The sequence below is a fragment of the Lithobates pipiens genome, unplaced genomic scaffold (assembly GCF_037356315.1).
Source record: "Lithobates pipiens isolate NorthernLeopardFrog02 unplaced genomic scaffold, aLitPip1_a1.2 Scaffold_79, whole genome shotgun sequence".
NCBI lineage: Eukaryota > Metazoa > Chordata > Amphibia > Anura > Ranidae > Lithobates > Lithobates pipiens.
In genome coordinates, this window is record NW_027507902.1 from 442,117 (window position 1) to 586,295 (window position 144,179).

At 47.9% G+C, this 144,179-nt stretch overlaps 4 protein-coding genes and 1 pseudogene across 5 annotated transcripts in view; 3 read left to right on the forward strand and 2 right to left on the reverse strand.

Annotated features, from left to right (window-relative positions):
- The first annotated feature begins 12,691 nt into the window (after positions 1-12,691).
- Positions 12,692-49,243, forward strand: LOC143960001 (uncharacterized). The gene is made up of 5 exons (XM_077468251.1): positions 12,692-12,794; positions 24,673-24,801; positions 41,132-41,236; positions 41,314-41,437; positions 42,783-49,243. Exons 2-5 carry the CDS (start codon positions 24,730-24,732, stop codon positions 44,180-44,182), a joined length of 1,701 nt encoding a protein of 566 aa, XP_077324377.1. The 5' UTR covers positions 12,692-12,794; positions 24,673-24,729; the 3' UTR covers positions 44,183-49,243.
- A 5,047-nt stretch (positions 49,244-54,290) lies between these two features.
- LOC143959999 (uncharacterized) lies at positions 54,291-79,113 on the reverse strand. Its single transcript, XM_077468249.1, has 7 exons — positions 78,994-79,113; positions 73,683-73,732; positions 73,259-73,605; positions 64,712-64,861; positions 61,313-61,483; positions 56,389-56,497; positions 54,291-56,297 (listed from the first exon to the last, which is right to left on the reverse strand). Exons 3-7 carry the CDS (start codon positions 73,547-73,549, stop codon positions 55,201-55,203), a joined length of 1,818 nt encoding a protein of 605 aa, XP_077324375.1. The 5' UTR covers positions 73,550-73,605; positions 73,683-73,732; positions 78,994-79,113; the 3' UTR covers positions 54,291-55,200.
- Positions 79,114-92,478: 13,365 nt separating this feature from the next.
- Positions 92,479-92,584, forward strand: LOC143960023 (U2 spliceosomal RNA; annotated as a pseudogene).
- Positions 92,585-97,615: 5,031 nt separating this feature from the next.
- Positions 97,616-125,566, reverse strand: LOC143959988 (uncharacterized). Its single transcript, XM_077468229.1, has 6 exons — positions 125,432-125,566; positions 116,138-116,516; positions 115,042-115,158; positions 98,696-98,851; positions 98,548-98,623; positions 97,616-98,352 (listed from the first exon to the last, which is right to left on the reverse strand). Exons 2-6 carry the CDS (start codon positions 116,498-116,500, stop codon positions 97,616-97,618), a joined length of 1,449 nt encoding a protein of 482 aa, XP_077324355.1. The 5' UTR covers positions 116,501-116,516; positions 125,432-125,566.
- Positions 125,567-125,568: 2 nt separating this feature from the next.
- LOC143959998 (uncharacterized) overlaps positions 125,569-144,179 on the forward strand; it is a 43,420-nt gene continuing 24,809 nt past the window's right edge. The window contains exons 1-2 of one of the 2 annotated variants that reach the window (XM_077468248.1): positions 125,569-125,685; positions 135,883-136,011. In XM_077468248.1, the coding sequence (XP_077324374.1) occupies positions 135,937-136,011 (75 nt within the window). In that variant the 5' untranslated portion in view covers positions 125,569-125,685; positions 135,883-135,936. Of the gene's footprint in view, positions 125,686-125,846; positions 125,996-135,882; positions 136,012-144,179 lie in introns of those variants that run through there. The other variant, XM_077468247.1, reaches the window with a different exon arrangement.

Genomic DNA, 144,179 nt, shown 5'->3' on the forward strand with positions numbered 1-144,179 from the left:
AGATGAGGAGGACGGAGGGACGTTACTCCAAATCAGGGACAGATGAGGAGGACGGAGGGACGTTACTCCAAATCAGGGACAGATGAGGAGGGACAGAGGGACGTTGGTCCAAATCAGGGACAGATGAGGAGGACGGAGGGACGTTACTCCAAATCAGGGACAGATGAGGAGGATGGAGGGACGTTGCTCCAAATCAGGGACAGATGAGGAGGACGGAGGGACGTTACTCCAAATCAGGGACAGATGAGGAGGACAGAGGGACGTTGCTCCAAATCAGGGACAGATGAGGAGGACAGAGGGACGTTGCTCCAAATCAGGGACAGATGAGGAGGACGGAGGGACGTTACTCCAAATCAGGGACAGATGAGGAGGGACAGAGGGACGTTGCTCCAAATCAGGGACAGATGAGGAGGACGGAGGGACGTTACTCCAAATCAGGGACAGATGAGGAGGACGGAGGGACGTTACTCCAAATCAGGGACAGATGAGGAGGACGGAGGGACGTTACTCCAAATCAGGGACAGATGAGGAGGGACAGAGGGACGTTGCTCCAAATCAGGGACAGATGAGGAGGACGGAGGGACGTTACTCCAAATCAGGGACAGATGAGGAGGACAGAGGGACGTTGCTCCAAATCAGGGACAGATGAGGAGGACGGAGGGACGTTACTCCAAATCAGGGACAGATGAGGAGGGACAGAGGGACGTTGCTCCAAATCAGGGACAGATGAGGAGGACGGAGGGACGTTACTCCAAATCAGGGACAGATGAGGAGGACAGAGGGACGTTGCTCCAAATCAGGGACAGATGAGGAGGACAGAGGGACTTTCCTCCAAATCAGGGACAGATGAGGAGGATGGAGGGACGTTGCTCCAAATCAGGGACAGATGAGGAGGACAGAGGGACTTTCCTCCAAATCAGGGACAGATGAGGAGGACAGAGGGACGTTACTCCAAATCAGGGACAGATGAGGAGGACAGAGGGACGTTGCTCCAAATCAGGGACAGATGAGGAGGACGGAGGGACGTTGCTCCAAATCAGGGACAGATGAGGAGGACAGAGGGACGTTGCTCCAAATCAGGGACAGATGAGGAGGACAGAGGGACTTTCCTCCAAATCAGGGACAGATGAGGAGGACAGAGGGACATTGCTCCAAATCAGGGACAGATGAGGAGGACAGAGGGACTTTCCTCCAAATCAGGGACAGATGAGGAGGACAGAGGGACGTTGCTCCAAATCAGGGACAGATGAGGAGGACAGAGGGACATTGCTCCAAATCAGGGACAGATGAGGAGGACAGAGGGACTTTCCTCCAAATCAGGGACAGATGAGGAGGACAGAGGGACGTTGCTCCAAATCAGGGACAGATGAGGAGGACAGAGGGACTTTCCTCCAAATCAGGGACAGATGAGGAGGACAGAGGGACGTTGCTCCAAATCAGGGACAGATGAGGAGGACAGAGGGACATTGCTCCAAATCAGGGACAGATGAGGAGGACAGAGGGACGTTACTCCAAATCAGGGACAGATGAGGAGGATGGAGGGACGTTGCTCCAAATCAGGGACAGATGAGGAGGACAGAGGGACGTTGCTCCAAATCAGGGACAGATGAGGAGGACAGAGGGACTTTCCTCCAAATCAGGGACAGATGAGGAGGACAGAGGGACGTTGCTCCAAATCAGGGACAGATGAGGAGGACAGAGGGACTTTCCTCCAAATCAGGGACAGATGAGGAGGACAGAGGGATGTTGCTCCAAATCAGGGACAGATGAGGAGGGACAGAGGGACGTTGCTCCAAATCAGGGACAGATGAGGAGGACAGAGGGACATTGCTCCAAATCAGGGACAGATGAGGAGGACAGAGGGACATTGCTCCAAATCAGGGACAGATGAGGAGGACAGAGGGACGTTGCTCCAAATCAGGGACAGATGAGGAGGACAGAGGGACATTGCTCCAAATCAGGGACAGATGAGGAGGACAGAGGGACATTGCTCCAAATCAGGGACAGATGAGGAGGACAGAGGGACGTTGCTCCAAATCAGGGACAGATGAGGAGGACGGAGGGACGTTGCTCCAAATCAGGGACAGATGAGGAGGACAGAGGGACGTTGCTCCAAATCAGGGACAGATGAGGAGGACAGAGGGACTTTCCTCCAAATCAGGGACAGATGAGGAGGACAGAGGGACATTGCTCCAAATCAGGGACAGATGAGGAGGACAGAGGGACTTTCCTCCAAATCAGGGACAGATGAGGAGGACAGAGGGACGTTGCTCCAAATCAGGGACAGAGGAGGAGGACAGAGGGACTTTCCTCCAAATCAGGGACAGATGAGGAGGACAGAGGGACGTTGCTCCAAATCAGGGACAGATGAGGAGGACAGAGGGACGTTGCTCCAAATCAGGGACAGATGAGGAGGACAGAGGGACGTTGCTCCAAATCAGGGACAGATGAGGAGGACAGAGGGACTTTCCTCCAAATCAGGGACAGATGAGGAGGACAGAGGGACATTGCTCCAAATCAGGGACAGATGAGGAGGACGGAGGGACTTTCCTCCAAATCAGGGACAGATGAGGAGGACAGAGGGACGTTGCTCCAAATCAGGGACAGATGAGGAGGACAGAGGGACATTGCTCCAAATCAGGGACAGATGAGGAGGACGGAGGGACAGAGGGACGTTGCTCCAAATCAGGGACAGATGAGGAGGACAGAGGGACGTTGCTCCAAATCAGGGACAGATGAGGAGGATGGAGGGACGTTGCTCCAAATCAGGGACAGATGAGGAGGGACAGAGGGACGTTGCTCCAAATCAGGGACAGATGAGGAGGACAGAGGGACTTTCCTCCAAATCAGGGACAGATGAGGAGGACAGAGGGACGTTGCTCCAAATCAGGGACAGATGAGGAGGACAGAGGGACTTTCCTCCAAATCAGGGACAGATGAGGAGGACAGAGGGACGTTGCTCCAAATCAGGGACAGATGAGGAGGATGGAGGGACTTTCCTCCAAATCAGGGACAGATGAGGAGGACAGAGGGACGTTACTCCAAATCAGGGACAGATGAGGAGGACGGAGGGACGTTGCTCCAAATCAGGGACAGATGAGGAGGGACAGAGGGACGTTGCTCCAAATCAGGGACAGATGAGGAGGACAGAGGGACGTTGCTCCAAATCAGGGACAGATGAGGAGGACAGAGGGATGTTGCTCCAAATCAGGGACAGATGAGGAGGATGGAGGGACGTTGCTCCAAATCAGGGACAGATGAGGAGGACAGAGGGACGTTGCTCCAAATCAGGGACAGATGAGGAGGACAGAGGGACATTGCTCCAAATCAGGGACAGATGAGGAGGACAGAGGGACGTTACTCCAAATCAGGGACAGATGAGGAGGACGGAGGGACGTTGCTCCAAATCAGGGACAGATGAGGAGGACAGAGGGACGTTGCTCCAAATCAGGGACAGATGAGGAGGACAGAGGGACTTTCCTCCAAATCAGGGACAGATGAGGAGGACAGAGGGACATTGCTCCAAATCAGGGACAGATGAGGAGGACAGAGGGACGTTGCTCCAAATCAGGGACAGATGAGGAGGACAGAGGGACTTTCCTCCAAATCAGGGACAGATGAGGAGGACGGAGGGACATTGCTCCAAATCAGGGACAGATGAGGAGGACGGAGGGACGTTGCTCCAAATCAGGGACAGATGAGGAGGACGGAGGGACGTTGCTCCAAATCAGGGACAGATGAGGAGGACAGAGGGACGTTGCTCCAAATCAGGGACAGATGAGGAGGGACAGAGGGACGTTGCTCCAAATCAGGGACAGATGAGGAGGACGGAGGGACGTTGCTCCAAATCAGGGACAGATGAGGAGGACAGAGGGACGTTGCTCCAAATCAGGGACAGATGAGGAGGACAGAGGGACGTTGCTCCAAATCAGGGACAGATGAGGAGGACAGAGGGACTTTCCTCCAAATCAGGGACAGATGAGGAGGACAGAGGGACGTTGCTCCAAATCAGGGACAGATGAGGAGGGACAGAGGGATGTTGCTCCAAATCAGGGACAGATGAGGAGGGACAGAGGGACGTTGCTCCAAATCAGGGACAGATGAGGAGGACAGAGGGACGTTGCTCCAAATCAGGGACAGATGAGGAGGATGGAGGGACGTTGCTCCAAATCAGGGACAGATGAGGAGGGACAGAGGGACGTTGCTCCAAATCAGGGACAGATGAGGAGGGACAGAGGGACGTTGCTCCAAATCAGGGACAGATGAGGAGGACGGAGGGACGTTGCTCCAAATCAGGGACAGATGAGGAGGACGGAGGGACAGAGGGACGTTGCTCCAAATCAGGGACAGATGAGGAGGACGGAGGGACGTTGCTCCAAATCAGGGACAGATGAGGAGGGACAGAGGGACGTTGCTCCAAATCAGGGACAGATGAGGAGGACAGAGGGACATTGCTCCAAATCAGGGACAGATGAGGAGGACAGAGGGACATTGCTCCAAATCAGGGACAGATGAGGAGGACAGAGGGACGTTACTCCAAATCAGGGACAGATGAGGAGGACGGAGGGACGTTGCTCCAAATCAGGGACAGATGAGGAGGACAGAGGGACATTGCTCCAAATCAGGGACAGATGAGGAGGACAGAGGGACGTTGCTCCAAATCAGGGACAGATGAGGAGGACAGAGGGACTTTCCTCCAAATCAGGGACAGATGAGGAGGACAGAGGGACATTGCTCCAAATCAGGGACAGATGAGGAGGACAGAGGGACTTTCCTCCAAATCAGGGACAGATGAGGAGGACAGAGGGACGTTGCTCCAAATCAGGGACAGATGAGGAGGACAGAGGGACGTTGCTCCAAATCAGGGACAGATGAGGAGGACAGAGGGACGTTGCTCCAAATCAGGGACAGATGAGGAGGACAGAGGGACGTTGCTCCAAATCAGGGACAGATGAGGAGGACAGAGGGACTTTCCTCCAAATCAGGGACAGATGAGGAGGACAGAGGGACATTGCTCCAAATCAGGGACAGATGAGGAGGACGGAGGGACTTTCCTCCAAATCAGGGACAGATGAGGAGGACAGAGGGACGTTGCTCCAAATCAGGGACAGATGAGGAGGACAGAGGGACATTGCTCCAAATCAGGGACAGATGAGGAGGACAGAGGGACGTTACTCCAAATCAGGGACAGATGAGGAGGATGGAGGGACGTTGCTCCAAATCAGGGACAGAAGAGGAGGACAGAGGGACGTTGCTCCAAATCAGGGACAGATGAGGAGGACAGAGGGACTTTCCTCCAAATCAGGGACAGATGAGGAGGACAGAGGGACGTTGCTCCAAATCAGGGACAGATGAGGAGGGACAGAGGGATGTTGCTCCAAATCAGGGACAGATGAGGAGGGACAGAGGGACGTTGCTCCAAATCAGGGACAGATGAGGAGGACAGAGGGACGTTGCTCCAAATCAGGGACAGATGAGGAGGATGGAGGGACGTTGCTCCAAATCAGGGACAGATGAGGAGGGACAGAGGGACGTTGCTCCAAATCAGGGACAGATGAGGAGGACAGAGGGACGTTGCTCCAAATCAGGGACAGATGAGGAGGACAGAGGGACGTTGCTCCAAATCAGGGACAGATGAGGAGGACAGAGGGACGTTGCTCCAAATCAGGGACAGATGAGGAGGACAGAGGGACTTTCCTCCAAATCAGGGACAGATGAGGAGGACAGAGGGACTTTCCTCCAAATCAGGGACAGATGAGGAGGACAGAGGGACGTTGCTCCAAATCAGGGACAGATGAGGAGGACAGAGGGACTTTCCTCCAAATCAGGGACAGATGAGGAGGACAGAGGGACGTTGCTCCAAATCAGGGACAGATGAGGAGGACAGAGGGACGTTGCTCCAAATCAGGGACAGATGAGGAGGACAGAGGGATGTTGCTCCAAATCAGGGACAGATGAGGAGGGACAGAGGGACGTTGCTCCAAATCAGGGACAGATGAGGAGGACAGAGGGACATTGCTCCAAATCAGGGACAGATGAGGAGGACAGAGGGACGTTACTCCAAATCAGGGACAGATGAGGAGGACGGAGGGACGTTGCTCCAAATCAGGGACAGATGAGGAGGGACAGAGGGACGTTGCTCCAAATCAGGGACAGATGAGGAGGACAGAGGGATGTTGCTCCAAATCAGGGACAGATGAGGAGGGACAGAGGGACGTTGCTCCAAATCAGGGACAGATGAGGAGGACAGAGGGACATTGCTCCAAATCAGGGACAGATGAGGAGGACGGAGGGACTTTCCTCCAAATCAGGGACAGATGAGGAGGACAGAGGGACGTTGCTCCAAATCAGGGACAGATGAGGAGGACAGAGGGACATTGCTCCAAATCAGGGACAGATGAGGAGGACAGAGGGACGTTACTCCAAATCAGGGACAGATGAGGAGGATGGAGGGACGTTGCTCCAAATCAGGGACAGATGAGGAGGACAGAGGGACGTTGCTCCAAATCAGGGACAGATGAGGAGGACAGAGGGACGTTGCTCCAAATCAGGGACAGATGAGGAGGGACAGAGGGATGTTGCTCCAAATCAGGGACAGATGAGGAGGGACAGAGGGACGTTGCTCCAAATCAGGGACAGATGAGGAGGACAGAGGGACGTTGCTCCAAATCAGGGACAGATGAGGAGGATGGAGGGACGTTGCTCCAAATCAGGGACAGATGAGGAGGGACAGAGGGACGTTGCTCCAAATCAGGGACAGATGAGGAGGACGGAGGGACGTTGCTCCAAATCAGGGACAGATGAGGAGGACAGAGGGACGTTGCTCCAAATCAGGGACAGATGAGGAGGACAGAGGGACTTTCCTCCAAATCAGGGACAGATGAGGAGGACAGAGGGACGTTGCTCCAAATCAGGGACAGATGAGGAGGACAGAGGGACTTTCCTCCAAATCAGGGACAGATGAGGAGGACAGAGGGACGTTGCTCCAAATCAGGGACAGATGAGGAGGACAGAGGGACGTTGCTCCAAATCAGGGACAGATGAGGAGGACAGAGGGATGTTGCTCCAAATCAGGGACAGATGAGGAGGGACAGAGGGACGTTGCTCCAAATCAGGGACAGATGAGGAGGACAGAGGGACATTGCTCCAAATCAGGGACAGATGAGGAGGACAGAGGGACGTTACTCCAAATCAGGGACAGATGAGGAGGACGGAGGGACGTTGCTCCAAATCAGGGACAGATGAGGAGGGACAGAGGGACGTTGCTCCAAATCAGGGACAGATGAGGAGGACAGAGGGATGTTGCTCCAAATCAGGGACAGATGAGGAGGGACAGAGGGACGTTGCTCCAAATCAGGGACAGATGAGGAGGACAGAGGGACATTGCTCCAAATCAGGGACAGATGAGGAGGACAGAGGGACGTTGCTCCAAATCAGGGACAGATGAGGAGGACAGAGGGACGTTGCTCCAAATCAGGGGCAGATGAGGAGGACAGAGGGACGTTGCTCCAAATCAGGGACAGATGAGGAGGACAGAGGGACGTTGCTCCAAATCAGGGACAGATGAGGAGGACGGAGGGACGTTACTCCAAATCAGGGACAGATGAGGAGGACGGAGGGACGTTGCTCCAAATCAGGGACAGATGAGGAGGACAGAGGGACGTTGCTCCAAATCAGGGACAGATGAGGAGGACAGAGGGACGTTACTCCAAATCAGGGACAGATGAGGAGGACAGAGGGACGTTACTCCAAATCAGGGACAGATGAGGAGGACGGAGGGACGTTGCTCCAAATCAGGGACAGATGAGGAGGACAGAGGGACGTTACTCCAAATCAGGGACAGATGAGGAGGACAGAGGGACGTTACTCCAAATCAGGGACAGATGAGGAGGACAGAAGGACGTTGCTCCAAATCAGGGACAGATGAAGAGGACAGAGGGACTTTCCTCCAAATCAGGGACAGATGAGGAGGACAGAGGGACTTTCCTCCAAATCAGGGACAGATGAGGAGGACAGAGGGACGTTGCTCCAAATCAGGGACAGATGAGGAGGACAGAGGGACATTGCTCCAAATCAGGGACAGATGAGGAGGACAGAGGGACGTTACTCCAAATCAGGGACAGATGAGGAGGACGGAGGGACGTTGCTCCAAATCAGGGACAGATGAGGAGGAAAGAGGGACGTTGCTCCAAATCAGGGACAGATGAGGAGGACAGAGGGACGTTGCTCCAAATCAGGGACAGATGAGGAGGACAGAGGGACTTTCCTCCAAATCAGGGACAGATGAGGAGGACAGAGGGACATTGCTCCAAATCAGGGACAGATGAGGAGGACAGAGGGACTTTCCTCCAAATCAGGGACAGATGAGGAGGACAGAGGGACGTTGCTCCAAATCAGGGACAGATGAGGAGGACAGAGGGACGTTTCCTCCAAATCAGGGACAGATGAGGAGGACAGAGGGACGTTGCTCCAAATCAGGGACAGATGAGGAGGACAGAGGGACGTTGCTCCAAATCAGGGACAGATGAGGAGGACAGAGGGACTTTCCTCCAAATCAGGGACAGATGAGGAGGACAGAGGGACGTTGCTCCAAATCAGGGACAGATGAGGAGGACAGAGGGACGTTGCTCCAAATCAGGGACAGATGAGGAGGACAGAGGGACTTTCCTCCAAATCAGGGACAGATGAGGAGGACAGAGGGACGTTGCTCCAAATCAGGGACAGATGAGGAGGGACAGAGGGACGTTGCTCCAAATCAGGGACAGATGAGGAGGGACAGAGGGACGTTGCTCCAAATCAGGGACAGATGAGGAGGACAGAGGGACGTTGCTCCAAATCAGGGACAGATGAGGAGGACTGGAGGGACGTTGCTCCAAATCAGGGACAGATGAGGAGGGACAGAGGGACGTTGCTCCAAATCAGGGACAGATGAGGAGGACAGAGGGACTTTCCTCCAATTCAGGGACAGATGAGGAGGACAGAGGGACGTTGCTCCAAATCAGGGACAGATGAGGAGGACAGAGGGACGTTGCTCCAAATCAGGGACAGATGAGGAGGACAGAGGGATGTTGCTCCAAATCAGGGACAGATGAGGAGGGACAGAGGGACGTTGCTCCAAATCAGGGACAGATGAGGAGGACAGAGGGACTTTCCTCCAAATCAGGGACAGATGAGGAGGACAGAGGGACTTTCCTCCAAATCAGGGACAGATGAGGAGGACAGAGGGACGTTGCTCCAAATCAGGGACAGATGAGGAGGACAGAGGGACGTTGCTCCAAATCAGGGACAGATGAGGAGGACAGAGGGACGTTGCTCCAAATCAGGGACAGATGAGGAGGACAGAGGGACTTTCCTCCAAATCAGGGACAGATGAGGAGGACAGAGGGACGTTGCTCCAAATCAGGGACAGATGAGGAGGACAGAGGGACGTTACTCCAAATCAGGGACAGATGAGGAGGATGGAGGGACGTTGCTCCAAATCAGGGACAGATGAGGAGGACAGAGGGACTTTCCTCCAAATCAGGGACAGATGAGGAGGGACAGAGGGACGTTGCTCCAAATCAGGGACAGATGAGGAGGGACAGAGGGATGTTGCTCCAAATCAGGGACAGATGAGGAGGGACAGAGGGACGTTGCTCCAAATCAGGGACAGATGAGGAGGACAGAGGGACGTTGCTCCCAAATCAGGGACAGATGAGGAGGATGGAGGGACGTTGCTCCAAATCAGGGACAGATGAGGGAGGGACAGAGGGACGTTGCTCCAAATCAGGGGACAGATGAGGAGGACAGAGGGACTTTCCTCCAAATCAGGGACAGATGAGGAGGACAGAGGGACGTTGCTCCAAATCAGGGACAGATGAGGAGGACAGAGGACGTTGCTCCAAATCAGGGACAGATGAGGAGGACAGAGGGATGTTGCTCCAAATCAGGGACAGATGAGGAGGGACAGAGGGACGTTGCTCCAAATCAGGGACAGATGAGGAGGACAGAGGGCCGTTACTCCAAATCAGGGACAGATGAGGAGGGACAGAGGGACGTTGCTCCAAATCAGGGACAGATGAGGAGGACAGAGGGACGTTGCTCCAAATCAGGGACAGATGAGGAGGACAGAGGGACGTTACTCCAAATCAGGGGCAGATGAGGAGGACGGAGGGACGTTGCTCCAAATCAGGGACAGATGAGGAGGACAGAGGGACGTTGCTCCAAATCAGGGACAGATGAGGAGGACGGAGGGACAGAGGGACGTTGCTCCAAATCAGGGACAGATGAGGAGGACGGAGGGACGTTGCTCCAAATCAGGGACAGATGAGGGAGGACGGAGGGACAGAGGGACGTTGCTCCAAATCAGGGACAGATGAGGAGGACAGAGGGACGTTACTCCAAATCAGGGACAGATGAGGAAGACAGAGGGACAGAGGGACGTTGCTCCAAATCAGGGACAGATGAGGAGGGGACAGAGGGACGTTACTCCAAATCAGGGACAGATGAGGAGGACGGAGGGACGTTGCTCCAAATCAGGGACAGATGAGGAGGACAGAGGGACGTTACTCCAAATCAGGGACAGATTGAGGAGGACAGAGGGACGTTGCTCCAAATCAGGGACAGATGAGGAGGACAGAGGACGTTGCTCCAAATCAGGGACAGATGAGGAGGACAGAGGGACGTTGCTCCAAATCAGGGACAGATGAGGAGGACAGAGGGACAGAGGGACGTTGCTCCAAATCAGGGACAGATGAGGAGGACGGAGGGACAGAGGGACGTTGCTCCAAATCAGGGACAGATGAGGAGGACAGAGGGACGTTGCTCCAAATCAGGGACAGATGAGGAGGACAGAGGGACGTTGCTCCAAATCAGGGACAGATGAGGAGGACGGAGGGACAGAGGGACGTTGCTCCAAATCAGGGACAGATGAGGAGGACAGAGGGACGTTGCTCCAAATCAGGGGCAGATGAGGAGGACGGAGGGACGTTGCTCCCAATCAGGCGGGGGGGGGGACAATCTTCTCATCAGAGCTCCGTATGAAGTTGGGGGGTCACATTATCCGGTGGGGGGGTCTGGAGTCACACATGGACATCACTGATACACTACACTGTCATAAGTATTGGGACGCCTGCCTTTACACACACATGACCTGTAATGACCCCCCCAGTCTTAGTCCGGAGGGTTCAATATTGAGTTGGCCCTTTGCAGCTATAACAGCTTCACCTCTTCTGGGAAGGCCGTCCACAAGGTTTAGGAGGGTGTCTATGGGAATGTTTGACCATTCTTCCAGAAGCGCATTTGTGAGGTCAGGCACTGATGTTGGATGAGAAGGCCTGGCTTCAAGTCTCCACTCTTAATTCATCCCAAAGGCGTTCTTTGGGGTTGAGGTCAGGACTCTGTGCAAGCCCGCCAAGTTCCTCCACCCCAAACTCGCTCATCCATGTCTTTATGGGCCTTGCTTTATGCACTGATCCTAATCATTTGGTGGAGGGGGGATTATGATGTGGGGGTGGAGGGGGAGTATAGTGGGGGGGAGGGGATTATAGTGAGGGGGGATTGTGGTGTGAGGGGATTATGGTGAGGGGGGATTATGGTGTTGGGGGAGGGGGATTATGGTGTGAGGGGGATTATGGTATGGGGGTGGAGGGGGATTATAGTGAGGGGGGATTGTGGTGTGGTGGAGGGGGGATTATGGTGTGGGGGAGGGGGGATTATGATGTGGGGGTGGAGGGGGAGTATAGTGGGGGGAGGGGGATTATAGTGAGGGGGGATTATGGTGTGGGGGGGATTATAGTGAGGGGGGATTATGGGTGTGGGGGAGGGGGATTATAGTGAGGGGGGGTTGTGGTGTGGGGGAGGGGGGATTATGATGTGGGGGTGGAGGGGGAGTATAGTGGGGGGAGGGGGATTATAGTGAGGGGGATTATGGTGTGGGGGGGGATTATAGTGAGGGGGGATTATGGTGTGGGGAGGGAGGATTATAGTGAGGGGGGGTTGTGGTGTGGGGGAGGGGGGATTATGATGTGGGGGTGGAGGGGGAGTATAGTGGGGGGGAGGGGGATTATAGTGAGGGGGGATTATGGTGTGGGGGAGGGGGGATTATGATGTGGGGGTGGAGGGGAGTATAGTGTGGGGGGAGGGGGGATTATTGTAGGGGAATTATGGTGTGGGGGAGGGGGATTATAGTGAGGGGGGATTATGGTGTGGGGGAGGGGGATTATGGTGTGGGGGGGTTGTGGTGTGGGGGAGGGGGTATTATGGTGGGGGTTGTTTTTCAGGGGGTTGGGCTTGGCCCCTTAGTTCCAATGAAGGGAACTCTTAAAGCGGAGATTAAGAGCCAGGCCTTCTCATCCAACATCAGTGCCTGTCCTCACAAATGCTCTTCTGGAAGAATGGTCAGACATTCCCATAGACACCCTCCTAAACCTTGTGGACGGCCTTCCCCTCTCTCCCATTAGGATGGATGTGGAATCTCCTACAACCTGCGGCTGTCTCTTCTCTCCGATCCCCTACCAGCTGGAGCCGTAATAATGGATTTCTAGAACTCCATAGAGGAGACACTGCAGCCATCTGCTGCTTCTGCCTCTATCGTCCCAGCTGCCTTAAGCATTATGCTCTGATTGGTCTGCTCTGGTCATGTGACTTCTCAGCTCAGCACTAGAGGGGAAGAAGAGTGCCCACATTACATGTCACTGTGACTCCAAAGACTCCAACTCCATGGCTGAGACTGGAACTCCCACAATCCCCTGGGCTGTGACATCATCACTTCCTGTGTCACCATGAATGGGGGTCCCCTTCTGCTGTGCTGAGAGGTAATCAGACTGTGCTGTGTTATAATCACCTCCGGAGTGTAATCCCTCAGACTGATCGTGTATGTCTCTGTACTGACCGACCGTAATATAACTGACCCCATATAACCGTCCTCCGACCGTAATAATATAACTGACCTGCTATAACCGTCCTCCGACCGTAATAATATAACTGACCCCATATAACCGCCCTCCGACCGTAATAATATAACTGACCCGATATAACCGTCCTCCGACCGATCGTAATAATATAACTGACCTGCTATAACCGTCCTCCGACCGTAATAATATAACTGACCTGATATAACCGCCCTCCGACCGTAATAATATAACTGACCTGATATAACCGTCCTCCGACCGTAATAATATAACTGACCCGATATAACCGTCCTCCGACCGTAATAATATAACTGACCCGATATAACCGTCCTCCGACCGTAATAATATAACTGACCTGATATAACCGTCCTCCGACCATAATAATATAACTGACCCCATATAACCGCCCTCCGACCGTAATAATATAACTGACCTGATATAACCGTCCTCCGACCGTAATAATATAACTGACCTGATATAACCGTCCTCCGACCGTAATAATATAACTGACCTGATATAACCGCCCTCCGACCGTAATAATATAACTGACCCGATATAACCGTCCTCCGACCGTAATAATATAACTGACCTGATATAACCGCCCTCCGACCGTAATAATATAACTGACCCGATATAACCGTCCTCCGACCGTAATAATATAACTGACCCCATATAACCGCCCTCCGACCGTAATAATATAACTGACCTGCTATAACCGTCCTCCGACCGTAATAATATAACTGACCTGCTATAACCGTCCTCCGACCGTAATAATATAACTGACCTGATATAACCGTCCTCCGACCGTAATAATATAACTGACCTGATATAACCGTCCTCCGACCGTAATAATATAACTGACCTGCTATAACCGTCCTCCGACCGTAATAATATAACTGACCCCATATAACCGCCCTCCGACCGACCATAATAATATAACTGACCTGCTATAACCGTCCTCCGACCGTAATAATATAACTGACCTGCTATAACCGTCCTCCGACCGTAATAATATAACTGACCTGATATAACCGTCCTCCGACCGTAATAATATAACTGACCTGCTATAACCGTCCTCCGACCGTAATAATATAACTGACCTGATATAACCGTCCTCCGACCGTAATAATATAACTGACCTGCTATAACCGTCCTCCGACCGTAATAATATAACTGACCTGATATAACCGTCCTCCGACCGTAATAATATAACTGACCTGATATAACCACCCTCCGACCGATCGTAATAATATAACTGACCCGATATAACCGTCCTCCGACCGTAATAATATAACTGACCTGATATAACCGTCCTCCGACCGTAATAATATAACTGACCTGCTATAACCGTCCTCCGACCGATCGTAATAATATAACTGACCCGATATAACCGTCCTCCGACCGTAATAATATAACTGACCTGCTATAACCGTCCTCCGACCGATCGTAATAATATAACTGACCCGATATAACCGTCCTCCGACCGTAATAATATAACTGACCTGATATAACCGTCCTCCGACCGACCGTAATAATATAACTGACCTGATATAACCGTCCTCCGACCGTAATAATATAACTGACCTGATATAACCGTCCTCCGACCGTAATAATATAACTGACCTGATATAACCGTCCTCCGACCGTAATAATATAACTGACCTGCTATAACCGTCCTCCGACCGACCGTAATAATATAACTGACGCGATATAACCGTCCTCCGACCGTAATAATATAACTGACCTGATATAACCGTCCTCCGACCGTAATAATATAACTGACCCCATATAACCGTCCTCCGACCGTAATAATATAACTGACCTGATATAACCGCCCTCCGACCGTAATAATATAACTGACCCGATATAACCGCCCTCCGACCGTAATAATATAACTGACCCGATATAACCGTCCTCCGACCGACCGTAATAATATAACTGACCTGATATAACCGCCCTCCGACCGTAATAATATAACTGACCCGATATAACCGTCCTCCGACCGAACATAATAATATAACTGACCCGATATAACCGTCCTCCGACCGACCGTAATAATATAACTGACCTGCTATAACCGTCCTCCGACCGACCGTAATAATATAACTGACCTGCTATAACCGTCCTCCGACCGTAATAATATAACTGACCTGCTATAACCGTCCTCCGACCGTAATAATATAACTGACCCGATATAACCGTCCTCCGACCGTAATAATATAACTGACCTGATATAACCGTCCTCCGACCGTAATAATATAACTGACCCCATATAACCGTCCTCCGAACCGTAACAATATAACTGACCTGCTATAACCGTCCTCCGACCGTAATAATATAACTGACCTGCTATAACCGTCCTCCGACCGTAATAATATAACTGACCCGATATAACCGTCCTCCGAACCGTAACAATATAACTGACCTGATATAACCGTCCTCCGACCGTAATAATATAACTGACCTGCTATAACCGTCCTCCGACCGTAATAATATAACTGACCTGCTATAACCGTCCTCCGACCGTAATAATATAACTGACCTGATATAACCGTCCTCCGACCGTAATAATATAACTGACCTGATATAACCGTCCTCCGACCGTAATAATATAACTGACCCGATATAACCGTCCTCTGACCGTAATAATATAACTGACCTGATATAACCGTTCTCCGACCGACCGTAATAATATAACTGACCCGATATAACCGTTCTCCGACCGACCGTAATAATATAACTGACCCGATATAACCGTTCTCCGACCGACCGTAATAATATAACTGACCTGATATAACCGTCCTCCGACCGTAATAATATAACTGACCCCATATAACCGTCCTCCGACCGTAATAATATAACTGACCCCATATAACCGCCCTCCGAACCGTAATAATATAACTGACCTGATATAACCGTCCTCCGACCGTAATAATATAACTGACCTGCTATAACCGTCCTCCGACCGTAATAATATAACTGACCTGATATAACCGTCCTCCGACCGTAATAATATAACTGACCTGCTATAACCGTCCTCCGACCGTAATAATATAACTGACCCCATATAACCGCCCTCCGACCGACCATAATAATATAACTGACCTGCTATAACCGTCCTCCGACCGTAATAATATAACTGACCTGCTATAACCGTCCTCCGACCGTAATAATATAACTGACCTGATATAACCGTCCTCCGACCGTAATAATATAACTGACCTGCTATAACCGTCCTCCGACCGTAATAATATAACTGACCTGATATAACCGTCCTCCGACCGTAATAATATAACTGACCTGCTATAACCGTCCTCCGACCGTAATAATATAACTGACCTGATATAACCGTCCTCCGACCGTAATAATATAACTGACCTGATATAACCACCCTCCGACCGATCGTAATAATATAACTGACCCGATATAACCGTCCTCCGACCGTAATAATATAACTGACCTGATATAACCGTCCTCCGACCGTAATAATATAACTGACCTGCTATAACCGTCCTCCGACCGATCGTAATAATATAACTGACCCGATATAACCGTCCTCCGACCGTAATAATATAACTGACCTGCTATAACCGTCCTCCGACCGATCGTAATAATATAACTGACCCGATATAACCGTCCTCCGACCGTAATAATATAACTGACCTGATATAACCGTCCTCCGACCGACCGTAATAATATAACTGACCTGATATAACCGTCCTCCGACCGTAATAATATAACTGACCTGATATAACCGTCCTCCGACCGTAATAATATAACTGACCTGATATAACCGTCCTCCGACCGTAATAATATAACTGACCTGCTATAACCGTCCTCCGACCGACCGTAATAATATAACTGACGCGATATAACCGTCCTCCGACCGTAATAATATAACTGACCTGATATAACCGTCCTCCGACCGTAATAATATAACTGACCCCATATAACCGTCCTCCGACCGTAATAATATAACTGACCTGATATAACCGCCCTCCGACCGTAATAATATAACTGACCCGATATAACCGCCCTCCGACCGTAATAATATAACTGACCCGATATAACCGTCCTCCGACCGACCGTAATAATATAACTGACCTGATATAACCGCCCTCCGACCGTAATAATATAACTGACCCGATATAACCGTCCTCCGACCGAACATAATAATATAACTGACCCGATATAACCGTCCTCCGACCGACCGTAATAATATAACTGACCTGCTATAACCGTCCTCCGACCGACCGTAATAATATAACTGACCTGCTATAACCGTCCTCCGACCGTAATAATATAACTGACCTGCTATAACCGTCCTCCGACCGTAATAATATAACTGACCCGATATAACCGTCCTCCGACCGTAATAATATAACTGACCTGATATAACCGTCCTCCGACCGTAATAATATAACTGACCCCATATAACCGTCCTCCGAACCGTAACAATATAACTGACCTGCTATAACCGTCCTCCGACCGTAATAATATAACTGACCTGCTATAACCGTCCTCCGACCGTAATAATATAACTGACCCGATATAACCGTCCTCCGAACCGTAACAATATAACTGACCTGATATAACCGTCCTCCGACCGTAATAATATAACTGACCTGCTATAACCGTCCTCCGACCGTAATAATATAACTGACCTGCTATAACCGTCCTCCGACCGTAATAATATAACTGACCTGATATAACCGTCCTCCGACCGTAATAATATAACTGACCTGATATAACCGTCCTCCGACCGTAATAATATAACTGACCCGATATAACCGTCCTCTGACCGTAATAATATAACTGACCTGATATAACCGTTCTCCGACCGACCGTAATAATATAACTGACCCGATATAACCGTTCTCCGACCGACCGTAATAATATAACTGACCCGATATAACCGTTCTCCGACCGACCGTAATAATATAACTGACCTGATATAACCGTCCTCCGACCGTAATAATATAACTGACCCCATATAACCGTCCTCCGACCGTAATAATATAACTGACCCCATATAACCGCCCTCCGAACCGTAATAATATAACTGACCCGATATAACCGTCCTCCGACCGTAATAATATAACTGACCTGATATAACCGCCCTCCGACCGACCATAATAATATAACTGACCCGATATAACCGTCCTCCGACCGTAATAATATAACTGACCTGATATAACCGCCCTCCGACCGTAATAATATAACTGACCTGATATAACCGCCCTCCGACCGTAATAATATAACTGACCTGATATAACCGCCCTCCGACCGACCATAATAATATAACTGACCCGATATAACCGTCCTCCGACCATAATAATATAACTGACCCGATATAACCGTCCTCCGACCGTAATAATATAACTGACCTGATATAACCGTCCTCCGACCGTAATAATATAACTGACCCGATATAACCGTCCTCCGACCGTAATAATATAACTGACCCGATATAACCGTACTCCGACCGTAATAATATAACTGACCTGATATAACCGCCCTCCGACCGTAATAATATAACTGACCCGATATAACCGTACTCCGACCGTAATAATATAACTGACCTGATATAACCGTCCTCCGACCGTAATAATATAACTGACCTGATATAACCGTCCTCCGACCGACCGTAATAATATAACTGACCCGATATAACCGCCCTCCGACCGTAATAATATAACTGACCTGATATAACCGCCCTCCGACCGTAATAATATAACTGACCCGATATAATCGTACTCCGACCGTAATAATATAACTGACCTGATATAACTGTCCTCCGACCGTAATAATATAACTGACCCGATATAACCGTCCTCCGACCGACCGTAATAATATAACTGACCTGATATAACCGCCCTCCGACCGTAATAATATAACTGACCTGATATAACCGCCCTCCGACCGTAATAATATAACTGACCTGATATAACCGTCCTCCGACCGACCGTAATAATATAACTGACCTGATATAACCGCCCTCCGACCGTAATAATATAACTGACCTGATATAACCGCCCTCCGACCGTAATAATATAACTGACCTGATATAACCGCCCTCCGACCGTAATAATATAACTGACCTGATATAACTGCCCTCCGACCGTAATAATATAACTGACCCGATATAACCGTACTCCGACCGTAATAATATAACTGACCTGATATAACCGTCCTCCGACCGACCGTAATAATATAACTGACCCGATATAACCGCCCTCCGACCGTAATAATATAACTGACCTGATATAACCGCCCTCCGACCGTAATAATATAACTGACCTGATATAACCGTCCTCCGACCGACCGTAATAATATAACTGACCTGATATAACCGCCCTCCGACCGTAATAATATAACTGACCTGATATAACCGCCCTCCGACCGTAATAATATAACTGACCTGATATAACCGCCCTCCGACCGTAATAATATAACTGACCTGATATAACTGCCCTCCGACCGTAATAATATAACTGACCCGATATAACCGTACTCCGACCGTAATAATATAACTGACCTGATATAACCGTCCTCCGACCGACCGTAATAATATAACTGACCCGATATAACCGCCCTCCGACCGTAATAATATAACTGACCTGATATAACCGCCCTCCGACCGTAATAATATAACTGACCCGATATAACCGCCCTCCGACCGTAATAATATAACTGACCTGCTATAACCGTCCTCCGACCGTAATAATATAACTGACCTGATATAACCGTCCTCCGACCGTAATAATATAACTGACCTGATATAACCACCCTCCGACCGATCGTAATAATATAACTGACCCGATATAACCGTCCTCCGACCGTAATAATATAACTGACCTGATATAACCGTCCTCCGACCGTAATAATATAACTGACCTGCTATAACCGTCCTCCGACCGATCGTAATAATATAACTGACCCGATATAACCGTCCTCCGACCGTAATAATATAACTGACCTGCTATAACCGTCCTCCGACCGATCGTAATAATATAACTGACCCGATATAACCGTCCTCCGACCGTAATAATATAACTGACCTGATATAACCGTCCTCCGACCGACCGTAATAATATAACTGACCTGATATAACCGTCCTCCGACCGTAATAATATAACTGACCTGATATAACCGTCCTCCGACCGTAATAATATAACTGACCTGATATAACCGTCCTCCGACCGTAATAATATAACTGACCTGCTATAACCGTCCTCCGACCGATCGTAATAATATAACTGACCCGATATAACCGTCCTCCGACCGTAATAATATAACTGACCTGATATAACCGTCCTCCGACCGACCGTAATAATATAACTGACGCGATATAACCGTCCTCCGACCGTAATAATATAACTGACCTGATATAACCGTCCTCCGACCGTAATAATATAACTGACCCCATATAACCGTCCTCCGACCGTAATAATATAACTGACCTGATATAACCGTCCTCCGACCGTAATAATATAACTGACCCCATATAACCGTCCTCCGACCGTAATAATATAACTGACCTGATATAACCGCCCTCCGACCGTAATAATATAACTGACCCGATATAACCGCCCTCCGACCGTAATAATATAACTGACCCGATATAACCGTCCTCCGACCGACCGTAATAATATAACTGACCTGATATAACCGCCCTCCGACCGTAATAATATAACTGACCCGATATAACCGTCCTCCGACCGAACATAATAATATAACTGACCCGATATAACCGTCCTCCGACCGACCGTAATAATATAACTGACCTGCTATAACCGTCCTCCGACCGACCGTAATAATATAACTGACCTGCTATAACCGTCCTCCGACCGTAATAATATAACTGACCTGCTATAACCGTCCTCCGACCGTAATAATATAACTGACCCGATATAACCGTCCTCCGACCGTAATAATATAACTGACCTGATATAACCGTCCTCCGACCGTAATAATATAACTGACCCCATATAACCGTCCTCCGAACCGTAACAATATAACTGACCTGCTATAACCGTCCTCCGACCGTAATAATATAACTGACCTGCTATAACCGTCCTCCGACCGTAATAATATAACTGACCCGATATAACCGTCCTCCGAACCGTAACAATATAACTGACCTGATATAACCGTCCTCCGACCGTAATAATATAACTGACCTGCTATAACCGTCCTCCGACCGTAATAATATAACTGACCTGCTATAACCGTCCTCCGACCGTAATAATATAACTGACCTGATATAACCGTCCTCCGACCGTAATAATATAACTGACCTGATATAACCGTCCTCCGACCGTAATAATATAACTGACCCGATATAACCGTCCTCTGACCGTAATAATATAACTGACCTGATATAACCGTTCTCCGACCGACCGTAATAATATAACTGACCCGATATAACCGTTCTCCGACCGACCGTAATAATATAACTGACCCGATATAACCGTTCTCCGACCGACCGTAATAATATAACTGACCTGATATAACCGTCCTCCGACCGTAATAATATAACTGACCCCATATAACCGTCCTCCGACCGTAATAATATAACTGACCCCATATAACCGCCCTCCGAACCGTAATAATATAACTGACCCGATATAACCGTCCTCCGACCGTAATAATATAACTGACCTGATATAACCGCCCTCCGACCGACCATAATAATATAACTGACCCGATATAACCGTCCTCCGACCGTAATAATATAACTGACCTGATATAACCGCCCTCCGACCGTAATAATATAACTGACCTGATATAACCGCCCTCCGACCGTAATAATATAACTGACCTGATATAACCGCCCTCCGACCGACCATAATAATATAACTGACCCGATATAACCGTCCTCCGACCATAATAATATAACTGACCCGATATAACCGTCCTCCGACCGTAATAATATAACTGACCTGATATAACCGTCCTCCGACCGTAATAATATAACTGACCCGATATAACCGTCCTCCGACCGTAATAATATAACTGACCCGATATAACCGTACTCCGACCGTAATAATATAACTGACCTGATATAACCGCCCTCCGACCGTAATAATATAACTGACCCGATATAACCGTACTCCGACCGTAATAATATAACTGACCTGATATAACCGTCCTCCGACCGTAATAATATAACTGACCTGATATAACCGTCCTCCGACCGACCGTAATAATATAACTGACCCGATATAACCGCCCTCCGACCGTAATAATATAACTGACCTGATATAACCGCCCTCCGACCGTAATAATATAACTGACCCGATATAATCGTACTCCGACCGTAATAATATAACTGACCTGATATAACTGTCCTCCGACCGTAATAATATAACTGACCCGATATAACCGTCCTCCGACCGACCGTAATAATATAACTGACCTGATATAACCGCCCTCCGACCGTAATAATATAACTGACCTGATATAACCGCCCTCCGACCGTAATAATATAACTGACCTGATATAACCGTCCTCCGACCGACCGTAATAATATAACTGACCTGATATAACCGCCCTCCGACCGTAATAATATAACTGACCTGATATAACCGCCCTCCGACCGTAATAATATAACTGACCTGATATAACCGCCCTCCGACCGTAATAATATAACTGACCTGATATAACTGCCCTCCGACCGTAATAATATAACTGACCCGATATAACCGTACTCCGACCGTAATAATATAACTGACCTGATATAACCGTCCTCCGACCGACCGTAATAATATAACTGACCCGATATAACCGCCCTCCGACCGTAATAATATAACTGACCTGATATAACCGCCCTCCGACCGTAATAATATAACTGACCTGATATAACCGTCCTCCGACCGACCGTAATAATATAACTGACCTGATATAACCGCCCTCCGACCGTAATAATATAACTGACCTGATATAACCGCCCTCCGACCGTAATAATATAACTGACCTGATATAACCGCCCTCCGACCGTAATAATATAACTGACCTGATATAACTGCCCTCCGACCGTAATAATATAACTGACCCGATATAACCGTACTCCGACCGTAATAATATAACTGACCTGATATAACCGTCCTCCGACCGACCGTAATAATATAACTGACCCGATATAACCGCCCTCCGACCGTAATAATATAACTGACCTGATATAACCGCCCTCCGACCGTAATAATATAACTGACCCGATATAACTGCCCTCCGACCGTAATAATATAACTGACCTGCTATAACCGTCCTCTGATAACTGTACTGAGTACAATATTATTATACCAGGGGCAGTGTGTTATGTATTTTATATGGAGGGAAGCATTATATTATATACAGGGGAGGGCTTTCTATATACAGTATCTGACAAAAGTCAGTACACCCCTAAGTGAAAATGTCCCAAATTGGGCCCAATTGGCCATTTTCCCTCCCCCGGTGTCATGTGACTCGTTAGTGTTACAAGGTCTCAGGTGTGAATGGGGAGCAGGTGTGATAAATTTGGTGTTACCGCTCTCACTCTCTCATACTGGTCACTGGAAGTACAACATGGCACCTCATGGCAAAGATCTCTCTGAGGATCTGAAGATAAGAATTTTTGCTCTACATAAAGATGTTCTAGGCTATAAGAAGATTGCCAAGACCCTGAAACTGATCTGCAGCACGGTGGCCAAGACCATACAGCGGAATAACAGGACGGGTTCCCCTCAGAACAGGCCTCGCCATGGTCCACCAAAGAAGTTGAGGTCACGTGATCAGCGTCATATCCAGAGGTTGTCTTTGGGAAATAGACGTATGAGTGCTGCCAGCATTGCTGCAGAGTTTGTAGGGGGGGGGGGGGGGGTCAGCCTGTCAGTGCTCAGACCATACACCGCACACTGCATCAAATTGGTCTGCATGGCTGTCATCCCAGAAGGAAGCCTCTTCTAAAGATGATGCACAAGAAAGACCACAAACAGTTTGCTGAAGACAAGCAGACTAAGGAGATGGAATACTGGAACCATGTCCTGTGGTCTGATGAGACCAAGATAAAGGTATTTGGTGTCAGATGGTGACAAGCGTGTGTGGGGGCAACCAGGTGAGGAGGACAAAGACAAGTGTGTCTTGTCTACAGTCAGGCATGGTGGTGGGGGTGTCATGGTCTGGGGCTACATGAGTGCTGCCGGCACTGGGGGGGCTACAGATCATTGAGGGGACAATGAATGCCAACATGTACTGTGACATACTGAAGCAGAGCATGATCCCCTCCCTTCAGAGACTGGACCGCAGGGCAGTATTCCAACATGATAACCACCCCAAACACACCTCCAACACCACCACTGCCTTGCTAAAGAAGCTGAGGGTGAAGGTGATGGACTGGCCAAGCATGTCTCCAGACCTAAACCCTATTGATCATCTGTGGGGGATCCTCAGAGGGAAGGTGGAGGAGGGGAAGGTCTCCAACATCCACCAGCTCTGTGATGTCATCATAGGGGAGGGGAAGAGGACTCCAGAGACAACCTGTGAAGCTCTGCTGACCTCCATGTCCAAGAGGGTGAAGGCCGTGCTGGAAAATAATGGCGGCCACACAAAATATTGACACTTTGGGCCCAATTTGGACATTTTCACTTAGGGGTGTACTGACTTTTGTGAGATACTGTATATATGGAGGGGGGAGGGGGCATTAGTCTGTCAGGTTCACACAGTCGATCTCCTCTGTACAGGATCTTTAGGAAGTATTATTGGCCATTGTAATATCGTTATGTGGCATTTTCTCTCTTCTAAGATCACCAATGGTCAGTTCTCCATCACAACATCCACACCTCTGACCACTTCACCCGGGATGGACGGCACCAACATAGCCAAGAGGATACTGAACCTCACCCTGGAGATCGTCTACCTGCTGACCGGAGAGGTGAGGAGGATTCTGGGAGGTCACATGACATCACTCTTATCTCTATTAATAAAACACAGACCTGACCGGAGAGGTGAGGAGGATTCTGGGAGGTCACATGACATCACTCTTATCTCCATTAATAAAACACAGACCTGACCGGAGAGGTGAGGAGGATTCTGGGAGGAGGTCACATGACATCACTCTTATCTCTATTAATAAAACACAGACCTGACCGGAGAGGTGAGGAGGATTCTGGGAGGTCACATGACATCACTCTTATCTCTATTAATAAAACACAGACCTGACCGGAGAGGTGAGGAGGATTCTGGGAGGTCACATGACATCACTCTTATCTCTATTAATAAAACACAGACCTGACCGGAGAGGTGAGGAGGATTCTGGGAGGTCACATGACATCACTCTTATCTCTATTAATAAAACACAGACCTGACCGGAGAGGTGAGGAGGATTCTGGGAGGTCACATGACATCACTCTTATCTCCATTAATAAAACACAGACCTGACCGGAGAGGTGAGGAGGATTCTGGGAGGTCACATGACATCACTCTTATCTCTATTAATAACACACAGACCTGACCGGAGAGGTGAGGAGGATTCTGGGAGGAGGTCACATGACCGGAGAGGTGAGGAGGATTCTGGGAGGTCACATGACATCACTCTTATCTCTATTAATAACACACAGACCTGACCGGAGAGGTGAGGAGGATTCTGGGAGGAGGTCACATGACCGGAGAGGTGAGGAGGATTCTGGGAGGTCACATGACATGAATCTTATCTCTATTAATAAAACACAGACCTGACCGGAGAGGTGAGGAGGATTCTGGGAGGTCACATGACATCTCTCTTATCTCTATTAATAAAACACAGACCTGACCGGAGAGGTGAGGAGGATTCTGGGAGGTCACATGACATCACTCTTATCTCTATTAATAAAACACAGACCTGACCGGAGAGGTGAGGAGGATTCTGGGAGGTCACATGACATCACTCTTATCTCTATTAATAAAACACAGACCTGACCGGAGAGGTGAGGAGGATTCTGGGAGGTCACATGACATCACTCTTATCTCTATTAATAAAACACAGTCCTGACCGGAGAGGTGAGGAGGATTCTGGGAGGTCACATGACATCACTCTTATCTCTATTAATAAAACACAGACCTGACCGGAGAGGTGAGGAGGATTCTGGGAGGTCACATGACATCACTCTTATCTCTATTATATAAAACACAGACCTGACCGGAGAGGTGAGGAGGATTCTGGGAAGTCACATGACATCACTCTTATCTCTATTAATAAAACACAGACCTGACTGGAGAGGTGAGGAGGATTCTGGGAGGTCACATGACATCACTCTTATCTCTATTAATAACACACAGACCTGACCGGAGAGGTGAGGAGGATTCTGGGAGGAGGTCACATGACCGGAGAGGTGAGGAGGATTCTGGGAGGTCACATGACATGAATCTTATCTCTATTAATAAAACACAGACCTGACCGGAGAGGTGAGGAGGATTCTGGGAGGTCACATGACATGAATCTTATCTCTATTAATAATACACAGACCTGACCGGAGAGGTGAGGAGGATTCTGGGAGGTCACATGACATCTCTCTTATCTCTATTAATAAAACACAGACCTGACCGGAGAGGTGAGGAGGATTCTGGGAGGTCACATGACATCTCTCTTATCTCTATTAATAAAACACAGACCTGACCGGAGAGGTGAGGAGGATTCTGGGAGGTCACATGACATCACTCTTATCTCTATTAATAAAACACAGACCTGACCGGAGAGGTGAGGAGGATTCTGGGAGGTCACATGACATCACTCTTATCTCTATTAATAAAACACAGACCTGACCGGAGAGGTGAGGAGGATTCTGGGAGGTCACATGACATCACTCTTATCTCTATTAATAAAACACAGTCCTGACCGGAGAGGTGAGGAGGATTCTGGGAGGTCACATGACATCACTCTTATCTCTATTAATAAAACACAGACCTGACCGGAGAGGTGAGGAGGATTCTGGGAGGTCACATGACATCACTCTTATCTCTATTATATAAAACACAGACCTGACCGGAGAGGTGAGGAGGATTCTGGGAAGTCACATGACATCACTCTTATCTCTATTAATAAAACACAGACCTGACCGGAGAGGTGAGGAGGATTCTGGGAGGAGGTCACATGACCGGAGAGGTGAGGAGGATTCTGGGAGGTCACATGACATGAATCTTATCTCTATTAATAAAACACAGACCTGACCGGAGAGGTGAGGAGGATTCTGGGAGGTCACATGACATCTCTCTTATCTCTATTAATAAAACACAGACCTGACCGGAGAGGTGAGGAGGATTCTGGGAGGTCACATGACATCACTCTTATCTCTATTAATAAAACACAGACCTGACCGGAGAGGTGAGGAGGATTCTGGGAGGTCACATGACATCACTCTTATCTCTATTAATAAAACACAGACCTGACCGGAGAGGTGAGGAGGATTCTGGGAGGTCACATGACATCACTCTTATCTCTATTAATAAAACACAGTCCTGACCGGAGAGGTGAGGAGGATTCTGGGAGGTCACATGACATCACTCTTATCTCTATTAATAAAACACAGACCTGACCGGAGAGGTGAGGAGGATTCTGGGAGGTCACATGACATCACTCTTATCTCTATTATATAAAACACAGACCTGACCGGAGAGGTGAGGAGGATTCTGGGAAGTCACATGACATCACTCTTATCTCTATTAATAAAACACAGACCTGACTGGAGAGGTGAGGAGGATTCTGGGAGGTCACATGACATCACTCTTATCTCTATTAATAACACACAGACCTGACCGGAGAGGTGAGGAGGATTCTGGGAGGAGGTCACATGACCGGAGAGGTGAGGAGGATTCTGGGAGGTCACATGACATGAATCTTATCTCTATTAATAAAACACAGACCTGACCGGAGAGGTGAGGAGGATTCTGGGAGGTCACATGACATGAATCTTATCTCTATTAATAATACACAGACCTGACCGGAGAGGTGAGGAGGATTCTGGGAGGTCACATGACATCTCTCTTATCTCTATTAATAAAACACAGACCTGACCGGAGAGGTGAGGAGGATTCTGGGAGGTCACATGACATCACTCTTATCTCTATTAATAAAACACAGACCTGACCGGAGAGGTGAGGAGGATTCTGGGAGGTCACATGACATCACTCTCATCTCTATTAATAAAACACAGACCTGACCGGAGAGGTGAGGAGGATTCTGGGAGGTCACATGACATCACTCTCATCTCTATTAATAAAACACAGACCTGACCGGAGAGGTGAGGAGGATTCTGGGAGGTCACATGACATCACTCTCATCTCTATTAATAAAACACAGACCTGACCGGAGAGGTGAGGAGGATTCTGGGAGGTCACATGGCATCACTCTCATCTCTATTAATAAAACACAGACCTGACCGGAGAGGTGAGGAGGATTCTGGGAGGTCACATGGCATCACTCTCATCTCTATTAATAAAACACAGACCTGACCGGAGAGGTGAGGAGGATTCTGGGAGGTCACATGACCGGAGAGGTGAGGAGGATTCTGGGAGGTCACATGACATCACTCTTATCTCTATTAATAAAACACAGACCTGACCGGAGAGGTGAGGAGGATTCTGGGAGGTCACATGACATCACTCTCATCTCTATTAATAAAACACAGACCTGACCGGAGAGGTGAGGAGGATTCTGGGAGGTCACATGACATCACTCTCATCTCTATTAATAAAACACAGACCTGACCGGAGAGGTGAGGAGGATTCTGGGAGGTCACATGACATCACTCTCATCTCTATTAATAAAACGCAGACCTGACCGGAGAGGTGAGGAGGATTCTGGGAGGTCACATGACATCACTCTTATCTCTATTAATAAAACACAGACCTGACCAGAGAGGAGAGGAGGATTCTGGGAGGTCACGTGACATCACTCTTATCTCTATTAATAAAACGCAGACCTGACCGGAGAGGTGAGGAGGATTCTGGGAGGTCACATGACATCACTCTTATCTCTATTAATAAAACACAGACCTGACCAGAGAGGTGAGGAGGATTCTGGGAGGTCACGTGACATCACTCTTATCTCTATTAATAAAACACAGACCTGACCGGAGAGGTGAGGAGGATTCTGGGAGGTCACATGACATCACTCTCATCTCTATTAATAAAACGCAGACCTGACCGGAGAGGTGAGGAGGATTCTGGGAGGTCACATGACATCACTCTTATCTCTATTAATAAAACACAGACCTGACCGGAGAGGTGAGGAGGATTCTGGGAGGTCACGTGACATCACTCTTATCTCTATTAATAAAACACAGACCTGACCGGAGAGGTGAGGAGGATTCTGGGAGGTCACATGACATCACTCTTATCTCTATTAATAAAACACAGACCTGACCGGAGAGGTGAGGAGGATTCTGGGAGGTCACATGACATCACTCTTATCTCTATTAATAATACACAGACCTGACCGGAGAGGTGAGGAGGATTCTGGGAGGTCACATGACATCACTCTCATCTCTATCAATAAAACACAGACCTGACCGGAGAGGTGAGGAGGATTCTGGGAGGTCACATGACATCACTCTCATCTCTATTAATAAAACACAGACCTGACCGGAGAGGTGAGGAGGATTCTGGGAGGTCACATGACATCACTCTCATCTCTATCAATAAAACACAGACCTGACCGGAGAGGTGAGGAGGATTCTGGGAGGTCACATGACATCACTCTCATCTCTATTAATAAAACGCAGACCTGACCGGAGAGGTGAGGAGGATTCTGGGAGGTCACATGACATCCCTCTTATCTCTATTAATAATACACAGACCTGACCGGAGAGGTGAGGAGGATTCTGGGAGGTCACATGACATCACTCTCATCTCTATTAATAATACACAGACCTGACCGGAGAGGTGAGGAGGATTCTGGGAGGTCACATGACATCACTCTCATCTCTATTAATAAAACACAGACCTGACCGGAGAGGTGAGGAGGATTCTGGGAGGTCACATGACATCACTCTCATCTCTATTAATAAAACACAGACCTGACCGGAGAGGTGAGGAGGATTCTGGGAGGTCACATGACATCACTCTTATCTCTATTAATAAAACACAGACCTGACCGGAGAGGTGAGGAGGATTCTGGGAGGTCACATGACATCCCTCTTATCTCTATTAATAAAACACAGACCTGACCGGAGAGGTGAGGAGGATTCTGGGAGGTCACATGACATCACTCTCATCTCTATTAATAAAACACAGACCTGACCGGAGAGGTGAGGAGGATTCTGGGAGGTCACATGACATCACTCTTATCTCTATTAATAAAACACAGACCTGACCGGAGAGGTGAGGAGGATTCTGGGAGGTCACATGACATCACTCTTATCTCTATTAATAAAACACAGACCTGACCGGAGAGGTGAGGAGGATTCTGGGAGGTCACATGACATCCCTCTTATCTCTATTAATAAAACACAGACCTGACCAGAGAGGAGAGGAGGATTCTGGGAGGTCACATGACATCCCTCTTATCTCTATTAATAAAACACAGACCTGACCAGAGAGGAGAGGAGGATTCTGGGAGGTCACATGACATCACTCTTATCTCTATTAATAAAACACAGACCTGACCGGAGAGGTGAGGAGGATTCTGGGAGGTCACATGACATCACTCTTATCTCTATTAATAAAACACAGACCTGACCGGAGAGGTGAGGAGGATTCTGGGAGGTCACATGACATCCCTCTTATCTCTATTAATAAAACACAGACCTGACCAGAGAGGAGAGGAGGATTCTGGGAGGTCACATGACATCCCTCTTATCTCTATTAATAAAACACAGACCTGACCAGAGAGGAGAGGAGGATTCTGGGAGGTCACATGACATCACTCTTATCTCTATTAATAAAACACAGACCTGACCGGAGAGGTGAGGAGGATTCTGGGAGGTCACATGACATCACTCTTATCTCTATTAATAAAACACAGACCTGACCGGAGAGGTGAGGAGGATTCTGGGAGGTCACATGACATCCCTCTTATCTCTATTAATAAAACACAGACCTGACCAGAGAGGAGAGGAGGATTCTGGGAGGTCACATGACATCACTCTTATCTCTATTAATAAAACACAGACCTGACCGGAGAGGTGAGGAGGATTCTGGGAGGTCACATGACATCACTCTTATCTCTATTAATAAAACACAGACCTGACCGGAGAGGTGAGGAGGATTCTGGGAGGTCACATGACATCCCTCTTATCTCTATTAATAAAACACAGACCTGACCGGAGAGGTGAGGAGGATTCTGGGAGGTCACATGACATCACTCTCATCTCTATTAATAAAACACAGACCTGACCGGAGAGGTGAGGAGGATTCTGGGAGGTCACATGACATCCCTCTTATCTCTATTAATAAAACACAGACCTGACCAGAGAGGAGAGGAGGATTCTGGGAGGTCACATGACATCCCTCTTATCTCTATTAATAAAACACAGACCTGACCGGAGAGGTGAGGAGGATTCTGGGAGGTCACATGACATCACTCTTATCTCTATTAATAAAACACAGACCTGAGGTCTGGAGCAATGGGGAGGATTCTGGAGAAGCTTTTCTTTCAGAATGTTCGTGCTTCTAGAAAAGAGTCCATAAAAGTTCTGACTTTTTTCATTTGGAGTTGTAGGTTTTAGTTGTCAGTCTGGCCTTGATAATGTCCAGCACAGTGTGTGGCCACAACACCCCCCCTCCCCCTCCCCACGGGGCTCATTGAATATTTCCAGATAGGATAGATTGAGGTTGACCCTTCGCTGTTCTGTTCAGGAGAATCTTGCAAGTTGAGTTTAGATAAACCTTGCCACCAATTGAGGGAAACAAAACAAACAAATGTCCTGTCATTGGATGATCTAATAGAGGTTCCTCCAGCTGTGTCCTTTGGGGATGATGTAATAGAGGTTCCTCAAGCTGTGGCCTTTGATTGGAGATGATGTAATAGAGGATGGAGGAACCTCTAGTGCATGGGTCTTCAAACTATGGCCCTCCAGTTGTTCAGGAACTACAATTCCCATCATGCCTAGTCATGTCTGTGAATGTCAGAGTTTTACAATGCCTCGTGGGATGTGTAGTTTCGCAACAGCTGGAGGGCCGTAGTTTGAGGATCCCTGCTCTAGTAGATCATCTCCATCCAAAGACCAAAGCTTAAAGAACCTCGATTACATCATCCCCAAAGGACACAGCTGGAGGAACCACTATTAGATCCTCCCCAACCAAAGACACAGCTGGAGGAACCTCGTTTACATCATCCCCAACCAAAGGCCACATGATGAGGATCCTCTATTACATCATCCCCAACCAAAGGCTGCCTGTGAAAGAACGGGTTCTGTTCAAAACGGGATGTCTTGTCCATAAGCCATTGCATGGATGTGGCCCAGAGTACCTGAAGGAAAAATTCATCAAGTATGTGCCCACCCGATCCCTGAGATCAGCGAACTTGGCCAAATTGAAGATTCCAAAATTCAAAAAGAAAATATGCGGAGGGAGAACGAGTGAAGTGAAGAATTTTGGAACTCCTTGCCTCTGAAACTGAGACTTGAGAATGACTTTCTGAAATCCCAAAAGAAATTGAAAACCTTTCCTTTTTGTACAAGCTTTTGGAGTCACCTAATTTTAATGGGGTGTGATGGACAGACCTCCAGGCTTTTACTTTTTTATGTTGTATCTTCTAAGGTCTTTTAATGTCAATGTCTTTTGTTTTGCGCATTGAAGCCTTGGGATAAGACTGCGTAGGTTAAGCATTTTAATAAATAAATAATGAGGTGGCCTTTGGTCGGGGATGGTCTAATAGCGGTTCTTCCAGCTGGGGCTTTTGGTTGGGGATGATCTAATAGTGGTTCCTCAAGCTGTGGCTTTTGATTGGGGATGATCTAATAGTGGTTCCTCAAGCTGTGGCCTTTGATTGGGGATGATCTACTAGTGGTTCCTCAAGCTGTGGTTTTTGGTTGGGGATGGTCTAATAGTGGTTCTTCCAGCTGGGGCTTTTGGCAGGGGATGGTCTAATAGAGGTTCCTCAAGCTGTGGCCTTTGATTGGAAATGATGTAATAGAGGCTCCTCATGATGTGGCCTTTGGTTGGGGATGATCTAATATTGATTCCTCCAGCTGTGTCCTCTGGTTGGGGATGATCTAATATTGGTTCCTCTAGCTGTATCCTTTGGTTGGGGATAATGTAATAGAGGTTCTTCAACCTTTGTTCTTTGGATGGAGATGATTTAATAGAGGTTCCTCAAGCTGTGGCCTTTGGATGGAGATGATTTAATAGAGGTTCCTCAAGCTGTGGCCTTTGGATGGAGATGATTTAATAGAGGTTCCTCAAGCTGTGGCCTTTGGTTTAGGATGATCTAATAGTGGTTCCTCCAGCAGTGGATTTTGGTTGGGGATGGTCTAATAGTGGTTTTTCCAGCAGGGGGTTTTGGCAGGGGATGGTCTAATAGTGGTTCCTCAGGCTGTGGTTTTTGGTTGGGGATGATCTAATAGTGGTTCTTCCAGCTGGGGCTTTTGGCTGGGGATGATCTAATAGTGGTTCCTCAAGCTGTGGCCTTTGATTGGAAATGATGTAATAGAGGCTCCTCATGATGTGGCCTTTGGTTGGGGATGATCTAATATTGATTCCTCCAGCTGTGTCCTCTGGTTGGGGATGATCTAATATTGGTTCCTCTAGCTGTATCCTTTGGTTGGGGATAATGTAATAGAGGTTCTTCAACCTTTGTTCTTTGGATGGAGATGATTTAATAGAGGTTCCTCAAGCTGTGGCCTTTGGTTTAGGATGATCTAATAGTGGTTCCTCCAGCAGTGGATTTTGGTTGGGGATGATCTAATAGTGGTTCCTCAAACTGTGGCATTTGATTGGAGATGATGTAATAGAGGATCCTCCAGCTGTGGCCTTTGGTTAGGAATGATCTAATAGTGGTTCCTCCAGCAGTGGATTTTGGTTGGGGATGATCTAATAGTGGTTCCTCAAACTGTGGCATTTGATTGGAGATGATGTAATAGAGGATCCTCCAGCTGTGGCCTTTGGTTAGGAATGATCTAATAGTGGTTCCTCCAGCTGGGACCTTTGGTTGGGGATTATCTAATAGTGGTTCCTCAAGCTGTGGCTTTTGGTTGGGGATGATCTAATAGAGTTTCCTCAAGCTGTGGTCTTTGGTTTAGGACGATCATCTAAAAGTGGTTCCTTCAGCTAGGGCCTTTGGTTAGGAATAATCTAATAGAGGTTTCTCAAGCTTACACCCTTGGTTAGGGATGATCTAAAAGAGGTTCCTCGTCTTGTGGCCTTTGGTTGGGGATGATCTAATAGTGGTTCCTCAAGCTGTGGCCTTTGGTTGGGGATGATATACAATTCCCATGATGCTCATGCACTCTACAGTGTAGTTGAGAATCATGGGAAATGTAGTTCCAAAACATCTGAGGTGCCAAGGTTCACCATCACTGTAATAGAGGATCCTCATGATGGGGCCTTTGGTTGGGGATGATGTAATAGAGGTTCCTCTAGCTGGGGCCTTTGGTTGGGGATGATCTCATAGATCATCCCCAACCAAAGGCCACAGCTTGAGGAAACACTATTAGATCATCCCCAACCAAAGGCCCCAGCTGGAAGAACCATGTTTAGATCACCCCCAACCAAAGTCCACAGCTCGTGGTATAACTATCAGATCATCCACAACTTAAAGCCACAGCTTAATGAACCACTATTAGATCATCCCCAACCAAAGGCCACAGCGGGTGCTTAGGGCCCCTTTTGGCTTTGGGAACAATGAATAGGTTTGTGTAAAAAAACTTTAAAATTTGAGGAACAACATCAATGATTCATTGACCTGGAAGTTTTGCCAAGGCAGCATGAAGACAGTCTTTGCAGAGAGGTTGGTATATTGTGGGATGGAGGGGGGCGGCTGGAGGAACATCTATTAGATCATCCCCAAGCAAAGGCCCCAGCTGGAGGAACCACTATTAGATTATCCCCAACCAAAGGCCATAGCTTGAGGAACCTCTTTTAGATAATACCTAACCAAAGGCCACAGCTTGAGGAAACACTAACAGGTTGCTCAAGCTGTGGCCTTTGGTTGGGAATGATCTAATAGAGGTTCCTCCAGATGTGGCTGTTGGTTGGGGATGATCTAATAGTGATTCCTCTAGCTATGGCCTTTGGTTGGGGATGATCTAACAGTGGTTCCTTCAGCTGTGGCTTTGGTTGGGGATGATCTAATAGTGTTTCCTCAACTCTGGCCTTTGGTTGGGGGATGATCTAATAGTGATTCCTCTAGCTGAGGCCTTTGGTTGGGGATGATCTAATAGTGATTCCTCTAGCTGAGGCCTTTGGTTGGGAATGATCTAATAGTGATTCCTCTAGCTGTGGCCTTTGGTTGGGGATGATCTAATAGTGATTCCTCTAGCTGAGGCCTTTGGTTGGGGATGATCTAATAGTGATTCCTCTAGCTGAGGCCTTTGGTTGGGAATGATCTAATAGTGATTCCTCTAGCTGAGGCCTTTGGTTGGGAATGATCTAATAGTGATTCCTCTAGCTGAGGCCTTTGGTTGGGGATGATCTAATAGTGTTTCCTCTAGCTGAGGCCTTTGGTTGGGAATGATCTAATAGTGATTCCTCTAGCTGTGGCCTTTGGTTGGGAATGATCTAATAGTGATTCCTCTAGCTGTGGCCTTTGGTTGGGAATGATCTAATAGTGATTCCTCTAGCTGAGGCCTTTGGTTGGGGATGATCTAATAGTGATTCCTCTAGCTGAGGCCTTTGGTTGGGGGATGATCTAATAGTGATTCCTCTAGCTGAGGCCTTTGGTTGGGGATGATCTAATAGTGATTCCTCTAGCTGAGGCCTTTGGTTGGGGATGATCTAATAGTGATTCCTCTAGCTGAGGCCTTTGGTTGGGGGATGATCTAATAGTGATTCCTCTAGCTGAGGCCTTTGGTTGGGAATGATCTAATAGTGATTCCTCTAGCTGAGGCCTTTGGTTGGGGATGATCTAATAGTGATTCCTCTAGCTGAGGCCTTTGGTTGGGGATGATCTAATAGTGATTCCTCTAGCTGAGGCCTTTGGTTGGGGGATGATCTAATAGTGATTCCTCTAGCTGAGGCCTTTGGTTGGGAATGATCTAATAGTGATTCCTCTAGCTGAGGCCTTTGGTTGGGGATGATCTAATAGTGATTCCTCTAGCTGAGGCCTTTGGTTGGGGATGATCTAATAGTGATTCCTCTAGCTGAGGCCTTTGGTTGGGAATGATCTAATAGTGATTCCTCTAGCTGTGGCCTTTGGTTGGGGATGATCTAATAGTGATTCCTCTAGCTGAGGCCTTTGGTTGGGAATGATCTAATAGTGATTCCTCTAGCTGAGGCCTTTGGTTGGGGATGATCTAATAGTGATTCCTCTAGCTGAGGCCTTTGGTTGGGGATGATCTAATAGTGATTCCTCTAGCTGAGGCCTTTGGTTGGGAATGATCTAATAGTGATTCCTCTAGCTGAGGCCTTTGGTTGGGGATGATCTAATAGTGATTCCTCTAGCTGTGGCCTTTGGTTGGGGATGATCTAATAGTGATTCCTCTAGCTGAGGCCTTTGGTTGGGGGATGATCTAATAGTGATTCCTCTAGCTGAGGCCTTTGGTTGGGAATGATCTAATAGTGATTCCTCTAGCTGAGGCCTTTGGTTGGGAATGATCTAATAGTGATTCCTCTAGCTGAGGCCTTTGGTTGGGGGATGATCTAATAGTGATTCCTCTAGCTGAGGCCTTTGGTTGGGGATGATCTAATAGTGATTCCTCTAGCTGTGGCCTTTGGTTGGGGATGATCTAATAGTGATTCCTCTAGCTGTGGCCTTTGGTTGGGGATGATCTAATAGTGATTCCTCTAGCTGAGGCCTTTGGTTGGGGATGATCTAATAGTGATTCCTCTAGCTGAGGCCTTTGGTTGGGAATGATCTAATAGTGATTCCTCTAGCTGAGGCCTTTGGTTGGGGGATGATCTAATAGTGATTCCTCTAGCTGAGGCCTTTGGTTGGGAATGATCTAATAGTGATTCCTCTAGCTGAGGCCTTTGGTTGGGAATGATCTAATAGTGATTCCTCTAGCTGAGGCCTTTGGTTGGGGATGATCTAATAGTGATTCCTCTAGCTGAGGCCTTTGGTTGGGAATGATCTAATAGTGATTCCTCTAGCTGAGGCCTTTGGTTGGGAATGATCTAATAGTGATTCCTCTAGCTGAGGCCTTTGGTTGGGGATGATCTAATAGTGATTCCTCTAGCTGAGGCCTTTGGTTGGGGATGATCTAATAGTGATTCCTCTAGCTGAGGCCTTTGGTTGGGGATGATCTAATAGTGATTCCTCTAGCTGAGGCCTTTGGTTGGGGGATGATCTAATAGTGATTCCTCTAGCTGTGGCCTTTGGTTGGGGATGATCTAATAGTGATTCCTCTAGCTGTGGCCTTTGGTTGGGGATGATCTAATAGTGATTCCTCTAGCTGAGGCCTTTGGTTGGGGATGATCTAATAGTGATTCCTCTAGCTGAGGCCTTTGGTTGGGAATGATCTAATAGTGATTCCTCTAGCTGAGGCCTTTGGTTGGGGGATGATCTAATAGTGATTCCTCTAGCTGAGGCCTTTGGTTGGGAATGATCTAATAGTGATTCCTCTAGCTGTGGCCTTTGGTTGGGGATGATCTAATAGTGATTCCTCTAGCTGTGGCCTTTGGTTGGGGATGATCTAATAGTGATTCCTCTAGCTGTGGCCTTTGGTTGGGGATGATCTAATAGTGATTCCTCTAGCTGAGGCCTTTGGTTGGGGATGATCTAATAGTGATTCCTCTAGCTGTGGCCTTTGGTTGGGGATGATCTAATAGTGATTCCTCTAGCTGAGGCCTTTGGTTGGGGATGATCTAATAGTGATTCCTCTAGCTGAGGCCTTTGGTTGGGAATGATCTAATAGTGATTCCTCTAGCTGAGGCCTTTGGTTGGGGATGATCTAATAGTGATTCCTCTAGCTGAGGCCTTTGGTTGGGAATGATCTAATAGTGATTCCTCTAGCTGTGGCCTTTGGTTGGGGATGATCTAATAGTGATTCCTCTAGCTGTGGCCTTTGGTTGGGGATGATCTAATAGTGATTCCTCTAGCTGAGGCCTTTGGTTGGGGATGATCTAATAGTGATTCCTCTAGCTGAGGCCTTTGGTTGGGAATGATCTAATAGTGATTCCTCTAGCTGAGGCCTTTGGTTGGGGATGATCTAATAGTGATTCCTCTAGCTGTGGCCTTTGGTTGGGGATGATCTAATAGTGATTCCTCTAGCTGAGGCCTTTGGTTGGGGATGATCTAATAGTGATTCCTCTAGCTGAGGCCTTTGGTTGGGGATGATCTAATAGTGGTTCCTTCAGCTGTGGCCTTTGGTTGGGGATGATCTAATAGTGATTCCTCTAGCTGAGGCCTTTGGTTGGGGATGATCTAATAGTGATTCCTCTAGCTGAGGCCTTTGGTTGGGGATGATCTAATAGTGATTCCTCTAGCTGAGGCCTTTGGTTGGGGATGATCTAATAGTGGTTCCTTCAGCTGTGGCCTTTGGTTGGGGATGATCTAATAAATGTTCTGGGTCAAGGAATCATTGATGTTGTTCCTCAAATTTTCAAGGTTTTTACTGAAACCTGTTCATTGTTTCCAAAGCCAGAAAGGGCTCTAAGCACCCAATGTCTTTATTTGGATGGAAAGATTTTGCCTGGAATCCCACTGGTCAGTCACTGCCTCCTTCTGTCTGGGAGACTACCTGGCCACTGAGGACATCAAGGACTTGCAGGTCAGCTTCTTTCTAGCACATCCAAGTTTCTGTGAAACCTCCCTGCTGGAAAATCTCCTCTCGATCAGTGCTGTAGGCTATAGGCTGTAGAGCTGGTCAGTGTCTTCTGACAGTGGGGAAGCCAAAAAGCAATCACACTGCGGGGAGGATTCCATTGAATGTGTGGATGTGGGAGTCAGGTCAGTTTTTTTTTCCCCTTTCAACCTGCTGGCTGCCTTAAGTGGTGTACACACTATGAGAAAATCGGAACAAATATTTTCCGATCGTTCAAATTTTGCAAATGAAAATTTCCAAATGGACAAATTTCAAAAGTTTTCTCGTATGTGAACAGAACAAATAAATGATTTTTGTACGAGAAAAATCAGATACGAAAGACTGCACGTGATCAGAAACGATAAAAAAAAGCCTTTGTTGTACGAGAATTTTCATACACTATTTCCTTTCTCTGGTCTGACTTGCTGTGAAACATCGAGAAAAAAAACAATGATAGCTCAATTTTCTTATAGTGTCCACACACCTTTAGGATGTTTCTGATTCTACTAATTCTGTGTCCCTTGAGGAACTCTTAAGAAAGGGCTATACATTGGGTACAAAAATCCTGTGTGGCACAGAGGGTAAGGAAACATTTCAGAGCCTTATTATCTGGTACAGGTGTGACTCCACTAGAACCTGCCTGGAAATGGCTGACCCACGTAGACAGTATGAAGGCATTGATAGTAGGGATGCACCGAATGTTTTTTTTGGTGCCGATACCGAAAATGAAAAATACACTAGGCCGAAAACCGAAACGGCACCGATACCGAAAATGACTGTTTTTAAAAAATATTTTTATACAGGAGGTGGTCAGAGACTGGAGACATGGTACAGGAGGTGGTCAGAGACTGGGGACATGGTACAGGAGGTGGTCAGAGACAGGGGACATGGTACAGGAGGTGGTCAGAGACTGGGGACACGGTACAGGAGATGGTCAGAGACTGGGGACATGGTACAGGAGGTGGTCAGAGACAGGGGACATGGTACAGGAGATGGTCAGAGACTGGGGACATGGTACAGGTGGTCAGAGACTGGGGACATGGTACAGGAGATGGTCAGAGACTGAGGACATGGTACAGGAGATGGTCAGAGACTGGGGACATGGTACAGGAGATGGTCAGAGACTGGAGACATGGTACAGGAGATGGTCAGAGACTGGGGACATGGTACAGGAGATGGTCAGAGACTGCTGGCATGGTACAGGAGGTGGTCAGAGACTGGGGACACGGTACAGGAGATGGTCAGACTGGGGATGTGGTACAGGAGATGGTCAGAGACTGGGGACATGGTACAGAAGATGGTCAGACTGGGGACATGGTACAGGAGATGGTCAGAGACAGAGGACGTGGTACAGTAACAGGAGACATCCCCCATTGCAGCCAGTGTGCCTGTGCCCCATTGCAGCCAGTGTGCCCCATTGCAGCCAGTGTGCCCCATTGCAGCCAGTGTGCCTCATTGCAGCCAGTGTGCCCCATTGCAGCCAGTGTGCCCCATTGCAGCCAGTGTGCCCCATTGCAGCCAGTGTGCCTCATTGCAGCCAGTGCCATTTTGCAGCCAGTGTGCCCCATTGCAGCCAGTGTGCCATTTTGCAGCCAGTGTGCCCCATTGCAGCCAGTGTGCCATTTTGCAGCCAGTGTGCCATTTTGCAGCCAGTGTGCCATTTTGCAGCCAGTGTGCCATTTTGCAGCCAGCCTGTGCAGAGAAGAGAGCCGCCTCCGCCGCCTGTTTGATTACAGCGCCGGGAACATCACAGCTTTCATTTCAATAGCTGTGTGTCCCCTTGTGTCCAGTGTGTCCCCCTTTGCAGCCTGTGTGTCCCCTTTTGTTGCAGCCTGTGTAGGGAAGAGAGCCGCCTCCGCCGCCTGTTTGATCACAGCGCCGGGAACATCACAGCTTTCATTTCAATAGCTGTGTGTTCCCGGACGCGCGCCGTCACACGCAGCCCCTCCCCCTTGTCCGGGCACTTTGATAGACAGATCATCCGTCCAATCCTGTCCATCAAAGTGCCCGGACAAGGGGGAGGGGCTGCGTGTGACGGCGCGCGGCCGGGAACACACAGCTATTGAAATGAAAGCTGTGATGTTCCCGGCGCTGTGATCAAACAGGCGGCGGAGGCGGCTCTCCTGCGCTATACACCCCCCATGATGGGCGTCACCAGGGGCGGGGGGACGGAGCCCCGTCCCCACCCAGGCCACGCCCCATTTTCGGCTCCATTATCGGCCATTTTTCTCTTTCGGCAAATTGCCGAAAAGGGCATTTTCGGCCGATATGTTTCGGCGGCCGAAATTTCGGTGCATCCCTAATTTATAGGTTACTGGGTTGTGAAATTGTCTGGCGTTTGAGCAATGATCAAATGATTCAGTTTTTATATTTTGTCTCTGATTACGGCAGAGCTCGGCCACAGTTCCTCCACCTCGCTGTGTGACACCTGAAAGGAACAAGAAGAAGAAGATCCTGGAACTGGCCAACAGGATCATCGAGCTGCTGACAGGAGAGGTGAGCGGTGCGGAGACATTATCCAGTAACAGGCAAGGGATGTGTCTGGATGGTGACTGTATCATTGTGTGTGTCAGGTTCCTATAAGGTGTCAGGATGTCACTGTCTATTTCTCCATGGAGGAGTGGGAGTATTTAGAAGGACACAAGGATCTCTACAAGGACGTCATGACGGAGGACCACCACACCCTCCCGGCTCCGGGTAAGAGATTACACTAATTTTTGTGTTGCTATTAGACATGTGCAAAAGGAAAAAAATTTGTTTAGTTTCGTTTCGTTTTAATTCGTTAACTTCCTTAAATTCGTTTTCGGATTTCGTTTAGTTTTCTACCGAATTAGAAAAATCGGCCACATTCGAAAATATTTCAACCAAATTCGAAAATATTTCTACCGCATTCGAAATGATTTCAACATGTTTCGACATTATTTCAACCGCATTCGAAAATATTTTGTGACCCAACTTTAGGGCCATGTATCTCGGGGTCACTTGGTGCTAGAAACTCCAAATTTGGATATGTTGTATTGCTAGTATTATTGTGTTTGCATACCAAATTTGGGGTTTCTAGCTATAAGTGACCCCAAGATATGTGGCCCCAAAATCGGGTCGCAAAATGTAATTCTCTGCTCTAACTAATAACATTTTGTGACCCGATTTTGGGGCCACATATCTCGGGGTCTCTTATAGCTAGAAACCCCAAATTTGGTATGCAAACACAATAATACTAGCAATACAACATATCCAAATTTGAAGTGTCTAGCTCCAAGTGACCCCGAGATACATGGCCCTAAAGTCGGGTCACAAAATATTTTCGAATGCGGTTGAAATAATGTCGAATCATGTCGAATTCATTCGTTATATTTCTTTCGTATTCGTTGTAATTTGTTATTCTTTTATTCGGATTCATCCGAATGTCCGAAAGATGCAAAATTCGGCCGAATTTCGATTCGTTACTAAATGAATTGCACAAGCCTAGTTGCTGTTATTAAAGCGGGAGTCCACCGGGACTCCGCGTTTTTTTTTTTTTTTTTAAAAGCCAGCAGCTACAAATACTGCAGCTGCTGACTTTTAAAATAGTGACACTTACCTGTCCAGCGCGCCCGCGATGTCGGCACCCGAAGCCGATCTCTAGATCGACACTCGAGTGCTGCCGCCGCCATCTTGGGTATGGGAATCAGGAAATGGAGCCTTTCGGCTTCATTTCCCGGTTCCCTACTGCGCATGCGCGAATTGCGCTGCGCAATAAGGACGCTCCCCGCTGCCTCTGGGAGCTGTGTGTTTCCCAGCAGGCAGCGGGGCACTTGCGGGAAGGGGCGGGCACTTGCGGAAAGGGGCGTAAGTTACGCCCCTTTCCGCAGAGAGCTGTCCCGGAAGTGGGTGCAGTTACCTGGATTATCCAGGTAACTGCACCCCCCTCCCCCCTGAAAGGTGCCGATTGTGGCACCGGAGGGGGGGGGAGGGTTCCGATGAGCGGAAGGTCCACTTTAGGGTGGAGCTCCGCTTTAAGACATGGAATATGATGATAACACTGTATCCTTATATCATGCAGGTGGACCTCCAACCAAATATTTGACACCTGAAGATTTCCATAGCCGTCCCTCCATATACAGCAACAGCACTGGAATTAACAGTCATGGAGAAGATATGAACGTTCTTGAAGCAGACGAGGTGCAGAGAACATTGGTGAAGAACATGGTGGAGGAAAAGGAGGATTCTCCACACACCACACAATATTCCTTCACTGAAGAATTGCATTCCCGTTCTGAAAGTCTTCTCAGCATGGAGATTTATACACCAGCTGTATGTACATCGGAACTTCGTAAAGAGGAAGCCTACTCACCTGTACATGGCAGTCTTACCACTGCTAGTCTTTACACAACGGTCCCTACTCCTTTCACGTGTAATTATGTGAAGGGGCCACCCCACTCAAGTGACGAGGAAGAACTTCCCAGCACTGATGTTGCTATACCGCTAGATCCTGATGAGTACACAACTACCATTGTTAAGGAGGAACCCTACTCAGGGGATGAGGACCTAGACTCTGATGTGTATACACCCATAAATCACAGACTTTTTACATCTGGTGACATTAAAGAGGAAGGTGGATTATTTGAGGAAGCAAATCTTGGTGACTTTTACAGCCCAGCAGGTAACAGACAATCAGATTATATGTCTCAGAACTTTAAGGACCAGTCTGGCTCTGCGTTTAGTGATGGAAACTTATCAGATAATATCTACATGCCAGCTCTGAGTACTTGTGAAGGAGGCTCTAGTCAGCTGGCCTCCTGGGACATGGAGCCGCCACAGATGGATGGAACCTCATTATCCTATCATAACTCTACAAGTGCCCCCGGTGCTCAGGCCTTGGGGGAGAAGTCCTTTGTATGTTTAGAATGTGGGAAGTGTTTTTCATGTGGTCCACATCTAGTCCGCCACAAGCGGACACACACTGGTGAGCGACCCTTCAAGTGTACAGAATGCGGAAAATTCTTTTCCAGCAGCTCCAACCTTCTCATGCACCAGAGGACTCACACAGGAGAAAAACCCTTCGCCTGCCACCAGTGTGGGAAACGCTTTGCCCGAAACCCCCACCTGGTTCGCCACCTCCGAATTCACACTGGAGAGAAACCATTCGAGTGCGCCGAGTGTGGCAGAAGGTTTAACCAGGACTCCAACCTTCTCAAACATCAACGCACACACTCAGGAGAGCGCCCGTTCATGTGCTTGGACTGCGGCAAGTTCTTCACCAGCAACCCCCATCTACTCCGACATCGACGTGTCCACACTGGGGAGAAGCCATTCTCCTGTCCAGAGTGTGGGAAATGTTTCTCCAACAGCTCCAATCTCATCACACACCGCAGAACTCACCTTTCTCTCCGACTGCTAGAAGAGCTTCCCAACCAAAGAAAGGCCCAACTACAGCGCACAGGACCCAACCAGCCCCTCTAGAATCATTGCCCGACCATCAGACCAATCATACAGCAGATAGGACCCGACCAGCTCCTCTAGAGTCATTGCCCAACTACAGTGGACAGGACCCGACTAGCCCCTATAGAATCATTGTCCAAGCACCAGACCAGTCATACAGCAGATAGGACCTGACCAGCTTCTATAGAATCATTGTCCAACCACCAGACCAGTCATACATCAGACAGGACCTGACCAGCCCCTATAGAATCATTGTCCAACCACCAGACCAGTCATACATCAGACAGGACCTGACCAGCCCTATAGAATCATTGTCCAACCACCAGACCAGTCATACATCAGACAGGACCTGACCAGCCCCTATAGAATCATTGTCCAACCACCAGACCAGTCATACATCAGACAGGACCCAACCAGCCCCTCTAGAATGATTGCTCAATCACCAGACCAGTCATATAGTAGACAGGACCTGACCAGCCCCTATAGAATCATTGTCCAACCACCAGACCAGTCATACATCAGACAGGACCTGACCAGCCCCTATAGAATCATTGTCCAACCACCAGACCAGTCATACATCAGACAGGACCTGACCAGCCCCTATAGAATCATTGTCCAACCACCAGACCAGTCATACATCAGACAGGACCTGACCAGCCCCTATAGAATCATTGTCCAACCACCAGACCAGTCATACATCAGACAGGACCCAACCAGCCCCTATAGAATCATTGTCCAACCACCAGACCAGTCATACATCAGACAGGACCTGACCAGCCCCTATAGAATCATTGTCCAACCACCAGACCAGCCACAAAGTGGATAGGACCCAACCGTCCCCCTAGAATCATTGCCCAACCACCAGACCAGTCATACATCAGACAGGACCTGACCAGCCCCTATAGAATCATTGTCCAACCACCAGACCAGTCATACATCAGACAGGACCTGACCAGCCCCTATAGAATCATTGTCCAACCATCAGACAGGACCTGACCAGCCCCCATAGAATCATTGTCCAACCACTAGACCAGTCATACATCAGACAGGACCTGACCAGCCCCTATAGAATCATTGTCCAACCACCAGACCAGTCATACATCAGACAGGACCTGACCAGCCCCTATAGAATCATTGTCCAACCATCAGACAGGACCTGACCAGCCCCCATAGAATCATTGTCCAACCACTAGACCAGTCATACATCAGACAGGACCTGACCAGCCCCTATAGAATCATTGTCCAACCACCAGACCAGTCATACATCAGACAGGACCCAACCAGCCCCTATAGAATCATTGTCCAACCACCAGACCAGTCATACATCAGACAGGACCTGACCAGCCCCTATAGAATCATTGTCCAACCACCAGACCAGTCATACATCAGACAGGACCCAACCAGCCCCTCTAGAATGATTGCTCAACCACCAGACCAGTCATACAGCAGATAGGACCTGACCAGCTTCTATAGAATCATTGTCCAACCACCAGACCAGTCATACATCAGACAGGACCCAACCAGCCCCTATAGAATCATTGTCCAACCACCAGACCAGTCATACATCAGACAGGACCCAACCAGCCCCTATAGAATCATTGTCCAACCACCAGACCAGTCATACATCAGACAGGACCTGACCAGCCCCCATAGAATCATTGTCCAACCACCAGACCAGTCATACATCAGACAGGACCTGACCAGCCCCTATAGAATCATTGTCCAACCACCAGACCAGCCACAAAGTGGATAGGACCCAACCGCCCCCCTAGAATCATTGCCCAACCACCAGACCAGTCATACATCAGACAGGACCTGACCAGCCCCTATAGAATCATTGTCCAACCACCAGACCAGTCATACATCAGACAGGACCTGACCAGCCCCTATAGAATCATTGTCCAACCACCAGACCAGTCATACATCAGACAGGACCCAACCAGCCCCTATAGAATCATTGTCCAACCACCAGACCAGTCATACATCAGACAGGACCTGACCAGCCCCTATAGAATCATTGTCCAACCACCAGACCAGCCACAAAGTGGATAGGACCCAACCGTCCCCCTAGAATCATTGCCCAACCACCAGACCAGTCATACATCAGACAGGACCTGACCAGCCCCTATAGAATCATTGTCCAACCACCAGACCAGTCATACATCAGACAGGACCTGACCAGCCCCTATAGAATCATTGTCCAACCATCAGACAGGACCTGACCAGCCCCCATAGAATCATTGTCCAACCACTAGACCAGTCATACATCAGACAGGACCTGACCAGCCCCTATAGAATCATTGTCCAACCACCAGACCAGTCATACATCAGACAGGACCTGACCAGCCCCTATAGAATCATTGTCCAACCATCAGACAGGACCTGACCAGCCCCCATAGAATCATTGTCCAACCACTAGACCAGTCATACATCAGACAGGACCTGACCAGCCCCTATAGAATCATTGTCCAACCACCAGACCAGTCATACATCAGACAGGACCCAACCAGCCCCTATAGAATCATTGTCCAACCACCAGACCAGTCATACATCAGACAGGACCTGACCAGCCCCTATAGAATCATTGTCCAACCACCAGACCAGTCATACATCAGACAGGACCCAACCAGCCCCTCTAGAATGATTGCTCAACCACCAGACCAGTCATACAGCAGATAGGACCTGACCAGCTTCTATAGAATCATTGTCCAACCACCAGACCAGTCATACATCAGACAGGACCCAACCAGCCCCTATAGAATCATTGTCCAACCACCAGACCAGTCATACATCAGACAGGACCCAACCAGCCCCTATAGAATCATTGTCCAACCACCAGACCAGTCATACATCAGACAGGACCTGACCAGCCCCCATAGAATCATTGTCCAACCACCAGACCAGTCATACATCAGACAGGACCTGACCAGCCCCTATAGAATCATTGTCCAACCACCAGACCAGCCACAAAGTGGATAGGACCCAACCGCCCCCCTAGAATCATTGCCCAACCACCAGACCAGTCATACATCAGACAGGACCTGACCAGCCCCTATAGAATCATTGTCCAACCACCAGACCAGTCATACATCAGACAGGACCTGACCAGCCCCTATAGAATCATTGTCCAACCATCAGACAGGACCTGACCAGCCCCCATAGAATCATTGTCCAACCACTAGACCAGTCATACATCAGACAGGACCTGACCAGCCCCTATAGAATCATTGTCCAACCACCAGACCAGTCATACATCAGACAGGACCCAACCAGCCCCTATAGAATCATTGCCCAACCACCAGACCAGTCATACATCAGACAGGACCTGACCAGCCCCTATAGAATCATTGTCCAACCACCAGACCAGTCATACATCAGACAGGACCTGACCAGCCCCTATAGAATCATTGTCCAACCACCAGACCAGTCATACATCAGACAGGACCCGACCTGCCCCTGTAGAATCATTGCCCAACCACAGGACCAGCCAGGATCCAACCAGCCCCTCTAGAATCAATGCCCAACCACCAGACCAGCCACAAATTGGATAGGACCCAACCGTCCCCCTAGAATCATTGCCCAACCACCAGACCAGTCACACAGAGGACAGGTCCCAGTCATCCCCTCTAGAACCATTGCCCAACCAAAATACCAGTCACGCGGTTCACCCAGATAGACCTCTCACTGACTCCAGCAGTCTTGGTGTATAGAAAGTCAATGTCCGACATCAGAATGATGCTGTTCTGTAATAATTATTTGTGGATATTATTAGCTGTAAGAACTTATCAAAGTTCCATTATTGATTCTGCAATGACTACCTCAGGGGGTATTGGATTCCTTATCTTATCCACCCTTACTATAAAGAAACCCTTCCTAAACTCATTGTGACCTAGTGGATAGAAGGTAGCATTGGACCAACAATGGCCTTGTATTGTATTCATCTGTAAAGAAGCATTGTCCAGAGACCCTCCTGCAATGGAGGTGAAATGTATAGAGATGTGGTCACAGTGAGTGCACCATAAGACGTATACTTATCTCTGTCTATAGGGTTAGGCGCACCTTGTGAGGACAGTGGTGAAGGTCGGTGAGCAGTATAAAGTATTAAGAACATCCAACACGTTTCGGGGGAATAAGACCTCCCCTTTCTATATGGCCTAAAATCCACAAAGTGTAAATACAACCGGACTCCAGCCACCCCTTCTCCACGACAATACAGCGACACCTCCATTTTATTTAGCCCCCAAAACCAAGCCGTGTAATAAAAACTGTCCGGATTTAACTACACTCCATAGACTGTAAGTCCTGAAGAAGGAAGAGGCATTCTCTCACCACCGAAACATGTTGGATATCCTGAATACTTTGAGATACATTGAGCAGGCGCCCCCCAACCCTATACTCATATCTGTCTTCTGTACCCCACTTTGAGAGCTAAAAGGCTGCCAATCTTTATAGTTGAGCTATATAGTTATATAAATGTTTGTGTTAGACCCCCTTCAAAGTCTCTATCCCCATCCCTCCCCCCCCAAAAAAACTTTTCATTGTAAGCCCCTCCCCCATCCATTTCTTTTATTCAGTAAGTCACCAGATCTGTGTCCTCCATACAGTACCCATATCCGTCCATCATAATCTAGATGTGGCCTTACATGTGATCTATACAGGGGCAATACTTCCCATTCATTGGAGTTTTACTGTCTTCTACATTCCCACATGGATGCCAGAGTGACCCATCGGAGTCCCTTCTCGGGAAAACATTGGGGTTTATTTACTAAAGGAAAACACACATTCTGCAATACAAGTGCACTCACTGGAGATCCGAGGGGGGCATGCAAGGAAAGTGAAAAACAGCATTGCACATGATTGGATGATAGAAATCAGCAGAGCTTCCCCTCAGATCTACAGCGAGTTCACTTGTAGTGGATTTAACTTTAGTAAATTAACCCCTCGGTGACACATTTCAGGGAACTGGCTGGGGTGCCAAGCTCTTTCTTGGTTACAAAATGGAAAATGAACAAACACGGAAATATTTATTTATGGTTTTGGCCTTTTTTGCACTGTGTATTCCAATAAACTGTTAGCACTGTACTGGTAGCGGCTCAGCCTTGTGTCCGGATTGTTCCAAACATAAATCTCAGTACATAGTACATGTCTTGTTCCTGATTGTCAGCAGCCAGAGGGGTGGCAAAACAGGACTTTATATATCCTTTTCCTGGAGAGTCAGAAGCATTCTGAGATGACCGGGTTATACTGCCACCTACAGGAGAATTGAACACTAGCAGTCAAAAGCTAGCCCCACCCCCAACAATGCTTCAGTTTTGTGCACTAGGCATCTAGCAAGTCTTCATCTATGGCGGTCTTCAGGATTTTTCTCTGGGGCCCTAGAGATGGACAGAGCTATGTCCATGGTGCACAGTCTGTAACCTATAAGAAGAATATGAAAAATTATCAGAGACTGTTCTACAGAAGACCGTCATAGATGAAGACAATAGAGGAAATGGTCAGAGACTGTTCTACAGAAGACCGTCATAGATGAAGACAATAGAGGAAATGGTCAGAGACTGTTCTATAGAAGACCGTCATAGATGAAGACCTACTAGAGGAAATGGTCAGAGACTGTTCTACAGAAGACCGTCATAGATGAAGACCTACTAGAGGAAATGGTCAGAGACTGTTCTACAGAAGACCGTCATAGATGAAGACAATAGAGGAAATGGTCAGAGACTGTTCTACAGAAGACCGTCATAGATGAAGACCTACTAGAGGAAATGGTCAGAGACTGTTCTACAGAAGACCGTCATAGATGAAGACCTACTAGAGGAAATGGTCAGAGACTGTTCTACAGAAGACCGTCATAGATGAAGACAATAGAGGAAATGGTCAGAGACTGTTCTATAGAAGACCGTCATAGATGAAGACCTACTAGAGGAAATGGTCAGAGACGGTTCTACAGAAGACCGTCATAGATGAAGACAATAGAGGAAATGGTCAGAGACTGTTCTACAGAAGACCGTCATAGATGAAGACAATAGAGGAAATGGTCAGAGACTGTTCTATAGAAGACCGTCATAGATGAAGACCTACTAGAGGAAATGGTCAGAGACTGTTCTACAGAAGACCGTCATAGATGAAGACCTACTAGAGGAAATGGTCAGAGACTGTTCTACAGAAGACCGTCATAGATGAAGACAATAGAGGAAATGGTCAGAGACTGTTCTACAGAAGACCGTCATAGATGAAGACCTACTAGAGGAAATGGTCAGAGACTGTTCTACAGAAGACCGTCATAGATGAAGACCTACTAGAGGAAATGGTCAGAGACTGTTCTACAGAAGACCGTCATATATGAAGACAATAGAGGAAATGGTCAGAGACTGTTCTACAGAAGACCGTCATAGATGAAGACAACAGAGGAAATGGTCAGAGACTGTTCTATAGAAGACCGTCATAGATGAAGACAACAGAGGAAATGGTCAGAGACTGTTCTACAGAAGACCGTCATAGATGAAGACCTACTAGAGGAAATGGTCAGAGACTGTTCTACAGAAGACCGTCATAGATGAAGACCTACTAGAGGAAATGGTCAGAGACTGTTCTATAGAAGACCGTCATAGATGAAGACAATAGAGGAAATGGTCAGAGACTGTTCTACAGAAGACCGTCATAGATGAAGACAATAGAGGAAATGGTCAGAGACTGTTCTATAGAAGACCGTCATAGATGAAGACAACAGAGGAAATGGTCAGAGACTGTTCTATAGAAGACCGTCATAGATGACGACAATAGAGGAAATGGTCAGAGACTGTTCTATAGAAGACCGTCATAGATGAAGACAATAGAGGAAATGGTCAGAGACTGTTCTATAGAAGACCGTCATAGATGAAGACAACAGAGGAAATGGTCAGAGACTGTTCTATAGAAGACCGTCATAGATGACGACAATAGAGGAAATGGTCAGAGACTGTTCTATAGAAGACCGTCATAGATGAAGACAACAGAGGAAATGGTCAGAGACTGTTCTATAGAAGACCGTCATAGACGAAGACAACAGAGGAAATGGTCAGAGACTGTTCTATAGAAGACCGTCATAGATGAAGACAACAGAGGAAATGGTCAGAGACTGTTCTACAGAAGACCGTCATAGATGAAGACAACAGAGGAAATGGTCAGAGACTGTTCTACAGAAGACCGTCATAGACGAAGACAATAGAGGAAATGGTCAGAGACAGTTCTATAGAAGACCGTCATAGACGAAGACAATAGAGGAAACGGTCAGAGACTGTTCTATAGAAGACCGTCATAGATGAAGACAATAGAGGAAATGGTCAGAGACTGTTCTACAGAAGACCGTCATAGACGAAGACAACAGAGGAAATGGTCAGAGACTGTTCTATAGAAGACCTTCATAGATGAAGACACTAGAGGAAATGGTCAGAGACTGTTCTACAGAAGACCGTCATAGACGAAGACAACAGAGGAAATGGTCAGAGACTGTTCTATAGAAGACCGTCATAGATGAAGACAATAGAGGAAATGGTCAGAGACTGTTCTACAGAAGACCGTCATAGATGAAGACAACAGAGGAAATGGTCAGACTTCTACAGAAGACCGTCATAGATGAAGACAATAGAGGAAATGGTCAGAGACTGTTCTACAGAAGACCGTCATAGATGAAGACAATAGAGGAAACGGTCAGAGACTGTTCTATAGAAGACCGTCATAGATGAAGACAATAGAGGAAATGGTCAGAGACTGTTCTATAGAAGACCGTCATAGATGAAGACAACAGAGGAAACGGTCAGAGACTTCTACAGAAGACCGTCATAGATGAAGACAATAGAGGAAATGGTCAGAGACTGTTCTACAGAAGACCGTCATAGATGAAGACAACAGAGGAAATGGTCAGAGACTGTTCTATAGAAGACCATCATAGATGAAGACCTACTAGAGGAAATGGTCAGAGACTGTTCTACAGAAGACCGTCATAGATGAAGACCTACTAGAGGAAATGGTCAGAGACTGTTCTACAGAAGACCGTCATAGATGAAGACAACAGAGGAAATGGTCAGAGACTGTTCTGCAGAAGACCGTCATAGATGAAGACAATAGAGGAAATGGTCAGAGACTGTTCTATAGAAGACCGTCATAGATGAAGACAATAGAGGAAATGGTCAGAGACTTCTACAGAAGACCGTCATAGATGAAGACAATAGAGGAAATGGTCAGAGACTGTTCTATAGAAGACCGTCATAGATGAAGACAACAGAGGAAATGGTCAGAGACTGTTCTACAGAAGACCGTCATAGATGAAGACAACAGAGGAAATGGTCAGAGACTGTTCTATAGAAGACCGTCATAGATGAAGACAACAGAGGAAATGGTCAGAGACTGTTCTGCAGAAGACCGTCATAGATGAAGACAACAGAGGAAATGGTCAGAGACTGTTCTATAGAAGACCGTCATAGATGAAGACAACAGAGGAAATGGTCAGAGACTGTTCTGCAGAAGACCGTCATAGACGAAGACAATAGAGGAAATGGTCAGAGACAGTTCTATAGAAGACCGTCATAGACGAAGACAATAGAGGAAATGGTCAGAGACTGTTCTATAGAAGACCGTCATAGATGAAGACCTACTAGAGGAAATGGTCAGAGACTGTTCTATAGAAGACCGTCATAGACGAAGACCTACTAGAGGAAATGGTCAGAGACTGTTCTATAGAAGACCGTCATAGATGAAGACAACAGAGGAAATGGTCAGAGACTTCTACAGAAGACCGTCATAGATGAAGACAATAGAGGAAATGGTCAGAGACTGTTCTACAGAAGACCGTCATAGACGAAGACAATAGAGGAAATGGTCAGAGACAGTTCTATAGAAGACCGTCATAGACGAAGACAATAGAGGAAATGGTCAGAGACTGTTCTATAGAAGACCGTCATAGATGAAGACCTACTAGAGGAAATGGTCAGAGACTGTTCTATAGAAGACCGTCATAGACGAAGACCTACTAGAGGAAATGGTCAGAGACTGTTCTATAGAAGACCGTCATAGATGAAGACAACAGAGGAAATGGTCAGAGACTTCTACAGAAGACCGTCATAGATGAAGACAATAGAGGAAATGGTCAGAGACTGTTCTACAGAAGACCGTCATAGATGAAGACAACAGAGGAAATGGTCAGAGACTGTTCTGCAGAAGACCGTCATAGACGAAGACAATAGAGGAAATGGTCAGAGACAGTTCTATAGAAGACCGTCATAGACGAAGACAATAGAGGAAATGGTCAGAGACAGTTCTACAGAAGACCATCATAGATGAAGACCTACTAGAGGAAATGGTCAGAGACTGTTCTACAGAAGACCGTCATAGATGAAGACAACAGAGGAAATGGTCAGAGACTTCTACAGAAGACCGTCATAGATGAAGACAATAGAGGAAATGGTCAGAGACTGTTCTACAGAAGACCGTCATAGATGAAGACAACAGAGGAAATGGTCAGAGACTGTTCTACAGAAGACCATCATAGACGAAGACAATAGAGGAAATGGTCAGAGACTGTTCTACAGAAGACCGTCATAGATGAAGACAATAGAGGAAATGGTCAGAGACTGTTCTACAGAAGACCGTCATAGATGAAGACAATAGAGGAAATGGTCAGAGACTGTTCTACAGAAGACCGTCATAGATGAAGACAATAGAGGAAACGGTCAGAGACTGTTCTACAGAGGTGGTTGGCGTACTTATCTCATAATGCAGGAGACAGTAAGAGGCTAGGGACAATATAATAAAGTGAAAGGGACTACTGATACTGAAGGGCTCCTTACAAACTAATGCTTCCACTACTGACTGCAGGGGACCAAGGACCACATTTCAAACACCTAAGAGCCATACGTGGACTGCAAGTTGGGAAGCAGGGCTTTAGTCAGAGACCCCAAACAAGCATGTTTTCTTATCTCTGCTCCTAGTCAGCGATTCAGCCATGGAACTAGCATTGACTATAGCAGAGGTCAGCGATGGCAGCCCCCCCCATACTATTAGAGTCACACAGCACCCAATCCGTACAGACGGGAGAAGAGGTGGGCAGTGGGGCCCCCCCAGTACAGACACAAATAAGGCAGACACAGGCCGCTGGTATCATGCACGGCTGCTAACAAGGCAGTATATATATTTATTCATTCCAGCCCATTACTAAAAATAAAATATGGCAGGACAAAATGGGGAAATGGTAACGCAGGTTACAGGTGAACGTAGAAATAAAATCAGAAAGAACGGCTTGCCATGACAGAGAGCTTCTGGTTTAAAAGACGCGTCATCTCTCAACAAGGGACAAGAAAGATGGCGGAGGGGGGGGGAGGGGGATGGTCAGAAATTATCGTCACATAGCAAGCGTCAGCACGCATCCAGATATTGTCAGGTGGTTAATTAACAGCCTTTAATTAAGACATTTTAGTTATTTTCAATATGAAAAAAATTATAAAGATGGAATTGCAGGAAAAAAAAGAAAAAAAGTCAACTTTCGTCCTCACTGAACGCTCCTCGGCCCGGCGAACGTCTTATTTTTGGAAATAAAAAAATAACTATCCTCAAACATTATTGTGAATCGTTTGCAGTAGTCCAGAGATATATACGATACAAATGAGAAGAAACAAAGATGGCCAATTTTCCAGGCAGGCGTGGCGGCTCTCGTATCGGCTCTGGGCTAGTGGGCCTCGGCCATTGGCAAAGAGATCCTTCCTGGAAAGACAAATACTCGAGTTCGAAGACTTTGGCCACGTAACACAAAAAGGAAAACACCCTCCGACTCTCAGGAGGAAAAAAAAACGGAAACAACGAGATTTTTAGATGGTTAGTCTCCCTGATGCCACGGTGAGTATATTGCATAAATTGGGGAAAGGGGGCGGGGACTGACAGACAAGACGCACATGCTACTGTCCACGAGGTCACAAAGGGGGTGGGGACTCCGGTAAACATGGTCAAATATTAATAGGTGTCTGTATGTTAGAAATGGCTTCTTCCACGACAAGATCCAACGATGGTCCATCTCACAAGATCTGCTTGACTAACATATCGGAGACGTTCAGGGAGGTGAAGGGGCTCCGCTCTATGTGGGTGGCCTGATGGACAATCAGATTGCTATTTCTGGTGAAACATTTGCCACATACAGAACAGGAATACGGTTTCTCTCCAGTGTGACCGGTCAGGTGGTTGAGAAGGGTCGGCTTGTTGGCGAACACCTTACCACACTCTGGGCAGGTCAGTCTCTCCCTTCGGTGATCTCTCCGGTGATTGGCGAAGTCTGAGCGCCTGACGAAGCACTCCTGACATTCCGAGCACGTGTAGGTCTTCATGGTGCGGTCTTTCTTGGTGGAGGAGACGGTCGCCTCTTCGCTCGTTCCTTCCTCGCCTGAATTGGGCTCCTCTGTACTGGGAGCTGATTTTTGGGGTGTGTCATCTTGGGGTGGAGGTTGGATTTCAGGTTCTGGAACCGGCTCGTCTTCCTCCGAGCCCGATCCGCCCTCGATTGGGGCAAATGAGAATTTCGTATGTGCGTGTTTTATTAGAGCGTTTACATCCGTATCCAAGTTACTGTTGTCGTCAAACCCTAAGAAGTCCACGGGGCCGCCACTGTTTGGGAAGAGCATTGAAGGGGGTTCGGTGTGAGTAGCCGGGTACTGCTCATAGTCAGCTGGGGTGTACATGTTAGAATCATTGTCGTCTCCTCCAGAGTCGCTATCTTCAGCGCGGTATGTAGGCGTGTAGCTAGGTTTCTTGTATTTAGGGGCTTTATAGGTTTCAAGATAGCTGCCACTTCCTTCGTCTTCAGAGCCAGATTCCTCTTTGATCTTTATGGACAAGAACTGCGTGTTGTCCACGGCGTTCCCATCTTCACAAGACGCAGATTCTTCCTTGATACGGATAGCCGTGAACGCTGCAGGATCCGGGTCACCCAGATTGTCCTCTGCGCTCGACTCGTCTTTGATGGTCAGAACCTTAAAGGGTGTATTGACCGTCTGGACATAGGTTCCCGATTCGGTGATCATTTCCCCCTTGTGGCTGGCCACCTCATCCTTAATAATGTTATCTGCACCCCTATAGACGTTGGCATCTCTGGAAATGACCTCCTCAGCCAGCCTTGCACCTGGAATAAAGAAGAACACAAACATGAAAATCTTCTCTATCGTCTACACATTGTACAACTCGGTGAAGATGAAAAGACAAACTGCTCTTACCCTGGGAGGTGGAAGGTCGGCTCCTCTCCACTATCACACTTTTGTGTGCACCTTTGTTCTTCCCTTTCCCAACATGGGAACTAGTTGAATCCTCACCACCTCCGGGGCCCTAAGACACACAATGACACGGTCACCATCCCGGCACATCCCCAAACATCCAAAGATACATCCCAGAACCTCACCATCCGGGACATCCCAGAACCTCACCTCCCCGGCACATCCCAGAACCTCACCATCCTGGTACCTCACCTCCATGGCACATTCCCAACCATCACCATCCCAGAACCTCACCATCCCGGCACATCCCAGAACCTCACCTCCCCAACCATCACCATCGCAGAACCTCACCTCCCCAACCATCACATTCCAAACCTCACCATCCTGGTACCTCACCATCCCGGCACATCCCAGAACCTCACCTCCCCAACCATCACATTCCAAACCTCACCACCCTGGTACCGCAACTCCATGGCACATCCCCAACCATCACAAAACCTCACCTCCCCGGCACATCCCCAACCATCACCAGCCCAATGCTCCATCCCAGTACCTCACCACCCTGGCACATCCTCAACCATCCAAAGATACATCCCAGAACCTCACCATCCCGGCACATCCCAGAACCTCACCTCCCCAACCATCACCATCCCAGAACCTCACCTCCCCAACCATCACCATCCCAGAACCTCACCTCCCCAACCATCACCATCCCCGAACCTCATCTCCCCAACCATCACATTCCACAACCTCACCATCCTGGTACCTCACCTCCATGGCACATTCCCAACCATCACCATCCCAGAACCTCACCTCCCCGGCACATCCTAAAACCTCACCTCCCCAGCCATCACCATCCCAGAACCTCACCTCCCCAACCATCACCATCCCAGAACCTCACCTCCCCAACCATCACCATCCCCGAACCTCATCCCCCCAACCATCACATTCCACAACCTCACCATCCTGGTACCTCACCTCCATGGCACATTTCCAACCATCACCATCCCAGAACCTCACCTCCCCGGCACATCCTAAAACCTCACCTCCCCAGCCATCACCATCCCAGAACCTCACCTCCCCAACCATCACCATCCCAGAACCTCACCTCCCCAGCCATCACCATCCCAGAACCTCACCTCCCCAACCATCACCATCCCAGAACCTCACCTCCCCAACCATCACCATCCCAGAACCTCATCATCCTGGTACCGCAACTCCATGGCACATCCCCAACCATCACAAAACCTCACCTCCACGGCACATCCCAGAACCTCACCTCCCCAACCATCACATTCCACAACCTCACCATCCTGGTACCTCACCTCCCCAACCATCACCATCCCAGAACCTCACCTCCCCAACCATCACCATCCCAAAACCTCACCTCCCCAACCATCACCATCCCAAAACCTCACCTCCCCAACCATCACCATCCCCGAACCTCATCTCCCCAACCATCACATTCCACAACCTCACCATCCTGGTACCTCACCTCCATGGCACATTCCCAACCATCACCATCTCAGAACCTCACCTCCCCGGCACATCCTAAAACCTCACCTCCCCAGCCATCACCATCCCAGAACCTCACCTCCCCAACCATCACCATCCCAGAACCTCACCTCCCCAACCATCACCATCCCAGAACCTCACCTCCCCAACCATCACCATCCCAGAACCTCACCTCCCCAACCATCACCATCCCAGAACCTCACCTCCCCAACCATCACATTCCACAACCTCACCATCCTGGTACCTCACCTCCCCAACCATCACCATCCCAAAACCTCACCTCCCCAACCATCACCATCCCAAAACCTCACCTCCCCAACCATCACCATCCCCGAACCTCATCTCCCCAACCATCACATTCCACAACCTCACCATCCTGGTACCTCACCTCCATGGCACATTCCCAACCATCACCATCCCAGAACCTCACCTCCCCGGCACATCCTAAAACCTCACCTCCCCAGCCATCACCATCCCAGAACCTCACCTCCCCAACCATCACCATCCCAGAACCTCACCTCCCCAACCATCACCATCCCAGAACCTCACCTCCCCAACCATCACCATCCCAGAACCTCACCTCCCCAACCATCACATTCCACAACCTCACCATCCTGGTACCTCACCTCCCCGGCACATCCCAAAACCTCACCTCCCCAACCATCACCATCCCAGAACCTCACCTCCCCAACCATCACATTCCACAACCTCACCATCCTGGTACCGCAACTCCATGGCACATCCCCAACCATCACAAAACCTCACCTCCCGGCACATCCCAGAACCTCACCTCCCCGGCACATCCCCAACTATCACCAGCCCAATGCTTCATCATAGTACCTCACCACCCTGGCACATCCTCAACCATCCAAAGATACATCCCAGAACCTCACTATCCCGGCACATCCCAGAACCTCACCTCCCCGGCACGTCCCAGAACCTCATCCCCGGCACGTCCCAGAACCTCACCTCCCCGGCACGTCCCAGAACCTCACCTCCCCGGCACGTCCCAGAACCTCACCTCCCCAACCATCACATTCCAAACCTCACCATCCTGGTACCTCACCTCCCGGCACATCACAAAACCTCACCTCCCCGGCACATCCCCAACCATCACCAGCCCAATGCTCCATCCCAGTACCTCACCACCCTGGCACATCCTCAACCATCCAAAGATACATCCCAGAACCTCACCATCCCGGCACATCCCAGAACCTCACCTCCCCAACCATCACCATCCCAGAACCTCACCTCCCCAACCATCACCATCCCAGAACCTCACCTCCCCAACCATCACCATCCCCGAACCTCATCTCCCCAACCATCACATTCCACAACCTCACCATCCTGGTACCTCACCTCCATGGCACATTCCCAACCATCACCATCCCAGAACCTCACCTCCCCGGCACATCCTAAAACCTCACCTCCCCAGCCATCACCATCCCAGAACCTCACCATCCTGGTACCGCAACTCCATGGCACATCCCCAACCATCACAAAACCTCACCTCCCCGGCACATCCCAGAACCTCACCTCCCCAACCATCACATTCCACAACCTCACCATCCTGGTACCTCACCTCCCCGGCACATCCCAAAACCTCACCTCCCCAACCATCACCATCCCAGAACCTCACCTCCCCAACCATCACATTCCAAACCTCACCATCCTGGTACCTCACCATCCCGGCACATCCCAGAACCTCACCTCCCCAACCATCACATTCCAAACCTCACCATCCTGGTACCGCAACTCCATGGCACATCCCCAACCATCACAAAACCTCACCTCCCCGGCACATCCCCAACCATCACCAGCCCAATGCTCCATCCCAGTACCTCACCACCCTGGCACATCCTCAACCATCCAAAGATACATCCCAGAACCTCACCATCCCGGCACATCCCAGAACCTCACCTCCCCAACCATCACCATCCCAGAACCTCACCTCCCCAACCATCACCATCCCAGAACCTCACCTCCCCAACCATCACCATCCCCGAACCTCATCTCCCCAACCATCACCATCCCCGAACCTCATCTCCCCAACCATCACATTCCACAACCTCACCATCCTGGTACCTCACCTCCATGGCACATTCCCAACCATCACCATCCCAGAACCTCACCTCCCCGGCACATCCTAAAACCTCACCTCCCCAACCATCACCATCCCAGAACCTCACCTCCCCGGCACATCCTAAAACCTCACCTCCCCAGCCATCACCATCCCAGAACCTCACCTCCCCCAACCATCACCATCCCAGAACCTCACCTCCCCAACCATCACCATCCCAGAACCTCACCTCCCCAACCATCACCATCCCAGAACCTCACCTCCCCCAACCATCACCATCCCAGAACCTCACCTCCCCAACCATCACCATCCCAGAACCTCACCTCCCCAACCATCACATTCCACAACCTCACCATCCTGGTACCGCAACTCCATGGCACATCCCCAACCATCACAAAACCTCACCTCCCGGCACATCCCAGAACCTCACCTCCCCGGCACATCCCCAACTATCACCAGCCCAATGCTTCATCATAGTACCTCACCACCCTGGCACATCCTCAACCATCCAAAGATACATCCCAGAACCTCACTATCCCGGCACATCCCAGAACCTCACCTCCCCGGCACGTCCCAGAACCTCACCTCCCCGGCACGTCCCAGAACCTCACCTCCCCGGCACGTCCCAGAACCTCACCTCCCCGGCACGTCCCAGAACCTCACCTCCCCGGCACGTCCCAGAACCTCACCTCCCCGGCACGTCCCAGAACCTCACCTCCCCGGCACATCCCGGAACCTCACCTCCCGGGCACATCCCGGAACCTCACCTCCCCGGCACATCCTCAACCATCACCAGCCCAATGCTTCGTCCCAGAACCTCACCTCCCCGGCACATCCCAGAACCTCACCTCCCCGGCACATCCCGGAACCTCACCTCCCCGGCACATCCCGGAACCTCACCTCCCCGGCACATCCTCAACCATCACCAGCCCAATGCTTCATCCCAGTACCTCGCCACCCTGGCACATCCTCAACCATCCAAAGATACATCCCAGAACCTCATCATCCCGGCACATCCCAGAACCTCACCTTCCCCACATAATCCCAACCATCCAATAATACATCCCAGAACCTCACCTCCCCAGCACATCCCCAACCATCACCAGTCCAATGATTCATCCCAGTACCTCACCACCCTGGCACATCCTCAACCATCCAATGATACATCCCAGAATCTCATCATCCTAGCACATCCCAGAACCTCACCTCCCCCCGCATAATCCCAACCATCCAATAATAACCATCCCCAATAATCCAAAGTTAAATCCCAGAACTTCACCTCCCGGGACATTCCCAACTATCGCCATCCAAAATTACATCCCAGAACCTCACCTCCCCGGTCAACAGCTGGATGATTCGGAAGGTAAAATCAAGGATCTTCTGGTCACTTTGCCTCTCCTGTTTCAGAGTCTGTGCTACAGATGCCGATACTGGACCTCCTGGGGCTGGTGGGTAGTTCCCGGGGATGACAGGCTCACCAGACTTTGTCATGACTGTACATTCCTAGACAAGAAGATGTGACAATAACATCTCCACATACAGACAGATCGTTCCTCCAACCACAAGATCCAGAAGGAAAATCAGCAGTGGAGGAGATTCTTACAATACAGTTGTGGGACACAAAATCAAAGTTACTTCCATCATACATAGGAATGTCTAATCTACAAACACCCAGGGAGCACCACGGAGAACTATGGAGCACCATGGGGAACCACGGAGCACTATGGAGCGCCACAGAAAACTATGGAGTGCTAAGGAGCACCATGGGGAACCACGGAGCACTATGAAGCACCACCGAGAACTATGGAGTGCTAAGGAGCACCACGGAGAACTATGGAGCACCACGGGGAACCACAGAGCACTATGGAGTGCTAAGGAGCACCACAGAGAACCATGGAGCACCATGGGGAACCATAGAGCACTATGAAGGACCACAGAGAACTATGGAGTACTAAGGAGTACCACGGGGGAACCATGGAGCACTATGAAGCACCACAGAGAACTAAGGAGCACCATGGGGAACCATAGAGCACTATGAAGCACCACAGAGAACTATGGAGTACTAAGGAGTACCACGGGGAACCACGGAGCACTATGAAGCACCACCGAGAACTATGGAGTGCTAAGGAGCACCACGGAGAACTATGGAGCACCACGGGGAACCACAGAGCACTATGGATCGCCACAGAGAACTATGGAGTGCTAAGGAGCACCACAGAGAACCATGGAGCACCATGGGGAACCATAGAGCACTATGAAGCACCACAGAGAACTATGGAGTACTAAGGAGTACCACGGGGAACCATGGAGCACTATGAAGCACCACAGAGAACTAAGGAGCACCACGGAGAACTATGGAGCACCATGGGGAACCACAGAGCACTATGGATCGCCACAGAGAACTATGGAGTGCTAAGGAGCACCACAGAGAACCATGGAGCACCATGGGGAACCATAGAGCACTATGAAGCACCACAGAGAACTATGGAGTACTAAGGAGTACCACGGGGAACCATGGAGCACTATGAAGCACCACAGAGAACTAAGGAGCACCACGGAGAACTATGGAGCACCATGGGGAACCACAGAGCACTATGGATCGCCACAGAGAACTATGGAGTGCTAAGGAGCACCACAGAGAACCATGGAGCACCATGGGGAACCATAGAGCACTATGAAGCACCACAGAGAACTATGGAGTACTAAGGAGTACCACGGGGAACCATGGAGCACCAAAAAGAACTATGGAGCGCCACAGAGAACTATGGAGTGGTAAGGAGCACCGCAGGGGACTATGGAGCACTATGAAGCACCACAGAGAACTATGGAGCACCACGGAGCAGGGGACACAATACTTCTCCAGAGGTAAAAGGCAAATCCCATGCCCTTGTTGGCTTTAGGACCGGCGTAACATTGAATTCCACATCCATATGTGTAGCTTTGGTGAGAATACCAGCAAGCCCTCAGAAATTTTAGTTGCATCCTTTCCCTCCGGACCTCTGGTACGTCTTGTTCTGTGTCCCTACCAATCCTCCCGCCGTCCCAACATAGGGAATCAGCTTTCTTGAGAAGCCCTTCACACGCCTGGTCTTTATAGGAATGCTGGATATTGGTCTAAGGCAGTGGTCACCAAGCCTGTCCTCAGGACCCCCTAACAGGCCAGGTTTGCAAGATAACTGAAATACATGACAGGTGATCTCATTTGCTGCTCAGTGACTGCCGTATTCTAGTCTGCATCTCCCCGAGGTAATACCTAAAACCTGGCCTGTTAGTGGGCCCCGAGGACAGGGTGATGATCACTAAAAGGGTCAGTTCACCTTTTCACAAACAACTGAAAAAATGAACTCACAACACCCTCCCCCCCCGCAACCTCTCCGGTCCCAATCTTCCGACACCCTCTGCAGCCGGTATGACTGCCCGCCCCTTTAAATCATCACTACACAACGCCGGCGGCCATATAACAGCATGACACGAGCAGAGACGACTGCTCATTGGTCAACACTGGTCATGTGACTGTGAAGGAGTGCTGTTAAATGCTGCACCCAGGCTGTCAATAAAGGTCAGCAACAACCTGACCTTTTGACATATTTGACGTGTGGCACAAATGATACAACAGCGCCATCTAAAGTTTGGGTTGGGGGACATTCACTCATTCAGACTGATGAAATAAAAGGATACGCCCACGTTTTCCAAATAAGTGGCCAACAGGACAAGCTGCAAAAGGAAGGCGGGTGGGGGGGTTGGGGCTCCATAGCAACCAGGAATGTCTGTGAAATGGGAGGCTCCATAGCAACCAGGAAGGTCTGTGAAACGAGAGGCTCCATAGCAACCAGGAAGGTCTGTGAAACGGGAGGCTCCATAGCAACCAGGAAGGTCTGTGAAATGGGAGGCTCCATAGCAACCAGGAAGGTCTGTGAAACGGGAGGCTCCATAGCAACCAGGAAGGTCTGTGAAATGAGAGGCTCCATAACAACCAGGAAGGTCTGTGAAATGGGAGGCTCCATAGCAACCAGGAAGGTCTGTGAAATGGGAGGCTCCATAGCAACCAGGAAGGTCTGTGAAATGGGAGGCTCCATAGCAACCAGGAAGGTCTGTGAAATGGCAGGCTCCATAGCAACCAGGAAGGTCTGTGAAATGGCAGGCTCCATAGCAACCAGGAAGGTCTGTGAAATGGCAGGCTCCATAGCAACCAGGAAGGTCTGTACCAGAAGAAACTTCATGGGGGAATGGCGCTAGAACTGGATTTCTTGCAATCTCCAGTAGAGCCGGGAGCCCTGGTTGCCTATGGAGATGGTGAAGGCGCTTTAACCTAAGTATTGTACACAGACCATGCTTTTCCTGGAGGAAGGGTAGGTAGCGTGTGCATGTGTTGTATACAGATCTGTAATTCTAGTTCAGTAAAAGCACAGAATACACTACAGAGGTTTAGGTTTTCTTGCTTTTACCACAAAGCAAAAAACAGTCACCAAACTCCTCGAGGTTCCTTTCTTCTGGGACAGTCTCCAAAACAAAAAGGATTCTTATTGGTCAGTGCGATCACATGGTCAGTGCTGACCAATAAGCACTCACTATTGCAAGCAATATGCGGCTATAAAGTCTCCAGCTCTGTTTAGGGCCTGACCATTACTCCAGATGGAGGGGGCATCAAAGATGGGGGCAATGCATTGGATACACAAAGCTACCCTAGCTCCTGCCAGTCCCTGGTCATGTGACACTCCCAGAATCCCTCACCTCTCCAGCCAGGACAGAAATGATTTCCATGGTGAGGTTGAGAATCTTCTCCGACATCTCCTTCCTTTCCTTGGCAGTTCTGGCTTTGGGTTTCATTCCAGCCTTGCGTAGTTGGGAACGTTCGCTCGATCTTCTTGTTTTTTTACTGGCCTTCAAATGAGAGAAATAAAAAAAGGAAATACATTTAGTCTGAACACCGTATGGAGCATTCGTACTTCTACATGGAAGAAAACGTCCTACCCTGACGCTGCATTCCTGTCCTGCAGGGTTTTTGGAACTCCAAGCTTTGGCGTCTTTTGCTACATTAATGTGCAGAGAATCAATACAAATTCAGAAAGTGTTATTCTCTATAAACTGTCTGAGACCCCCCTACACACTATTAGATTTTCTGCAGAGGTCTTTAGATTTACCAAAACCATGTAGTGCAAGAGCCTGTCCGATTGTATACAAATTGAAACTCTTAATGTTTGACCTCACATTATATGGTTTTGGTCAATTTGAAGACACAAATCTGCTGAAAATCTAATAGTGTGTGTGAGGCTTTACTTGGTTTTCATGGTCTAGAAGACATCGTTCCATATTTAATCATGCTGGTTCCTCCACAAGATTCCAACTATCAGATATTTTTTTTTGCTCTGTGTTTGCTCAAGACAGTATTGTAAGAGCCTGCGCAAAGCTCTGACCTCAACCCAATGAAAGAGCCTGCACAAAGCTCTGACCTCAACCCAATGAAAGAGCCTGCACAAAGCTCTGACCTCAACCCAATGAAAGAGCCTGCACAAAGCTCTGACCTCAACCCAATGGAAGAGCCTGCACAAAGCTCTGACCTCAACCCAATGGAAGAGCCTGCACAAAGCTCTGACCTCAACCCAATGGAAGAGCCTGCACAAAGCTCTGACCTCAACCCAATGGAAGAGCCTGCACAAAGCTCTGACCTCAACCCAATGGAAGAGCCTGCACAAAGCTCTGACCTCAACCCAATGGAAGAGCCTGCACAAAGCTCTGACCTCAACCCAATGGAAGAGCCTGCACAAAGCTCTGACCTCAACACAACGAAAGAGCCTGCACAAAGCTCTGACCTCAACCCAATGGAAGAGCCTGCACAAAGCTCTGACCTCAACCCAACGGAAGAGCCTGCACAAAGCTCTGACCTCAACCCAATGGAAGAGCCTGCACAAAGCTCTGACCTCAACCCAACGGAAGAGCCTGCACAAAGCTCTGACCTCAACCCAATGGAAGAGCCTGCACAAAGCTCTGACCTCAACCCAATGGAAGAGCCTGCACAAAGCTCTGACCTCAACCCAATGGAAGAGCCTGCACAAAGCTCTGATCTCAACCCAATGAAAGAGCCTGCACAAAGCTCTGACCTCAACACAATTAAAGAGCCTGCACAAAGCTCTGACCTCAACACAATTAAAGAGCCTGCACAAAGCTCTGACCTCCAATGGAAGAACCAGCACAAAGCTCTGACCTCCAATGGAAGAACCTGCACAAAGCTCTGACCTCCAATGGAAGAACCTGCACAAAGCTCTGACCTCCAATGGAAGAACCTGCACAAAGCTCTGACCTCCAATGAAAGAGCCTGCGCAAAGCTCTGACCTCAACCCAATGAAAGAGCCTGCACAAAGCTCTGACCTCAACCCAATGAAAGAGCCTGCACAAAGCTCTGACCTCAACCCAATGAAAGAGCCTGCACAAAGCTCTGACCTCAACACAACGAAAGAGCCTGCACAAAGCTCTGACCTCAACCCAATGGAAGAGCCTGCACAAAGCTCTGACCTCAACCCAATGGAAGAGCCTGCACAAAGCTCTGACCTCAACCCAATGGAAGAGCCTGCACAAAGCTCTGACCTCAACCCAATGGAAGAGCCTGCACAAAGCTCTGACCTCAACCCAATGAAAGAGCCTGCACAAAGCTCTGACCTCAACCCAATGAAAGAGCCTGCACAAAGCTCTGACCTCAACCCAATGGAAGAGCCTGCACAAAGCTCTGACCTCAACCCAATGGAAGAGCCTGCACAAAGCTCTGACCTCAACCCAATGGAAGAGCCTGCACAAAGCTCTGACCTCAACCCAATGGAAGAGCCTGCACAAAGCTCTGACCTCAACCCAATGGAAGAGCCTGCACAAAGCTCTGACCTCAACCCAATGGAAGAGCCTGCACAAAGCTCTGACCTCAACCCAATGGAAGAGCCTGCACAAAGCTCTGACCTCAACACAACGAAAGAGCCTGCACAAAGCTCTGACCTCAACCCAATGGAAGAGCCTGCACAAAGCTCTGACCTCAACCCAACGGAAGAGCCTGCACAAAGCTCTGACCTCAACCCAATGGAAGAGCCTGCACAAAGCTCTGACCTCAACCCAACGGAAGAGCCTGCACAAAGCTCTGACCTCAACCCAATGGAAGAGCCTGCACAAAGCTCTGACCTCAACCCAATGGAAGAGCCTGCACAAAGCTCTGACCTCAACCCAATGGAAGAGCCTGCACAAAGCTCTGACCTCAACCCAATGGAAGAGCCTGCACAAAGCTCTGATCTCAACCCAATGAAAGAGCCTGCACAAAGCTCTGACCTCAACACAATTAAAGAGCCTGCACAAAGCTCTGACCTCAACACAACGAAAGAGCCTGCACAAAGCTCTGACCTCAACACAATTAAAGAGCCTGCACAAAGCTCTGACCTCCAATGGAAGAACCAGCACAAAGCTCTGACCTCCAATGGAAGAACCTGCACAAAGCTCTGACCTCCAATGGAAGAACCTGCACAAAGCTCTGACCTCCAATGGAAGAACCTGCACAAAGCTCTGACCTCCAATGGAAGAGCCTGCGCAAAGCTCTGACCTCAACCCAATGAAAGAGCCTGCACAAAGCTCTGACCTCAACCCAATGAAAGAGCCTGCACAAAGCTCTGACCTCAACACAACGAAAGAGCCTGCACAAAGCTCTGACCTCAACCCAATGGAAGAGCCTGCACAAAGCTCTGACCTCAACCCAATGGAAGAGCCTGCACAAAGCTCTGACCTCAACCCAATGGAAGAGCCTGCACAAAGCTCTGACCTCAACCCAATGAAAGAGCCTGCACAAAGCTCTGACCTCAACCCAATGAAAGAGCCTGCACAAAGCTCTGACCTCAACACAACGAAAGAGCCTGCACAAAGCTCTGACCTCAACCCAATGGAAGAGCCTGCACAAAGCTCTGACCTCAACCCAATGGAAGAGCCTGCACAAAGCTCTGACCTCAACCCAATGGAAGAGCCTGCACAAAGCTCTGACCTCAACCCAATGGAAGAGCCTGCACAAAGCTCTGACCTCAACCCAATGGAAGAGCCTGCACAAAGCTCTGACCTCAACCCAATGGAAGAGCCTGCACAAAGCTCTGACCTCAACCCAATGGAAGAGCCTGCACAAAGCTCTGACCTCAACCCAATGGAAGAGCCTGCACAAAGCTCTGACCTCAACACAACGAAAGAGCCTGCACAAAGCTCTGACCTCAACCCAATGGAAGAGCCTGCACAAAGCTCTGACCTCAACCCAACGGAAGAGCCTGCACAAAGCTCTGACCTCAACCCAATGGAAGAGCCTGCACAAAGCTCTGACCTCAACCCAACGGAAGAGCCTGCACAAAGCTCTGACCTCAACCCAATGGAAGAGCCTGCACAAAGCTCTGACCTCAACCCAATGGAAGAGCCTGCACAAAGCTCTGACCTCAACCCAATGGAAGAGCCTGCACAAAGCTCTGACCTCAACCCAATGGAAGAGCCTGCACAAAGCTCTGATCTCAACCCAATGAAAGAGCCTGCACAAAGCTCTGACCTCAACACAATTAAAGAGCCTGCACAAAGCTCTGACCTCCAATGGAAGAACCAGCACAAAGCTCTGACCTCCAATGGAAGAACCTGCACAAAGCTCTGACCTCCAATGGAAGAACCTGCACAAAGCTCTGACCTCCAACGGAAGAACCTGCACAAAGCTCTGACCTCCAATGGAAGAACCTGCACAAAGCTCTGACCTCCAATGGAAGAACCTGCACAAAGCTCTGACCTCCAATGGAAGAACCTGCACAAAGCTCTGACCTCCAATGGAAGAACCTGCACAAAGCTCTGACCTCCAATGGAAGAACCTGCACAAAGCTCTGACCTCCAATGGAAGAACCAGCACTGAACAGAACATCTGCAGGAGGAAGTGGAAATGCCATCTAGTGGCCTCACCAACTTCAATCCCCCCACCATTGTTCCCGCATCTAATGGAAGGTCCACAGAAGAACATAGAGAAAGGAAGACTAAGATTCAGGCAATACTCTAACCCCTTGAAATATAGGTGCAGGGTATGAAGGGGCCCCAATACAACCCCCGGGAACAAGGTGCAGGGTATGAAGGGGCCCCCAATACAACCCCCGGGAACAAGGTGCAGGGTATGAAGGGCCCCCAATACAACCCCCCGGGAATAAGCTGCAGGGTATGAAGGGCCCCCAATACAACCCCCTGGAATAAGGTGCAGGATATGAAGGGCCCCCAATACAACCCCCGGGAATAAGGTGCAGGGTATGAAGGGGCCCCCAATACAACCCCCGGGAACAAGCTGCAGGGTATGAAGGGCCCCCAATACAACCCCCTGGAATAAGGTGCAGGATATGAAGGGCCCCCAATACAACCCCCTGGAATAAGCTGCAGGGTATGAAGGGGCCCCAATACAACCCCCTGGAATAAGCTGCAGGGTATGAAGGGGCCCCAATACAACCCCCTGGAATAAGGTGCAGGATATGAAGGGCCCCCAATACAACCCCCTGGAATAAGGTGCAGGATATGAAGGGGCCCCAATACAACCCCCTGGAATAAGGTGCAGGATATGAAGGGCCCCCAATACAACCCCCTGGAATAAGCTGCAGGGTATGAAGGGCCCCCAATACAACCCCCCGGGAATAAGGTGCAGGGTATGCAGAGCCCCCAATACAACCCCCTGGAATAAGGTGCAGGATATGAAGGGCCCCCAATACAACCCCCTGGAATAAGGTGCAGGATATGAAGGGCCCCCAATACAACCCCCTGGAATAAGCTGCAGGGTATGAAGGGCCCCCAATACAACCCCCTGGAATAAGGTGCAGGGTATGAAGGGGCCCCAATACAACCCCCTGGAATAAGGTGCAGGATATGAAGGGCCCCCAATACAACCCCCTGGAATAAGCTGCAGGGTATGAAGGGCCCCCAATACAACCCCCTGGAATAAGGTGCAGGATATGAAGGGCCCCCAATACAACCCCCTGGAATAAGGTGCAGGGTATGCAGAGCCCCCAATACAACCCCCTGGAATAAGGTGCAGGGTATGAAGGGCCCCCAATACAACCCCCTGGAATAAGCTGCAGGGTATGAAGGGGCCCCAATACAACCCCCTGGAATAAGGTGCAGGATATGAAGGGCCCCCAATACAACCCCCTGGAATAAGCTGCAGGGTATGAAGGGCCCCCAATACAACCCCCTGGAATAAGGTGCAGGATATGAAGGGCCCCCAATACAACCCCCTGGAATAAGGTGCAGGGTATGCAGAGCCCCCAATACAACCCCCTGGAATAAGCTGCAGGGTATGAAGGGCCCCCAATACAACCCCCTGGAATAAGGTGCAGGATATGAAGGGCCCCCAATACAACCCCCGGGAATAAGGTGCAGGGTATGCAGAGCCCCCAATACAACCCCCTGGAATAAGGTGCAGGGTATGAAGGGCCCCCAATACAACCCCCTGGAATAAGGTGCAGGATATGAAGGGCCCCCAATACAACCCCCTGGAATAAGGTGCAGGATATGAAGGGCCCCCAATACAACCCCCTGGAATAAGCTGCAGGGTATGAAGGGCCCCCAATACAACCCCCTGGAATAAGGTGCAGGGTATGAAGGGGCCCCAATACAACCCCCTGGAATAAGGTGCAGGATATGAAGGGCCCCCAATACAACCCCCTGGAATAAGCTGCAGGGTATGAAGGGCCCCCAATACAACCCCCTGGAATAAGGTGCAGGATATGAAGGGCCCCCAATACAACCCCCTGGAATAAGGTGCAGGGTATGCAGAGCCCCCAATACAACCCCCTGGAATAAGGTGCAGGGTATGAAGGGCCCCCAATACAACCCCCTGGAATAAGCTGCAGGGTATGAAGGGGCCCCAATACAACCCCCTGGAATAAGGTGCAGGATATGAAGGGCCCCCAATACAACCCCCTGGAATAAGCTGCAGGGTATGAAGGGCCCCCAATACAACCCCCTGGAATAAGGTGCAGGATATGAAGGGCCCCCAATACAACCCCCTGGAATAAGGTGCAGGGTATGCAGAGCCCCCAATACAACCCCCTGGAATAAGCTGCAGGGTATGAAGGGCCCCCAATACAACCCCCTGGAATAAGGTGCAGGATATGAAGGGCCCCCAATACAACCCCCGGGAATAAGGTGCAGGGTATGCAGAGCCCCCAATACAACCCCCTGGAATAAGGTGCAGGGTATGAAGGGGCCCCAATACAACCCCCTGGAATAAGCTGCAGGGTATGAAGGGCCCCCAATACAACCCCCTGGAATAAGGTGCAGGGTATGAAGGGGCCCCAATACAACCCCCTGGAATAAGCTGCAGGGTATGAAGGGGCCCCCAATACAACCCCCTGGAATAAGCTGCAGGATATGAAGGGCCCCCAATACAACCCCCTGGAATAAGCTGCAGGGTATGAAGGGCCCCCAATACAACCCCCCGGGAATAAGGTGCAGGGTATGCAGAGCCCCCAATACAACCCCCTGGAATAAGGTGCAGGATATGAAGGGCCCCCAATACAACCCCCTGGAATAAGGTGCAGGATATGAAGGGCCCCCAATACAACCCCCTGGAATAAGCTGCAGGGTATGAAGGGCCCCCAATACAACCCCCTGGAATAAGGTGCAGGGTATGAAGGGGCCCCAATACAACCCCCTGGAATAAGGTGCAGGATATGAAGGGCCCCCAATACAACCCCCTGGAATAAGCTGCAGGGTATGAAGGGCCCCCAATACAACCCCCTGGAATAAGGTGCAGGATATGAAGGGCCCCCAATACAACCCCCTGGAATAAGGTGCAGGGTATGCAGAGCCCCCAATACAACCCCCTGGAATAAGGTGCAGGGTATGAAGGGCCCCCAATACAACCCCCTGGAATAAGGTGCAGGGTATGAAGGGGCCCCAATACAACCCCCTGGAATAAGCTGCAGGGTATGAAGGGGCCCCCAATACAACCCCCTGGAATAAGCTGCAGGATATGAAGGGCCCCCAATACAACCCCCTGGAATAAGCTGCAGGGTATGAAGGGCCCCCAATACAACCCCCCGGGAATAAGGTGCAGGGTATGCAGAGCCCCCAATACAACCCCCTGGAATAAGGTGCAGGATATGAAGGGCCCCCAATACAACCCCCTGGAATAAGGTGCAGGATATGAAGGGCCCCCAATACAACCCCCTGGAATAAGCTGCAGGGTATGAAGGGCCCCCAATACAACCCCCTGGAATAAGGTGCAGGGTATGAAGGGGCCCCAATACAACCCCCTGGAATAAGGTGCAGGATATGAAGGGCCCCCAATACAACCCCCTGGAATAAGCTGCAGGGTATGAAGGGCCCCCAATACAACCCCCTGGAATAAGGTGCAGGATATGAAGGGCCCCCAATACAACCCCCTGGAATAAGGTGCAGGGTATGCAGAGCCCCCAATACAACCCCCTGGAATAAGGTGCAGGGTATGAAGGGCCCCCAATACAACCCCCTGGAATAAGGTGCAGGGTATGAAGGGGCCCCAATACAACCCCCTGGAATAAGGTGCAGGATATGAAGGGCCCCCAATACAACCCCCTGGAATAAGCTGCAGGGTATGAAGGGCCCCCAATACAACCCCCTGGAATAAGGTGCAGGATATGAAGGGCCCCCAATACAACCCCCTGGAATAAGGTGCAGGGTATGCAGAGCCCCCAATACAACCCCCTGGAATAAGCTGCAGGGTATGAAGGGCCCCCAATACAACCCCCTGGAATAAGGTGCAGGATATGAAGGGCCCCCAATACAACCCCCGGGAATAAGGTGCAGGGTATGCAGAGCCCCCAATACAACCCCCTGGAATAAGGTGCAGGGTATGAAGGGGCCCCAATACAACCCCCTGGAATAAGCTGCAGGGTATGAAGGGCCCCCAATACAACCCCCTGGAATAAGGTGCAGGGTATGAAGGGGCCCCAATACAACCCCCTGGAATAAGCTGCAGGGTATGAAGGGGCCCCCAATACAACCCCCTGGAATAAGCTGCAGGGTATGAAGGGCCCCCAATACAACCCCCTGGAATAAGGTGCAGGGTATGAAGGGCCCCCAATACAACCCCCTGGAATAAGCTGCAGGGTATGAAGGGGCCCCAATGATTTGATCTCTTTAGCATATGTTTATTAGTCCCAAGCTATGACCGCCCCAGCCAGGCTCCTGTACACGATTGGCTGGAGACGCCTCTATGATCACAACCCACCAATCCATAAAGAAATGAACCTCATGGAACTCTACGGAACGTCTGACACTTACTGGGCCATCTGGAAGAAGTACGGGGCCGACCCCAGCCAGGTCCACCGCTCCAGATGGGAGGGAGGTAGGTTCTCCACCATAATCTTGTCCCTGAGATGTGTTCAGCACTATGGAGAGCGGCGGGTGAGTTCTCTTACGCGGTGCGTTCGCCTTGCGTCCTCGGCGGGACGCGTTGGGGAAGATCGATGAAACGGGAACCTTCTTCAATATATTATGCAGCCCACTCGCCTCAAAGGCGTCCGCCGGAAAGTAGCCAATCCCGTCTGGAAGTCCCTCCGCCATCCTGTCCATGGTGACACCGGGGGGGCCGGTCAGTGCTCCTCTATCATCATCCAATGGCGGCCACCCTGTGGGGAGACATCCAGAATTATCCACAGGAACTCCAATGGGGCCCAGACTACAGAAAACCATCTCCACCACTTACCCTCAGCTCTCTGTGGTGGGGAGTCCTCTCATCCAATCACCATCCAATATCTGAAAGACAGACCAATGGAGAGTGAGCGAGGGAATATCGGGAGAAGAGCAACATCAGCGGGCCTTATACCAATATATATATATATCCATCAATACAGCGCATAATACTCCGTATACAGAGACCACCAGGAGGCTGTGCACTGACCTCATCGGAATGGGCCATCCCACCCCCCAATATTCCCAAATCCCCCTATAATACCCCCCCAATATTCCCAAATACCCCTATAATCCCCCAATATTTCCAAATCCCCCTATAATCCCATCCCCCAATATTCCCAAATCCCCCTATAATCCCACCCCCCAATATTCCCAAATCCCACCCCCAATATTCCCAAATCCCCCTATAATCCCACCCAATATTCCCAAATCCCCTATAATCCCCCCAATATTCCCAAATCCCACCCCCCAATATTCCCAAATCCCCCTATAATCCCCCCAATATTCCCAAATCCCCCTATAATCCCCCTCAATATTCCCAAATCCCCCTATAATCCCCCTCAATATTCCCAAATCCCCCTATAATCCCCCTCAATATTCCCAAATCCCCCTATAATCCCCCTCAATATTCCCAAATCCCCCTCAATATTCCCAAATCCCCCTATAATCCCCCTCAATATTCCCAAATCCCCCTATAATCCCACCCAATATTCCCAAATCCCCCTCAATATTCCCAAATCCCCCTATAATCCCCCTCAATATTCCCAAATCCCCCTATAATCCCCCTCAATATTCCCAAATCCCCCTATAATCCCCCTCAATATTCCCAAATCCCCCTCAATATTCCCAAATCCCCCTATAATCCCCCCAATATTCCCAAATCCCCCTATAATCCCCCTCAATATTCCCAAATCCCCCTCAATATTCCCAAATCCCCCTATAATCCCCCTCAATATTCCCAAATCCCCCTATAATCCCACCCAATATTCCCAAATCCCCCTATAATCCCCCTCAATATTCCCAAATCCCCCTATAATCCCCCTCAATATTCCCAAATCCCCCTCAATATTCCCAAATCCCCCTATAATCCCCCCAATATTCCCAAATCCCCCTATAATCCCACCCAATATTCCCAAATCCCCCAATATTCCCAAATCCCCCTATAATCCCCCTCAATATTCCCAAATCCCCCTATAATCCTACCCAATATTCCCAAATCCCCCTATAATCCCCCCCAATATTCCCAAATCCCCCAATATTCCCAAATCCCCCTATAATCCCACCCAATATTCCCAAATCCCCCTATAATCCCCCCAATATTCCCAAATCCCCCTATAATCCCCCTCAATATTCCCAAATCCCCCAATATTCCCAAATCCCCCTCAATATTCCCAAATCCCCCTATAATCCCCCCCAATATTCCCAAATCCCCCTATAATCCCCCTCAATATTCCCAAATCCCCCTCAATATTCCCAAATCCCCCTATAATCCCCCCAATATTCCCAAATCCCCCTATAATCCCCCTCAATATTCCCAAATCCCCCAATATTCCCAAATCCCCCTATAATCCCATCCCCCAATATTCCCAAATCCCCCTCAATATTCCCAAATCCCCCAATATTCCCAAATCCCCCAATCCCCCTCAATATTCCCAAATCCCCCTCAATATTCCCAAATCCCCCTATAATCCCCCTCAATATTCCCAAATCCCCCTATAATCCCCCCAATATTCCCAAATCCCCCTATAATCCCCCCCAATACAAACAACATCCAACCCCACAACCCAAACCCAACAACCCACACAAAAACCAAATCCCCCAACAACCAACATCAAACACATCCAAATCCCCCAATATTCCCAAATCCCCTCCCCAAATCCCAATCCCCCAATATTCCCAAAACCCCCTTCAATATTCACATATCCCTATAATCCCCCAATTCCCTCAATTCCAACTCACCCATATCCCAAATCCCCCAAATCCCCTCAAATTCCAAATCCCCTATATCCCCTATTACAATATTCCCAATCCCCTATAATCCCCCCAATATTCCCAAATCCCAAATCCCCAATATCCCAAATCCCCCTATAATCCCCCTCAATATTCCCAAATCCCCCTATAATCCCCCCAATATTCCAAATCCCCCCTATAATCCCCCAATATTCCAAATCCCCCTCAATATTCCCAAATCCCCCAAGATTCCCAAATCCCCCAATATTCCCAAATCCCCCTATAATCCCATCCCCCAATATTCCCAAATCCCCCTCAATATTCCCAAATCCCCCAATATTCCCAAATCCCCCAATCCCCCTCAATATTCCCAAATCCCCCTCAATATTCCAAATCCCCTATAATCCCCCTCAATATTCCCAAATCCCCCTATAATCCCCCCAATATTCCCAAATCCCCTATAATCCCCCCCAATATTCCCAAATCCCCCTATAATCCCCCTCAATATTCCCAAATCCCCCTATAATCCCCCTCAATATTCCCAAATCCCCCTATAATCCCCCCAATATTCCCAAATCCCCCTATAATCCCCCCCAATATTCCCAAATCCCCAAATCCCCCTATAATCCCCCTCAATATTCCCAAATCCCCCTATAATCCCACCCAATATTCCCAAATCCCCTATAATCCCCCAATATTCCCAAATACCCCTATAATCCCCCTCAATATTCCCAAATCCCCCTATAATCCCCCCCAATATTCCCAAATCTTCCAATATTCCCAAATCCCCCAATATTCCCAAATCCCCCTATAATCCCCCTCAATATTCCCAAATCCCCCTATAATCCCACCCCCCAATATTCCCAAATCCCCCTATAATCCCCCCCAATATTCCCAAATCCCCCAATATTCCCAAACACCCCTATAATCCCCCTCAATATTCCCAAATCCCACCTATAATCCCACCCCCCAATATTCCCAAATCCCCCTATAATCCCCCCAATATTCCCAAATCCCCCTATAATCCCCCTCAATATTCCCAAATCCCACCTATAATCCCACCCCCCAATATTCCCAAATCCCCCTATAATCCCCCCCAATATTCCCAAATCCCCCTATAATCCCATCCCCCAATATTCCCAAATCCCCCAATATTCCCAAAATTGACCTGATACACCCCTTCCCTCACAACAATCCCAAATTGTTCCTCATCAGCCCAAACCCCCCCCCCCCCCAACTCCTATCTCTCCTGCAGAGTATTACACCTAATAAGATCCGGATCTCCCCGCAGAGTATTACTCCTAATAAGATCCGGATCTCCCCTGCAGAGTATTACTCCTAATAAGATCCGGATCTCCCCTGCAGAGTATTACACCTAATAAGATCCGGATCTCCCCTGCAGAGTATTACACCTAATAAGATCCGGATCTCCCCTGCAGAGTATTACACCTAATAAGATCCGGATCTCCCCTGCAGAGTATTACTCCTAATAAGATCCGGATCTCCCCTGCAGAGTATTACACCTAATAAGATCCGGATCTCCCCGCAGAGTATTACTCCTAATAAGATCCGGATCTCCCCTGCAGAGTATTACACCTAATAAGATCCGGATCTCCCCGCAGAGTATTACACCTAATAAGATCCGGATCTCCCCGCAGAGTATTACTCCTAATAATATCCGGATCTCCCCTGCAGAGTATTACTCCTAATAAGATCCGGATCTCCCCTGCAGAGTATTACACCTAATAATATCCGATCTCCCCTGCAGAGTATTACTCCTAATAAGATCCGGATCTCCCCTGCAGAGTATTACACCTAATAAGATCCGATCTCCCCTGCAGAGTATTACTCCTAATAAGATCCGGATCTCCCCTGCAGAGTATTACTCCTAATAAGATCCGGATCTCCCCTGCAGAGTATTACACCTAATAAGATCCGGATCTCCCCTGCAGAGTATTACACCTAATAAGATCCGGATCTCCCCTGCAGAGTATTACACCTAATAAGATCCGATCTCCCCTGCAGAGTATTACTCCTAATAAGATCCGGATCTCCCCTGCAGAGTATTACACCTAATAAGATCCGATCTCCCCTGCAGAGTATTACTCCTAATAAGATCCGGATCTCCCCTGCAGAGTATTACTCCTAATAAGATCCGGATCTCCTCTGCAGAGTATTACTCCTAATAAGATCCGGATCTCCCCTGCAGAGTATTACTCCTAATAAGATCCGATCTCCCCTGCAGAGTATTACACCTAATAAGATCCGATCTCCCCTGCAGAGTATTACACCTAATAAGATCCGGATCTCCCCTGCAGAGTATTACACCTAATAAGATCCGGATCTCCCCTGCAGAGTATTACTCCTAATAAGATCCGATCTCCCCTGCAGAGTATTACACCTAATAAGATCCGGATCTCCCCTGCAGAGTATTACTCCTAATAAGATCCGATCTCCCCTGCAGAGTATTACTCCTAATAAGATCCGGATCTCCCCTGCAGAGTATTACACCTAATAAGATCCGGATCTCCCTGCAGAGTATTACACCTAATAAGATCCGATCTCCCCTGCAGAGTATTACACCTAATAAGATCCGATCTCCCCTGCAGAGTATTACTCCTAATAAGATCCGATCTCCCCTGCAGAGTATTACACCTAATAAGATCCGATCTCCCCTGCAGAGTATTACACCTAATAATATCCGGATCTCCCCTGCAGAGTATTACTCCTAATAAGATCCGGATCTCCTCTGCAGAGTATTACTCCTAATAAGATCCGATCTCCCCTGCAGAGTATTACTCCTAATAAGATCCGGATCTCCTCTGCAGAGTATTACTCCTAATAAGATCCGGATCTCCTCTGCAGAGTATTACTCCTAATAAGATCCGATCTCCCCTGCAGAGTATTACTCCTAATAAGATCCGGATCTCCCCTGCAGAGTATTACACCTAATAAGATCCGAATCTCCCCTGCAGAGTATTACTCCTAATAAGATCCGGATCTCCCCTGCAGAGTATTACACCTAATAAGATCCGGATCTCCCTGCAGAGTATTACACCTAATAAGATCCGATCTCCCCTGCAGAGTATTACTCCTAATAAGATCCGATCTCCCCTGCAGAGTATTACACCTAATAAGATCCGGATCTCCCCTGCAGAGTATTACACCTAATAAGATCCGGATCTCCCCTGCAGAGTATTACACCTAATAAGATCCGGATCTCCCTGCAGAGTATTACACCTAATAAGATCCGGATCTCCCCTGCAGAGTATTACTCCCAGGTGGGGGAGGGGCGGTCAGGGCTGCAGACTATCTCACCCCTCTCGGCTCCTCCCCCTTAGCCCCTCTCTGAGGGGTCGGAGGATGGTAGGTACCTTCTTCCGGTCGGTGTCAGTGGGTCAGTCCAGATCTCCCCGGTTCTGGTTGCTATCCGGCCTTCCTCCCTGGATACCGTCTGCCCTCCCCCTCCCTTTCCTTCCGCGTCACCTGACCACCAGCCGGCCAATCAGCGCCCGCCTCCTCCCCAGCCCGGCACCACGTGATCCCGGGGGCGGGCCCTCGGCGCACTGCCTGACAGGCGCTCATTGTCCTCTGCCGCCATCTTGTCCTCCTCCGCCATGATGGCCAGACGGGGCCCCTGAGAGGGATATAGGGGCCCCTGAGTGTAATACGTCACCCCTCCCCCTATAGGAGGGTGTATATAACACACAATGTATAAAGAGAGAAGGGCCCCTGAGGGTGATATAGGGGCCCCTCAATGTAATACGTCACCCACCTCCCCCTATAGAGGGGTGTATATAACATACAGTGTATAAAGAGAGAAGGGCCCCTGAGAGGGATATAGAGGCCCCTCAATGTAATACGTCACCCACCTCCCCCTATAGAGGGGTGTATATAACACACAATGTATAAAGAGAGAAGGGCCCCTGAGGGTGATATAGGGGCCCCTCAATGTAATACGTCACCCACCTCCCCCTATAGAGGGGTGTATATAACATACAGTGTATAAAGAGAGAAGGGCCCCTGAGGGTGATATAGGGGCCCCTCAATGTAATACGTCACCCACCTCCCCCTATAGAGGGGTGTATATAACATACAGTGTATAAAGAGAGAAGGGCCCCTGAGGGTGATATAGGGGCCCCTCAGTGTAATACGTCACCCACCTCCCCCTATAGAGGGGTGTATATAACACACAATGTATAAAGAGAGAAGGGCCCCTGAGGGTGATATAGGGGCCCCTCAATGTAATACGTCACCCACCTCCCCCTATAGAGGGGTGTATATAACACACAATGTATAAAGAGAGAAGGGCCCCTGAGGGGGATATAGGGGCCCCTCAGTGTAATACGTCACCCACCTCCCCCTATAGAGGGGTGTATATAACATACAGTGTATAAAGAGAGAAGGGCCCCTGAGGGTGATATAGGGGCCCCTCAGTGTAATACGTCACCCACCTCCCCCTATAGAGGGGTGTATATAACATACACTGTATAAAGAGAGAAGGGCCCCTGAGGGGGATATAGGGGCCCCTCAGTGTAATACGTCACCACCTCCCCCTATAGAGGGGTGTATATAACATACAGTGTATAAAGAGAGAAGGGCCCCTGAGGGGGATATAGGGACCCCTCAGTGTAATACGTCACTCACCTCCCCCTATAGAGGGGTGTATATAACACACAGTGTATAAAGAGAGAAGGGCCCCTGAGGGTGATATAGGGGCCCCTCAATGTAATACGTCACCCACCTCCCCCTATAGAGGGGTGTATATAACATACAGTGTATAAAGAGAGAAGGGCCCCTGAGGGTGATATAGGGGCCCCTCAGTGTAATACGTCACCCACCTCCCCCTATAGAGGGGTGTATATAACATACACTGTATAAAGAGAGAAGGGCCCCTGAGGGGGATATAGGGGCCCCTCAGTGTAATACGTCACCACCTCCCCCTATAGAGGGGTGTATATAACATACAGTGTATAAAGAGAGAAGGGCCCCTGAGGGTGATATAGGGGCCCCTCAGTGTAATACGTCACCCACCTCCCCCTATAGAGGGGTGTATATAACATACACTGTATAAAGAGAGAAGGGCCCCTGAGGGGGATATAGGGGCCCCTCAGTGTAATACGTCACCACCTCCCCCTATAGAGGGGTGTATATAACATACAGTGTATAAAGAGAGAAGGGCCCCTGAGGGGGATATAGGGGCCCCTCAGTGTAATACGTCACCCACCTCCCCCTATAGAGGGGTGTATATAACATACAGTGTATAAAGAGAGAAGGGCCCCTGAGGGTGATATAGGGGCCCCTCAATGTAATACGTCACCCACCTCCCCCTATAGAGGGGTGTATATAACATACAGTGGTGTATAAAGAGAGAAGGGGCCCCTGAGAGGGATATAGGGGCCCCTCTGTGTTATACATCACCCTCTCCCCCAATAGGGGGGTGTATATAACACACAGTGTATAAAGAGAGAAGGGCCCCTGAGAGGGGATATAGGGGCCCTTCAGTGTCTCCCACCTCCCCCTTTACAGGAGTGTATAAAGAGAGCCCGTCCCAGCATCTGTGAGAGAAGGGGCCCCTGAGGGGTGTGTGTGGCCCCTTCACCTGTACAGGAGGAATGTATATGATACATCGTATATAAAGAGAACCTGTCTGGGAAGTGGCCCCTGAGGATGGCGGGGGGTATAGGGGCCCCTATAAAGAGACCCTGTCACTATGTGAACAAATGTTTCTGAGGACACCCCCCCCCCCCCCTGCACCACCAATCATCTTTCATTCCATAGAACGTTGATCATATTTTATTCCATCTCTTCAATACCAGAAAATAATCCTTATTGGTCCTGCCAGGAATCCTGGAAGCTGATCAGTTCCGTTGTTCCCAGTCACACCCCCCTCCCCCCTTCATGTTGTGGAGATGGGGGGGGGGGGGTGCTGTATTCCTGTCCTGAGATGGGAAGAGGGAGGAGGATATATGGGACTACTGACTTCCCTTTGGTTTAGGGTGTAGGGGCCACCATGGGGGTGACTGGAAAGATGTACAGAAATCAGCTGTGTTCCAGTATAGGGTTAGAAGGAATGTATTGTGTCTGGACTCCTCCTTCTCCTAACCTCCAGGTGAGGACCTCTTCTGAGGTAAGGCCCGGAGAAGGTACAGGACGTTCCTCCACTCAGCTCTTTGCTTGGAGGAGTGTGTGACCACCATGGGGGTGACTGGAGGGATGTATGGATGTGTTCCAGTATAGGGTTAGGGGGTTCATTGTGTCTGGACTCCTCCCTCTCCTAACCATCCAGGTGAGGACCTCTTCTGAGGTAAGGCCCGGAGAAGGTACAGGACGTTCCTCCAAGCTCTTTGCTTGGAGGAGTGTGTGACCACCATGGGGGTGACTGGAGGGATGTATGGATGTGTTCCAGTATAGGGTTAGGGGGTTCATTGTGTCTGGACTCTTCCTTCTCCTAACATCCAGATGAGGACCTCTTCTGAGGTAAGGCCCGGAGAAGGTACGGGACGTTCCTCCACTCAGCTCTTTGCTTGGAGGAGTGTGTGACCACCATGGGGGTGACTGGAGGGATGTATGGATGTGTTCCAGTATAGGGTTAGGGGGTTCATTGTGTCTGGACTCTTCCTTCTCCTAACCATCCAGGTGAGGACCTCTTCTGAGGTAAGACCCGGAGAAGGTACAGGACGTTCCTCCAAGCAAAGAGCTTGGAGGAGTGTGTGACCACCATGGGGGTGACTGGAGGGATGTATGGATGTGTTCCAGTATAGGGTTAGGGGGTTCATTGTGTCTGGACTCCTCCCTCTCCTAACCATCCAGATGAGGACCTCTTCTGAGGTAAGGCCCGGAGAAGGTACGGGACGTTCCTCCACTCAGCTCTTTGCTTGGAGGAGTGTGTGACCACCATGGGGGTGACTGGAGGGATGTATGGATGTGTTCCAGTATAGGGTTAGGGGGTTCATTGTGTCTGGACTCCTCCTTCTCCTAACCATCCAGGTGAGGACCTCTTCTGAGGTAAGGCCCGGAGAAGGTACGGGACGTTCCTCCACTCAGCTCTTTGCTTGGAGGAGTGTGTGACCACCATGGGGGTGACTGGAGGGATGTATGGATGTGTTCCAGTATAGGGTTAGGGGGTTCATTGTGTCTGGACTCCTCCTTCTCCTAACCATCCAGGTGAGGACCTCTTCTGAGGTAAGGCCCGGAGAAGGTACGGGACGTTCCTCCACTCAGCTCTTTGCTTGGAGGAGTGTGTGACCACCATGGGGGTGACTGGAGGGATGTATGGATGTGTTCCAGTATAGGGTTAGGGGGTTCATTGTGTCTGGACTCCTCCTTCTCCTAACCATCCAGGTGAGGACCTCTTCTGAGGTAAGGCCCGGAGAAGGTACGGGACGTTCCTCCACTCAGCTCTTTGCTTGGAGGAGTGTGTGACCACCATGGGGGTGACTGGAGGGATGTATGGATGTGTTCCAGTATAGGGTTAGGGGGTTCATTGTGTCTGGACTCCTCCCTCTCCTAACCATCCAGGTGAGGACCTCTTCTGAGGTAAGGCCCGGAGAAGGTACGGGACGTTCCTCCACTCAGCTCTTTGCTTGGAGGAGTGTGTGACCACCATGGGGGTGACTGGAGGGATGTATGGATGTGTTCCAGTATAGGGTTAGGGGGTTCATTGTGTCTGGACTCCTCCCTCTCCTAACCATCCAGGTGAGGACCTCTTCTGAGGTAAGGCCCGGAGAAGGTACGGGACGTTCCTTCAATTAAGCTCTTTGCTTGGAGGAGTGTGTGACCACCATGGGGGTGACTGGAGGGATGTATGGATGTGTTCCAGTATAGGGTTAGGGGGTTCATTGTGTCTGGACTCCTCCCTCTCCTAACCATCCAGGTGAGGACCTCTTCTGAGGTAAGGCCTGGAGAAGGTACAAGACGTTCCTCCACTCAGCTCTTTGCCTGGAGGAGTGTGTGACCACCATGGGGGTGACTGGAGGGATGTATGGATGTGTTCCAGTATAGGGTTAGGGGGTTCATTGTGTCTGGACTCCTCCTTCTCCTACCCATCCAGGTGAGGACCTCTTCTGAGGTAAGGCCCGGAGAAGGTACGGGACGTTCCTCCACTCAGCTCTTTGCTTGGAGGAGTGTGTGACCACCATGGGGGTGACTGGAGGGATGTATGGATGTGTTCCAGTATAGGGTTAGGGGGTTCATTGTGTCTGGACTCCTCCTTCTCCTAACCATCCAGGTGAGGACCTCTTCTGAGGTAAGGCCTGGAGAAGGTACAAGACGTTCCTCCAAGCAAAGAGCTTGGAGGAGTGTGTGACCACCATGGGGGTGACTGGAGGGATGTATGGATGTGTTCCAGTATAGGGTTAGGGGGTTCATTGTGTCTGGACTCCTCCTTCTCCTAACCATCCAGGTGAGGACCTCTTCTGAGGTAAGGCCCGGAGAAGGTACGGGACGTTCCTCCACTCAGCTCTTTGCTTGGAGGAGTGTGTGACCACCATGGGGGTGACTGGAGGGATGTATGGATGTGTTCCAGTATAGGGTTAGGGGGTTCATTGTGTCTGGACTCCTCCTTCTCTTAACCATCCAGATGAGGACCTCTTCTGAGGTAAGGCCCGGAGAAGGTACGGGACGTTCCTCCACTCAGCTCTTTGCTTGGAGGAGTGTGTGACCACCATGGGGGTGACTGGAGGGATGTATGGATGTGTTCCAGTATAGGGTTAGGGGGTTCATTGTGTCTGGACTCCTCCTTCTCCTAACCATCCAGGTGAGGACCTCTTCTGAGGTAAGGCCCGGAGAAGGTACGGGACGTTCCTCCACTCAGCTCTTTGCTTGGAGGAGTGTGTGACCACCATGGGGGTGACTGGAGGGATGTATGGATGTGTTCCAGTATAGGGTTAGGGGGTTCATTGTGTCTGGACTCCTCCCTCTCCTAACCATCCAGGTGAGGACCTCTTCTGAGGTAAGGCCCGGAGAAGGTACGGGACGTTCCTCCACTCAGCTCTTTGCTTGGAGGAGTGTGTGACCACCATGGGGGTGACTGGAGGGATGTATGGATGTGTTCCAGTATAGGGTTAGGGGGTTCATTGTGTCTGGACTCCTCCCTCTCCTAACCATCCAGGTGAGGACCTCTTCTGAGGTAAGGCCCGGAGAAGGTACGGGACGTTCCTTCAATTAAGCTCTTTGCTTGGAGGAGTGTGTGACCACCATGGGGGTGACTGGAGGGATGTATGGATGTGTTCCAGTATAGGGTTAGGGGGTTCATTGTGTCTGGACTCCTCCCTCTCCTAACCATCCAGGTGAGGACCTCTTCTGAGGTAAGGCCTGGAGAAGGTACAAGACGTTCCTCCACTCAGCTCTTTGCCTGGAGGAGTGTGTGACCACCATGGGGGTGACTGGAGGGATGTATGGATGTGTTCCAGTATAGGGTTAGGGGGTTCATTGTGTCTGGACTCCTCCTTCTCCTACCCATCCAGGTGAGGACCTCTTCTGAGGTAAGGCCCGGAGAAGGTACGGGACGTTCCTCCACTCAGCTCTTTGCTTGGAGGAGTGTGTGACCACCATGGGGGTGACTGGAGGGATGTATGGATGTGTTCCAGTATAGGGTTAGGGGGTTCATTGTGTCTGGACTCCTCCTTCTCCTAACCATCCAGGTGAGGACCTCTTCTGAGGTAAGGCCTGGAGAAGGTACAAGACGTTCCTCCAAGCAAAGAGCTTGGAGGAGTGTGTGACCACCATGGGGGTGACTGGAGGGATGTATGGATGTGTTCCAGTATAGGGTTAGGGGGTTCATTGTGTCTGGACTCCTCCTTCTCCTAACCATCCAGGTGAGGACCTCTTCTGAGGTAAGGCCCGGAGAAGGTACGGGACGTTCCTCCACTCAGCTCTTTGCTTGGAGGAGTGTGTGACCACCATGGGGGTGACTGGAGGGATGTATGGATGTGTTCCAGTATAGGGTTAGGGGGTTCATTGTGTCTGGACTCCTCCTTCTCTTAACCATCCAGATGAGGACCTCTTCTGAGGTAAGGCCCGGAGAAGGTACGGGACGTTCCTCCACTCAGCTCTTTGCTTGGAGGAGTGTGTGACCACCATGGGGGTGACTGGAGGGATGTATGGATGTGTTCCAGTATAGGGTTAGGGGGTTCATTGTGTCTGGACTCCTCCTTCTCTTAACCATCCAGATGAGGACCTCTTCTGAGGTAAGGCCCGGAGAAGGTACGGGACGTTCCTTCAATTAAGCTCTTTGCTTGGAGGAGTGTGTGACCACCATGGGGATGATTGGAAGGATACAGTATAGAAATCAGTTGTGTTTCGGTATAGGGTTAGGTGGGGTTTATTGTGCCTGGACTCCTCCTCATCCGAACCTCAAGGTGGGGACCTCTTCTGGAAAGGAAGCTTGTACTGGGTGGTGCTGCTAATGGTGTCCATTGCTGTAAGGCCTGCATAAGGTATTGGATGGACTACAGTGTGGTGCTGGTTAGGCTGGGGGTGCCCCTGTACTGGTGCCCAAGGGAGGGTTCAGTATGTCTAAGGGGTCCAACCTCTGCTGGGCAGGAATGGGTTGCAGGTGCTCAATCACCATATGGCTATACACATGGAGGACATGTAGCTCTGCCGTGACACAACCCTGCGCATCACAACGTGGGTTCTGTAAGCCTATTATATGGTTAGCAGTGGTGGGAAGGATGCTCCATAGACTGATCCACAGTCTACCCTATATGCTGAACCCCAGATTGATCCATAGACTGGTCCCTAGTTTGATCCACTGTTTTCCCTATTGGCTGAACCCCAGATTGCTCTATAGACTGATCCCTAGACTCCTGCACAGACCAATCTATACAATGATCCACAGACCAATCCTTAGACTGCTCCCCTAAATGTATCCATAGACTGGTCCCTAGACTGATTCACAGTCTGCCCTATAGGCTGAACCCAAAAACGCTCCATAGACTGGTCCCGGAATGTTTCCTAGACTGAGCAACAGACTAATAAAACATAGACTAATCCCTAGACTGGTCCCTAAATGGATCCCTAGATTTATGCATAGACTGGAAGGTAGACTGATCTGTAGACTGGTCCACAGACAGAACCGTAGACTGCCCAACAGAGTGCTCCCTAGATCGATCTATAGAGTGTTCTCGTAGATTTCTCCATAGACTGATCCCTAGACTCCTGCACAGACCAATCCATACAATGATCCACAGATTGCTCTCCATAGACTGGTCCCTGAATGGATCAACAAAATAATACACAGACCGATCCATAGACAGAACAGTAGACTGAAGTGTAGATAGTTCTGTAGTTTGGGTCCTACAGTTGTAGATGTAATATATCCCTCCTCCACCATCATTTATTATACCACCATATATTGCCATATTCGGGAATTCAACTCAGTGGTAGAAGCCATTTTAGTGAGCCCATGCCAGTCTGAACTGTGGTTCAGGGCTTTGCAGCCCACTTTTATTAAACAGACTTAAAAGAGAAGTTAAGGATTTTTTTTTCTCAAGAACCATACTTACCTTGATGGATGCTGCATCTGTCCCCCAAAGCCTCTAAGGCTGAGAACTGAGCGATCAAACACTGTTGATTGCTCGGTTCTCAAAGCTCCCTGAGCAAAAACCTGGTGGCTGTCAGTCACCGCTGTCTGCTCTTCTGTAGAGGGGGTGGGAGTGGCCGACTTGCTGAGAGGCTGAACTAGGTGCTGGTCCAGGCATGTGAGCGGATCCTGACCATTTCGTTGTAATTTTCCCCAGTCTGGGCCTGCTCTGTGACATCAGCAGACAACGGGCTTTAGCCTGCTGAAAACGGGTCACAGGAATGCAGAGCGAACTGCACTCCTGTGATCCACACCAGAAGTACAGCCAAATCAGCTTTCCCTGTACATCTCCTTTAAAGTTCAGCACAGAAACAGTTGCCCATAGCCGGGATTTTCACCAATGAAAACAGGTAATGGAAAACTGCAGAACCACCTGGCTCTCTTTTCAGCAGCACCTCTTAGGCATTGCCCTTGGCTTTTGGTTGGTCCCTCAGACAGGCTTATCTGCGTTACCTCAGTGCTGCATTCAGCTTTCACAGCTCTCCTGGCTCTCTCACCCTTTTTGGTTGCAGCACACAACTGCATGGGCCTACTCCCTGACCTCTTGATAAAGTATCTTCTGACTCCCTGTGCTCTCTCACTTTTCCAAGACCTCCCGATTCCCTCAGTCCCCTCAACTTGCCTAGCCCTCCAGGCTAGTCTTCCTCTCAGTCCCATGGACTCGCTTACTCCTCCTGGCTCTCTCAGTCTCCTGGACTTGCCTAGCCTTTCTGGCTCTCTCAGCCTCCTGGACTAGCCTAATCTTCCCGGCTCTCTCAGCCTCCTGGACTCGCCTAGTCCTCCTGGCTCTCTCAGCCTCCTGGACTCGCCTAGTCCTCCTGGCTCTCTCAGCCTCCTGGACTCGCCTAGTCCTCCTGGCTCTCTCAGCCTCCTGGACTCGGCTAGTCCTTCTTGCTCTCTCAGTCTCCTGGGCTCGCCTAGTCCTCCTGGTTCTCTGTCCCCTGGACTCGCCTAGCCTTCCTGGCTCTCTCAGTCTCCTGGACTTGCCTGGCCTTTCTGTCTCTCTCAGTAGCCTGGACTTGCCTAGTCCTCCTGGCTCTCTCAGCCTCCTGGACTCGCCTAGTCCTCCTCGCTCTCTCAGTCTCCTGGACTCGCCTAGTTATTCTGACTCTCTCAGCCTCCTGGACTTGCCTAGTCTTCCTGGCTCTCTCAGTATCCTGGACTTGCCTAGTTATTCTGACTCTCTCAGCCTCCTGGACTTGCCTAGTCTTCCTGGCTCTCTCAGTATCATGGACTCGCCTAGTCCTGGCTCTCTCTGTCTCCTGGACTCGCCTAGTCCACCTGGCTCTCTCGGTCTTCAGGACTCGCTTAGCCCTCCCGGCTCTCAGTCCTCAGGACTCACCTAGTATTCCTGGCTCTCTCAGTCATGGTCCTCTTAGTTCTCTCAGTCCCCTGGACTTGCCTAGTCTTCCTGTCTCTCTCAGTCCCCTGGACTTGCCTAGTTCTCCTAGCGCTCTCAGTCTCCTGGACTCACCTAGTCCTCCTGGCTCTCTCAGTCTCCATGTGCTTGTCTAGCCCTCCTGGCTCTCTCAGCCTCCTGGACTCGCCTAGTCCTCCTCGCTCGCTCAGCCTCCTGGACTCGCCTAGTCCTCCTCGCTCTCTCAGATTCCTGGACTCGCCTAGTTATTCTGACTCTCTCAGCCTCCTGGACTTGCCTAGTCTTCCTGGCTCTCTCAGTATCCTGGACTCGCCTAGTCCTGGCTCTCTCTGTCTCCTGGACTCGCCTAGTCCACCTGGCTCTCTCGGTCTTCAGGACTCGCTTAGCCCTCCTGGCTCTCAGTCCTCAGGACTCACCTAGTATTCCTGGCTCTCTCAGTCATGGTCCTCTTAGTTCTCTCAGTCCCCTGGACTTGCCTAGTCTTCCTGTCTCTCTCAGTCCCCTGGACTTGCCTAGTTCTCCTAGCGCTCTCAGTCTCCTGGACTCACCTAGTCCCCCTGGCTCTCTCAGTCTCCATGTGCTTGTCTAGCCCTCCTGGCTCTCTCAGTCTCCTAGACTTGCCTAGCCTTCCTGGTTCTCTCAGTCTCCTGGACTCATCTAGCCTTCCTGGCTCTCTCATTATCTTGGACTCTCATAGTCCTCCTGGCTCTCTCAGCTTGCAGGACTAAGTCTTCCTGGTTCTTCCAGTCTCCCAGACTTGCTTAGCCACCTCAACTCTCTCAGTCCTATGGACAAAGAATCTCTCCTCCAGTATGGAGTGCTGTCTCTGGAATGGTGGCCTCCTAACAGGAGGCCACACTTGTTTTCTGATCGGAGCTCTGCACTATGGTCTTTCATTAACTGCCAGTCTCCTGCAAGACCTGAATACTAGACTACAGGCTTCTTCCTTCCCAAAACTCTTTGAAATCTACAAACTCCGGAACCCAAGCAGGCATACCAAAATTTAGAGAAAACCCCAAAAATCGGTTGATTTTCCAGAGCCCAACAAATCGGCATATGGGTGAACCCCATGTCCCTTTTCCCTACTTAACCACAGTGGTGGGACCTTACGCTGTCACAATATATAAGCTACAACAGGACAGTGCCATGTCAGGAAAGAGACTGATAGCACCTAGGGTTCTGACCCACAGAGAGTGAGGGGTTCCAACATATATGTCTCAGAGGGAGAACTGGATTTACAGCTTCCTCTGGAATACAATATCCTGGGATGAAGCCTGCAATCCTGAGTCCATATGTGCAAGACTTATGTGAGGAAGCTGACAGTAGTTCCGGCTTTTACTCTCCCCGGGAGTTGGTGCAGCTGCAAGCAAGCAGCTTGTCAGGGCTCCGTCCGTTCCGTGCGAGCAGATCGCCGCTCGCGCATGCGCACTCGCGACGCGGGTCGGCGTGTGCACGCGCGCCGCCGGGCACCTCAGGCGTGCGCGTGTGCACGCCGTTCGTGTGCACGCTAGCGCGATTGGCGCCAGTGGCCCTTTTTAAAGGTACAGCTGCAGATGTTCTGTGCTGTTCGTCTGCAGCTAGTACCTGAAGCAACCCGTTTTTCTGCCTAAGTCTACTTGCTTACCCGACCCGGCTCCTGTCTGACTCCGCTGCTCTCTCCTGCCCCGACCCCGGCTTGCCTGACCTTATCTCGGACTGATCACCATTGCTGAACCTCCGCTTGTTGACGTTTCTTCTTGCCTCTCCCCTGCTGGTTCCTGCTTGTTGTCGGTCCTGTTTAGTCCCCCGCTCAGAGACCTTCCTGAACCTGCTACTGCCTCTCAAGGTCCGTGGACCATCCACCCAGCCGCCACAGTCAGCTTGCCAACCATAACCTGCTGCCCTCTGCTGATGAGGTTCCTGCATCTGGAAGATCTCCACCTCATCTGCATCCGCTGCTGCATCTGGCCAGATGCTCCTACCCCGCTGTGCTCTTGTCCCACTGTTCCCACTTCAGGGGGACTTGAACCAGAGCCGTAAGAGAGGTCTCCTTCCACTAAGTCAGGCTCACCACCCAGGTACCTAACACAGCTAGAGATGGTGCACAAGTGAGTCTGGAGGATGGAGACATGGGCCTAAGCCTGAGGGTGAGAGCAGTAGTGCTGCAAAGTGAAAGCCAAGGGGTGAAAGTTTTTGTTCCCACAAAAGTGGGCAAGAAAGCCCTGAAATGAAGGTTTGGCGGGTGGACTGCGTCCTTGATAATGAGCTAATTTCCACAATCACACACACCATAAATAATAAAAAAATATAAATATCAGTTTAAAAATAAAATAAAATGAACCTGAATCCATTATAGTTCCATTGAAATCACGAGTGGAAACCGGCAACATAAAAAAAAAAAACGTTTTATTAGTTAATAAAGACAAAGAGAAAGCGATACTCATGAAGGACCGTACTGTCCTGTCCACCACCTGCACCCTCTGCCCAGAGGTGGGAGAATTATTTTGTGATGTATTTCCTCCTGGTAGTCTGCCCAGTGGTCAGTAGTCATGTGGTGTCCATGTAGGACATTGTTCAGTATGGGTGGATTCTTCCAAGGACAGCCATGGCTGATCTTGATAAGCTCTGTTGGCTTGGCGTTGAGGTCCCTTCACATCTGCACGTTCCATTGCATGGTAGCTTGTGTTAAGGCAGCCCATCTGTGTAGAATAGGTTGTCCGCACATGGTGATGGAACTGGCACTGGACCTGCACCTTCTGTTTTTTATAGCAGTGTACTACTATGGTGTGGTCTCTGCGTTGTGGTGCGTTTCAGTGTGGGTCTCACCTACTATACTATGCACTAGGGCGTCCTAAATGAAGACCAAGGTAATTAATGTGTGTTAGGCCCTGTATGGGAATGAAGTTCTGTGCACACCACTGGGAGTGCTGGCTGGGAAGGGAGCTTGTCTATGCTCCAGGCAATGGTAGAGAGTGACTAGGGTCCTGGGAGCCACACATCAAGTCAAAACCTGCTGCACAACAGTGAATGTCAGTCTCAGCCTGGACCCTCCCACCAGACTACGCTCCAATGCATTTCACTCCACCCACTGGAGCTTACACACGGGGGCTTGATGTGCAGCTCCCTGGACACCTAATCACCTTCTACATGCAGAAGAGTGATCTACACAGCCCCTTCAGACGTCCAGTATGCATATTATGTCAACATAAAACCAAAGTGTCAAACAAGAGCCAAAACAGCCACCATTTTCAGGAGTGGTCAGCGATAACAGCCTCCATATATAAAGAGTATGGCCAATTTAATTTACCCAAGGGGGGTGTTTTTACTGAAGCTACTGTTACCTGTCCCCTGGGGTGCAGCTACATCTTCAGCCCTCACAGGTTGTATCCTCCTTGTTGTGGTTTGGTAGGTCCACTACTCTAATGCCCTGTACACACGGTCGGACATTCCGACGACAAAATCCGTCTGAATTGTCCACACACACGATCGGAATTTAAACGATCGGATTTTGTTGTCGGAAAATTTTTGATCCTGCTCTCAAACTTTGTGTGTTGGAAATTTCCGATGAAAAAAGTCAGATGGAGCCCACACACGATCGGATTTTCCAACAAGATCCGATCGCATATTTTCCATCGGAAAGTTTGACCGTGTTTACAAGGCATAAGACTTTATGTACATCCTGCCTACGCTTACTGCGGCAAAGTTGTGCCCTGATTTTGCAGCAGTTTTGCAATTTCCTGCAGCAGACGGTCAAAACTTTCCTGTTCTAAATGCGATTCTTCTGCGCTTCGGAGCAGGAGGTTGAAGTTCCCCTAACCGCAGCAGCTATTAAACTTTGCTAGAAGCCTATGTGTGCATGGACACATAGGAGTTTATGGAGTTGAGTTTAGGAGCTGCCAGTGTATATGATGCCTAATGGCTTCTCGGCCTTTTGGCTAAGATCAAGTGTAGTATCTGTTCTTATCAATTGCCAAAGGAGGCGCTGGTCCATCCCTATTTGAGAGGGTTTGGGCGGCGCTTTCCGATGGTGTAATTTGCATCCCGAAGGATGGTTTCGGTAGGGGCCACGTCGTGCCGCCCGACAGTAAACTGGGGGCCGATGCATGGTCGAGTCTGAGCCATCTGGTAGGATGCCCCTGGTGAGGATGGGTGCTGCCTGGTCGGATCCAGAGGGTCGGGTACCTGGCCTCTGGTCTGGATTGGGGTAGTTCTAGCCCCGGGCAGTTTTTCGGAAAGGAAAACCGGCTACTCCCTTGGTGGGGGGGAGGAACGGTTAGTACATCCGAATATAATTAGGAAGGAGTGATGGGAGCGACGGTGGAGCCTGATGGCAAAGGGCTCTCACCAAGCTTCCTGATCTTCATGCCTTCCTGTCCGGGGTGGGGGCTGCTGTGGTCTGGACCGGGGGTTGGGGGCGGTCTTGAAAGCCTATGGAGTATGTGCCCCTGGACTGGCAGTCCGGGGGTGCCTAAGAATCACTGTGAGTGAGGGTCACTTTGATTTTGGGCACCAAGGTCACTGCACCATGACACGCTTTTTTAGCACCTGCCTCTTGGGCCGGGCCTTTTGGCTGGGACCAGAGGAATTTTTTATTCCCGGCCGGAGGGCCTGGTCGTTGTTTCACACAACGACCACCTTTTCACTCTCCTCTCCAGTATCCCTTCCCCACTTTTTATTTATTTTCAGTGTGTGTCTTGTCACGTCTTGTTTTGTCACTTTGCACGTTTGCTGTGATGAGTAGGGTCACAGGTTCTAGGGCCTGTCCTGAAAGTCTGGTGTGGGGGTGGACATGGCCTTCTGGCTTAGTTCACCCTCTGCCTTAGGGTTTGGGGTCTCCCTTCGGGGGAGCCCTACCTAGTATTTGGGTGGGTCTGTTTCGGCAGACCTTCCGAAGAACGGGGTCTGACTGGTTTCGGCCAGGAAGACCAAGTTTTAAGTGTCCTTGTCCCTGTCAGGAGCCTAACGCCCCGGGGGATTCAGGACAAGGTCCTCTGATTTTAGAGGACTTGTGTACCTGTCTGCACTTTTTTGTGTCACTCTTTATGTGTGTGCACATTTTTTATGCACCGGGTGAAGTTTTTTGGAGTGTGTTTTGCACGCCACTGGCTTTCAATAAAAAAAAAAAAAAAATAAAAAAAAACATGATGCCTAATGGCTGTCTAAACTTCTCAAGCTCAGTCAGGCTGGACTCCCATAATGTCCTTCACAGGGTTTCTCCACTTTATGGTGAAGAATATAAAGTGTGTATCACTGGTGGCTGTATGGATAGTAGGTTGGGTAAAGGTTTTTTTCTCCACATGAGCCGGGTTCTTCCTTCAGACACTCGGATGTTATCCATGTCTGATCTCCAGCTGAGGTGTCCATGTGGGTAAAACGGCCGTCTGCACAGTTTCTGGGTACCTCCTTAACCACTTTCAGACCGGACCATTTTGCTGGTAAATGACCAGAGGTCTTTTTACACTTTGGCACTGCGCTGCTTTAACTGGTAATTGCGCGGTCATGCAATGTTGTACCCAAACAAAATTTGCGTCCTTTTCTTCCCACAAATAGAGCTTTCTTTTGATGGTATTTGATTGCCTCTGCGATTTTTATTTTTTGCGATATAAACGTAAAAAGACCGCAAATTTTGAAAAAAAATGATATTTTCTACTTTTTGTTATTAGAAAAATCCAATAAACTCAATTTTAGTCATACATTTAGGACAAAATGTATTCAGCCACATGTCTTTGGTAAAAAAAAAGTCAATAATTGTATATTTATTGGTTTGCGCAAAAGTTGTCACATCTACAAACTAAGGTACATTTTCTGGAATTTACGCAGCTTTTAGTTTACGACTGCCTATCTCATTTCTTGAGGTGCTAAAATGACAGGGCAGTACAAAACCCCCCCAAATGACCCCATTTTGGAAAGTAGACCCCCTAAGGAAATTGATAAGAGGCATGTTGAGCCCATTGAATATTTTATTTTTTTGCCTCAAGCGATTGAATAATGACAAAAAAAAATTTTTTTTTTTTTTTTTACACAAAGTTGTCACTAAATGATATATTGCTCACACATGCTATGGGCGTATGTGAAATGACACCCCAAAATAAATTCTGCTGCTTCTCCTGAGTACGGGGATACCACATATGTGGGACTTTTTGGGAGCCTAGCCGCGTACAGGGCCCCGAAAACCAAGCACCGCCTTCAGGCTTTCTAAGGGCGTCAATTTTTGATTTCACGCCTCACTACCTATTACAGTTTTGAAGGCCATAAAATGCCAAGATGGCACAAAACCCCCACAAATGACCCCATTTTAGAAAGTAGACACCCCAAGCTATTTGCTGAGAGGCATGTTGAGTCCATGGAATATTTTATATTTTGCCACAAGTTGCGGGAAAATTACAAACTTTTTTTTTTTTTTTTTTTTTTTCACAAAGTTGTCACTAAATGATATATTGCTCATGCATGCCATGGGCATATGTGAAATGACACCCCAAAATAAATTCTGCTGCTTCTCCTGAGTACGGGGATACCACATATGTGGGACTTTTTGGGAGCCTAGCCGCGTACGGGGCCCCGAAAACCAAGCACCGCCTTCAGGCTTTCTAAGGGCGTAATTTTTTGAGTTCACTTCTCACTACCTATTACAGTTTTGAAGGCCATAAAATGCCAAGATGGCACAAAACCCCCACAAATGACCCCATTTTAGAAAGTAGACACCCCAAGCTATTTGCTGAGAGGCATGTTGAGTCCATGGAATATTTTATATTTTGCCACAAGTTGCGGGAAAATTACAAACTTTTTTTTTTTTTCACAAAGTTGTCACTAAATGATATATTGCTCACGCATGCCATGGGCATATGTGAAATGACACCCCAAAATAAATTCTGCTGCTTCTCCTGAGTACGGGGATACCACATATGTGGGACTTTTTGGGAGCCTAGCCGCGTACGGGGCCCCAAAAACCAAGCACCGCCTTCAGGCTTTCTAAGGGCGTTACAGTTTTGAAGGCCATAAAATGCCAAGATGGCACAAACCCCCCCCCCCCCCCAAATGACCCCATTTTAGAAAGTAGACACCCCTAAATTTAGGGGTACACTAGTGAGACTAGGTAATAAATGGCGGGTGCCCTGAAACTATAAAAAAATAACTAACCAACCAGCGTCACCTGTAACAGTTATATGGTGATCACTGGTGAAAGGGTTAACTAGGGGGCAATCAGGGGGCTTTATGCGGTAGTATATGGGGGTCCCTGGCGCTATAAAAAGCTGCGGCGAACCTAAATACCTACCTGCCTAACTAGCGTCACCTGTGACACTAATACAGCGATCAGAAAAACGATCGCTTATTAGGCTGGGTTCACACTGGAGCGATGCGGGAACGCCACGAATGCGCGGCGGGTTCCCGCATCGCATGCCTCCCGGCGGCAGTTCACACTGCCCTATGCGAACTGCTGGGAGTGTCAGTGAAATGTTAATGACACCCCCAGATCAGTTCGCATATCGCAGTGCGATCTGCAAACTTGGATCGCATGGTGTGAACACCCATGCGATCCGATTCTGCTGCGGACCAAAAAAAGGGTCCCGTGCGAGTTTGCGGCGGGTGCGACACGAATTCAGCCATACTATCTGTATAGCTGAACTCGAATCGCACAGAGATCGGATGTGATTTGCACTGCAGTGCGGTGCGAATCACATCCGTTCTCATAAACCGCTGCAATGTGAACCCAGCCTTAGTGACACTGGCGACGGGGGGTGATCACGGGGTTAAACCTTTATTGGGGGGGTTAGGGGGGTACCTTAGAACTAAAGGGGGCTAACCCTAACTGCCCTAACAGTTATTACAGTCACAAATGACACCTGCCGGGTGATCAGGGGGTTAAACCTTTATTAGGTAATAAATGGCGGGTGCCCTGAAACTATAAAAAAATAACTAACCAACCAGCGTCACCTGTAACAGTTATATGGTGATCACTGGTGAAAGGGTTAACTAGGGGGCAATCAGGGGGCTTTATGCGGTAGTATATGGGGGTCCCTAGCGCTATAAAAAGCTGCGGCGAACCTAAATACCTACCTGCCTAACTAGCGTCACCTGTGACACTAATACGGCGATCAGAAAAATGATCGCTTATTAGGCTGGGTTCACACTGGAGCGATGCGGAAACGCCGCGAATCCGCGGCGGGTTCCCGCATCGCATGCCTCCCGGCGGCAGTTCACACTGCCCTATGCGAACTGCTGGGAGTGTCAGTGAAATGTTACTGACACCCCCAGATCAGTTCGCATATCGCAGTGCGATCTGCAAACTCGGATCGCATGGTGTGAACACCCATGCGATCCGATTCTGCTGCGGGCCAAAAAAAGGGTCCCGTGCGAATTTGCGGCGGGTGCGGCGGGTGTGGCGGGTGCGGCGGGTGCGGCGAATGGCTGAACTCGAATCGCACAGAGATCGGATGTGATTTGCACTGCAGTGCGGTGCGAATCACATTCGTTCTCATAAACCGCTGCAATGTGAACCCAGCCTTAGTGACACTGGCGACGGGGGGTGATCACGGGGTTAAACCTTTATTGGGGGGGTTAGGGGGGTACATTAGAACTAAAGGGGGCTAACCCTAACTGCCCTAACAGTTATTACAGTCACAAATGACACCAATGCAAAAAAAAAATAAAAAAAAAAAAAAATGACATTGGTGTCACTGTGACTGGGGGGCAGGGGTAATTGGGGGGGTGATCGGGGGGTAAAGGGGGGGTGTGAGTGTGCCTGGCATGTTCTACTGTGTGTGGGATGTGTTGGTGCAACTCACTGATCCGCTCTCCTCCGTGTCGGAACGAAAAATACCGACACGGAGGAGAGAATACATCACTTCCTCTCCTGTGTTTACATTACAGGAGAGGAAGTGATGTCACCGGGGATTTCCATTCGTCGGGAGCGATCGCGAGGGGGTGGCCATGAATGAATGGCCGTCCCCTCGTCCGGGATCGCTCCCGAACGAAAACCGACCGCCGCAGGCACCGGGCGGGGGCCCGATCGGGCCCCCGACCCGCGGGAGGCAAAGGACGTACATATATGTGCTTATGCCTGCCCGTGCCATTCTGATGACGTACATCGGCGTGAGGCGGTCGGCAAGTGGTTAATAACTAAAGCTGTGTGCTGCGGATGGACAGCGGCTGTATCAGTGTCCGGGAGGTGGGAGTTCTCTGCTGATGGCGAGAGGTGCTCCTCGTTGATAATAACAGACGTATACTGTAGATGGTCCAATGAGGGAAGACTTTGGGTTTCCCCCTTGACGTGTGTTGATGAATCTTGCTGTTGATGGTCTGATGGTTCAGTAATGTCTCTTGCTGTCAGGTTTTGTCTTTTTGATGTTTGGGGTTCCTTGTTATCAGCACACTGCTCTGTGTGGTTCGGGGGTGGGATGGCAAAGTCACATGTGGAACGTTCTGTAATTCCAGGTGATGAGCATTGAGTGGACAGGTCTGTGTGCGGTGGATTTCCATGGCTCGGGGGTACCAGCTCCTCCTGAGTAGACACATGCTGGGTATAAACTTTAAGATTTCCCCCTCCAGATAAGAGAGGTTCCTCTACAACATGTGCAGATGAAGTTTGTGCCTCATTGGAACCTGAATCCTGTACGGCATCCTCTTCACACAAGACCAGCTTTTTGGTCCCATTCGCCTCGGATATGGCCGTCCACGTGGAGATTTTAAAGTGTTTGGCCTCTTGGACATCCTGGACAACAACTTCTTCCACATCCATAGAACCGGAAGATGATAAACGTGGGGGGGCTGTATTGGTCTCCTGGAAGACACCTGGAATATAGGCCACATCAATGATTGTGTCACTTCAATACTAGACCCTCCAATTCTCCATACACCTCCACCCACCCTTACCTGAAGAAATACAATCAGCCCGGAATCTACATAACATGGACAATGATGAGAAGACCAGAAGATGAACAGAAGGTAACTGCAGACCAATACCAGAGGGAACAACCTTCTTCTTACCTGGTAGATGGAAGCTCTGGGGATTCTTCATCATGACTTCTGTGGAGGCTTCTTCATGTCCATCTGTGCCATCCTCCTGTATAAAGAAACAGACACTCAGCCTTCATCCAAACATGAATAATATGGCAGAATTTCCAGCACCGCTCACCTCTCCAGTCAGAAGATCAAACATCTTGCTGGTCAGGTCCAGGATCATGTGTTCATTAACCCAGTCCAACACTTGGGACTCAGACACCACTTCGGAACATTGGGTCCTTCTGTCAAGCCTGACCCTTGGACACGACTTCTTCACAACAACATAATCCTACAAAACATGAGCCACAATTACTAGATCCTTCTTCAGTCTTAAAACCATATGACTGTATCCCTCCCAGAATCCTTCACTTCAAATGTGTTTTTACTAATACAGATGAGTATTGTCATATGACCCTCCCAGAATCCTCCTCACCTCTCCGGTCAGGTCTGTGTTTTATTAATAGAGATAAGAGTGATGTCATGTGACCCTCCCAGAATCCTCCTCACCTCTCCGGTCAGGTCTGTGTTTTATTAATAGAGATAAGAGTGATGTCATGTGACCTCCCAGAATCCTCCTCACCTCTCCGGTCAGGTCTGTGTATTATTAATAGAGATGAGAGTGATGTCATGTGACCTCCCAGAATCCTCCTCACCTCTCCGGTCAGGTCTGTGTTTTATTAATAGAGATGAGAGTGATGTCATGTGACCTCCCAGAATCCCCCTCACCTCTCCGGTCAGGTCTGTGTTTTATTAATAGAGATAAGAGTGATGTCATGTGACCTCCCAGAATCCTCCTCACCTCTCCGGTCAGGTCTGTGTTTTATTAATAGAGATAAGAGTGATGTCATGTGACCTCCCAGAATCCTCCTTACCTCTCCGGTCAGGGTTTTATTAATAGAGATGAGAGTGATGTCATGTGACCTCCCAGAATCCTCCTTACCTCTCCGGTCAGGGTTTTATTAATAGAGATGAGAGTGATGTCATGTGACCTCCCAGAATCCTCCTCACCTCTCCGGTCATGTGACCTCCCAGAATCCTCCTCACCTCTCCGGTCAGGTCTGTGTATTATTAATAGAGATAAGAGTGATGTCATGTGACCTCCCAGAATCCTCCTCACCTCTCCGGTCAGGTCTGTGTTTTATTAATAGAGATAAGAGTGATGTCATGTGACCTCCCAGAATCCTCCTCACCTCTCCGGTCAGGTCTGTGTTTTATTAATAGAGATAAGAGTGATGTCATGTGACCTCCCAGAATCCTCCTCACCTCTCCGGTCAGGTATGTGTATTATTAATAGAGATGAGAGTGATGTCATGTGACCTCCCAGAATCCTCCTCACCTCTCCGGTCAGGTCTGTGTATTATTAATAGAGATAAGAGTGATGTCATGTGACCTCCCAGAATCCTCCTCACCTCTCCGGTCAGGTCTGTGTTTTATTAATAGAGATAAGAGTGATGTCATGTGACCTCCCAGAATCCTCCTCACCTCTCCGGTCAGGTCTGTGTTTTATTATTAGAGATAAGAGTGATGTCATGTGACCTCCCAGAATCCTCCTCACCTCTCCGGTCAGGTCTGTGTTTTATTAATAGAGATAAGAGTGATGTCATGTGACCTCCCAGAATCCTCCTCACCTCTCCGGTCAGGTCTGTGTATTATTAATAGAGATAAGAGTGATGTCATGTGACCTCCCAGAATCCTCCTCACCTCTCCGGTCAGGTCTGTGTATTATTAATAGAGATAAGAGTGATGTCATGTGACCTCCTCCCAGAATCCTCCTCACCTCTCCGGTCAGGTCTGTGTTTTATTAATAGAGATAAGAGTGACGTCATGTGACCCCCCAGAATCCTCCTCACCTCTCCGGTCAGGTCTGTGTTTTATTAATAGAGATAAGAGTGATGTCATGTGACCTCCCAGAATCCTCCTTACCTCTCCGGTCAGGGTTTTATTAATAGAGATGAGAGTGATGTCATGTGACCTCCCAGAATCCTCCTCACCTCTCCGGTCATGTGACCTCCCAGAATCCTCCTCACCTCTCCGGTCAGGTCTGTGTATTATTAATAGAGATAAGAGTGATGTCATGTGACCTCCCAGAATCCTCCTCACCTCTCCGGTCAGGTCTGTGTTTTATTAATAGAGATAAGAGTGATGTCATGTGACCTCCCAGAATCCTCCTCACCTCTCCGGTCAGGTATGTGTATTATTAATAGAGATGAGAGTGATGTCATGTGACCTCCCAGAATCCTCCTCACCTCTCCGGTCAGGTCTGTGTATTATTAATAGAGATAAGAGTGATGTCATGTGACCTCCCAGAATCCTCCTCACCTCTCCGGTCAGATCTGTGTTTTATTAATAGAGATAAGAGTGATGTCATGTGACCTCCCAGAATCCTCCTCACCTCTCCGGTCAGGTCTGTGTTTTATTATTAGAGATAAGAGTGATGTCATGTGACCTCCCAGAATCCTCCTCACCTCTCCGGTCAGGTCTGTGTTTTATTAATAGAGATAAGAGTGATGTCATGTGACCTCCCAGAATCCTCCTCACCTCTCCGGTCAGGTCTGTGTATTATTAATAGAGATAAGAGTGATGTCATGTGACCTCCCAGAATCCTCCTCACCTCTCCGGTCAGGTCTGTGTATTATTAATAGAGATAAGAGTGATGTCATGTGACCTCCTCCCAGAATCCTCCTCACCTCTCCGGTCAGGTCTGTGTTTTATTAATAGAGATAAGAGTGACGTCATGTGACCCCCCAGAATCCTCCTCACCTCTCCGGTCAGGTCTGTGTTTTATTAATAGAGATAAGAGTGATGTCATGTGACCTCCCAGAATCCTCCTCACCTCTCCGGTCAGGTCTGTGTTTTATTAATAGAGATAAGAGTGATGTCATGTGACCTCCCAGAATCCTCCTCACCTCTCCGGTCAGGTATGTGTATTATTAATAGAGATGAGAGTGATGTCATGTGACCTCCCAGAATCCTCCTCACCTCTCCGGTCAGGTCTGTGTATTATTAATAGAGATAAGAGTGATGTCATGTGACCTCCCAGAATCCTCCTCACCTCTCCGGTCAGGTCTGTGTTTTATTAATAGAGATAAGAGTGATGTCATGTGACCTCCCAGAATCCTCCTCACCTCTCCGGTCAGGTCTGTGTTTTATTATTAGAGATAAGAGTGATGTCATGTGACCTCCCAGAATCCTCCTCACCTCTCCGGTCAGGTCTGTGTTTTATTAATAGAGATAAGAGTGATGTCATGTGACCTCCCAGAATCCTCCTCACCTCTCCGGTCAGGTCTGTGTATTATTAATAGAGATAAGAGTGATGTCATGTGACCTCCCAGAATCCTCCTCACCTCTCCGGTCAGGTCTGTGTATTATTAATAGAGATAAGAGTGATGTCATGTGACCTCCTCCCAGAATCCTCCTCACCTCTCCGGTCAGGTCTGTGTTTTATTAATAGAGATAAGAGTGACGTCATGTGACCCCCCAGAATCCTCCTCACCTCTCCGGTCAGGTCTGTGTTTTATTAATAGAGATAAGAGTGATGTCATGTGACCTCCCAGAATCCTCCTTACCTCTCCGGTCAGGGTTTTATTAATAGAGATGAGAGTGATGTCATGTGACCTCCCAGAATCCTCCTCACCTCTCCGGTCATGTGACCTCCCAGAATCCTCCTCACCTCTCCGGTCAGGTCTGTGTATTATTAATAGAGATAAGAGTGATGTCATGTGACCTCCCAGAATCCTCCTCACCTCTCCGGTCAGGTCTGTGTTTTATTAATAGAGATAAGAGTGATGTCATGTGACCTCCCAGAATCCTCCTCACCTCTCCGGTCAGGTATGTGTATTATTAATAGAGATGAGAGTGATGTCATGTGACCTCCCAGAATCCTCCTCACCTCTCCGGTCAGGTCTGTGTATTATTAATAGAGATAAGAGTGATGTCATGTGACCTCCCAGAATCCTCCTCACCTCTCCGGTCAGATCTGTGTTTTATTAATAGAGATAAGAGTGATGTCATGTGACCTCCCAGAATCCTCCTCACCTCTCCGGTCAGGTCTGTGTTTTATTATTAGAGATAAGAGTGATGTCATGTGACCTCCCAGAATCCTCCTCACCTCTCCGGTCAGGTCTGTGTTTTATTAATAGAGATAAGAGTGATGTCATGTGACCTCCCAGAATCCTCCTCACCTCTCCGGTCAGGTCTGTGTTTTATTAATAGAGATAAGAGTGATGTCATGTGACCTCCCAGAATCCTCCTCACCTCTCCGGTCAGGTATGTGTATTATTAATAGAGATGAGAGTGATGTCATGTGACCTCCCAGAATCCTCCTCACCTCTCCGGTCAGGTCTGTGTATTATTAATAGAGATAAGAGTGATGTCATGTGACCTCCCAGAATCCTCCTCACCTCTCCGGTCAGGTCTGTGTTTTATTAATAGAGATAAGAGTGATGTCATGTGACCTCCCAGAATCCTCCTCACCTCTCCGGTCAGGTCTGTGTTTTATTATTAGAGATAAGAGTGATGTCATGTGACCTCCCAGAATCCTCCTCACCTCTCCGGTCAGGTCTGTGTTTTATTAATAGAGATAAGAGTGATGTCATGTGACCTCCCAGAATCCTCCTCACCTCTCCGGTCAGGTCTGTGTATTATTAATAGAGATAAGAGTGATGTCATGTGACCTCCCAGAATCCTCCTCACCTCTCCGGTCAGGTCTGTGTATTATTAATAGAGATAAGAGTGATGTCATGTGACCTCCTCCCAGAATCCTCCTCACCTCTCCGGTCAGGTCTGTGTTTTATTAATAGAGATAAGAGTGATGTCATGTGACCTCCCAGAATCCTCCTCACCTCTCCGGTCAGGTCTGTGTTTTATTAATAGAGATAAGAGTGATGTCATGTGACCTCCCAGAATCCTCCTCACCTCTCCGGTCAGGTCTGTGTTTTATTAATAGAGATAAGAGTGATGTCATGTGACCTCCCAGAATCCTCCTCACCTCTCCGGTCAGGTCTGTGTTTTATTAATAGAGATAAGAGTGATGTCATGTGACCTCCCAGAATCCTCCTCACCTCTCCAGTCAGGTCTGTGTTTTATTAATAGAGATAAGAGTGATGTCATATGACCTCCCAGAATCCTCCTCACCTCTCCGGTCAGGTCTGTGTTTTATTAATAGAGATAAGAGTGATGTCATGTGACCTCCCAGAATCCTCCTCACCTCTCCGGTCAGGTCTGTGTTTTATTAATAGAGATAAGAGTGATGTCATGTGACCTCCCAGAATCCTCCTCACCTCTCCGGTCAGGTCTGTGTTTTATTAATAGAGATAAGAGTGATGTCATGTGACCTCCCAGAATCCTCCTCACCTCTCCGGTCAGGTCTGTGTTTTATTAATAGAGATAAGAGTGATGTCATATGACCTCCCAGAATCCTCCTCACCTCTCCGGTCAGGTCTGTGTTTTATTAATAGAGATAAGAGTGATGTCATATGACCTCCCAGAATCCTCCTCACCTCTCCGGTCAGGTCTGTGTTTTATTAATAGAGATAAGAGTGATGTCATATGACCTCCCAGAATCCTCCTCACTTCTCCGGTCAGGTCTGTGTATTATTAATAGAGATGAGAGTGATGTCATGTGACCTCCCAGAATCCTCCTCACTTCTCCGGTCAGGTCTGTGTTTTATTAATAGAGATAAGAGTGATGTCATATGACCTCCCAGAATCCTCCTCACCTCTCCGGTCAGGTCTGTGTTTTATTAATAGAGATAAGAGTGATGTCATGTGACCTCCCAGAATCCTCCTCACCTGTCCGGTCAGGTCTGTGTTTTATTAATAGAGATAAGAGTGATGTCATGTGACCTCCCAGAATCCTCCTCACCTCTCCGGTCAGGTCTGTGTTTTATTAATAGAGATAAGAGTGATGTCATGTGACCTCCCAGAATCCTCCTCACCTCTCCGGTCAGGTCTGTGTTTTATTAATAGAGATAAGAGTGATGTCATGTGACCTCCCAGAATCCTCCTCACCTCTCCGGTCAGGTCTGTGTATTATTAATAGAGATAAGAGTGATGTCATGTGACCTCCCAGAATCCTCCTCACCTCTCCGGTCAGGTCTGTGTATTATTAATAGAGATGAGAGTGATGTCATGTGACCTCCCAGAATCCTCCTCACCTCTCCGGTCAGGTCTGTGTATTATTAATAGAGATAAGAGTGATGTCATGTGACCTCCCAGAATCCTCCTCACCTCTCCGGTCAGGTCTGTGTTTTATTAATAGAGATAAGAGTGATGTCATGTGACCTCCCAGAATCCTCCTCACCTCTCCGGTCAGGTCTGTGTTTTATTAATAGAGATAAGAGTGATGTCATGTGACCTCCCAGAATCCTCCTCACCTCTCCGGTCAGGTCTGTGTATTATTAATAGAGATAAGAGTGATGTCATGTGACCTCCCAGAATCCTCCTCACCTCTCCGGTCAGGTCTGTGTATTATTAATAGAGATAAGAGTGATGTCATGTGACCTCCTCCCAGAATCCTCCTCACCTCTCCGGTCAGGTCTGTGTTTTATTAATAGAGATAAGAGTGATGTCATGTGACCTCCCAGAATCCTCCTCACCTCTCCGGTCAGGTCTGTGTTTTATTAATAGAGATAAGAGTGATGTCATGTGACCTCCCAGAATCCTCCTCACCTCTCCGGTCAGGTCTGTGTTTTATTAATAGAGATAAGAGTGATGTCATATGACCTCCCAGAATCCTCCTCACCTCTCCGGTCAGGTCTGTGTTTTATTAATAGAGATAAGAGTGATGTCATGTGACCTCCCAGAATCCTCCTCACCTCTCCGGTCAGGTCTGTGTTTTATTAATAGAGATAAGAGTGATGTCATATGACCTCCCAGAATCCTCCTCACCTCTCCGGTCAGGTCTGTGTTTTATTAATAGAGATAAGAGTGATGTCATATGACCTCCCAGAATCCTCCTCACCTCTCCGGTCAGGTCTGTGTTTTATTAATAGAGATAAGAGTGATGTCATATGACCTCCCAGAATCCTCCTCACTTCTCCGGTCAGGTCTGTGTATTATTAATAGAGATGAGAGTGATGTCATGTGACCTCCCAGAATCCTCCTCACTTCTCCGGTCAGGTCTGTGTTTTATTAATAGAGATAAGAGTGATGTCATATGACCTCCCAGAATCCTCCTCACCTCTCCGGTCAGGTCTGTGTTTTATTAATAGAGATAAGAGTGATGTCATGTGACCTCCCAGAATCCTCCTCACCTCTCCGGTCAGGTCTGTGTTTTATTAATAGAGATGAGAGTGATGTCATGTGACCTCCCAGAATCCTCCTCACCTCTCCGGTCAGGTCTGTGTTTTATTAATAGAGATAAGAGTGATGTCATGTGACCTCCCAGAATCCTCCTCACCTCTCCGGTCAGGTCTGTGTTTTATTAATAGAGATGAGAGTGATGTCATATGACCCTCCCAGAATCCTCCTCACCTCTCCGGTCAGGTCTGTGTTTTATTAATAGAGATGAGAGTGATGTCATGTGACCTCCCAGAATCCTCCTCTCCTCTCCGGTCAGGTCTGTGTTTTATTAATAGAGATGAGAGTGATGTCATGTGACCTCCCAGAATCCTCCTCACCTCTCCGGCCAGGTCTGTGTTTTATTAATAGAGATGAGAGTGATGTCATATGACCTCCCAGAATCCTCCTCACTTCTCCAGTCAGGTCTGTGTTTTATTAATAGAGATAAGAGTGATGTCATGTGACCTCCCAGAATCCTCCTCACCTCTCCGGTCAGGTCTGTGTTTTTATTAATAGAGATAAGAGTGATGTCATGTGACCTCCCAGAATCCTCCTCACCTCTCCGGTCAGGTCTGTGTTTTATTAATAGAGATAAGAGTGATGTCATGTGACCTCCCAGAATCCTCCTCACCTCTCCGGTCAGGTCTGTGTTTTATTAATAGAGATGAGAGTGATGTCATATGACCCTCCCAGAATCCTCCTCACCTCTCCGGTCAGGTCTGTGTTTTATTAATAGAGATGAGAGTGATGTCATGTGACCTCCCAGAATCCTCCTCTCCTCTCCGGTCAGGTCTGTGTTTTAATAATAGAGATGAGAGTGATGTCATGTGACCTCCCAGAATCCTCCTCACCTCTCCGGCCAGGTCTGTGTTTTTATTAATAGAGATAAGAGTGATGTCATGTGACCTCCCAGAATCCTCCTCACCTCTCCGGTCAGGTCTGTGTTTTTATTAATAGAGATAAGAGTGATGTCATGTGACCTCCCAGAATCCTCCTCACCTCTCCGGTCAGGTCTGTGTTTTATTAATAGAGATAAGAGTGATGTCATGTGACCTCCCAGAATCCTCCTCACCTCTCCGGTCAGGTCTGTGTTTTATTAATAGAGATAAGAGTGATGTCATGTGACCTCCCAGAATCCTCCTCACCTCTCCGGTCAGGTCTGTGTTTTATTAATAGAGATAAAAGTGACGTCATGTGACCCCCCCCCCCCAGAATCCTCCTCACCTCTCCGGTCAGGTCTGTGTTTTATTAATAGAGATGAGAGTGATGTCATGTGACCTCCCAGAATCCTCCTCACCTCTCCGGTCAGGTCTGTGTTTTATTAATAGAGATAAGAGTGATGTCATGTGACCTCCCAGAATCCTCCTCACCTCTCCGGTCAGGTCTGTGTATTATTAATAGAGATAAGAGTGATGTCATGTGACCTCCCAGAATCCTCCTCACCTCTCCGGTCAGGTCTGTGTATTATTAATAGAGATGAGAGTGATGTCATGTGACCTCCCAGAATCCTCCTCACCTCTCCGGTCAGGTCTGTGTTTTATTAATAGAGATAAGAGTGATGTCATGTGACCTCCCAGAATCCTCCTCACCTCTCCGGTCAGGTCTGTGTTTTTATTAATAGAGATAAGAGTGATGTCATGTGACCTCCCAGAATCCTCCTCACCTCTCCGGTCAGGTCTGTGTATTATTAATAGAGATAAGAGTGATGTCATGTGACCTCCCAGAATCCTCCTCACCTCTCCGGTCAGGTCTGTGTTTTATTAATAGAGATAAGAGTGATGTCATGTGACCTCCCAGAATCCTCCTCACCTCTCCGGTCAGGTCTGAGTTTTATTAATAGAGATAAGAGTGACGTCATGTGACCTCCCAGAATCCTCCTCACCTCTCCGGTCAGGTCTGAGTTTTATTAATAGAGATGAGAATGATGTCATGTGACCTCCCAGAATCCTCCTCACCTCTCCGGTCAGGTCTGTGTTTTATTAATAGAGATGAGAATGATGTCATGTGACCTCCCAGAATCCTCCTCACCTCTCCGGTCAGGTCTGTGTTTTATTAATAGAGATGAGAATGATGTCATGTGACCTCCCAGAATCCTCCTCACCTCTCCGGTCAGGTCTGTGTTTTATTAATAGAGATGAGAGTGATGTCATATGACCTCCCAGAATCCTCCTCTCCTCTCCGGTCAGGTCTGTGTTTTATTAATAGAGATAAGAGTGATGTCATGTGACCTCCCAGAATCCTCCTCACCTCTCCGGTCAGGTCTGTGTTTTATTATTAGAGATAAGAGTGATGTCATGTGACCTCCCAGAATCCTCCTCACCTCTCCGGTCAGGTCTGTGTTTTATTAATAGAGATGAGAGTGATGTCATATGACCTCCCAGAATCCTCCTCTCCTCTCCGGTCAGGTCTGTGTTTTATTAATAGAGATAAGAGTGATGTCATGTGACCTCCCAGAATCCTCCTCACCTCTCCGGTCAGGTCTGTGTTTTATTATTAGAGATAAGAGTGATGTCATGTGACCTCCCAGAATCCTCCTCACCTCTCCGGTCAGGTCTGTGTTTTATTAATAGAGATAAGAGTGATGTCATGTGACCTCCCAGAATCCTCCTCACCTCTCCGGTCAGGTCTGTGTATTATTAATAGAGATAAGAGTGATGTCATGTGACCTCCTCCCAGAATCCTCCTCACCTCTCCGGTCAGGTCTGTGTTTTATTAATAGAGATAAGAGTGATGTCATGTGACCTCCCAGAATCCTCCTCACCTCTCCGGTCAGGTCTGTGTTTTATTAATAGAGATAAGAGTGATGTCATGTGACCTCCCAGAATCCTCCTCACCTCTCCGGTCAGGTCTGTGTTTTATTAATAGAGATAAGAGTGATGTCATATGACCTCCCAGAATCCTCCTCACCTCTCCGGTCAGGTCTGTGTTTTATTAATAGAGATAAGAGTGATGTCATATGACCTCCCAGAATCCTCCTCACTTCTCCGGTCAGGTCTGTGTATTATTAATAGAGATGAGAGTGATGTCATGTGACCTCCCAGAATCCTCCTCACTTCTCCGGTCAGGTCTGTGTTTTATTAATAGAGATAAGAGTGATGTCATATGACCTCCCAGAATCCTCCTCACCTCTCCGGTCAGGTCTGTGTTTTATTAATAGAGATAAGAGTGATGTCATGTGACCTCCCAGAATCCTCCTCACCTCTCCGGTCAGGTCTGTGTTTTATTAATAGAGATGAGAGTGATGTCATATGACCCTCCCAGAATCCTCCTCACCTCTCCGGTCAGGTCTGTGTTTTATTAATAGAGATGAGAGTGATGTCATGTGACCTCCCAGAATCCTCCTCTCCTCTCCGGTCAGGTCTGTGTTTTATTAATAGAGATGAGAGTGATGTCATGTGACCTCCCAGAATCCTCCTCACCTCTCCGGCCAGGTCTGTGTTTTATTAATAGAGATGAGAGTGATGTCATATGACCTCCCAGAATCCTCCTCACTTCTCCAGTCAGGTCTGTGTTTTATTAATAGAGATAAGAGTGATGTCATGTGACCTCCCAGAATCCTCCTCACCTCTCCGGTCAGGTCTGTGTTTTTATTAATAGAGATAAGAGTGATGTCATGTGACCTCCCAGAATCCTCCTCACCTCTCCGGTCAGGTCTGTGTTTTATTAATAGAGATAAGAGTGATGTCATGTGACCTCCCAGAATCCTCCTCACCTCTCCGGTCAGGTCTGTGTTTTATTAATAGAGATGAGAGTGATGTCATGTGACCTCCCAGAATCCTCCTCACCTCTCCGGTCAGGTCTGTGTTTTATTAATAGAGATAAGAGTGATGTCATGTGACCTCCCAGAATCCTCCTCTCCTCTCCGGTCAGGTCTGTGTTTTAATAATAGAGATGAGAGTGATGTCATGTGACCTCCCAGAATCCTCCTCACCTCTCCGGCCAGGTCTGTGTTTTATTAATAGAGATGAGAGTGATGTCATATGACCTCCCAGAATCCTCCTCACTTCTCCAGTCAGGTCTGTGTTTTATTAATAGAGATGAGAGTGATGTCATGTGACCTCCCAGAATCCTCCTCACCTCTCCGGTCAGGTCTGTGTTTTATTAATAGAGATAAGAGTGATGTCATGTGACCTCCCAGAATCCTCCTCACCTCTCCGGTCAGGTCTGTGTTTTTATTAATAGAGATAAGAGTGATGTCATGTGACCTCCCAGAATACTCCTCACCTCTCCGGTCAGGTCTGTGTTTTATTAATAGAGATAAGAGTGATGTCATGTGACCTCCCAGAATCCTCCTCACCTCTCCGGTCAGGTCTGTGTTTTATTAATAGAGATGAGAGTGATGTCATGTGACCTCCCAGAATCCTCCTCACCTCTCCGGTCAGGTCTGTGTTTTATTAATAGAGATAAGAGTGATGTCATGTGACCTCCCAGAATCCTCCTCACCTCTCCGGTCAGGTCTGTGTATTATTAATAGAGATAAGAGTGATGTCATGTGACCTCCCAGAATCCTCCTCACCTCTCCGGTCAGGTCTGTGTATTATTAATAGAGATGAGAGTGATGTCATGTGACCTCCCAGAATCCTCCTCACCTCTCCGGTCAGGTCTGTGTTTTATTAATAGAGATAAGAGTGATGTCATGTGACCTCCCAGAATCCTCCTCACCTCTCCGGTCAGGTCTGTGTTTTTATTAATAGAGATAAGAGTGATGTCATGTGACCTCCCAGAATCCTCCTCACCTCTCCGGTCAGGTCTGAGTTTTATTAATAGAGATGAGAATGATGTCATGTGACCTCCCAGAATCCTCCTCACCTCTCCGGTCAGGTCTGTGTTTTATTAATAGAGATGAGAGTGATGTCATGTGACCTCCCAGAATCCTCCTCACCTCTCCGGTCAGGTCTGTGTTTTATTAATAGAGATAAGAGTGATGTCATGTGACCTCCCAGAATCCTCCTCACCTCTCCGGTCAGGTCTGTGTTTTATTAATAGAGATGAGAGTGATGTCATGTGACCTCCCAGAATCCTCCTCACCTCTCCGGTCAGGTCTGTGTTTTATTAATAGAGATGAGAGTGATGTCATGTGACCTCCCAGAATCCTCCTCACCTCTCCGGTCAGGTCTGTGTTTTATTAATAGAGATGAGAGTGATGTCATGTGACCTCCCAGAATCCTCCTCTCCTCTCCGGTCAGGTCTGTGTTTTATTAATAGAGATAAGAGTGATGTCATGTGACCTCCCAGAATCCTCCTCACCTCTCCGGTCAGGTCTGTGTTTTATTAATAGAGATGAGAGTGATGTCATGTGACCTCCCAGAATCCTCCTCACCTCTCCGGTCAGGTCTGTGTTTTATTAATAGAGATAAGAGTGATGTCATGTGACCTCCCAGAATCCTCCTCACCTCTCCGGTCAGGTCTGTGTTTTATTAATAGAGATGAGAGTGATGTCATATGACCCTCCCAGAATCCTCCTCACCTCTCCGGTCAGGTCTGTGTTTTATTAATAGAGATGAGAGTGATGTCATGTGACCTCCCAGAATCCTCCTCTCCTCTCCGGTCAGGTCTGTGTTTTATTAATAGAGATGAGAGTGATGTCATGTGACCTCCCAGAATCCTCCTCTCCTCTCCGGTCAGGTCTGTGTTTTATTAATAGAGATAAGAGTGATGTCATGTGACCTCCCAGAATCCTCCTCACCTCTCCGGTCAGGTCTGTGTTTTATTAATAGAGATGAGAGTGATGTCATGTGACCTCCCAGAATCCTCCTCACCTCTCCGGTCAGGTCTGTGTTTTATTAATAGAGATAAGAGTGATGTCATGTGACCTCCCAGAATCCTCCTCACCTCTCCGGTCAGGTCTGTGTTTTATTAATAGAGATGAGAGTGATGTCATATGACCCTCCCAGAATCCTCCTCACCTCTCCGGTCAGGTCTGTGTTTTATTAATAGAGATGAGAGTGATGTCATGTGACCTCCCAGAATCCTCCTCTCCTCTCCGGTCAGGTCTGTGTTTTATTAATAGAGATGAGAGTGATGTCATGTGACCTCCCAGAATCCTCCTCACCTCTCCGGCCAGGTCTGTGTTTTATTAATAGAGATAAGAGTGATGTCATGTGACCCCCCAGAATCCTCCTCACCTCTCCGGTCAGGTCTGTGTTTTTATTAATAGAGATAAGAGTGATGTCATGAGACCTCCCAGAATCCTCCTCACCTCTCCGGTCAGGTCTGTGTATTATTAATAGAGATAAGAGTGATGTCATGTGACCTCCCAGAATCCTCCTCACCTCTCCGGTCAGGTCTGTGTTTTTATTAATAGAGATAAGAGTGATGTCATGTGACCTCCCAGAATCCTCCTCACCTCTCCGGTCAGGTCTGTGTTTTATTAATAGAGATAAGAGTGATGTCATGTGACCTCCCAGAATCCTCCTCACCTCTCCGGTCAGGTCTGTGTTTTATTAATAGAGATGAGAGTGATGTCATGTGACCTCCCAGAATCCTCCTCACCTCTCCGGTCAGGTCTGTGTTTTATTAATAGAGATGAGAGTGATGTCATGTGACCTCCCAGAATCCTCCTCACCTCTCCGGTCAGGTCTGTGTATTATTAATAGAGATGAGAGTGATGTCATGTGACCTCCCAGAATCCTCCTCACCTCTCCGGTCAGGTCTGTGTATTATTAATAGAGATGAGAGTGATGTCATGTGACCTCCCAGAATCCTCCTCACCTCTCCGGTCAGGTCTGTGTTTTATTAATAGAGATAAGAGTGATGTCATGTGACCTCCCAGAATCCTCCTCACCTCTCCGGTCAGGTCTGTGTTTTTATTAATAGAGATAAGAGTGATGTCATGTGACCTCCCAGAATCCTCCTCACCTCTCCGGTCAGGTCTGTGTTTTATTAATAGAGATAAGAGTGATGTCATGTGACCTCCCAGAATCCTCCTCACCTCTCCGGTCAGGTCTGAGTTTTATTAATAGAGATAAGAGTGACGTCATGTGACCTCCCAGAATCCTCCTCACCTCTCCGGTCAGGTCTGAGTTTTATTAATAGAGATGAGAATGATGTCATGTGACCTCCCAGAATCCTCCTCACCTCTCCGGTCAGGTCTGTGTTTTATTAATAGAGATGAGAGTGATGTCATGTGACCTCCCAGAATCCTCCTCACCTCTCCGGTCAGGTCTGTGTTTTATTAATAGAGATGAGAGTGATGTCATATGACCCTCCCAGAATCCTCCTCACCTCTCCGGTCAGGTCTGTGTTTTATTAATAGAGATGAGAGTGATGTCATGTGACCTCCCAGAATCCTCCTCTCCTCTCCGGTCAGGTCTGTGTTTTATTAATAGAGATAAGAGTGATGTCATGTGACCTCCCAGAATCCTCCTCACCTCTCCGGTCAGGTCTGTGTTTTATTAATAGAGATGAGAGTGATGTCATGTGACCTCCCAGAATCCTCCTCACCTCTCCGGTCAGGTCTGTGTTTTATTAATAGAGATAAGAGTGATGTCATGTGACCTCCCAGAATCCTCCTCACCTCTCCGGTCAGGTCTGTGTTTTATTAATAGAGATGAGAGTGATGTCATATGACCCTCCCAGAATCCTCCTCACCTCTCCGGTCAGGTCTGTGTTTTATTAATAGAGATGAGAGTGATGTCATGTGACCTCCCAGAATCCTCCTCTCCTCTCCGGTCAGGTCTGTGTTTTATTAATAGAGATGAGAGTGATGTCATGTGACTTCCCAGAATCCTCCTCACCTCTCCGGCCAGGTCTGTGTTTTATTAATAGAGATAAGAGTGATGTCATGTGACCCCCCAGAATCCTCCTCACCTCTCCGGTCAGGTCTGTGTTTTTATTAATAGAGATAAGAGTGATGTCATGTGACCTCCCAGAATCCTCCTCACCTCTCCGGTCAGGTCTGTGTTTTATTAATAGAGATGAGAGTGATGTCATGTGACCTCCCAGAATCCTCCTCACCTCTCCGGTCAGGTCTGTGTTTTATTAATAGAGATAAGAGTGACGTCATGTGACCTCCCAGAATCCTCCTCACCTCTCCGGTCAGGTCTGTGTTTTTATTAATAGAGATAAGAGTGACGTCATGTGACCTCCCAGAATCCTCCTCACCTCTCCGGTCAGGTCTGTGTTTTATTAATAGAGATGAGAGTGACGTCATGTGACCTCCCAGAATCCTCCTCACCTCTCCGGTCAGGTCTGTGTTTTATTAATAGAGATGAGAGTGATGTCATGTGACCTCCCAGAATCCTCCTCACCTCTCCGGTCAGGTCTGTGTTTTATTAATAGAGATAAGAGTGACGTCATGTGACCTCCCAGAATCCTCCTCACCTCTCCGGTCAGGTCTGTGTTTTATCAATAGAGATAAGAGTGACGTCATGTGACCTCCCAGAATCCTCCTCACCTCTCCGGTCAGGTCTGTGTTTTATTAATAGAGATGAGAGTGACGTCATGTGACCTCCCAGAATCCTCCTCACCTCTCCGGTCAGGTCTGTGTTTTATTAATAGAGATGAGAGTGATGTCATGTGACCTCCCAGAATCCTCCTCACCTCTCCGGTCAGGTCTGTGTTTTATTAATAGAGATGAGAGTGACGTCATGTGACCTCCCAGAATCCTCCTCACCTCTCCGGTCAGGTCTGTGTTTTATTAATAGAGATAAGAGTGATGTCATGTGACCTCCCAGAATCCTCCTCACCTCTCCGGTCAGGTCTGTGTTTTATTAATAGAGATAAGAGTGATGTCATGTGACCTCCCAGAATCCTCCTCACCTCTCCGGTCAGGTCTGTGTTTTATTAATAGAGATGAGAGTGATGTCATGTGACCTCCCAGAATCCTCCTCACCTCTCCGGTCAGGTCTGTGTTTTATTAATAGAGATGAGAGTGATGTCATGTGACCTCCCAGAATCCTCCTCACCTCTCCGGTCAGGTCTGTGTTTTATTAATAGAGATGAGAGTGACGTCATGTGACCTCCCAGAATCCTCCTCACCTCTCCGGTCAGGTCTGTGTTTTATTAATAGAGATAAGAGTGATGTCATGTGACCTCCCAGAATGCTCCTCACCTCTCCGGTCAGGTCTGAGTTTTATTAATAGAGATAAGAGTGATGTCATGTGACCTCCCAGAATCCTCCTCACCTCTCGGGTCAGGTCTGTGTTTTATTAATAGAGATAAGAGTGATGTCATGTGACCTCCCAGAATCCTCCTCACCTCTCCGGTCAGTAGAGCGATGATATCCAGGGTGAGGTTCAGTAATTTTTGTGCTAGTTCTTGCCCAATTTTTGTATTGGTGGATTCGGTGCCTTTTTTCTTTAGATGTCTGCTGTCCTAGAAACACAGAGCAATCCAAATGTCAACTTTTTTTTTTTGTACAGGATCTATAGCAGAATAATGATTGAAGGCAATGGACCTTCTCATCTAACTATTCAGCCCTTTCTCCTTCCTTCATAAATGGAGTTACATAAGAGATCAGACTACTGGAGCTATAGCTTGGGCTAGTCATATACAGTCAGAAAAAAAGTCCAACCTCCTGTTCTCAGTATGATCGTGGCTTCCAATCGTTGTTTTCACTGTTCCTGTAGTTTTGCTGGTGATAAAAACAGGATTTCTGACTGTAATATCCTTTTCTTGGAGTACATTTTGGGGCACAGGACGAAGCATTCAGGTATGCTGGGTTATGCTGCCACCTTCAGTAGACTGTAAGGACAGCCCAGTATAATCCCTTCCACTCCCATCATGTTCCAGTTTTGTAGAAATGCAATATTAGGAGCTAAGATAGGAAGAAAAGTGAGGGGCCAACGTCCTGTAATGTACTCCAAGAAATGGACTTTACAGGAAGACATGAAATACTATTTTATGAACGGCTCATTACGAGACACAGGATGAAGTCATTCAGGAACATGAGGCTTTCCACAAGCCATTGAACTAAAGCGGGTTTTAGAAAAGGAAATACTATGGCCAAGATTTGACCCTAGATGCTACTCAAGGCCTAATGTTCACTCAGAAAAAATGGATTCATCCTATAAAGTACTTTCTGGGTAGGAACTTTCTTGGTTGTGACATGAGAAATATTCCTTCCAAATGCGGTGATAGACTTAGAAGTCACTTCCTAGCTTTTAAAAGCAAAGGAACTGAAGGGAACAGGTCTTCAACGGCCTTTCAGGAAATAGAAAGGAATTCTCAGGTACATGCAGGCCATAATCTACAGCTAATCCATTGCAGGAGCTATGCCAACCTTCAGATGAATACTACTTACTCAATTTACCCCCACCCATCTCTTGGTGGTCAGAGGTGCCCCTTAACCTACCAGGGTATTCAGCATCTCCTGTCTCTTCCTCTTTTTGATCTGTTTTGAAACATGCATGGCATGTCTATTGACAAAGACAGTGGGAACGGATTCCTTCTTCAGGACCCTCTTGTCTGCATTTACACAGTAACATTGAATGGTGAAATGTTCGGAGCACACTCGGTACGAGTCAAATTTCTTTCCGTCATAGATTTTTTTTGCCATCTCGTCCAGGTTGCCAAAGATCTGTCCACTCTGTTCAATGGCTTGTAGCCATAATTTAATGCGGTCCAGTGTGGTGGGGAAAGCATGGAGAATTACATTGGTGTAGTTATTCTTCATTCCAGCATAGTTCCGGCAGTAGTCCACGATGCATTTTGGCATCTTTCTACCTGGAATTCTGAAAAACAGAAAGAAGAAATATTTGTAGAGAAAAAACAAAAAAAGGTCAATGATATTGAACAACATTCCTCTTCTCTGTCCCACCATTATACATTGATGTGGAGGAACCTTCCTCTTCTCTGTCCCACCATTATACATTGATGTGGAGGAACGTTCCTCTTCTCTGTCCCACCATTATACATTGATGTGGAGGAACGTTCCTCTTCTCCGTCCCTCCATTATACATTGATGTGGAGGAACGTTCCCCTTCTCTGTCCCTCCATTATACATTGATGTGGAGGAACGTTCCTCTTCTCTGTCCCTCCATTATACATTGATGTGGAGGAACGTTCCTCTTCTCCGTCCCTCCATTATACATTGATGTGGAGGAACGTTCCTCTTCTCCGTCCCTCCATTATACATTGATGTGGAGGAACGTTCCTCTTCTCTGTCCCTCCATTATACATTGATGTGGAGGAACGTTCCTCTTCTCTGTCCCTCCATTATACATTGATGTGGAGGAACGTTCCTCTTCTCTGTCCCTCCATTATACATTGATGTGGAGGAACGTTCCTCTTCTCTGTCCCTCCATTATACATTGATGTGGAGGAACGTTCCCCTTCTCTGTCCCTCCATTATACATTGATGTGGAGGAACGTTCCTCTTCTCTGTCCCACCATTATACATTGATGTGGAGGAACGTTCCTCTTCTCTGTCCCACCATTATACATTGATGTGGAGGAACGTTCCTCTTCTCTGTCCCTCCATTATACATTGATGTGGAGGAACGTTCCTCTTCTCTGTCCCTCCATTATACATTGATGTGGAGGAACGTTCCCCTTCTCTGTCCCACCATTATACATTGATGTGGAGGAACGTTCCTCTTCTCTGTCCCTCCATTATACATTGATGTGGAGGAACGTTCCTCTTCTCTGTCCCTCCATTATACATTGATGTGGAGGAACGTTCCTCTTCTCTGTCCCACCATTATACATTGATGTGGAGGAACGTTCCTCTTCTCTGTCCCTCCATTATACATTGATGTGGAGGAACGTTCCTCTTCTCTGTCCCTCCATTATACATTGATGTGGAGGAACGTTCCTCTTCTCTGTCCCACCATTATACATTGATGTGGAGGAACGTTCCTCTTCTCTGTCCCTCCATTATACATTGATGTGGAGGAACGTTCCTCTTCTCTGTCCCTCCATTATACATTGATGTGGAGGAACGTTCCTCTTCTCTGTCCCACCATTATACATTGATGTGGAGGAACCTTCCTCTTCTCTGTCCCACCATTATACATTGATGTGGAGGAACGTTCCTCTTCTCTGTCCCTCCATTATACATTGATGTGGAGGAACGTTCCTCTTCTCTGTCCCTCCATTATACATTGATGTGGAGGAACGTTCCTCTTCTCTGTCCCTCCATTATACATTGATGTGGAGGAACGTTCCTCTTCTCTGTCCCTCCATTATACATTGATGTGGAGGAACGTTCCTCTTCTCTGTCCCACCATTATACATTGATGTGGAGGAACGTTCCCCTTCTCTGTCCCACCATTATACATTGATGTGGAGGAACGTTCCTCTTCTCTGTCCCACCATTATACATTGATGTGGAGGAACGTTCCTCTTCTCTGTCCCACCATTATACATTGATGTGGAGGAACGTTCCTCTTCTCTGTCCCTCCATTATACATTGATGTGGAGGAACGTTCCTCTTCTCTGTCCCTCCATTATACATTGATGTGGAGGAACGTTCCTCTTCTCTGTCCCTCCATTATACATTGATGTGGAGGAACGTTCCCCTTCTCTGTCCCTCCATTATACATTGATGTGGAGGAACGTTCCTCTTCTCTGTCCCTCCATTATACATTGATGTGGAGGAACGTTCCTCTTCTCTGTCCCTCCATTATACATTGATGTGGAGGAACGTTCCTCTTCTCTGTCCCTCCATTATACATTGATGTGGAGGAACGTTCCTCTTCTCTGTCCCTCCATTATACATTGATGTGGAGGAACGTTCCCCTTCTCTGTCCCTCCATTATACATTGATGTGGAGGAACGTTCCTCTTCTCTGTCCCTCCATTATACATTGATGTGGAGGAACGTTCCTCTTCTCTGTCCCTCCATTATACATTGATGTGGAGGAACGTTCCTCTTCTCTGTCCCACCATTATACATTGATGTGGAGGAACGTTCCTCTTCTCTGTCCCACCATTATACATTGATGTGGAGGAACGTTCCTCTTCTCTGTCCCACCATTATACATTGATGTGGAGGAACGTTCCTCTTCTCTGTCCCTCCATTATACATTGATGTGGAGGAACGTTCCTCTTCTCTGTCCCTCCATTATACATTGATGTGGAGGAACGTTCCTCTTCTCTGTCCCACCATTATACATTGATGTGGAGGAACGTTCCTCTTCTCTGTCCCTCCATTATACATTGATGTGGAGGAACGTTCCTCTTCTCTGTCCCTCCATTATACATTGATGTGGAGGAACGTTCCTCTTCTCTGTCCCACCATTATACATTGATGTGGAGGAACGTTCCTCTTCTCTGTCCCACCATTATACATTGATGTGGAGGAACGTTCCTCTTCTCTGTCCCTCCATTATACATTGATGTGGAGGAACGTTCCTCTTCTCTGTCCCACCATTATACATTGATGTGGAGGAACGTTCCTCTTCTCTGTCCCTCCATTATACATTGATGTGGAGGAACGTTCCTCTTCTCTGTCCCTCCATTATACATTGATGTGGAGGAACGTTCCTCTTCTCTGTCCCTCCATTATACATTGATGTGGAGGAACGTTCCCCTTCTCTGTCCCTCCATTATACATTGATGTGGAGGAACGTTCCTCTTCTCTGTCCCTCCATTATACATTGATGTGGAGGAACGTTCCTCTTCTCTGTCCCACCATTATACATTGATGTGGAGGAACGTTCCTCTTCTCTGTCCCTCCATTATACATTGATGTGGAGGAACGTTCCTCTTCTCTGTCCCTCCATTATACATTGATGTGGAGGAACGTTCCTCTTCTCTGTCCCACCATTATACATTGATGTGGAGGAACGTTCCTCTTCTCTGTCCCACCATTATACATTGATGTGGAGGAACGTTCCTCTTCTCTGTCCCACCATTATACATTGATGTGGAGGAACGTTCCCCTTCTCTGTCCCTCCATTATACATTGATGTGGAGGAACGTTCCTCTTCTCTGTCCCATTATACATTGATGTGGAGGAACGTTCCTCTTCTCTGTCCCTCCATTATACATTGATGTGGAGGAACGTTCCTCTTCTCTGTCCCACCATTATACATTGATGTGGAGGAACGTTCCTCTTCTCTGTCCCACCATTATACATTGATGTGGAGGAACGTTCCTCTTCTCTGTCCCACCATTATACATTGATGTGGAGGAACGTTCCTCTTCTCTGTCCCTCCATTATACATTGATGTGGAGGAACGTTCCCCTTCTCTGTCCCTCCATTATACATTGATGTGGAGGAACGTTCCTCTTCTCTGTCCCACCATTATACATTGATGTGGAGGAACGTTCCTCTTCTCTGTCCCACCATTATACATTGATGTGGAGGAACGTTCCTCTTCTCTGTCCCTCCATTATACATTGATGTGGAGGAACGTTCCTCTTCTCTGTCCCACCATTATACATTGATGTGGAGGAACGTTCCTCTTCTCTGTCCCTCCATTATACATTGATGTGGAGGAACGTTCCTCTTCTCTGTCCCACCATTATACATTGATGTGGAGGAACGTTCCCCTTCTCTGTCCCTCCATTATACATTGATGTGGAGGAACGTTCCTCTTCTCTGTCCCTCCATTATACATTGATGTGGAGGAACGTTCCTCTTCTCTGTCCCTCCATTATACATTGATGTGGAGGAACGTTCCTCTTCTCTGTCCCACCATTATACATTGATGTGGAGGAACGTTCCTCTTCTCTGTCCCACCATTATACATTGATGTGGAGGAACGTTCCCCTTCTCTGTCCCTCCATTATACATTGATGTGGAGGAACGTTCCCCTTCTCTGTCCCTCCATTATACATTGATGTAGAGGAACGTTCCTCTTCTCTGTCCCTCCATTATACATTGATGTGGAGGAACGTTCCTCTTCTCTGTCCCTCCATTATACATTGATGTGGAGGAACGTTCCTCTTCTCTGTCCCTCCATTATACATTGATGTGGAGGAACGTTCCTCTTCTCTGTCCCACCATTATACATTGATGTGGAGGAACGTTCCTCTTCTCTGTCCCTCCATTATACATTGATGTAGAGGAACGTTCCCCTTCTCTGTCCCTCCATTATACATTGATGTGGAGGAACGTTCCCCTTCTCCGTCCCTCCATTATACATTGATGTGGAGGAACGTTCCCCTTCTCCGTCCCTCCATTATACATTGATGTGGAGGAACGTTCCTCTTCTCTGTCCCTCCATTATACATTGATGTGGAGGAACGTTCCTCTTCTCTGTCCCTCCATTATACATTGATGTGGAGGAACGTTCCCCTTCTCTGTCCCACCATTATACATTGATGTGGAGGAACGTTCCTCTTCTCTGTCCCTCCATTATACATTGATGTGGAGGAACGTTCCTCTTCTCTGTCCCTCCATTATACATTGATGTGGAGGAACGTTCCTCTTCTCTGTCCCTCCATTATACATTGATGTGGAGGAACGTTCCTCTTCTCTGTCCCTCCATTATACATTGATGTGGAGGAACGTTCCCCTTCTCTGTCCCACCATTATACATTGATGTGGAGGAACGTTCCTCTTCTCTGTCCCACCATTATACATTGATGTGGAGGAACGTTCCCCTTCTCTGTCCCACCATTATACATTGATGTGGAGGAACGTTCCTCTTCTCTGTCCCACCATTATACATTGATGTGGAGGAACGTTCCTCTTCTCTGTCCCTCCATTATACATTGATGTGGAGGAACGTTCCTCTTCTCTGTCCCACCATTATACATTGATGTGGAGGAACGTTCCTCTTCTCTGTCCCTCCATTATACATTGATGTGGAGGAACGTTCCTCTTCTCTGTCCCTCCATTATACATTGATGTGGAGGAACGTTCCTCTTCTCTGTCCCACCATTATACATTGATGTGGAGGAACGTTCCTCTTCTCTGTCCCACCATTATACATTGATGTGGAGGAACGTTCCCCTTCTCTGTCCCTCCATTATACATTGATGTGGAGGAACGTTCCTCTTCTCTGTCCCTCCATTATACATTGATGTGGAGGAACGTTCCTCTTCTCTGTCCCACCATTATACATTGATGTGGAGGAACGTTCCTCTTCTCTGTCCCTCCATTATACATTGATGTGGAGGAACGTTCCTCTTCTCTGTCCCACCATTATACATTGATGTGGAGGAACGTTCCCCTTCTCCGTCCCACCATTATACATTGATGTGGAGGAACGTTCCTCTTCTCTGTCCCACCATTATACATTGATGTGGAGGAACGTTCCTCTTCTCCGTCCCACCATTATACATTGATGTGGAGGAACGTTCCTCTTCTCTGTCCCTCCATTATACATTGATGTGGAGGAACGTTCCTCTTCTCTGTCCCTCCATTATACATTGATGTGGAGGAACGTTCCCCTTCTCTGTCCCTCCATTATACATTGATGTGGAGGAACGTTCCTCTTCTCTGTCCCTCCATTATACATTGATGTGGAGGAACGTTCCTCTTCTCTGTCCCTCCATTATACATTGATGTGGAGGAACGTTCCTCTTCTCTGTCCCTCCATTATACATTGATGTGGAGGAACGTTCCCCTTCTCTGTCCCACCATTATACATTGATGTGGAGGAACGTTCCTCTTCTCTGTCCCTCCATTATACATTGATGTGGAGGAACGTTCCTCTTCTCTGTCCCTCCATTATACATTGATGTGGAGGAACGTTCCTCTTCTCTGTCCCTCCATTATACATTGATGTGGAGGAACGTTCCTCTTCTCTGTCCCTCCATTATACATTGATGTGGAGGAACGTTCCCCTTCTCTGTCCCACCATTATACATTGATGTGGAGGAACGTTCCTCTTCTCTGTCCCTCCATTATACATTGATGTGGAGGAACGTTCCTCTTCTCTGTCCCACCATTATACATTGATGTGGAGGAACGTTCCCCTTCTCCGTCCCACCATTATACATTGATGTGGAGGAACGTTCCTCTTCTCTGTCCCTCCATTATACATTGATGTGGAGGAACGTTCCTCTTCTCTGTCCCACCATTATACATTGATGTGGAGGAACGTTCCTCTTCTCTGTCCCTCCATTATACATTGATGTGGAGGAACGTTCCTCTTCTCTGTCCCTCCATTATACATTGATGTGGAGGAACGTTCCTCTTCTCTGTCCCTCCATTATACATTGATGTGGAGGAACGTTCCCCTTCTCTGTCCCTCCATTATACATTGATGTGGAGGAACGTTCCTCTTCTCTGTCCCTCCATTATACATTGATGTGGAGGAACGTTCCTCTTCTCTGTCCCTCCATTATACATTGATGTGGAGGAACGTTCCTCTTCTCTGTCCCTCCATTATACATTGATGTGGAGGAACGTTCCTCTTCTCTGTCCCACCATTATACATTGATGTGGAGGAACGTTCCTCTTCTCTGTCCCACCATTATACATTGATGTGGAGGAACGTTCCTCTTCTCTGTCCCTCCATTATACATTGATGTGGAGGAACGTTCCTCTTCTCTGTCCCACCATTATACATTGATGTGGAGGAACGTTCCTCTTCTCTGTCCCACCATTATACATTGATGTGGAGGAACGTTCCTCTTCTCTGTCCCACCATTATACATTGATGTGGAGGAACGTTCCTCTTCTCTGTCCCTCCATTATACATTGATGTAGAGGAACGTTCCCCTTCTCTGTCCCTCCATTATACATTGATGTAGAGGAACGTTCCTCTTCTCTGTCCCTCCATTATACATTGATGTGGAGGAACGTTCCTCTTCTCTGTCCCTCCATTATACATTGATGTGGAGGAACGTTCCTCTTCTCTGTCCCTCCATTATACATTGATGTGGAGGAACGTTCCTCTTCTCTGTCCCTCCATTATACATTGATGTGGAGGAACGTTCCCCTTCTCTGTCCCACCATTATACATTGATGTGGAGGAACGTTCCTCTTCTCTGTCCCTCCATTATACATTGATGTGGAGGAACGTTCCTCTTCTCTGTCCCTCCATTATACATTGATGTGGAGGAACGTTCCCCTTCTCTGTCCCACCATTATACATTGATGTGGAGGAACGTTCCTCTTCTCTGTCCCTCCATTATACATTGATGTGGAGGAACGTTCCTCTTCTCTGTCCCACCATTATACATTGATGTGGAGGAACGTTCCCCTTCTCCGTCCCACCATTATACATTGATGTGGAGGAACGTTCCTCTTCTCTGTCCCTCCATTATACATTGATGTGGAGGAACGTTCCTCTTCTCTGTCCCACCATTATACATTGATGTGGAGGAACGTTCCTCTTCTCTGTCCCTCCATTATACATTGATGTGGAGGAACGTTCCTCTTCTCTGTCCCTCCATTATACATTGATGTGGAGGAACGTTCCTCTTCTCTGTCCCTCCATTATACATTGATGTGGAGGAACGTTCCCCTTCTCTGTCCCTCCATTATACATTGATGTGGAGGAACGTTCCTCTTCTCTGTCCCTCCATTATACATTGATGTGGAGGAACGTTCCTCTTCTCTGTCCCTCCATTATACATTGATGTGGAGGAACGTTCCTCTTCTCTGTCCCTCCATTATACATTGATGTGGAGGAACGTTCCTCTTCTCTGTCCCACCATTATACATTGATGTGGAGGAACGTTCCTCTTCTCTGTCCCACCATTATACATTGATGTGGAGGAACGTTCCTCTTCTCTGTCCCTCCATTATACATTGATGTGGAGGAACGTTCCTCTTCTCTGTCCCACCATTATACATTGATGTGGAGGAACGTTCCTCTTCTCTGTCCCACCATTATACATTGATGTGGAGGAACGTTCCTCTTCTCTGTCCCTCCATTATACATTGATGTAGAGGAACGTTCCCCTTCTCTGTCCCTCCATTATACATTGATGTAGAGGAACGTTCCCCTTCTCTGTCCCTCCATTATACATTGATGTGGAGGAACGTTCCTCTTCTCTGTCCCTCCATTATACATTGATGTGGAGGAACGTTCCTCTTCTCTGTCCCTCCATTATACATTGATGTGGAGGAACGTTCCTCTTCTCTGTCCCACCATTATACATTGATGTGGAGGAACGTTCCCCTTCTCTGTCCCTCCATTATACATTGATGTGGAGGAACGTTCCTCTTCTCTGTCCCTCCATTATACATTGATGTGGAGGAACGTTCCTCTTCTCTGTCCCACCATTATACATTGATGTGGAGGAACGTTCCCCTTCTCTGTCCCTCCATTATACATTGATGTGGAGGAACGTTCCTCTTCTGTGATCACATGACCCCTCACTCTTCTATGATCACATGACCCTTCAGTGTCCCCTCCCTCTTCTCTGATTACATGACCCTTCAGTGTTCTCCACTCTTCTCTGATCACATGACCCCCTCACTCTTCTCTGATCACATGACCCCTCACTCTTCTATGATCACATGACCCTTCAGTGTCCCCTCCCTCTTCTCTGATTACATGACCCCTCAGTGTTCTCCACTCTTCTCTGATCACATGACCCCCTCACTCTTCTCTGATCACATGACCCCTCAGTGTTCTCTCCTCTTATCACATGACCACTCAGTGTCCCCTCCCTCTTCTCTGATCACATGACCCCCCCTCTTCTCTGATCACATGACCCCCTCAGTGTCCCCTCCCTCATCTCTGATCACATGACCCCTCCCTCTTCTCTGATCACATGACCCCTCAGTGTCTCACCAGGGAGATGTAGGATTGGTTCCTCTATCACAGATCGGATAGAATGCAGTCACAGATCACACAGCTTTTTCCTGTAATGAGGACTACATCCCCCACAATACATTGCAGCTTCTTCCTGTTCTCCCCGTGACGTCATCCCCCACAATGCATCATCCCTGCTCTTCTGTCTTCTGACTGAGCGTTCCTTCAGCCGGAAGTTCAGACACGTCATCGGAAGTGACATCACGGAGGATTGTGGGAATTGTGTTATTTAGGTATGTCCGCCTCTAGAGGGCGATGTGTCCTCTGTACGTGTGTTCCTATGAATCTCAGCCGATCGGTGTGTGTGGGGGGGTCATATCACTGATCTGATCGGACTGTAATACCCTGCGCTCTGTCTGCTCGAACCCCGCCTCTTCCCAGCGGAGGATCAGCCAATAAGAACTTCCCTACATGAGACCAGACTCCGGAAACATGGCGGCCCTTCTGGGGACACCTCCCTCCCCCTCTAGTGTCCGGAGATATCATTCCCTCCGACACTCCGCGCTCACTTCCTGATCGTTCATAGCGAGTGCAGCGACCGAGGTGAGACTCCCGACCCGTTCCACGCCACCCTCCCCCTCCTGTATATATTACAGTGTGTACGTCACTGGAGGGGGTTATATACCGCTACAATGTGTCTATCACCCCTCCCCCTCCTATATATCTCCTCCCCCTATATATTATACAGTGTGTACGTCACTGGAGGGGGTAATATACCTCTATACTATGTATATCACCCATCCTCTGTATATTATACAGTGTGTACGTCATTGGAGGGGGTATTATACCTCTATACTGTGTATATCACCCCTCCCCCTCTTATATACCCCCTCCCCTGTATATTATACAGTGTGTACATCACTGGAGGGGGTATTATATCGCTATACTGTGTATATCACCCCTCCCCCTCCTATATACCCCTCCCCTGTATATATTACAGTGTGTACGTCACTGGAGGGGGTATTATACCTCTATACTGTGTATATCACCCCTCCCCCTATATTATACAGTGTGTACGTCACTGGAGGGGGTAATATACCTCTATAATGTGTCTATCACCCCTCCCCCTCCCCTGTATATTATACAGTGTATACGTCACTGGAAGGGGTAATATACCTCTATACTGTGTATATCGCCCATCCTCTGTATATTATACAGTGTGTACGTCATTGGAGGGGGTATTATACCTCTATAATGTGTCTATCACCCCTCCCCCTCTATATACCCCCTCCCCTGTATATTATACAGTGTATACGTCACTGGAAGGGGTAATATACCTCTATACTGTGTATATCACCCATCCTCTGTATATTATACAGTGTGTACGTCATTGGAGGGGGTATTATACCTCTATACTGTGTATATCACCCCTCCCCCTCTTATATACCCCCTCCCCTGTATATTATACAGTGTTTACATCACTGGAGGGGGTATTATATCGCTATACTGTGTATATCACCCCTCCCCCTCCTATATACCCCCTCCCCTGTATATATTACAGTGTGTACATCACTGGAGGGGGTATTATACCTCTATACTGTGTATATCGCCCCTCCCCCTATATTATACAGTGTGTACATCACTGGAGGGGGTAATATTCCTCTATAATGTGTCTATCACCCCTCCCCCTCCCCTGTATATTATACAGTGTATACATCACTGGAGGGGGTAATATTCCTCTATAATGTGTCTATCACCCCTCCCCCTCTATATATACAATCCTATACACACCGGTGATCCAGAGGAATGTGAAACTCCAGCAAAGTTTTCTCCAATCTACTCCAGTAGAGGAACAATTCCTTCCTGATCCCCCGAGAGACGCCAGATACCCCGGATCTCCCTACAAATGTCCCCCGTTATATTCTGTACATTCAGGAAATAATCCCGACTTTTCTCATCTGTCCGGATCCCCTCCGGAGGAGTCCATTCCACGTCCTCACAGCTCTTACTGTGAAGAAACCTTTCCGTAATCTCTTTTCCTCCAGATTTAAAGAGACCCCCTTGTCCTCTGTGATGACCGTAAAGAGAATAACTCAACACCAAGTTCACTATATGGACCCCCCTTATATATTTATACACGGAGATCATATCCCCCCTTATGTATTTATACACGGAGATCATATCCCCCCCTTATGTATTTATACATGGAGATCATATCCCCCTTATGTATTTATACTTGGAGATCATATCCCCCCTTATGTATTTATACATGTTGATCATATCCCCCCTTATGTATTTATACATGGAGATCATATCCCCCCTTATGTATTTATACATGGAGATCATATCCCCCCTTATGTATTTATACATGGAGATCATATCCCCCCTTATGTATTTATACATGGAGATCATATCCCCCCTTATGTATTTATACACGGAGATCATATCCCCCCTTATGTATTTATACATGGAGATCATATCCCCCTTATGTATTTATACATGGAGATCATATCCCCCCTTATGTATTTATACACGGAGATCATATCCCCCCTTATGTATTTATACACGGAGATCATATCCCCCCTTATGTATTTATACATGGAGATCATATCCCCCTTATGTATTTATACACGGAGATCATATCCCCCTTATGTATTTATACACGGAGATCATATCCCCCTTATGTATTTATACACGGAGATCATATCCCCCCTTATGTATTTATACATGGAGATCATATCCCCCTTATGTATTTATACATGGAGATCATATCCCCCCTTATGTATTTATACACGGAGATCATATCCCCCCTTATGTATTTATACATGGAGATCATATCCCCCCTTATGTATTTATACATGGAGATCATATCCCCCCTTATGTATTTATACATGGAGATCATATCCCCCTTATGTATTTATACATGGAGATCAATACCCCCCCCTTATGTATTTATACACGGAGATCATATCCCCCTTATGTATTTATACACGGAGATCATATCCCCCTTATGTATTTATACATGGAGATCAATACCCCCCCCCCTTATGTATTTATACACGGAGATCATATCCCCCCTTATGTATTTATACATGGAGATCATATCCCCCCTTATGTATTTATACATGGAGATCATATCCCCCCCTTATGTATTTATACACGGAGATCATATCCCCCCCTTATGTATTTATACACGGAGATCATATCCCCCCCTTATGTATTTATACACGGAGATCATATCCCCCCCTTATGTATTTATACACGGAGATCATATCCCCCCCTTATGTATTTATACACGGAGATCATATCCCCCCTTATGTATTTATACACGGAGATCATATCCCCCCTTATGTATTTATACATGGAGATCATATCCCCCCTTATGTATTTATACATGGAGATCATATCCCCCCTTATGTATTTATACATGGAGATCATATCCCCCCTTATGTATTTATACATGGAGATCATATCCCCCCTTATGTATTTATACACGGAGATCATATCCCCCCTTATGTATTTATACATGGAGATCATATCCCCCTTATGTATTTATACATGGAGATCATATCCCCCCTTATGTATTTATACACGGAGATCATATCCCCCCTTATGTATTTATACACGGAGATCATATCCCCCCTTATGTATTTATACATGGAGATCATATCCCCCTTATGTATTTATACACGGAGATCATATCCCCCTTATGTATTTATACACGGAGATCATATCCCCCTTATGTATTTATACACGGAGATCATATCCCCCCTTATGTATTTATACATGGAGATCATATCCCCCTTATGTATTTATACATGGAGATCATATCCCCCCTTATGTATTTATACACGGAGATCATATCCCCCCTTATGTATTTATACATGGAGATCATATCCCCCCTTATGTATTTATACATGGAGATCATATCCCCCCTTATGTATTTATACATGGAGATCATATCCCCCTTATGTATTTATACATGGAGATCAATACCCCCCCCCCTTATGTATTTATACACGGAGATCATATCCCCCTTATGTATTTATACACGGAGATCATATCCCCCTTATGTATTTATACATGGAGATCAATACCCCCCCCCCTTATGTATTTATACACGGAGATCATATCCCCCCTTATGTATTTATACATGGAGATCATATCCCCCCTTATGTATTTATACATGGAGATCATATCCCCCCCTTATGTATTTATACACGGAGATCATATCCCCCCCTTATGTATTTATACACGGAGATCATATCCCCCCCTTATGTATTTATACACGGAGATCATATCCCCCCCTTATGTATTTATACACGGAGATCATATCCCCCCCTTATGTATTTATACACGGAGATCATATCCCCCCTTATGTATTTATACACGGAGATCATATCCCCCCTTATGTATTTATACATGGAGATCATATCCCCCCTTTATTTATTTATACACGGAGATCATATCCCCCCTTATGTATTTATACATGGAGATCATATCCCCCTTATGTATTTATACATGGAGATCATATCCCCCTTATGTATTTATACATGGAGATCATACCCCCCCTCATGTATTTATACACGGAGATCATATCCCCCCTTATGTATTTATACATGGAGATCATATCCCCCCTTATGTATTTATACATGGAGATCATATCCCCCTTATGTATTTATACATGGAGATCATACCCCCCCTCATGTATTTATACACGGAGATCATATCCCCCCTTATGTATTTATACATGGAGATCATATCCCCCCTTTATTTATACACGGAGATCATATCCCCCTTATGTATTTATACATGGAGATCATACCCCCCCTCATGTATTTATACATGGAGATCATATCCCCCTTATGTATTTATACATGGAGATCATATCCCCCCTTTATTTATTTATACACGGAGATCATATCCCCCCTTATGTATTTATACATGGAGATCATATCCCCCCTTATGTATTTATACATGGAGATCATATCCCCCCTTATGTATTTATACACGGAGATCATATCCCCCCTTATGTATTTATACATGGAGATCATATCCCCCCTTTATTTATTTATACACGGAGATCATATCCCCCCTTATGTATTTATACATGGAGATCATATCCCCCCTTGTGTATTTATACATGGAGATCATATCCCCCCTTTATTTATTTATACACGGAGATCATATTTCCCTTATGTATTTATACATGGAGATCATACCCCCCCTCATGTATTTATACACGGAGATCATATCCCCCCTTATGTATTTATACATGGAGATCATATCCCTCCTTATGTATTTATACATGGAGATCATATCCCCCTTATGTATTTATACATGGAGATCATACCCCCCTTATGTATTTATACATGGAGATCATAACCCCCCTTATGTATTTATACACGGAGATCATATCCCCCTTATGTATTTATACATGGAGATCATACCCCCCTTATGTATTTATACATGGAGATCATATCCCCCCTCATGTATTTATACATGGAGATCATATCCCCCTTATGTATTTATACATGGAGATCATATCCCCCCCTTTATGTATTTATACACGGAGATCATACCCCCCCTTATGTATTTATACATGGAGATCATATCCCCCCCCCCCTTATGTATTTGTACATGGAGATCATACCCCCTTATGTATTTATACATGGAGATCATACCCCCTTATGTATTTATACATGGAGATCATACCCCCCCCCCCCCTTATGTATTTATACATGGAGATCATACCCCCCTTATGTATTTATACATGGAGATCATACCCCCCTTATGTATTTATACATGGAGATCATACCCCCCCTTATGTATTGATACATGGTGATCATATCCCCCCCTTATGTATTGATACATGGAGATCATACCCCCCTTATGTATTTATACATGGAGATCATATCCCCCCTTATGTATTTATACATGGAGATCATACCCCCCTCATGTATTTATACATGGAGATCATACCCCCCCTTATGTATTTATACATGGAGATCATACCCCCCTCATGTATTTATACATGGAGATCATACCCCCCTTATGTATTTATACATGGAGATCATACCCCCCCTTATGTATTTATACATGGAGATCATACCCCCCCTTATTTATTGATACATGGAGATCATACCCCCCTTATGTATTTATACATGGAGATCATACCCCCCCCTTATGTATTGATACATGGAGATCATACCCCCCTTATGTATTTATACATGGAGATCATATCCCCCCCTTATGTATTTATACATGGAGATCATATCCCCCCCCCTTTATGTATTTATACATGGAGATCATATCCCCCTTATGTATTTATACATGGAGATCATACCCCCCTTATGTATTTATACATGGAGATCATACCCCCCTTATGTATTTATACATGGAGATCATACCCCCCTTATGTATTTATACATGGAGATCATACCCCCCCTTATGTATTGATACATGGTGATCATATCCCCCCCTTATGTATTGATACATGGAGATCATACCCCCCTTATGTATTTATACATGGAGATCATACCCCCCTTATGTATTTATACATGGAGATCATATCCCCCCTTATGTATTTATACATGGAGATCATACCCCCCTCATGTATTTATACATGGAGATCATACCCCCCCTTATGTATTTATACATGGAGATCATACCCCCCTCATGTATTTATACATGGAGATCATACCCCCCCTTATGTATTTATACATGGAGATCATTACCCCCCCCTTATGTATTTATACATGGAGATCATACCCCCCCTTATGTATTTATACATGGAGATCATACCCCCCTTATGTATTGATACATGGAGATCATACCCCCCTTATGTATTTATACATGGAGATCATACCCCCCCCTTATGTATTGATACATGGAGATCATACCCCCCTTATGTATTTATACATGGAGATCATATCCCCCCCTTATGTATTTATACACGGAGATCATATCCCCCTTATGTATTTATACATGGAGATCATACCCCCCCCTTATGTATTTATACACGGAGATCATATCCCCCCCTTATGTATTTATACACGGAGATCATATCCCCCCCTTATGTATTTATACACGGAGATCATATCCCCCCTTATGTATTTATACATGGAGATCATATCCCCCCTTATGTATTTATACATGGAGATCATATCCCCCTTATGTATTTATACATGGAGATCATACCCCCCCTCATGTATTTATACACGGAGATCATATCCCCCCTTATGTATTTATACATGGAGATCATATCCCCCCTTTATTTATACACGGAGATCATATCCCCCTTATGTATTTATACATGGAGATCATACCCCCCCTCATGTATTTATACACGGAGATCATATCCCCCCTTATGTATTTATACACGGAGATCATATCCCCCCTTATGTATTTATACATGGAGATCATATCCCCCCTTTATTTATACACGGAGATCATATCCCCCTTATGTATTTATACATGGAGATCATACCCCCCCTTATGTATTTATACACGGAGATCATATCCCCCCTTATGTATTTATACATGGAGATCATATCCCCTCTTTATTTATACACGGAGATCATATCCCCCTTATGTATTTATACATGGAGATCATACCCCCCTTATGTATTTATACATGGAGATCATATCCCCCCTTATGTATTTATACATGGAGATCATATCCCCCTTATGTATTTATACATGGAGATCATATCCCCCCCTTTATGTATTTATACACGGAGATCATATCCCCCTTATGTATTTATACATGGAGATCATACCCCCCTTATGTATTTATACATGGAGATCATATCCCCCCCCCCTTATGTATTTGTACATGGAGATCATATCCCCCTTATGTATTTATACATGGAGATCATACCCCCTTATGTATTGATACATGGAGATCATACCCCCTTATGTATTTATACATGGAGATCATACCCCCCCTTATGTATTTATACATGGAGATCATACCCCCTTATGTATTTATACATGGAGATCATACCCCCCTTATGTATTTATACATGGAGATCATACCCCCCTTATGTATTTATACATGGAGATCATACCCCCCCCTTATGTATTGATACATGGTGATCATATCCCCCCCTTATGTATTGATACATGGAGATCATACCCCCCTTATGTATTTATACATGGAGATCATTACCCCCCCCTTATGTATTTATACATGGAGATCATACCCCCCTCATGTATTTATACATGGAGATCATACCCCCCCCCTTATGTATTTATACATGGAGATCATACCCCCCCTTATGTATTTATACATGGAGATCATACCCCCCCTTATGTATTGATACATGGAGATCATACCCCCCTTATGTATTTATACATGGAGATCATACCCCCCCCTTATGTATTGATACATGGAGATCATACCCCCCTTATGTATTGATACATGGAGATCATATCCCCCCTTATGTATTTATACATGGAGATCATATCCCCCCCTTATGTATTTATACATGGAGATCATATCCCCCCCCCCCCCCTTTATGTATTTATACATGGAGATCATATCCCCCTTATGTATTTATACATGGAGATCATATCCCCCTTATGTATTTATACATGGAGATCATATCCCCCTTATGTATTTATACATGGAGATCATACCCCCCTTATGTATTTATACATGGAGATCATTACCCCCCCCCCTTATGTATTTATACATGGAGATCATATCCCCCCTTTATTTATTTATACAAGGAGATCATATCCCCCTTATGTATTTATTCATGGAGATCATACCCCCCCTCATGTATTTATACACGGAGATCATATCCCCCCTTATGTATTTATACATGGAGATCATATCCCTCCTTATGTATTTATACATGGAGATCATATCCCCCTTATGTATTTATACATGGAGATCATACCCCCCTTATGTATTTATACATGGAGATCATAACCCCCCTTATGTATTTATACACGGAGATCATATCCCCCCTTATGTATTTATACACAGAGATCATATCCCCCCTTATGTATTTATACATGGAGATCATATCCCCCTTATGTATTTATACATGGAGATCATATCCCCCCCTTTATGTATTTATACACGGAGATCATATCCCCCTTATGTATTTATACATGGAGATCATATCCCCCCCTTATGTATTGATACATGGAGATCATACCCCCTTATGTATTTATACATGGAGATCATACCCCCCCCTTATGTATTTATACATGGAGATCATACCCCCTTATGTATTTATACATGGAGATCATATCCCCCCCTTGTGTATTTATACATGGAGATCATATCCCCCCCCCTTTATGTATTTATACATGGAGATCATATCCCCCTTATGTATTTATACATGGAGATCATACCCCCTTATGTATTTATACATGGAGATCATACCCCCCTTATGTATTTATACATGGAGATCATACCCCCCCTTATGTATTGATACATGGTGATCATATCCCCCCCTTATGTATTGATACATGGAGATCATACCCCCCTTATGTATTTATACATGGAGATCATTACCCCCCCTTATGTATTTATACATGGAGATCATATCCCCCTCATGTATTTATACATGGAGATCATATCCCCCTCATGTATTTATACATGGAGATCATACCCCCCCTTATGTATTTATACATGGAGATCATACCCCCCCTTATGTATTTATACATGGAGATCATACCCCCCCTTATGTATTTATACATGGAGATCATACCCCCTTATGTATTTATACATGGAGATCATACCCCCCTTATGTATTTATACATGGAGATCATACCCCCCCTTATGTATTTATACATGGAGATCATACCCCCCTTATGTATTGATACATGGAGATCATACCCCCCTTATGTATTTATACATGGAGATCATATCCCCCCCTTATGTATTTATACACGGAGATCATATCCCCCCTTATGTATTTATACATGGAGATCATATCCCCCCCCCTTTATGTATTTATACATGGAGATCATATCCCCCCCCCTTTATGTATTTATACATGGTGATTAGAGGGGGATCAATGTGGGTTTTTCTCTGGCCGATGCTGATATTTAGAAGTCGGGACGGCCGATATATGATGCCGATTTTTGCAGCCGATATTTTAAGCCAATTTTTCTTTTTTTGGCAGGTGGTACCGGCTGGCACTGGCAGGTGGGGAAGGGGGGTAGGGGTGTGTGGAAGGGAGGTAGGGGTGTGTGGGGAAGGGGAAGGGGGGGTAGGGGTTTGGGTGGGGAAGGGGGGGGTAGGGGGTGTGTGGGGAAGCGGGGGTAGGAGGTGTGTGGGGAAGGGGGGTAGGGGTGTAAGGAAGGGAGGCAGGGCTGTGAAGGGGGGTAGGGCTGTGGGGAAGAGATTTAGGGGTGTGGGGAAGGGAGATAATCGGCCGATTTCTTAAAGGCCAAATATTGGCCGATATATCATTTGACCTCTAATGGAGAAGATATCTTATTTGTCATGTTCCTGTAATCTGCAGGTAGGACCTGAATTCAAGTTGTATTCATCTGTAGGAGATCATCACCCACCAAAGATGGAGGACGGGACAGAGGTGACCCAGAGGATTCTCAACATCACCCTAGAGATCATCTACCTGCTGACCGGAGAGGTGAGGAGGATTGTGGGAGGTCACATGACCGGAGAGGTGAGGAGGATTAGAGGAGGTCACATGACCGGAGAGGTGAGGAGGATTGTGGGAGGTCACATGACTGGAGAGGTGAGGAGGATTGGGGAAGGTGAGGAGGATTGTGGGAGGTCACATGACCGGAGAGGTGAGGAGGATTGTGGGAGGTCACATGACCGGAGAGGTGAGGAGGATTGTGGGAGGTCACATGACCGGAGAAGTGAGGAGGTTTGTGGGAGGTCACATGACCGGAGAGGTGAGGAGGATTGTGGGAGGTGACATGACCGGAGAGGTGAGGAGGATTGTGGGAGGTGACATGACCGGAGAGGTGAGGAGGATTGTGGGAGGTGACATGACCGGAGAGGTGAGGAGGATTCTGGGAGGTGATATGACCGGAGAGGTGAGGAGGATTGTGGAAGGTGACATGACCGGAGAGGTGAGGAGGATTCTGGGAGGTGATATGACCGGAGAGGTGAGGAGGATTGTGGAAGGTGACATGACCGGAGAGGTGAGGAGGATTGTGGAAGGTGACATGACCGGAGAGGTGAGGAGGATTGTGGGAGGTGACATGACTGGAGAGGTGAGGAGGATTGTGGGAGGTGAGGAGGATTGTGGGAGGTGAAGAGGATAGGTGAAGAGAATTGTGGGAGGTGAGGAGGATTGGGGGAGGTCACATGACCGGAGAGGTGAGGAGGATTAGAGGAGGTCACATGACCGGAGAGGTGAGGAGGATTGTGGGAGGTCACATGACTGGAGAGGTGAGGAGGATTGGGGAAGGTGAGGAGGATTGTGGGAGGTCACATGACCGGAGAGGTGAGGAGGATTGTGGGAGGTCACATGACCGGAGAGGTGAGGAGGATTGTGGGAGGTCACATGACCGGAGAGGTGAGGAGGATTGTGGGAGGTCACATGACCGGAGAGGTGAGGAGGATTGTGGGAGGTGACATGACCAGAGAGGTGAGGAGGATTGTGGGAGGTGACATGACCGGAGAGGTGAGGAGGATTGTGGGAGGTGACATGACCGGAGAGGTGAGGAGGATTCTGGGAGGTGATATGACCGGAGAGGTGAGGAGGATTGTGGGAGGTGACATGACTGGAGAGGTGAGGAGGATTGTGGGAGGTGACATGACTGGAGAGGTGAGGAGGATTGTGGGAGGTGAGGAGGATTGTGGGAGGTGAAGAGGATAGGTGAAGAGAATTGTGGGAGGTGAGGAGGATTGGGGGAGGTCACATGACCGGAGAGGTGAGGAGGATTAGAGGAGGTCACATGACCGGAGAGGTGAGGAGGATTGTGGGAGGTCACATGACCGTAGAGGTGAGGAGGATTGTGGGAGGTCACATGACCGAAGAGGTGAGGAGGATTGTGGGAGGTCACATGACCGGAGAGGTGAGGAGGATTGGGGGAGGTCACATGACCGGAGAGGTGAGGAGGATTGGGGGAGGTGACATGACCGGAGAGGTGAGGAGGATTGGGGGAGGTGACATGACTGGAGAGGTGAGGAGGATTGGGGGAGGTGAGGAGGATTGGGGGAGGTGACATGACCGGAGGGGTGAGGAGGATTGTGGGAGGTGAGGAGGATTGGGGGAGGTGACATGACCGGAGAGGTGAGGAGGATTGGGGGAGGTGACATGACTGGAGAGGTGAGGAGGATTGGGGGAGGTGAGGAGGATTGGGAGAGGTGACATGACCGGAGGGGTGAGGAGGATTGTGGGAGGTGAGGAGGATTGGGGGAGGTGACATGACCGGAGGGGTGAGGAGGATTGTGGGAGGTGAGGAGGATTGGGGGAGGTGACATGACCGGAGAGGTGAGGAGGATTGGGGGAGGTGACATGACTGGAGAGGTGAGGAGGATTGGGGGAGGTGAGGAGGATTGGGGGAGGTGACATGACCGGAGGGGTGAGGAGGATTGTGGGAGGTGAGGAGGATTGGGGGAGGTCACATGACCGGGGAGGGGGGATTTGCTCTAGTAGGAGGATTGTTGATGTTGGACCCGGGTTCTGGCGAGTGTTGGATGACGGCACATAATACGAGGGGGGGGGGCGATCGGGCTTACAGAAGAGAGGGAATCACGCGGCAGCCTGTAGCCCCCGAGGATGAAGGTGGGGCTCAGAAAAGTCAGGACATTGAAATGGATATTTTGATGATAGGCGACTCCTATCCAAATATTGATTAGGGGTTCCAAATTAATAATAACTACTGAAGTGGGGAACAGACACAAAAGATTCGCTCCGCATCTTTCCAATAACCGTTCTCCTTTATTATGATGCATGTGAAGGTTTTTATACACATGATTACGGAGGTATCACATTAATATTACAATTGTATGTTTATGGTAACAAGGGGCGTAACATAGGCCGGCTAATTCTAATACAAGGGGTGTAACATAGGCCGGCTAATTCTAATACAAGGGGTGTAACATAGGCCGGCTAATTCTAATACAAGGGGCGTAACATAGGCAGGCTAATTCTAATACAAGGGGTGTAACATAGGCAGACTAATTCTAATACAAGGGGCGTAACATAGGCAGGCTAATTCTAATACAAGGGGTGTAACATAGGCAGACTAATTCTAATACAAGGGGCGTAACATAGGCAGGCTAATTCTAATACAAGGGGTGTAACATAGGCAGACTAATTCTAATACAAGGGGTGTAACATAGGCAGACTAATTCTAATACAAGGGGCGTAACATAGGCAGGCTAATTCTAATACAAGGGGCGTAACATAGGCCGGCTAACTCTAATACAAGGGGCGTAACATAGGCAGGCTAATTCTAATACAAGGGGCGTAACATAGGCCGGCTAATTCTAATACAAGGGGTGTAACATAGGCCGGCTAACTCTAATACAAGGGGCGTAACATAGGCCGTCTAATTCTAATACAAGAGGCGTTACATAGGCCGTCTAATTCTAATACAAGGGGCGTTACATAGGCAGGCTAATTCTAATACAAGGGGCGTAACATAGGCAGGCTAATTCTAATACAAGGGGCGTAACATAGGCCGGCTAATTCTAATACAAGGGGCGTAACATAGGCAGGCTAATTCTAATACAAGGGGCGTAACATAGGCCGGCTAATTCTAATACAAGGGGCGTAACATAGGCCGTCTAATTCTAATACAAGGGGCGTAACATAGGCCGGCTAATTCTAATACAAGGGGCGTAACATAGGCCGTCTAATTCTAATACAAGGGGCGTAACATAGGCAGACTAATTCTAATACAAGGGGCGTAACATAGGCCGTCTAATTCTAATACAAGGGGCGTAACATAGGCAGGCTAATTCTAATACAAGGGGCGTAACATAGGCCGTCTAATTCTAATACAAGAGGCGTTACATAGGCCGTCTAATTCTAATACAAGAGGCGTTACATAGGCCGTCTAATTCTAATACAAGAGGCGTTACATAGGCCGTCTAATTCTAATACAAGGGGCGTTACATAGGCAGGCTAATTCTAATACAAGGGGCGTAACATAGGCAGGCTAATTCTAATACAAGGGGCGTAACATAGGCAGGCTAATTCTAATACAAGGGGCGTAACATAGGCCGTCTAATTCTAATACAAGGGGCGTAACATAGGCCGTCTAATTCTAATACAAGAGGCGTTACATAGGCCGTCTAATTCTAATACAAGGGGCGTTACATAGGCAGGCTAATTCTAATACAAGGGGCGTAACATAGGCAGGCTAATTCTAATACAAGGGGCGTAACATAGGCCGTCTAATTCTAATACAAGGGGCGTAACATAGGCAGGCTAATTCTAATACAAGGGGCGTAACATAGGCAGGCTAATTCTAATACAAGGGGCGTAACATAGGCCGTCTAATTCTAATACAAGGGGCGTAACATAGGCCGGCTAATTCTAATACAAGGGGGTGTAACATAGGCCGGCTAATTCTAATACAAGGGGCGTAACATAGGCATGCTTATTCTAATACAAGGGGCGTAACATAGGCAGGCTAATTCTAATACAAGGGGCGTAACATAGGCATGCTTATTCTAATACGAGGGGCGTAACATAGGCAGGCTAATTCTAATACAAGGGGCGTAACATAGGCATGCTTATTCTAATACGAGGGGCGTAACATAGGCCGGCTAATTCTAATACAAGGGGTGTAACATAGGCCGTCTAATTCTAATACAAGGGGCGTAACATAGGCCGGCTAATTCTAATACAAGGGGCGTAACATAGGCAGGCTAATTCTAATACAAGGGGCGTTACATAGGCAGGCTAATTCTAATACAAGGGGCGTAACATAGGCCGGCTAATTCTAATACAAGGGGCGTTACATAGGCAGGCTAATTCTAATACAAGGGGCGTAACATAGGCCGTCTAATTCTAATACAAGGGGCGTAACATAGGCCGGCTAATTCTAATACAAGGGGCGTTACATAGGCAGACTAATTCTAATACAAGGGGGTGTAACATAGGCAGGCTAATTCTAATACAAGGGGCGTTACATAGGCAGACTAATTCTAATACAAGGGGCGTAACATAGGCCGGCTAATTCTAATACAAGGGGCGTAACATAGGCAGGCTAATTCTAATACAAGGGGCGTAACATAGGCCGGCTAATTCTAATACAAGGGGCGTAACATAGGCAGGCTAATTCTAATACAAGGGGCGTAACATAGGCAGGCTAATTCTAATACAAGGGGCGTAACATAGGCCGGCTAATTCTGATACAAGGGGCGTAACATAGGCAGGCTAATTCTAATACAAGGGGCGTAACATAGGCAGGCTAATTCTAATACAAGGGGGTGTAACATAGGCCGGCTAATTCTAATACAAGGGGCGTAACATAGGCCGTCTAATTCTAATACAAGGGGCGTTACATAGGCCGTCTAATTCTAATACAAGGGGCGTAACATAGGCCGGCTAATTCTAATACAAGGGGCATTACATAGGCAGGCTAATTCTAATACAAGGGGCGTTACATAGGCAGGCTAATTCTAATACAAGGGGCGTAACATAGGCCGGCTAATTCTGATACAAGGGGTGTAACATAGGCAGGCTAATTCTAATACAAGGGGCGTAACATAGGCAGGCTAATTCTAATACAAGGGGGTGTAACATAGGCCGGCTAATTCTAATACAAGGGGCGTAACATAGGCCGGCTAATTCTAATACAAGGGGCGTTACATAGGCAGGCTAATTCTAATACAAGGGGCGTAACATAGGCAGGCTAATTCTAATACAAGGGGCGTAACATAGGCAGGCTAATTCTAATACAAGGGGCGTAACATAGGCCGGCTAATTCTAATACAAGGGGCGTTACATAGGCCGTCTAATTCTAATACAAGGGGCGTAACATAGGCCGGCTAATTCTAATACAAGGGGGTGTAACATAGGCCGGCTAATTCTAATACAAGGGGGTGTAACATAGGCCGGCTAATTCTAATACAAGGGGCGTAACATAGGCCGTCTAATTCTAATACAAGGGGCGTAACATAGGCAGGCTAATTCTAATACAAGGGGCGTAACATAGGCATGCTTATTCTAATACAAGGGGCGTAACATAGGCAGGCTAATTCTAATACAAGGGGCGTAACATTGGCAGGCTAATTCTAATACAAGGGGCGTAACATAGGCAGGCTAATTCTAATACAAGGGGCGTAACATAGGCAGGCTAATTCTAATACAAGGGGCGTAACATAGGCAGGCTAATTCTAATACAAGGGGCGTAACATAGGCAGACTAATTCTAATACAAGGGGCGTAACATAGGCAGACTAATTCTAATACAAGGGGCGTAACATAGGCCGGCTAATTCTAATACAAGGGGCGTAACATAGGCAGACTAATTCTAATACAAGGGGCGTAACATAGGCAGACTAATTCTAATACAAGGGGCGTTACATAGGCGTTTGATACAGTAGATCACAATACTCTACTCGTCCGCCTCACAGAAGTAGCCGGAGTCCAAGACATAGATCTCCATTGGTTCGCGTCTTTCCTAGGAAATCGGTCACAGACAGTGAAACTAGGAAAATTCCTCTCCGAAACTCGGGCAGTCACCTGCGGAGTCCCTCAAGGCTCTCCGTTGTCACCCGTTCTCTTCAACATTTACCCACTCCTTCAAATCATCAGATGCTCAGATCTCTGCTTCCACTCTTACGCTGACGACACGCAACTTTATTTCCGGATCAATGGAAAAAAAGATCACCAACAACAACTTGAAAACTGCCTCAAATCAATAGAGGACTGGATGACCACCAACTCCCTCCAGCTGAACCAATCAAAGACAGAGCTTCTTATCTTACACCCAAATCATAAGCCCGCAACCAAAACCTCCTGGTCTCCTCCAACCGTCTTTGGGCAGACTATCTCCCCCAAAGACCAAAGCGAAGAGTCTCGGGGTTATTTTAGACGCACAAATGTCAATGGATGCGCAAATAGGATCTGTAGTCAGTCGATCTCACCATCTGCTGCGCATGCTCCGCAGACTCCTCCCTTTTATCCCAAAGAATGACAAAGCAGTGGTAGTTGGAACAATCATTAATTCACGACTGGACTACGCAAACTCGCTTTACATAGGATTACCACAATATCAACTTGTGTGATTACAACTGATCCAAAACACGGCGGCAAGGCTGATAACAGGAAAAAAACCCTGGGAATCCATTTCTCCTTCACTGAGGGGCGTTACATAGGCAGACTAATTCTAATACAAGGGGCGTTACATAGGCAGACTAATTCTAATACAAGGGGCGTTACATAGGCAGGCTAATTCTAATACAAGGGGCGTAACATAGGCAGGCTAATTCTAATACAAGGGGCGTTACATAGGCAGACTAATTCTAATACAAGGGGCGTAACATAGGCAGGCTAATTCTAATACAAGGGGCGTAACATAGGCAGGCTAATTCTAATACAAGGGGCGTAACATAGGCAGGCTAATTCTAATACAAGGGGCGTAACATAGGCAGACTAATTCTAATACAAGGGGCGTTACATAGGCAGGCTAATTCTAATACAAGGGGCGTAACATAGGCAGGCTAATTCTAATACAAGGGGCGTAACATAGGCAGACTAATTCTAATACAAGGGGCGTTACATAGGCAGGCTAATTCTAATACAAGGGGCGTAACATAGGCAGGCTAATTCTAATACAAGGGGCGTAACATAGGCAGACTAATTCTAATACAAGGGGCGTTACATAGGCAGACTAATTCTAATACAAGGGGGCGTAACATAGGCAGGCTAATTCTAATACAAGGGGCGTAACATAGGCAGGCTAATTCTAATACAAGGGGCGTAACATAGGCAGGCTAATTCTAATACAAGGGGCGTAACATAGGCAGGCTAATTCTAATACAAGGGGCGTTACATAGGCAGGCTAATTCTAATACAAGGGGCGTTACATAGGCAGGCTAATTCTAATACAAGGGGCGTAACATAGGCAGGCTAATTCTAATACAAGGGGCGTTACATAGGCAGACTAATTCTAATACAAGGGGCGTAACATAGGCAGGCTAATTCTAATACAAGGGGCGTTACATAGGCAGGCTAAGTCTAATACAAGGGGGCGTAACATAGGCCGGCTAATTCTAATACAAGGGGCGTTACATAGGCAGGCTAATTCTAATACAAGGGGCGTAACATAGGCAGGCTAATTCTAATACAAGGGGCGTTACATAGGCAGGCTAATTCTAATACAAGGGGCGTAACATAGGCCGGCTAATTCTAATACAAGGGGCGTTACATAGGCAGGCTAATTCTAATACAAGGGGCGTAACATAGGCAGGCTAATTCTAATACAAGGGGCGTTACATAGGCAGGCTAATTCTAATACAAGGGGCGTTACATAGGCAGGCTAATTCTAATACAAGGGGCGTAACATAGGCAGGCTAATTCTAATACAAGGGGCGTTACATAGGCAGGCTAATTCTAATACAAGGGGCGTTACATAGGCAGGCTAATTCTAATACAAGGGGCGTAACATAGGCCGGCTAATTCTAATACAAGGGGCGTTACATAGGCAGGCTAATTCTAATACAAGGGGCGTAACATAGGCAGGCTAATTCTAATACAAGGGGCGTAACATAGGCAGGCTAATTCTAATACAAGGGGCGTTACATAGGCAGGCTAATTCTAATACAAGGGGCGTTACATAGGCCGTCTAATTCTAATACAAGGGGCGTAACATAGGCA

Excerpts from the sequence above, each read along its gene's own strand:
- LOC143960001 (XM_077468251.1), top strand. The coding sequence starts at position 24,730 with ATGGACGGCACCAACATAGCCAAGAGGATACTGAACCTCACCCTGGAG. Across the intron at positions 24,802-41,131 it reads TCTACCTGCTGACCGGAGAG|AGCTCGGCCACAGTTCCTCC; the intron begins GTGAGGAGGATT and ends TGATTACGGCAG. Across the intron at positions 41,438-42,782 it reads CCACACCCTCCCGGCTCCGG|GTGGACCTCCAACCAAATAT; the intron begins GTAAGAGATTAC and ends TATATCATGCAG.
- LOC143959988 (XM_077468229.1), bottom strand. The coding sequence starts at position 116,500 with ATGCCAAAATGCATCGTGGACTACTGCCGGAACTATGCTGGAATGAAG. Across the intron at positions 98,852-115,041 it reads TCGCTCTACTGACCGGAGAG|GATTATGTTGTTGTGAAGAA; the intron begins GTGAGGAGGATT and ends CATGTTTTGTAG. Across the intron at positions 98,624-98,695 it reads TTGATCTTCTGACTGGAGAG|GAGGATGGCACAGATGGACA; the intron begins GTGAGCGGTGCT and ends TTCTTTATACAG.
- LOC143959999 (XM_077468249.1), bottom strand. The coding sequence starts at position 73,549 with ATGGACAGGATGGCGGAGGGACTTCCAGACGGGATTGGCTACTTTCCG. Across the intron at positions 64,862-73,258 it reads TACTTCTTCCAGATGGCCCA|GCCAGTAAAAAAACAAGAAG; the intron begins GTAAGTGTCAGA and ends TCTCATTTGAAG. Across the intron at positions 56,498-61,312 it reads TCCAGCTGTTGACCGGGGAG|GGCCCCGGAGGTGGTGAGGA; the intron begins GTGAGGTTCTGG and ends TGTGTGTCTTAG.